Source organism: Dipodomys merriami, unplaced genomic scaffold, assembly GCF_024711535.1.
Source record: "Dipodomys merriami isolate MVZ:Mamm:240054 unplaced genomic scaffold, mDipMer1.0.p SCAF_722, whole genome shotgun sequence".
Taxonomy (NCBI): domain Eukaryota; kingdom Metazoa; phylum Chordata; class Mammalia; order Rodentia; family Heteromyidae; genus Dipodomys; species Dipodomys merriami.
The window spans coordinates 10,862-154,247 of NW_027206316.1; the positions used below are offsets into that span (position 1 = coordinate 10,862).

At 45.1% G+C, this 143,386-nt stretch overlaps 3 protein-coding genes, 2 long non-coding RNA genes and 1 pseudogene across 6 annotated transcripts in view; 2 read left to right on the forward strand and 4 right to left on the reverse strand.

Annotated features, from left to right (window-relative positions):
* The first annotated feature begins 10,650 nt into the window (after positions 1-10,650).
* LOC138818253 (ral guanine nucleotide dissociation stimulator-like 3) lies at positions 10,651-22,764 on the forward strand. The gene is made up of 14 exons (XM_070009263.1): positions 10,651-10,859; positions 13,567-13,763; positions 14,347-14,406; positions 15,123-15,316; positions 15,570-16,987; positions 17,092-17,310; positions 17,576-17,679; positions 18,107-18,167; positions 18,799-18,867; positions 19,296-19,379; positions 19,839-19,871; positions 20,162-20,283; positions 20,476-20,571; positions 20,874-22,764. The coding sequence occupies exons 4-14, from the start codon at positions 15,151-15,153 to the stop codon at positions 21,097-21,099; spliced, it is 2,598 nt and encodes an 865-aa protein (XP_069865364.1). The 5' UTR covers positions 10,651-10,859; positions 13,567-13,763; positions 14,347-14,406; positions 15,123-15,150; the 3' UTR covers positions 21,100-22,764.
* An 11,969-nt stretch (positions 22,765-34,733) lies between these two features.
* Positions 34,734-39,850, reverse strand: LOC138818257 (uncharacterized). The gene is made up of 2 exons (XR_011369025.1): positions 39,371-39,850; positions 34,734-34,974 (listed from the first exon to the last, which is right to left on the reverse strand). It is a non-coding gene; the product is annotated as an uncharacterized lncRNA (long non-coding RNA).
* A 1,992-nt stretch (positions 39,851-41,842) lies between these two features.
* Positions 41,843-42,714, reverse strand: LOC138818259 (pre-mRNA-splicing factor ISY1 homolog pseudogene; annotated as a pseudogene).
* A 17,003-nt stretch (positions 42,715-59,717) lies between these two features.
* LOC138818255 (ral guanine nucleotide dissociation stimulator-like) lies at positions 59,718-76,114 on the reverse strand. Its single transcript, XM_070009265.1, has 14 exons — positions 75,906-76,114; positions 73,002-73,198; positions 72,359-72,418; positions 71,449-71,642; positions 69,868-71,195; positions 69,545-69,763; positions 69,176-69,279; positions 68,688-68,748; positions 67,988-68,056; positions 67,476-67,559; positions 66,984-67,016; positions 66,572-66,693; positions 66,284-66,379; positions 59,718-65,981 (listed from the first exon to the last, which is right to left on the reverse strand). Exons 4-14 carry the CDS (start codon positions 71,612-71,614, stop codon positions 65,756-65,758), a joined length of 2,508 nt encoding a protein of 835 aa, XP_069865366.1. The 5' UTR covers positions 71,615-71,642; positions 72,359-72,418; positions 73,002-73,198; positions 75,906-76,114; the 3' UTR covers positions 59,718-65,755.
* Positions 76,114-119,629, reverse strand: LOC138818256 (uncharacterized). 2 transcript variants are annotated; one of them, XM_070009267.1, is made up of 7 exons: positions 119,182-119,629; positions 83,280-83,400; positions 81,792-81,899; positions 79,798-79,874; positions 77,403-77,560; positions 76,761-76,925; positions 76,114-76,385 (listed from the first exon to the last, which is right to left on the reverse strand). In XM_070009267.1, exons 1-6 carry the CDS (start codon positions 119,273-119,275, stop codon positions 76,827-76,829), a joined length of 657 nt encoding a protein of 218 aa, XP_069865368.1. In that variant the 5' UTR covers positions 119,276-119,629; the 3' UTR covers positions 76,114-76,385; positions 76,761-76,826. The 2 variants fall into 2 exon arrangements, with proteins under 2 accessions (XP_069865368.1, XP_069865367.1); XM_070009266.1 differs by having other exon boundaries at positions 118,969-119,629.
* A 14,111-nt stretch (positions 119,630-133,740) lies between these two features.
* Positions 133,741-143,386, forward strand: part of LOC138818261 (uncharacterized) — a 10,759-nt gene continuing 1,113 nt past the window's right edge. Inside the window, exons 1-2 of the long non-coding RNA XR_011369026.1 lie at positions 133,741-133,854; positions 134,391-134,510. This is a non-coding gene — a long non-coding RNA (uncharacterized lncRNA). The remainder of the gene's footprint in view (positions 133,855-134,390; positions 134,511-143,386) is intronic.

Sequence of the window (143,386 nt, forward strand, 5' to 3'; positions counted from 1 at the left end):
ATCCTCTGTATGATGCATCTTTATCTGCTTCTTTCCAACATGAGGCCCACTGGGTTTAATTTTCCACCAAAACATCAGGTTGCCTTGTCTTAGGCTTGGAGGTCTCAATGAGAAGGCATTGTCTATCTCTTATGCTAGATTTTGCTTGTTTGGATCAAGAAAGTGATGATAAACCTGGAACACTACCCCACTTAGATCCATCTGTCATTCATTCATGCGTGCATACATTCCTTAATTCATTCAAGGATTATAACATGAGGGGCTATATGTGAGTTGAGGGATGAGGAGGTAGAGTAGGAGGTATAAACAGGCCTCCAGCCCCTCTCCCTGTGCCTTTTATTCATAGCGTAGTGGAGAGTCAGAGACCCAGGCTGGAAATAAATAGGTGCATCTCAAATAGGAGTTCATTGAACTCCTGTTGTGCCCATGGAACCGGATCAAATTTCAAGTGGATACAAGGTATTACTGAGCTGCTTCCTGTCTTGCAAGCAGTTCAGACTTTAGTTGAGGAGAAAGGACAGGTATCTCATTTAGCAAAATCTCCCATAATGGGAAGTTTACCTTCATCTTCCTGTTAGTGACATGACATAGACCCTTCCCAGAAAAGGAAAGTAGAGGTGATCCAGGCCAGATTAATTACAGGAGAAATTTTAGAAGAACTAGAAGGCTGGAGAGTTGCTGGCAAGGACTCTGCCTTGTGAGCTGTGTGCTGCCTAGAAAACTGTGTCTGAGTCTGTGTAGGACACAGTTTCTTCATTTTCCAAATGGAGATGATACCAAGGACCCTGTAGCATATTGAATTTTCCAAAGATAGCCATGCATGGATCTCTGGACACACATTTCCCACACTGCTCCCTTTTTACTCCTCTCACCTTGTGGTAGGGTTGATGTGTCTTCTCTTTGGTCTCCAGGATTATGTTGTGACAGCCTTGACTGACAGACAGACTGTAGTGAAATCGATTATTATATTCCTAGCAAAGCTCTATGATCAAAATGCTAAGCACCTAGACATGTATTGCTCTTGGAATCCAGCCGCCATGCTGTGAGGAAGCCCACACCCATGTGGGAATCATTGAGCCCTGTGGCCCTCAGGCCTGGCTGAGCTCTTGGTAAATGCCTGGGACCAATCCTGACCATGTGAATGACGGTCTTGCAAGTGGATCATCCAGAAAGCCTGGGTTTAGTTGACTCTGCTTGAACACAGACCAACCCTGGCCCTTTTCTAAGAGGACTAAAACTATTGTTATTGTTTGAAACTACTGGGTTTAGGATTGTTTCCATGCAGTAATATATAAGTGAGATGCTTGTCAGAGAAAGTCACTAAGGAGTGTCCATGAAATAATGCCTGTAAATCAGCACGAACCAGTAATGATAGCTTTTAAAATAATTTGTGTTACTAATAAGTAAGTTTTAATAGAAATCATCAATAGTATCCAGTAGGTTTTAGGGAACTTTATTTGTTATGTGCAAAACCCTATTGTGTGTGAGCTTCCTGGAGGTGCTTTCTGCCGAGATTCTGCTGAGCTCTATGTTCTTTACTGGGTCAGAAAATTATTTGGTTGTCTTTTTTTGGGTCCGGTTGTGGGGCCTGAACTCTGGGCCTGGGCGCTGTCCCTCAGTTCTTCAGCTCAAGGCTAGCGCTCTACCACTTGAGCCACAGCACCACTTCTGGCTTTTTTCTTTCTGCTTATGTGGTGCTGAGGAATCGAACCCAGGGCCTTAGGCATGCAAGGCAAGGGCTCTACCACTGAGCCACCTTCCCAGCCCAATTACTTGGTTTTTAAAGTCTTTTTTTTCCCCTTTTGTTTTTCTTTTCTCTTCTTTGTTTTCTTTTCTGATTCTCAGGAATGATCTATATATTGATCAACTTCTTATTTTATCTGTTCTTTGCAAAAACATAATAGGAGCTATACAAGTACTATTTATCCCTTTAACTGCTGTGAATTGGATACTAGAGTTTGTATCTGGAATATCGTATAAGGCTCATGTGTGAAAGGCCAAGTGACAAGTCAGAGGCACTAGGAAAGAGAAGTGGAACCTTCAGGAGGAAGAGCCTGATGGAAGGGAAGGTAGGTCAATGGTGGGGCGTGGGGAGCAGCTTGCTCTTGAAGTGGATCCTGGGATCTTGAGCCCTTGTCTTTTTCTCTCCTTGGCTATTATGTGTATACTCCCACTATGGTGGTACTCCTTGCCACAGACTTGAAAGCAAAGGGCCAAATGACCCTGAACTGGAACCTCTAAAACTAAACTGAAATAATACCTTTCTTCTGTATAAGCTGATTCACCTCAAGTATTTGTTTTAGCAATGCAAAGAAGACTAAGCTGTTAGACCACCCAAGTGCATTGTGTACTTCCCTTATACACCACTAGACATGGAAATTGTTTTTAATTCCACCAAAAGAAGCATTCTGTAATTCATATTTTTATGTATTTAACCCAGACGGGTTATCCTAGACTCTGAATAAAGGCCCTGTTGAATTTGTTCAACTTTATTCTAGTAAGTGAATTGTTCTCCACACAGGTTATGCTAATTTACACTTCATTTAGCATTGTGTATGTGATCTTGGTCATTCCATGTGTTTTTGTGCGCATGTGTATTCTGATACTGGGCCTTGAACTTGGGACCTTAAACTTTCTCTTGGCTTTTACACTCAAGGTTTGTGTTCTGTCACTTAAGCCATACCTCCACTTCTGGCTTTTTGATGGTTAATTAGTCATCAAAGACTCATGAACTATCCTGCTTAGGCTCACTGGGAAACCCTGCTACCTCAGATCAGCCTCCTGAGTAGCTGGGATTACAGGCACAAGCCACCAGTATCTGGCTTATGCCATATTTTTGTTGATGCATGGTATTGTTGTATTCTTTGCGCTTTTCTCATTTGAAGGGTGAACCTGGCATTTTATTGTATTCTACCTTCCTTTTTGCTGATGACTAGTGAGTCATGTTATCATATTGGGAGGACCTTTGAGACCATCCACTCAACATTACCTCTTAGAGATGCCAAAACCAAGAATGAGACTGTTTCCTTATTTCCTTACTACTTTTTCTTTTCTTTCCTAAGGAGGTTACATTTAACCTCCTCTGCCCCTTGTTGTTCTAGCCTACTGAGTTCAGCATCTCATCCAGTAGTAGAAGTGTTGGGTACAGGCAGCAAAGGTGGAAAATTACAAGGAGAGAAAATGATGACACTTCAACAGCACAGATTTCCCCCTGGCCATCAGTATTTTTTACCCCAAGAACAAGCTTGTTTCCCATATTTGTGATCTTCTTTGTGTTTGACACAGGATCTAGATCTCAGGGAGGGAGGTCAAATGTTTGCAAAATGATGGAACGGACTCTAATGCACTACGTGGCTTACAGGGTCCTCATCGCAGGCTGCAAATACTTCTGAGGCCAAGAGGTATCTCATCTCTGCAGCTTGCACTGCCTTTCCTGCTTCTGCCTGTGGCTGCTGTCAACTGGGAACGACTGATAAGGAGCAGTAAGTATTGGCTTTGTTCTTATAGGGATGGGTTCCCTAGCACATTTTGCCTGATGCTCTGGAGGTTAGCCCTCTTGAGTGCAGCCTCCCAGAGGCCAGCTGTTGGGACCAGCTAGGTCATGATGTCGTAGTATGGAGTAACATGTGTACTGGCCCTGGAGGGCCGTTGGACACTTGCTCGTCCTTTGTAAAGCTTTTGTATTGCAAGACATTATTGGGCTGTGATTCAGCCAGTCTTGTGTTTTCACTACCATCACACCAATAACTATCTTCCTGACTCCCTAATTCCAGTGAAGGAGCCTGACATTGAGTCCCAGAGGGCCTGTCCCATATGATTCCCGTTTCCCCAACACACAGGCAAGTGTGATTGCTTGGTACTTTTCCAAAGATGTGAAATAAAAGAACGCATTGTGAACAGAGTAGCATTGTGATCCTTTTTTCTTTTTGTGCCATTCCTGTGGCTTGAACTCAGGGGGAAGGCACTATCTCTGAGCTTCTTTTGCTCAAGGCTAGCACTCTACCACTGGAGCCACAGCTCCACTTCTGACTATTTTTAGTAGTTAATTGGACATAACTATACTACCTGGGCTTTACTATCTGGGCTGACTTTGAACCTTGATCTTCAGATCTCAGCTTCCTGAGTAGCTAGAATTATAGTTGTGAGCCACTGGTGCCTGGCTCTGTGTTCTATTTTATTTTATTCTAGATAATTTGTGTAACTCAAACAACCTGTGAGCCTGTTTGTTTTACATACAGGGAAACATCACACCTTGATATGAAAATTCCACCACACATCAAAAACTGTTAACATCTTACTTGTACAACAATTTAAATAATGTTTCTCAGTGATCCTGAAGACATGATCATTTGATAAATCATGGTTCCTTCAGTTTTAATAGAGTCACACATTATCTCCCTTCCTCAGGTCATAGGTGTGTGTGTGTGTGTGTGTGTGTGTGTGTGTGTGTGTGTGTGTGTGTGTGTGTGTGTAACTGAATCCTTTCCAGAACCCAGATTAACCCCTTGTGGGCTCTCAGACACTTCTGAAGTTTCATGGTGTCTTTGGAGACAGGTGGCTACCGTCGTGCTTTCTTAGAGTTTTATTTGTTTTGAGCTTCCACCTGGAGTCTCCTTCAGCTGGCACGTGGGTGGAGGTGTGCGGAGAGCCTAGACACCTGGCCAGGATAGTACTTGTTTCTGTGCTGGTCCAAGGATCGCAGAGTAGCTTGGATTACAGTAGTGAGACACTGGGACCTTGCTAAGAGAAATATTTCTAAGGGACACGTGTCCTGTCCTTTCCTGAGGCTGACACAGCCTCTCAAGATGTGCACCTGTACCCAGTACTTCAAATTGGCATGTGTAACCGATTTTTGTCATGACAGGAAAAGTCATACAGGAAGAACACAGAGAACTCTTGATGGAGGAATTTGCAATCCTGCAAAGAGAAGTCCTGGGGAAAGAACTGCTCAAAGGGTCCCTTCTCTTCACAGGTCAGTTTTAGTCTGCAGACTCATTGAACACTCAGCTCCTTTCCTTGTCCGGGAAATTAGAGGAACATTGGCTGGGTGCACAGTATTTCATGTATTGTACATTGGATCATTTATTGTATGGTAGTCATTCTTTGAGCAAGAATAGGAGAAAAGGACCCTGTTAGAGATACCTGCTCTTGTGCTTGGATGAATGCTCATATGGGTATCAGGACCATCTGAGTGGCTTTTATTAGAGAAGGAAAATCTTTAGGATCCTGGACTTCAATGGGTGATAAGATGCTTTATCTCCTCATGAGTTTCAAAACAATGGAATATCATTGTCCAGATGTTTGAAAATGATATAGGAGACTTATGACAAGGAGTATAACAATATGTGTCAGAAACTCACATAATAGCCAAGTAAAGTTGGTAATTATTACCTTCAGAACAGGTAAAGCAATAGAAGGTCACAGGCATTGAGCTCACATACCAGTCAGGACCAGGTTAGATTCAGTTTGTGGCAGGAGGTGGTAGGAGCTGTTGTGTAAGGTGTTCAGAGGAGATGGACTTCAGGAGATGGTGAGCAGCCTGGAGGGAGCTGATTTTGCTTCTAAGTTTGATGCTTCATTTAGGTCCTAGTGCCTCCATGAATTGTTATGTGTGCTTCCTTAGAATTTTTCTGTGTGTCAAGGCTGGGGCTTGAGCTCAGGGTCTGTGTGCTCTCCCTTAGCTTTTCCTCACAGGGCTAGCACTCCACCATGTGCCACAGCTCCATTTCTGGCTTTCTGTGGTTCATGAACATGAGCGTCACAGACTTTCCTGACCCAATGGACTTCACACCATGATTCCAGATTGCAGTCTCCCAAGTAGCTGATTCTAGACATGAGCTGCCAGCACCCAGCTACAACTTGTATATGTCATTCTCTAGAACACGCTCATTGTTTTAAGTGTTAATGTCAGAATCATAAGAAATGATTGACAAATTTAATATAACGTATATGAAGTCTTAAGTTTAGGTTTTGTTTAAGATTTGGGCTAAGGACGAAGATGAGCAGTCAGTTTCATAATCAGGCAGAAATTCTAGTACATACACTCTCCAGAGTGTGGTTTTGTGAAGAGAGAAGGGAATATTTAGCACTCCATCAACTTGATGCTCTTGAACTAGCTGACCAGTGTTGCTGTTTTCTCTATTTCCATTTTCATGATGTGCGCCATTTCACATGGAGTTGATAAGAATCTGGGTTTCAGGAGCTTAGCAGACCATGGTTGTTCTCCTCTTGCCAGAAGACTTTAACATTATTGGCAGCAGTGGCAAATGACTCAGGACTCTCTACCTGCTACACATAAGCTATGCCTCAGCACCTTTGGCTTTAGTTTGTTTGTCAGAGGGTCCTGAACATTTACCTGGTGCCAGATGCAGTCAGGGACCTTCCTAGTCCTGCCTGTGAGTACTGGGACCACAGGCCCTTATACTTTGATATAGACTTTGATATAGAACCTCAGTAACTTTTGTCCAGACTGCTGGTCTTGAACCACACTCCTCCAGTGTCCATGTCCCAAGTAGCTTGTATTACGGTTTGCTCTACTGTGCCTGGATGGTGGGTAACTTTAAATCATTTATTGTAGAGGCGTTTTTTTTTTTTTTTGGGGGTGGGTGGAGGGTAGCTGTCTTCCTAAGTACATGTAAACTTCCTATATTTAAAGCCTAGATCTTTTCATCATACTGTTTAGCTGAATTGTGTGCTATTGCCAGGAGCATGTCTCATTTTACTAGCAAAATTGAAGTTCAAACCTACAAGAAGCTTTCTTATTTGAGGCTACATTTGGCTGCCTTGTAAGGCAAGGTCCCTGTGTCCATGCGCTCTCCCATGCACCTGGGTCCTGCTCTTTGTCAGGCATTCTCTACTTCCTAGTCCTCACAGCATTTGTGATTGCCCACAGCTGGCCAATGGACGAAGAGCAGTTTGGCTTTCCTGCATTCAGTGGCATCTCTCGCCTGACCTGGCTGGTATCCTTGGGTAAGCATTTCCTGGTGTCTGCTACTTTGGCAGAGCAAGAAGAGGAACAGTATATGTAAATGACTGTGCACCTAGAGACCAAGGACAGATGTAAGTCATGAGAAACCTATGAGAAGGAGACTTCAGGCTGTGTCCATTGTATACAAGGGTGACAACAGAGAAAACCCCAAGGGCCACAGCCAGTTGTCCAGGTGCAGCAGAGCTGACAGCTTGCAAAGACTAGAAAGTAGTCCCACTTGTGTTGGCTCCATTGTCCAGTAAGTGAATAGTTGCTTATAGAATTGAAGCATGTTGCGGAGGTCAAGTACTAGAATCTTTACTGTATACTTCTTTATTTGCATACTCAATTTAGAGATTGATCCTGATGTAGTTGACTCAAGTGATCCTCATAACTTCGGCCTTCCCAGTAACTGGGACTCTAGGCCTGCACCCCTGCTCCCAGCTCCCTTCACGTAGCTTTACTGATGAAGAAATGGAGGTGTGAGAAACATGTTGCCATTCTTCACTGCCTCATATCTGAAGACATGATAAACATTCTGAGATAGATCAGACTGTTTATATTACCTAAAGTTTATTTACATCTAATGTCTTTTAGCTGTCATAGCCAATGACTACACTCCTGGCTTCTGATGGTGCCTTGGAGGAATGGTTTCGCATGTCTCCAGTTATTTTCTCTCTCCCTCCAGCTTATCCCATTCTGCTAGAATGAGATATTTGAGCTCAAACATGGCATCTGTCTGGACCTTATCATCACACCTTAAGAGCTACTGATAACTGTTGTCTTGGGACAGAATTCCTTAAGTTAGTTTCAGATAGTATAGTTGAGTGAATGAGGACACAGGCTGATTATGATAGTAGCCCATAAAATGCCTAGAAAAAGTCGGGCATCGGTGGCTAACACCTGTAATCCTAGCTACCCAGGAGGCTGAGATCTGAGGATCAAGGTTCAAAGCCAATCCTGGGCAGGACACCCCTTGACTCTCAGAAAACCGGAATTGGCATGTGACTCAAGTGGTAGAGTGCTCGCCTTGAGCTGAATTGCTGAGGATAGTGCCCACTCCCAGAGTTCAAGCCCCATGACACACACACACACACACACACACACACACACACACACACACACACACACACACACACACACACACGAATTGCCTGGAAAAGCAGGGGTCATCCCTCCAATCCCTGCTATACAAATGCAGTAGGAGGCAATGTCTCATGAGTAGCATGGCCTGGCCTTTTCAATTCTTTTTTATATTTTATTTTATTTATTTTATTATAAAGATGCTGTACAGAGGGGTTACAGTTATATGAGTACGGCAATGAGTACATTTCTTGTTGCGCATTGTTACCCCTGCCCTTCTTCTCTCACTATCCCTTGCCATCCCCACCTCCCTCAGTCCTCCCCAGAAGGAAAGTTGTAAATTTAATTTCCAATATACTGTCCTATGAGTATCATTGTTCCAATGGGTCATCCTGTGTCCTGGTTTCAGCGTTTTGTTATTTCCCTTCCCCTCCCCAAATTATACAAATGTATATAGGAGATTCAGGGTACAGGTGAAAAAAAAATAGATTCAGGGTACCAAAATCAAGTAGAGTGACAAACAGGGGATATACCATAGGGGGAAGAACATACAAAGGAAACCAAATAATCACATAGTGCATTAAAAACTACAATAAAGAAAGACCTCTTGGGGTTCATTTCACCTAGCATCATCTTCTATGGTCATATGTATATAGCTGTTGAGCTTTTCTGCTCATCTGACAAAATAATGCTAGATGTATATTAAGTATTGCATATGAGGGAAACGATGGGGCCTGTATTTCTTTGGGTCTGGCTTGCTTCAGTGAATATGATTTTTCCAAGTCTTTCCATTTCCTAACTAATGGTTAGTGTCATTCTTTCTGATGGAAGCATAGAATTCCATTTTAAATATGTGTATATGTATATACACACACACACACACACACACACATATATATATATATATATTTATATATATATCACATTTTCTTGATCAATTCATCTACTGAGGGACATCTGGGTTGGTTCCATATCTCAGCTATGGTGAATAATGCTGCGATAAACATATTTGTGCTGGTAGCCTTAGTATGGTTTTGTTTGTGATCATTTGGGTAAATGCTCAGAAGTGGAATCCTTATATATTACCCTGCTAGGGAACGGTCTGGCCTTTTACAAGTGTTTTCTGACTCAGTCTGTATACTGACTCCTTGAAGGGGCAACTGAGGCACAGAAGTCAAGAAACTTCGCAAGGATGCTGTTAGACTTTCCTTGTCTACAACAAGTGACTGAGAGAAACTGTTTCAAGGAGGAAAGGAGTGTTTTGGCTTGCTTCCGGCCTCTTCAGTCCAGGCTTGGTTGTGAGAGGCTTGTGGTAAGTCAGACATCATCTCATCAGCAGTGAGCAATGGCAGAGGCTGCTTCTGTCATGCAGCCAAAGCAGGCTGCACAGTACAGGAAGGGGCAGGACAGACACTTAACCAGTGATCTATTGCACTAGGTCCCAACTGCTAAGTTCCCAGCACCTCCCCAGCTAAGTCCACAAGCAAAGGACCAAGGCAACATTTCCTGTTCAACTAGTAACTGATCCAGGGATTTTCAGTCCTCACTCCAGTTGCCTTTCTGCGGTCCTCACACTGTGTGCATTCTCCCCAGCCATGCGGGAAGCACACAGAAACAAGTATAGACCACACATGGTACTGTCTGCATCTTCTCACAGTCCTCACATACCATAGTCCTTACTAATTTATTGGCTGTGTTTAAATTTTGTCAAAGTATGTATTCAGTTTGTTCAAGACCAACTCATGCAGATATCCAATTTAGAAGTAGTGACAAAAACACCTGTATTCAGGTCCTCAGGATGCTGGGGAAGGAGGCACGGGCCCTGTCTGGTTCTTCAGGACTTGCTCCAAAATCACCACCTTGGCCATGCCTACAAAGCATGTGCTGACATGCTGACACAGGTGTGGATGTGGCTTCCTGCAAAGAGAAGAATGAATTGCCAGTGCCCTGGTTGGTGAGTAGTTGCATTTGTAAATATTCATGAGTGATGTCAAAGAGGAACCCCCTCAGTGAGCCCAGGCCTGGCTCCAGTGGACTGGGTAGCATCAGTTGCCATACATACTCAGGTTATGAATGAACCAGACCCTTCCTTTGGGACAGAATTTACCCAGGAAAATGTCCTCACTGTTGCACAGGCAGACATCGTAGCTCTTCCCTGCTATCGGAAGAGAAACAACCCAGAGAAAGGGGTCACAATTTGGAGAAGTGGCGTTTTACATACTTTGTAGGTTTTCAGGAGCTCTGATGGGAGCTTCAGTGGGAAACAGAAGGGAACCAGAGGACCCTGTCTGCTTTGGGCCCAATTGTTGGTATTTTCTGGCATGTTTAGGTTGAGAGAGTCATGAGAATGTGATGAGAAGAGCACTAAGAATGCCGATGGCCTGTGGCGTGAGGGACATCTGGCTGTCACTGAGCTGCCACATTGAGCCACAGCTGCAAGGAAGCTGAGTGCACAGTGAGGCCATGTCTGCAGAAGGTGGGCAAGCCTCCCACCTGCTCCCCACCATGCGCTGTCTAAAGTGAGGCTTCTCCTGTCTTTTTACAATCTGCTAACCTGGCTTGAGGAGAAAGGGCCTGTCTTCAAAGCAACAGACGTTGAAGGTTCCATTTCAAATCTGGATCCCTGGAGAATGTACCAAATGGAGGTGTCAGCAAGAACAGGTTCCAGAAAGAGTCAAATCTGTGCAGAAGCTCTGGGGCCAGGTCTTTAGAAGGAACTGGCTGCAGAAAGGAAGCTCATCCTGCACTGCCTGGTGCTGGCAGAGGTGGTGCAGAGGTGCTGCTGCTTGGAGCAGTAGGAGAAGAAGCGGTGGGTACCACCAGCACCACATCACAGTTGGATGTTCTCGGCTGTTTGCTTCCATTCTTACCATTAAACATGTTGGAGAAAGAGGATGAGTATGCCGCTACCAATCGTGGGAGTGAGATTTGGAGTTGTGTACAAAGAAAGTCCATACCATGGTGGAGCTGAATTGATTGTGCCATACTTCTGGTTCCATTAGTTTTTCCCCACCATCCTAAGAGGTGGACAATTGTCACTGGTATATTAGCCTTTGGAAATTAAAAATGGTTAAGTCTATAATGGTATAAAATAATAAGCACAGATATATCAAATCAATGTCCTCGGCCTGGATTCTCCCTGCAGCCCTCACACAGTGGTCACTTCCTCAGAGCAGGCAGGAGGAGTCAGGGACTGTGTCATCAGGATAGATGGCAGGATCAGCGCCATGGTCGGCAGGACCAGTAACATGGTCCTGGTGATGGAGGTGGAAACCACATTGGAGGGTTGCCTCAAGGGCTCCTGTTGGGTGGCTTTAGAGCAGGAAACCCCGGCCTCTGTTTCCCATGAAAAAGCCCCCACCATGGCTCCCAGTCAGGCTGAATGCATAGACCTCCTTGGCCCTGCATGCACGAACCATGCCAGTGAGCATAAGTTGCCATCATCAGAGTCTTGGGCACTGACTGTGACATTTTTGTTTTCAGTCATGGGGCCTGAACTTGGCCTCTGTGCTGTACCTCAGCTCTTCAACTAAAGGCTAGTGCTCTACAAATTGAGCCATAGCGCCACTTCTGGCTTTTTCTGCTTATGTGGTCCTGAGGATTCGAACCCAGGGACTCAGGCATGCAAGGCAAGCACTGTACCACTGAGCCACCTTCTCAGCCCTGACTGTGACATCTTGAGCAAGGGAGATGGTGGACCTAGGGAAGGAGCAGACAGAGTAGGGCACACCTAGGAATCTAGAGGCAAAGGATGCCAAGGTTCTCCCTCCCCTGCCGGGATCCCCGTGGTGGAGTCGCCTGTCCACTTCCCCTGTTGCTTGAAAAGTAAAGGACTCCCATCTCCACATTTCTCCACATCAACAAACTCCACGTCCAGGCTGCTCTCTAACTCCTCTTCCCATGCCCAGTGGCAGCCGAAAATTCTCAGCCCTAGGAGCTGAGTGGCGCCCAATCCACTCTGGTAGCCCGATCCCTTTGTGCCCTTTCCACCTCTACCTCAGTGAACATGGTGCAGAAATCACGGGCTCTCCATGCCCACACTGGTCACTCCATCAGCCCACCAAATGAGCCCAGAGATTGGCCTCAAATTCTCTTGGATCCCAGGCCGCCACGCTCTCTGACTCTCCAGAAGAGTAGAGAGCTGAGGCTACAGGACACTGAACAAACTCCCCATTCTTTTCAGCTTCCCATCTCTCACCCACCCTCTCATTCGCACACAGACCTTGTGGCAGGCAGAGCTCCAATATGCGCATGTGAGGACCCATATGAATGAACACAGACGTGTGCCACTGTGTCTGTGTGGATGAATCTGTGTCTATGTGTCCATGTGAGGTCATGTGTGTACCTCTCTCAATAGGTGTGTTGAACAAAGGAGTCTCTCCTGGGTAGGCTTCCAAATAGAGAAGACCTCATCTGTGTGTGCACTTGTGAAATTCTCACCCCCACATAGAGCTCAGATGTTGCCTTTCCTTTTGCTTTGTCGTTCATTGTTGGCTTGCATGGATTTGAGATAGAATCTCTTGCCTAGGTATCCTCCTTGAACTTGGTATCCTCCTCCTGGAGGCTCCTACTACAGGAAAGAGAGGCCTAGGCAAGGACAAGTGGTTTGCAGTTTATTCTCTGTCTAGACACCATGTGCAGGGACTGAATCTCTACAATGTAGAGTGCAGTGAAAATGACTGACACGAGCTGTAGGGTTCCCAAGCATTGGATAGATACTGGGTCTTATTCAGCGTAGGATATGCTCAAGCAGGTGCTGGGTGGAAGCACTAGGAATGAATGGGTGACTGGCGGAGGCAGGCAAGCACAGGCACTTGTACATGAGGAGACATTTAAACTGGTAGGAGGGATCTGGTGGGAACTCATTAAGTGTGTCCTCATAACCATGACATTAACTAGACAGAGGACAGTTGGTTGTGTATGTGGAGTGTGTCTCGTTTGGCTCCTGCCCTGCCATGGGGCCCAGCTAGCACCCAGGGGACATTTGCAGAGGTGTGGTCTGAGGCTGAGTTCAGAAGAGGGGACTTCCCTTCATTGATGATGTTATCTCCAGAAATGACGTCACAAAGGGCCAGCAGGAGTTGGTGCTGGTTACCAGCTGAACCAGCTGAGCTGTATGGACAGCGGAGGGACAGCAGGATGTTCTCCTGCTGTTGCCCGCTATTCCACAGAACAGCGCCACAGAGCGAGTTCGATATTGTTCGAAGACGCTGGGTCATCCCTTGTCCCAGTCGCCTGAGAAGAAATACACCATGTATCCCACGGGTGAATCAAGGAAGAAGGAGGGTGTGGAGGGAGGGCGAGTCCCCTAACCTACTACCTTCTGGCAGCCTCAGACGCTATGTGTTTACATTCTTGAGTGGGGTGAAAGTGTGTGTGTGTGTGTGTGTGTGTGTGTGTGTGTGTGTGTGTGTGTCTGTGTGTGTGTGTCCCCAGGTTATTTTCATGGTATGGCCCTGAGCCTTTTCCCAGTGTGCTGCTGTTTCTATGTTTAACTGTGTCTCATTTCTTCACAGGAATTAGAGTGGGTTTTAGCCCCCACCCTTCCTGATCCCTGCAAAGCAGGATACCTGCAGGGAGGTAAAGTGGAGAAGCTAGTAGACCACTTAGTGCCTGCCCTGCTATTCGGAGATGCTGTGTTTATCCCAGTATTTCTGGGGACATACCGCACTTTCACGACTGCCCATCACGTGTTGAACCTTCTGTTCAACAGGTAAGTGCCACCTCTGATCCTAGGGATGGGTCCATTGGCTAGGCCTTGGCATGTGCTGCACCAGTGAGGATCTGCTTGGATCTTGACTACTGGCATGCTAGGAGCAACATCCTCACTGCCTGAGGCTGGAGTGGTGGGATGGGTCCTGAACAGGCCTGTCCACATCATGACCTTACACACTAGGGAGCGCAGGGATGTGGGCGCAGCTGGGAGAAGCCCCTCTCTCATGAAGACCCCCTCTCTACATCGAGGCCTCCTATGAATAAGACCTCAAGAAAAGCATTTTCCAAATTGACAGTGGTGGTGGATGTTCCATCTGGGCATCTTGACCTACCTGAACCTCACTAGGAAGCCCAGGGGAAACACTGAGAAACCCCATGCCCATTGAGGTGTGTGTGGGGGAGGAAGCTAATGGGCTCATCATCTTGTGTGGGGATGCATTTCCAGACGCTTGACACCACTCAGTGAAAGAACAGGGAAATCCTTGTCATCCTGAGCTCCATCCTGTGCTCAGAGAGACCACTGGGACTGTAGACATCATGTGCAGACACAGTATGTTTGACATTCTCATGGTGTCCCCTAGATACAGTCATTTTGAGGACTATGAGGAGGAGAAGGCAGGCGCGCAGGAGCACCTGCAGCGGTGAGTGTGCCTGGGGGAGGAGGGAGGGCATGTGTCTTCGGGGTGGTTGCAAAGAGCTGGCTTTGGGAGGCCTGGGCAAAGGGAAATTGAGATTCCTGAGGGGAAGGCTCAAGTCCAGGTAGAAATGTGTCCCTGCAGGGATTGTGTGTGCTTGTTCTGTGCCTATGGAGGGTGGGAGAAGCCTCTGGCATGTGACCAACCCAGTCCCATTTGCCTGCCCTGGGAATCCTCAGGACCACACAGAACGGGGAGGGCCACACTGCGCCATCATGGACAATGCCCTGAGATTCCAGGGGCCTCAGTGAGTGCTCAAGGGCCAGGATGTGCTGTTTGGGTTGAGAGTCAGGACAAGACTGTTGACACCTGGCTCTATGTGAACAGGAGGCCACTAGAGGCCACTAGAGGCTGCCCAAGTGAGGAGATTCTGGGTTCTGGAGATAACAAGCAACAGGACAAAGCACCCCAGAGATGACAGTTTGGGGAGCATGCCCAGGGACACCAGGCGGTGGGTGTGGGTGGGGTGGTTTCATCTGTGATGTAGGTCTAGTCGCATCCCTTGTGTAGACAATGTGTGTAGTGCAGCCAGGTGACCAGGCTCGTTATGGGCTATGGGCATGAGCAGGCCCAGGAGCCCAATTCATACACCTGTGTTTGAGGGGGTCTGAAAGGAGGGTAGGCCCAGCCTCTGACTCTGCTGCTTCTCCCTCTGCACCTAGAGCCTTCTCCTTCATACTGGGCTCCTGGATGAGGGAGTACCCAGAAGACTTCACTGGAGCACCGGACACGTCCTGCCTGCAACACCTGGTAACATATCTGCACCTCAATATGCCTGGCTCTGTTGAGGAGCAGCAGGCCCGCTTTCTGCTCAGCCAGCTGGAGCACATGCTTCTCAAGAAGCCAGAGCTGGAGGGTGAGTAGCATGGGCTGGCAAAGGAGAGAACAGGTGTGGGATTCCAAGCTTTGTCCACCTGAAGGCAGCTCCCATGCTACCATGGGGCCATCAACAGGACAGCCAGGGAACCTGGATGCCGTGGCATGAAACCTGTCCTGGCAGGGCTTCCTGGGGTGGAGTCCAGGGACTAGGGCTTCTCAGCAGGCAGGGGTCTCGTGGCCGTAGGAATGACTGAGGGGAAGGCAGTGCTGTAGGGGATCTTTTCTTGCAGCTGTTCCACCAACTGCCAGGCTTTATGAGAAAATCACTGTCCAACCACTGGCTCCAACACCCTGCGTAGAAGCAGTACTACCATGTCAGTCAGAGCTGGAGCTAGCTGTAGCCTCAGAGGCCCCCTCAGCTCCAGGAGCTGCAGTGGAGCGCCAACAAGAACCCCATGCAGACGGATGTTCTGACTCACCTCGATCAACTGTGACCGAAGAGATCAATCCACCTGCAGGTCAGCCAATGGCCCACAGCCTTGCACCATCTCCAGCACCAAGTCTGGATCTTGACCTGCAATACTCAAGTCTTATTCTATCAAATGAAGGAAGAATGGCTGATCCCTCAGTGCCAGGGGCACTTAGCCCAGTGGTAGCAATGGCTCTAGAGCCAGCCATTGATGCACCAATACATGCCAGTGATGAGGGTATGCCAGTGCCCACTCCAGAAGCCCAGCTGCCTGAAGGCCAGTGTGACCCAATTCTGCAACCCGCCCAAGAAGGAGACGCATCTGCAGTTCAACCAGAGCCCTCCAAACCTATTGTAGTGAGCAGCTCAGGGCCAGAGCTAGAGGCTCCAGGAGATGAAAGCCTGGAGTCTGTTCTCGGTCCATCTGGGGAGCAAGTGGAGTCTCTGGGTCCATCTGGGGAGCAAGTGGAGTCTCTCGGTTCATCTGGGGAGCAAGTGGAGTCTCTCGGTCCATCTGGGGAGCAAGTGGAGTCTCTGGGTCCATCTGGGGAGCAAGTGGAGTCTCTCGGTCCATCTGGGGAGCAAGTGGAGTCTCTCGGTCCATCTGGGGAGCAAGTGGAGTCTCTCGGTCCATCTGGGGAGCAAGTGGAGTCTCTCGGTCCATCTGGGGAGCAAGTGGAGTCTCTCGGTCCATCTGGGGAGCAAGTGGAGTCTCTCGGTCCATCTGGGGAGCAAGTGGAGTCTCTCGGTCCATCTGGGGAGCAAGGGGAGTCTCTCGGTCCATCTGGGAAGCAAGTGCAGTCTTGCCCCCTTGCTGGAGAGGCTGACTGCCTTGAGTCTGGTGCTGAGCAGCCAGAGCCACCCGTACAGGAGCCTCTGCCGCCCAGCCGGGATGTAGCACCCGTCCCATCTGTGCAGCTGGAAGCTGACACAGGCTTAGGAGGGGACATTCATCCAGTTACTTATTTTGAGCCGCCAGTGGCTGAAGACGCCGATGGTGTTCTGCCCTGTGCTGCTGAGGAAGAGCCTGCTCGCCCACCAGCTAGTGCGGCAGAAAGGCCTGCGGAAACAGACCCAGCTCCCTGGGAGTGTGTGGAGATGGAGGATGTGCAGATTTCCTCCAGGGGGCCATCCCGGATGGAATTAGACATGATGGAATTAGACAGTGATGAGGAGACAGGTCGAGTGCTAGATTGGCTGCCCGAAGAGAAGGCAGATCAGTTCTCCATCATGGCCATCGTAAGTAGCTTGGCAGGGCTGGGCGTGTGGGCTTTCCTTTGCACCTCTACTGCCACACCTGCCTCAGGGCAGAGTCATGCTGACCATTCATTTCATCTTTTCAGAAACTGTTCAAAAAACTCCTCCCTTACCACCTTTTGACCTTTGTGTATGTCCATCCTGAACAAAAGGAGTGTCTGGAGCGCCTGGCACCCACTCTGCTTCCCATACTGGAGCACTGTGAGCAGGTCTCCAGTTGTGTGATCACCACGTGCCTCGGGGACCACAGCATGGAGGCAGCAGAGAGAGCCCAAGTGGTGCAGCACTGGATAGAGGTGGCTCTGGTAAGAGCAGGAGGGGCCCGGGGGCTCTTCTTCCCTTTCCCACTCCCACCAGGGGGCTGCCTGCTCCCTCACAGCCTCTGCCTAACCTACAGCCCTCCTCCTACTCTGCCCTCACTTGGGCTGTGTGCATTCCTGCCCTGCTTCCACTGTCATTCCCCTCCCCCAAGCTGTCCCAGTTCAGCCTAGTAACAAAGGCCCAGCCCCAGGCCAAGCAGGAGCCCAGGAGTTTCCTCCACAGCTCTCCTCACCCATTCTTCACTCCTAGGAGTGCCACCTTCTGAGGAACAGCTGCACCCTCGTTCCCATCATGTGTGCTCTGCAGAGCAGCCAGCTCCAAGGCCTGAAGAAGACGTGGAGATTGATTGGCAGGTGGGTGCACCTTTCTCCTGGGCAACCCTTGCTTCCTCAGCCTAGCGTCCCTCATCTGGGAGCCCAGTGGCAATTCCCCATGGCAGGGACTGCGGCTCTGCCCAACTCAGACACCTATGACCTTGCTTAGGATTTGCCTGTGTGGTTGGGATTCCTTTTGTGCCATACTTTTTCCTTCGGACACAACATGCCCACACCCGTCTGTGCAGTGCTCTTCCAAACAAAACCACACTGGAAATTGGGTGAAACTGGAGGTTTCCCCTCAAGACTTGGCTCCAAACCATGTGACCTTAGGATCACAGTGGATCTCCTTGCACAGCTCTGTTCCCATTAGGATGAAGTCCTGCCCCAAAATGGGCAATGCATTCACACTCCTCCCCTCTCTCGCCCTCTCCCATCTGTCACCTTGTCTCTGTCCCTCCTCCAGGGAGAGTCGGAAGACGTTCCAGGAGCTGAAGAAGATGTATTGCCACGAGCAGGTGTACAAGGTGGTATGAGCCCCAGAATAACTTTTGGTCCAGGGAGGGCGGGCGAGGATTTGCTTTCTGATGGAATTCTAGGAGAGTATCCAACATAGCTTGTCTAGAAGCATCCATCATGGGCTTGGGGCTAGGATAGATTGTATGGGAACAGGAGGCCCCTGGGGACCCAATGGAGTCAGTGGAAGAGGAGGCAAGCTGGGTGCCTGAGGAGGTTGGAGGAAGTGATAGGATTGGGGATGTCCACTTTCCTGTCCAGCTTCCTCCTGAGTGTGGCCTGTGATGAGGCTGCCTCTCTACAACCTGCCTGCCTGGCACCGCCAAGCCAGGCCCTGGCTTGGTTTCTGGGTGGCCTTCCCATCCCAGGAGGGAAGCCTTGCCAGTCACGTGGGTCAGCGGGTTCCTCCAGACCAGGCAGCCACAGAAACATCTTTTAGGGCACGCAAATGTCCACATCCACCCTGGAGACAGGCCCTGCCAGGCTCTCTAGCCTGCCCAGGGCTACAGTGCTGATGGTCACAAGGAGCCTGAGATCTAAAGGCCCAAGCCAAAGCTGTCACACCCCATGGAAAGAAGGGACTCTGGAAGATTGAATGGTTAGAGAATGAAAGCTTTTTACTCCCATGCCCAATGCTGCCAGAGGCAAGAGCCCAAACACAGGACCCTCTGGAAGAAACTCAAGAGAGGCCTCAGGAAGCCTCAGCAACTGGTGAGTAGTGTGCGAGCCTGAGACCAGGGGCTTCCTAGAAGGAGGAGTTGAGGGGCTTCCCCCAACACAACCGACCAGTTGGCCCACTCCCTTATTGCCCCATTACACCCTGCCTCTGCTCAGATGGCATGTTGCAGGAATGCATTGCAGCCACCACAGTAAGGAATGCAAGAGCACAGGAGCAGGTGAAGGGCAGGGCCACAGACCTTGCATGGGTGTCAAGTGTCAGCCCTGGAGGGGACCAGGCCAGATGGATTTCCCCATGCAGGGCTGTGTCTTTGGTATGGGGTAGAGGGTGGATCATTGAGGAATGAGCCTGTCTTGCCCCAAGTTCTGCTAGATAGATGGCTCCATGGGACTGGGGTAAGTCGGGTTCTTGCGAGGAGCTTAACAGGACCCTTCTGATTTTTCTGCACCCAATGCCACAGGAGTATCCCGAGGGCACAGTCCCTTACCTGGGCACCATCCTCAGTCACCTGGCCTCACTGCACAAAGACCAAGATTCCAAGGATGTGAGTGAACAGGGCCCCAGCCCTGGGAAAGCAGATTGGGGACAAAGAGCCTCTCCCTGCCCCTTGGCCTCCAGCAAGAGCCCACGTCTTCCCCAGCCCCAGAGTGCCAAGCACCACAGCAATCCTACTTATGATGCCCTATGCCCTCAGACCTCAGTGCTGCTGATGACATTTGGCCATGTCTCAGAGGGAGGTCAGTGAGGGTGGCAGTGTGACAGCAGGTGCTCAAGCTGACATAGCATGTGGGAATAGCATGGCCTTGTCCCTGAAGCCTCAGTCTCTGCCATGTCCACAGAGAATTGAGCAGTGAGCAACCTGTCCTCAGGCCCCTGGCATCCCTGCCCTAGACTGAGAGCAATCCTAGTCCAGCTGTGCACCCAGCCTGCCCTCTGCTGGAAGGACTTGGTAGGGCGCCAAGTGGAAACAGCATTTTCTTAGCACATATTCTTTGCTCTGCAGGGCTCTTGGCTGAACATAAAAAGACGACGAGAGGTGAGAAAATGACACCTTCCTCTGCAGGCAGCCAGCTGTGCGGGTCCCTTAGGTCCTTCCTTCCCTCTGATGTGGATGGTCACATTACTTGTCCTCCAGAGGTCAGGAGATGGGGCCTTGAGCTGGGGATCTAGGACAGCTTCCTGGGGTTGGGCACTGGATCTCAGTAGAGAAAGGCGAGTGTGTTGGGGAGAGACAAGAGTGAAGCCAAGTGAAGACCTGAAGTCAGCTGCCTGGCCTACCTTGCCCTGGTCCAGGTCCATCACCACTGTGTCCTTTCTCTCAACCAGGAATTCAAGGTGATGGCCCTGGTCAAGGAACTACAGGGCTCATGTAAGGAGCTCGAGGTAGTTCCTGACATGAAGTTCGTATCTTGGTTTAATAATATGAACCACCTGAATCAATTGGAAAGGTGAGCTGGGGTAGGCAGTGGGGGCAACAAACATGGGAATCCCCAGCACCAGTCCATGAGAGCCTGTTGCCTGAGTCAGCCTCCCACCAGACCTGTTGAAGGAAGGGTATATGAGCTCCTGAGTCCCCAGGGCCCCTGGGAGGGAACCCCCAGGGTGGAGCCTGCTGTCCAACCAGCTACTTCTTGTCTTAGCTCCAAGCTATCCAGGGAGCTGGAGCCTCCCCGCCGGGTACTTGTCCTGAGCAGGAACAACAAGAGGAGCCCTCCCCTGCGGAAGCGCTCAGGAAAGTAAGTACATTGGCCCAGGGGCCAGGGACTCCCCAGGGTCTGGGTGGTGGGACAGGCAGCCTGATGAGCTGGGGCTGCCCTCCCACCAACTGCCACACAAGCCTTTGTCTGGGTGGTGTGGCCTGACCTCTGCCCACCTCACTTCCTTCATTGGGGTCCCACGGTGGTCCTCAGAGGATTGGGCACATGGCTACTTGCAAATGAACATTAATGAAGGCTGCCTCAAGCCCAGAGGGCAGTGGGTGTGGGACAGCCCTGTGGGCTCAGGGAAGCCCTGGAATTAAGGCAATCTCTCCATTCAGTTGCCAGGCTTCAACAAGAAAGCTCAGTGACAATGGCAGCTCCCAGTGGGAGACAAATGAACAGCTCAGCGGTGGAAGGGGCAGCCATGTACCCAGCGTGCACTTGAGCTGCTCACCCAAGCCTTCTTCACACTGCAACATGGCAAAGATGACAGAATATGAGGGAATCTTGCCGTTCCTGAGCCCCCAGCCCACCAAGAGAGCTGGGCATGGGGCTCTATCCTAGGCTGTCCTTTATTCAGCCCAGATGCCTGGACTCCAACCAGAGAAAATCATATTCTCCAATGAGTTATGGGAAATGCATTGCACAATGCACAAAGACTCAAATGTCAGGTCATTTAGATTAAAAACCTATGTGGAAACACGAATAGCCTGTTCAAACCATTTCTTTACAAGAGCAAGGTTTTGGTGGGTGCTTTTCTTTGCCTTCGTTAATGGCAGAGACTTCTGCATATTCTGTTCTAAGAAGAAATCCTTTCAGGCTTTGAGCTCATTTTTTTTCCTGCAGAATGAGCAAGAGCAGGTCCCTCTAGGGGCTAGGCTTTCAGTCAGGTGTTCTCATGAGAACTGTTCCACAAGCCTGGAAATGTCAGTGTTGAAACGTCTCCTTTGCAACAGCCATCATCTGTGCGGGAAGCTGCTGGCTTCTGTGCAGGCAGGGAATCCACCTCAACCTGCTGGGAGGGACTTGGGGTCACCATGCAGGACCCTGGGGGAAAATCGAAGTGAGGCCACACCAGACCCAGGGGGACACTGCTGAGCTGCAAGAAGTGCTAAACTCAGTCAAACCAAAATCACAGTTCTTCCAACCCAAGAACATCCCTAAAACCGTAAGCACACTGATGAAAGAAAACACAGGAAAACATGTAAAACAGCATAGATCACAGAAAGCACATCAGTCAAATGCCAGAGCCACTCACAGATTCCTAAGGGAATATAAATCCTCTTTACCCATCATTTCACTGAGTTCAAATAATTCTTCAATAGTTGCCCTCCTGAGCTCTTATGCCAGTTACAGGAAGAAGATATATTATCTTTTCTCCATTACACAGTTGAAGAAAGCCATGGCAAGAGCACTTCCCCTTTGTGTTTACTTCACAATACCAGAGTTCCAGTGGACAAAATGTCCATCCGGCCAAGCAGACACACATGACCAGGAAGGAAAGTGAGGACTATGCTCCTAGAATAATCCACAGAGCAGTAGCAAAGGAGCCCAGCAAGAGAGCAATAGAGGATAATGCACACTCACCATCTGGGAAGGGAATGTTGCTTCAATCCTCCACTGTAAATTACCTGCCAGGTGCAATTTCAGTGTCTCAACAGCCTAAGATCTTCAACCTTATACAACTGAGATACACGCTGCCATTCCTGATATCCTTGCAGACTGTTGAAACCTAAGACGGTCAAAACTTACAGCTTCATATCCATGGCCATACAGTGACAGATTACACGGTCAGAAATCACATGGAGTTCACCTTTTGCATGAAAGCTGCATTTCATGAAATGGTAAATTCTATGAGATGCAAGAGTAGAATATTAAACTCAACTTCATAATGGAATCACTGCCCAAAGGAATGACCTAACAGCATCAGTGCTGGATGTGATGAGAGGGGAAACAAAGATGAAGATACAATGTTTTGTTGTAAAGAGAAATGTTTCCTTCTGTGAGGAGCTATCAGATAGCTTTCCTTCCTAATTTTGTTTTCAAAAATGATTTAGAAAGAAGTGTTCTCTTTTCAAGTCGATATTTTGTTTCAGCTATTTATCATGAATTTCCAGTTTTACTGGAATATAAGCAGCAAATATGTATCACAATTTTCAGTCTTTTGGTAGAGTTTTCTTTATAAACAAAATATATTTGAGATCAATAAAGTTGTGTATTGCCATTGCATCTACTGCAGATGACCTGTGATTCTCTACCTGTAGTAGATGGATGTTCTGTTCTGTTCTTATTTTAATCTAAAGTACTTTTTCCTAATAATTTAATTCTTATATACTTAGATGTGAGGTTAGTTATGTCATAGTGGTGTTTGGATCCTGGGGCTTGAACCCAGGGCATAGGCACTGCCCCTAAACTTTATGCTCAAGACTATGACTTGTGGCTTTTTGGTGGTTCATTTTAGATAAGAGTCTCTTGGACTTTCCCATCCAGGATGACTTTGAACTGCAGTGTTCAGATCTCAGCTTCCTGAGGAACTAGGATTACAGGCATGAGCCGCTGTTCCCTGCATGTCAGTTTTTATCATTGTTGGTGACACACCACACTGGTAATTGACTCACAACTCTTCTCTCAGGCAAATCTATCATAACCCTTCCTAGTTTGTCCTAGTTCAGGTTGGACCAGGATCCTTTGAACCTGCAGTCAACCATGGAGCTACATCTAGCTTACTGTTTCAGATGGGGTCATGCTAACAGTTTGTTGTTGTTGTTGTTTTGTCAGTTGTGGGGCTTGAACTCTGGGTCTGGGTGCTGTCCCTCAGCTCTTCAGCTCATGGGTAGCACTCTACCACTTGAGCCACAGCAGCATTTCCATGCTAACAGTTTTATTTGGCCTGGCCCTGAACTGTGATCCTCCCAATTGCTGCCTCTCCACTAGCTGGGAATACATGCATGAGTCATGTGTCCAACCTCATGTAATGTTTATCAGGCACAAGGAAGGTGGAAGGAGGATGTGAGGAGATGGATAAGAGACTGGGTTGGGAAGGATAATGCATGGCTCCAATCTATGCCTTAGGACCAAGGCCATGAGACTGAATAGCTGGGTCTCATGTTCACAATGAGAAGCAGAAAAAGCTCTTCCCTTTCAAATGGCCTTGTGGCCAGCCCAGCTTTTCTGAAGACACAGCTTCAGATGGACTGGAAGAAATACTGGGGTTTCAACACAGAAACCTTTGTGCTTCAGTTGTGTGATGGGTGTGGGCCACATACTTCATTGACTCCTTCCACATTGTACACAATACAGGAATTCCTGCTTGGAGCTACCTGTCCCATTTCTTCTTTATCATTCTAGGTAAGGGCTGAGCTTCACACTCATTCTGAGATTCAGAAGATTCTTTTGCTTCTAAAGATGAAATACAGAGGGATTAAAGTTGGGCACTGAGTCTGTTTCTTTTCAAAAGTGTCACCCCTTCCCTCTGGTTCTCCCAGTGTTTGTCCTCATGACTCCCCTTACCCCCCAAGTGATAGAGTTCATTTCCTTTCTTTAGCTTGCATCACTGAGAAGTAATCTCCAAGGAATTTTCACCTTCTGTTCCCATTGAAATCACTAGAATATAGTGGAGGCCAGAGGTCATCAGGGACAGAGACTTCACAGTCAGGCTGCAAAATAGGACAAGCTGCTTCCTTCAGACTCTTGATTTCAGTGGACTACAATGGCAGCTACAGTGAAAGGCCTGTGAGATCCCTGCCTCACCGTCTTGGGCAAGAGGATGTTATCCTTAAACCACGTCCTGCTTTGAAAAGACTTTCAGGGATCCAGGCTCACAGCTCACAGGCACTGGGACTTCAGTTTGTCAATCACTTTTCTAGCATTGGGAGGCTTACATCTGCAGGGAATGTTAGCATACAACTTTCTGAGCTCCAGCCAGTATCTATGAATACCTGCAACTGAAATTGCTTCAGAGCCCATGTGCTCAAGGCTGGCCACTAGCCTCTGGTGTTACTTAGGAGACAGAAGGAAGTAAGTCATGGGGTCCCCATGGGAAGGGTTGTTGGGACCTTGGCTTCTCCATTCTGTTTTTTCTGCTTCCTGACCATTACCAACTCAACAGCTTTGTCATGATTTCTGCCTCCACACAGGCTCAAAGGGAGGGTGCCAAGTGACCATGGATGGAAATCCATAAAGCCTTGGGCCAAAAGGATCCTTTTGTCCTTTTACAGGCTTTGGTCAGGTGTTTGGTCACAGCCACCGAAGATGCCAAAAGTGGTAGTTTTGGCCTGAGTCTGTGAGCTGCTTTTGTGTGCTACATGTGGAAACAGGAGGTAGAAAGAATAGGTTGAGGAGGCTAGCCAGCTCTATCTGCACACTGCTGTGCAGTAGGACTGTCTGTTGTGTCTAACATCTCCCAATGCTCTGCAACCCCATAGTCACAGGTGGCTACTGGACACTTGGAATGGGACTGGAGCAATTGAGAGAATATTTACCATTGTTGGACTTGAGCAAATTTAGTCTTCATAACCCTACCTGAGAGAAGGGACTTGAGTAAAGAATGGGTGGAAGCATTCCGGGGTCATTGTCCAGAGAGCCTTTAGTCCACGGTACAAGAGCATAGGAAATGACTGGCTCCTCACTTGCAGAGGACAAGGGGTTTTCCACAAAGCACAGAGCCACACATTCAGTTTTGTCAGGGTGTCCTCATTTCTAACGGAGATCTCCCCAGAGCTGCCATCTTCTCAACACCATAACATGGACAGGATCACAAACACCGGAGGCTCATTTCTTTGGCCATACTGCTTTGCTTTTCTGTCTTAAAGATGGAAGGCTCCTAAGAATCCCTGGTTGTTTCTGAATATACAGTAGCTCATTTCAAAGCCCTCTTATCTCCGCTGCTGTTTGATGGAAGGAATCCTTTACTTCTTCAGTAAGCTTTCTTTCTATGACAAATATTGCATTGGTAACCTTCACTGATGAGTCAAGACGGATATAGATGTGATATGAGATCACATGGAGCACAAGTAAAGGATAGTTATATACAAGCATGAATAAGTCACACAAGTTTACATGCATATCAGTTAAAGACCCCATCAAATAAATCCCTGGAGAAACTAAGCATGTGGGACACACTTACAGTCCAGGCTGCTTGGGTGGCAGAGGTAGCAGCATTGTATTTGTATATGTTCCTCATTCTTAGAATCATTCTTTGGAATGGAATTTCTCCAGTTTGACTTGATGAAAATCAGTGTATGTATGAAATTAACATTTCAAGGGTTATGTTGTCTTGTTTTTTCCTAATTGGTTGCATGTGTATATATACGTGCTTTTATTTTTACATTGCCATTTGCATAGTCAGGGACAAGTCTTTGTCTAAAAGTCTTCAGCTCCTATCTCATATTCTTTCTGATGTAGAATTTGCCATGGCTTTAGAGGAAGAACTAGGTTGTGGCAAGATGGCAGGGCAGTTTGTCTAGCCCAGACAGAGGTTGTAAATCAAAACACTCAACTCACATGCTCAAGGCAATGAACCGGCCTTGCAGTTCCATAGCTGATAGACAAAGCAGCAATGGAAATTTAAAAAAGCAGCCCCCAAGTAAAAGTAATTATACCACAATTCCAAAGAGAGTAGATGAAAGATTATATTCTAGGATGTAAGATATTCCATGAAATAACATTTTAGTTATGAAGAATAGGAATGAAAATAGTTGGAAAAAATAATGCTTGAGAATAAAACTAGGCAAAAGAGAACAAAAGGAGGATGGACAGGAATAAAGTAGGTAGAAAGCAGGGTGAGAAAGAAGAGGAGGAGAGAAAAGATCCAGATAATGTAAAATAACAAAGGAAATAATATGACATACAGCATAACAAAATCAATATAAAGAATTTTAGGTTGAAAGATGATGAAGAAGAAGCAATGTAGGCACAAGGCTCTTCAGTTCAAATTCCAGTTCAGACAGAAAGATGAAGCAAGGAAGGAGGGAACAAAGGAAGGAAGAATCGAAGGAAGGGAAGGGAAAGAGAGAAAACGAGAAAAAGGAGAAAAAGGAATGGGGGAGGGAATGGAAAGAAACAGAAACAAAGCAAAGAAGGAAGGAGGAAAGAAGGAAAGGAAGGGTAGAAGAATGGAACAAAAGAGGAAGGAAAGATGAAGAGAGGCTGGAAAGAAAGAATGAAAGGACACAAAATTCATCTTTATTGTTGTCACAGACCTAAGGCACAAAGAATCAAGCAAGTTGATGTGAGCTAACAATTAGATCCAATTTCTCATTATTAAACAAGTAGCATTTGTTAAAATCCAATCCATTGTATGGAATACAATCATAAGTGATATGTGACTTACTTTTTTTTTTTTAATTTATAGAGCTTTTCTGGTGTTCACATCATCAAGTTTGTCCCAGTAACATTCCCCAGGGAGGGAAATAATAGAATGTCACTGTCTTGGCTCAAAATCATGATAATGAGAGGTGTGGTGTTTAGAAATGCCTTTTTTTTTTTTTTGATCCGGTGGTGGAGGCTGAACTCTGGGCCTGGGCGCTGTCCTTCAGCTCTTCCGCTCAAGGCTAGCGCTTTACCACTTGAGCCACAGCGCCACTTCTGATTTTTTCTGCTTATGTGGTGCTGAGGAATGCCTATGTTTTAAAGTCTGGTAAATCTGATTGATAGAGCTGAGAAAGAGAGCAAGTGCTTTAAAAGAAAGCTAAATCCTTGAAAATGATGATTCTTACATGGTACACTGCTGGTAGATTCACATAAATATGCAACCTGTAACAAATAAAATTTTTCAGCCAGGAAATGATATCTCGTGCCTATTGAAGAGGCTGAGATCTGAAGATTGAAGTTGGAAGCCAGCCTGAGAAGAAAGTCCATGAGACTCCTTATCTCCAATTAATCAGCCAAAAGCTGTCAGTGGAGGTATGGTTCAAGTGGTAGAGTGTCAGGCTTGAGTGAAAAAACTGAGTACAGGCCCTGATTTTAAGCCCAAGTACACACACACACACACACACACACACACACACACACACACACACACACACACACACACACACACACACACACACACACACACACACTCCCAGAATAATATAAAAGGAAGAACAAAGACTTGTGTGCTATAAGGTGATCTTCCTGTGGATAACAGCAAGGACAAGTGTGACTGGGGAACTACTGCTTAGATAGAAGCTGGCCACTAATGTGCTAGTCCTGCAAAACAAGCTCTTTTGAGGCTGCAAATGCAGATTTGGAAACAGAAGGTTTAAGGATTAGCTATGGCGTGTGTAAGTTATGAAAACTTACTGAAGCCCTTAAGTAATTTTGATCCAATATTCTAAATCCAAATACTTTCCAGTTGATTGTAGGAATTCACTTTTTAGGTTTGTGGAATACAGGGAATAGAACCAGTTTGCTCCTCATAGACCAAAATTTCTTTCAGGCCTTCTCTTTCCCTCAGGAGAAAGGCAAATTTCCCAGTGAGTCAACAGAAAGCTCGGCATAGATTATGCAGGATGTGGCAGGACTTGAAGAGCTGGCAAGGTAGGCAGGGATATTTTTGTGTAAGCTAGGCAAATGTTCACCAATACCACCACTGGGAAAGACTTCTGACTGAATTCACTGGCCAGACAAGGAGCGCATGTCATCCTGAGGGCTTTATGCAGGCAGAGACGAAGCAGTGGGAGTAGGTGAGTGTGGTGTGTGCAGGAGCTTTGCTCAGGGTTGGCTCTTGGAGAGAGGGCACGATGGCTCACCTATTTGGTACAACAGTCATGGAGATGGCTGTGGTACTGGTGTCTGGTTTATCATCTGTTGACTACACAACGTTCTTCCAAGTTGAGCCTCCCGTGATTCCCAGGAGACTGATTCTGTTCACAGTGGAGTGACAGCTTTTGTGTGTCTGTCAGCTTGTGGCAGGAGCTGCTTAGAGCCACTGAGACATGGTACATGTGGTAGTAGATAGGGAACAAGCTGATGGATTCAAGCTCTCCTTGCTTTATGTCAGGTGCTGGTGGCTCATGCCTGTAATCATAGCTACTCAGGAGGCTGAGATCGGAGGATCATGGTTCAAATCCACCCAGGGCTATAGTGTCCATGAGACTCTCATCTCCAATTAACCACCAGAAAATTAGTGGTGGAGCTGTGGCTCCAAGTGGTTTAGAGCACTAACTTGAGTACAAATGCTAAGGGACAATGCCTTGGCTCTGAGTTCAAGCCCAGGACACCGCCCGCCCCCCACCCCCCGCCCACGTGACTAAATCTAAGCAATTTTTTTGTTTATTTAACAGAGATACACTGAGTCTCCGGTTGGATTTCATTAGCCCCTACATACTGTGGTAGCCAAGACCAAAGGAAGGAGGGTGAGGGAGTCACAGAGATGAATTAAGATGACTTGTTCTCAAGGGACAAGAAGAAAAGGGAGAGATATAAAGTCCTTAGGGGTGAGTCAGTTATTGTGCAAAGTACCACACAAACAAACAAATACATAAATAAAAATTTAAAAAAGACTAAGCAGGTACTTGAAATTTCTAGGTGTGAAGATATAGCACTTGGTACCTATTTTCTCTTCTGTCCCAAAAGTCTCCAAACTGTGCCAGATAATTATGAAAAGCTAGTCATTGGAGCAGAAATCTGGAAGTGCTGCAAACTTGGAAGCATAAGAGCTTCAGGAACACAGCACACATACAAGTTGGAGAAAAGCTATCTCATGTGGGAATCTTTCTTCCTTGAAGACTTGTAGGGAAATGGAAAGGAGTTAGAGATAGAATAACAGCAGACTCCAGCTCATCACTTCCCCAGTCAGGCTTGGGAAACTCTAGTCGCTGGGTCATATAGGCCCTCACAATCACTTGGTCTAGGATGAGGTGGCCCCGTTTGCTTCTTGCTGGGTTTGTGCCCTTTCTGTACATACTGATAATTTTGCATAGCTTGTCAATGATGTAATGATATCCAAATAGTTCTTAGCAGAAGAAAGATTCCCTACTCCTGAGTGAAGGCAAGAGTATGAGGTCATTCAAAGCAGGCCCTGTGCAGAGACTCCCAGACAAACATTTGGTCTGGAAGAAGAATGGAGAATCCTCTGCTCATGGGGCCTCTGTGGACTCTGCCCAGGCTCACCTTGACTCCTCTCAAAAACAACCTGTCCTAGTAAAGACTTCCATTCACAAGCAAGTGAAATAGAATTCTCTTTTGAATAATAAAAATAGGATTGTGGCCAACATAGTTTTAATCTAAACTATCAATTTCAAAAGGGAGCGTGGGATTCTAAATGCTCAGGAATTTCAAGAAAACAATGACATGAAAAAATGACACCAGGGTGAGGAAGGTGGCTCAGTGGTAGAGTGCTTGCCTTGCATGCCAGAGGCCCTGGGTTCGATTCCTCAGCACCACATAAGCAAAAAGAAAAAAGCCGGAAATGGTGCTGTGGCTCAAGTGGTAGAGCGCTAGCCTTAAGCTGAAGAGCTGAGGGACAGCACCCAGGCCCAGAGTTCAGGCCACACGACCGGACACACACACACACACACACACACACACACACACACACACACACACACACACACAAAAGAGACACCAACTCAAGAACTAGGTGAGGAAACAGTGCTAATAGGAGAGGGACAGAGAAGATCTCACACTCTAATTGGACAATGCGGTAGTTGTTAGGTGCGCTTTCTGCCAGATTATTAAAGCAGAGCTGGGTAGGAGTGTGTTCTGAGAGCTACCTGCCAAATGCAGCTGTTTCAGAGGCCTGTTTGGGCCTGAGCCCAAGATGGAATTTATGCAAGAGAACTTTCTCTGAAATGACAAATAGGTGCATTCTTTCTAAACTTTGACAATGTGGATAAAAGAGATGGTTTATACTGAAAACTATTGAATTACTGTGAAAGAAATATTTTTGAAAGAGATTTCCTGTTTCAGGGAAAGCAATAGCTGCCAAAATGGGAGTCATTTTTATTTTAGGATAATTTGAGGACAAAGTTGAAAAATTGATCAATTGTTCAGAGAATAGGTTTTCAACCTTCTAAAAATATGCTTTTCTTTTTTCTTGTTTTTTTTTTTTTTTGTGTGGGGGAGGGCTTGAACTCTGGACTTGGGCACTGTCCCTGTGCTCTTCAGCTCAAGGCGAGCTCTGTATTGCTTGAGCCACAGAGTCACTTCTGGTTTTTTAGTGGTTTATTGGAGATAAGAGTCTCACGGACTTTTCTGCCTGGGCTGGCTTTGAACTGTGATTCTCAGATCTCAGCCACCTGAGTAACTAGGATTACAGGCTTGAGCCACCTGTTCCCAGCTCTTTTTAATTCTTTTGCTGGTCCTGGGGTTTGAATTCAAGGCCTGGGTGCTGTCCCTGAGCTTCTTTTGCTCAAGGCTATTGCTCTACCACTTGAGCCACAGTGCTATTTCCAGCTCTTCCTGAGTAGTTTATTGGCAATAAGAGTCTCATGGACTTTCTTGCCTGGGATAACTTCGAATTGCAATCCTCACATCTCCGCCTCCTGAGTAGCCAGGATTACAGACCTGAGTCACTGGTGTCCAGCATTATTTATTAAGGCATTGTAGTGAGATCATTTTGTCTGATTCACTTAAGTTATAAATTGCTGAATTGCTTAAAAAAAGCCTAAAACTTAAAATGAGTGAGTTTTTAAGTGTCCTTCAGGATTTTATGACTGGTTAGCTGAACATCAGTGGCTCATGCTTGTAATCCTAACTACTCAGGAGGCTGAGATCTCAGAATTACAGTTCCGGGTCAGCCTAGGCAGGAAAGTCTGTTTGGCTTTTATTTCCAATTCACCACCAAAAATCCTGGAAATGGAACTGTGGCTCAAGTAGTAGAGCACCAGTATTAAGCTAAAAAGCTCAGGGACAGCACCCAGACCCTGACTTTAAGCCTTAGGACTGAAACAACAATAAAAAAAAAGATTTTATGACTGGTTGCAGACATTCATCTTCACTGAGGATTAGGAGAAGGCTTCATGTGTCCTGAGGAAAATACCTTGAGAGATTTGGGAGGTTTTATGCATCATAGCAGGAGTGAACCGTAGTTGAATCCTAAACCTTAGCTGAATTGTGAATATCCCTTGAATAAACTAGTATCATTAAATTGGAGAAGCTAGAGAAGTCTTAGGAGCAACATTCAGATGGGGTAAAAGTTTCACTATGGGCTCTGTCCAATTTATATTCAGAGTGCAGACTTTTTTCCATATAATTTTCCTTCCTTCCTTCCTTCCTTCCTTGCTTCCTTCCTTCCTTCCTTGTTTCCTTTTCTTCATTTCTTGCTTGCTTGCTTTTTCTCCCTCTTTCAACTTTACTTTGTTAAAAATAATAAAGTTTTGTTGAACTATACTCTTATTGTATATTTTCAAAATGGTTCTTTTTAGGAAAGTGGTAACTGCATTTTCTTGGCAGTTGTGTTCTTCATTTTCTCCTAAAGTACTGCTTAGTGTGTGTGTGTGTGTGTGTGTGTGTGTGTGTGTGAGTGTGTGTGTGTGTGTGTGTGTGTGTGTGTCCCCGTCGTGGGGCCTGAATTATGGCCTGGGCGCTGTCCCTCAGCTCTTCAGCTCAAGGCTAGGGTTCTACCACTTGAACCAAGCCTCTTTTCTGCCTTTTTCTGCTTATCTGGTGTTGAGGAATTGAACACAGAGCCTCATGCATGCAAGGCAAGACTTAACCACTAAACCACCTTTCCAGCCCCTATTACTACTTTTAAGTAGTTATGCAAGAGGGTTATGCATATGGGTTTATTAGTACAGTGCATGTGGATCAATGTTACTCTTCCCATCAGACAATTAGGGCAATTATCTTGGCCACTGGCCCTTGAACAGGTGAAAAAGACAATGGTTATAGGGCTGGATAAAAACACATTCTGTTCAAAAGCAGAATGGAAGAACTAGAGAGAAGGGGTAGAAGAGATAGTACACTGAATAATTTTCTGTTTGGAGGCAGATGATGGGAATGTGCTGGAGATGAATTCAGGATAATGGTGCCACAGAGAGGACCAGGAGTCTAACACGAATGGTGTCATCCTTTTCATTTCCTGTGCAGGTCGCTGACTTGGGGGAAGATGTAGGTGTAACTATGTTGGCCTCCAGGTGCCAAGAAAGCAGACCAAGTTCAGTATTTCTTTGACCAACACAGAAAGAGAAAAACTTGCTCATTTGTGCATCTCTCCATCCCACATGGCTATCTCCTGGACCACACTTGAATTTCTCTTATTGTCCCAGCCCTTCCTTCAGTTGAGGCAGGACACCTTTTCATTATTTCCAGACTCACTTTACTATAATAACTTTTATGAGTTATAGATTTATGTTGTTTAAGTCATCTAGTCTATGTGCTGTTGCTAGGGCAGACCCAGGCTGAATAAAGCACTGTTCTTCCCACATGCATTTTTGTCTCTGCCTTAATCCATTCTCTGCCCAATAGTACAGTCAGCCTTAGCAACAAAAGTGACCAGCAGATTCCCTTGCTTAGAACATTTCAGGGGAAGCACAAAACATGTAAAAAACATACAGTGCCTTTCTGGTAATGTGCTCAGATTCTGTGAGATAACTCTCCAGGGCGTCCAAATGTGGGGTTTTGCACGGTCCACTTATTTATCCAGTGTTGGTATTCTCATACTTCATCCACATTGACTTTTTTTTTGCCAGTTGTGTGACTTGAATTCAGGGCCTGGGCTCTGTCCCTGAGCCATTTTACTCAAGGCTAGCACTCTACTCATTTGAGCTACAGCTTCACTTCCAGTTTTTAGATGATTAACTGGAGATGAGAGTCTTACAGACTTTCCTGACTGGGCTAGCTTCGAACTGTGATTCTCAGATCTCAACCTCCTGAATAGTGTAGGATTCTAGGCATGAGCCACCAGTGCTCTGCCACATTGACTTGCAAGGTGCCTCCTATACTGCGATTTCTATAGACTTCCTACAAAGGCATGTGTTTGCTGAGAATCCTCACTATCACCAATCTACTTCCTTTCCTTGCTTGAGTCTCACATTGCCTCACTCACCTGAACGTCAGGCCTCATCTCAGGAGGAGCCCATGGAGAGCAGCTATCTACTGCAATCTCCTCTCCTTCCCCAGCTATTATATTCCTTAGTTTTATCCATTTAAATCTATCGTCTTAGAATGGAAGTGCCAGAAGGGCACATGCCACGTTTCTCTATCTGTCTCCTCTCAGTCTCTCAGTCTCTCAGTCTCTCAGTCTCTCAGTCTCTCAGTCTCTCAGTCTCTCTCTCTCTCTCTCTCTCTCTCTCTCTCTCTCTCTCTCTCTCTCTCTCTCTCTCTGTCGGTATCCTCTCAGTCTCTGTCTCGCTCTGTCTCTCTCTCTCCCCCCAAGTCATTGAGAACTGGGACAGATAGGAGAAGCCTTATTTCTAACACAGGAAAGATGAACAAACTCATGACAATTTTGAGTTGGGACAGAATTCTGAAGCCATTTACTAAAGTTATTATAAATACATGGGTTCTGTTTGGAGCCCAATAAGTGTTTTTACTGAATGGATTGAGAATGAGTGTTTGTGAGTGCTTGATCAATACCTGTCATCATCACTGATTAAAAATATAACAGGCCAGTTGCACACTTAAGGAGTTTCATGGTGACATTCAGTTAAGGTCCCACTACTCTTATTTTAAAATTCTGAACCTCCAGGAAGAGCAAAACATCTGTGTTTAAATCTGACTACCTCTCCACCCATTGACAATGACCAAAGCACAAGTTTGTTTTTTTTTGTTTTTTTGTTTTTTCTTTTTGGTGCTAATCCTGGGGCTTGAACTCAGGGCCTGGGTACGGTCTCTGGACTTTTTCGCTAAGGCGATTACAACTTGAGCCATAGCTCTACTTCAAGTTTTTCTGGTGCTTAATTGGAGACAGGAGTCTCATGGACATTCCTGCCCAGGCTGGCTTCAAATGTGATTGTCAGATCTTTCTCTAGTCACCTGTCCCTACTTGCTCTCTTTTTTCCTCCCATCAGGAGACTGATACGGGTGGGCCCTACAGAGGAGATCTGGGGTGAACTTCCCTATACACTCAAGTGTCCATGAAAATGGGCCATGTGTTCAGAGTCCAGGCCCTGCCCAAGTTGTCTGACAAAAGGTGCAGATCATCAATCCACTTGGAGTCTGCTTCCCACCAACAGTACAATACATGGACCCCATGGCTGAATGTCCCGAGCTCCAACCAGTACTGAGACAGGATTGTTCCATCTGCAGTGGACAAAGGCTGACACACTAAGTCTACCTGATTTGTAGATTTATCTCACAGGGGTTTGACCAAGTACAATTAAAAAAAGAAAAAGAAATTTCAGTCACTGAAGTTGAAACTCCCAGTGCACATTCTGAAGCTGGGTGGAGGCAGGCACTCAAGGCAGCACTGGCCTGTGGTCAGTTGTGTCTACATCCTTGTATCAGCTGCTGAGTGTGTGTCTCCCTGGCCGTCAGTTTATGAAAATTTGCTTCCAAAAAATCTAGCAGGGCCTGAAAAGCAAGGTAAAAGTGAATGTGTTTTGCTGAAATGATCAAGTGGAAATTTTACATTTGTTGAAAAGTGGCATGACTCTATAGAAAAATGAACCACACATCCACAGTACAAGACTAAACCCTTTGCACCCTGCACATGCCCAGTGTTTCCTCAATGGCAGGCTCCTTGCTACCACAAACCTGAAGACAGTAAGGTGGAGTGAGCAGATGTTGCTTTTTTGTGACTCTGTTGATGTGACTTTTCTATCAGTGTCTATCAGCAGACTGTTGTAGTAGAACTCCACAGAATTAAGTCATTTTGTCTTTGTGCAGTGTTTCCAGTTAGGGGTAGTTTTTAGTCTATGCTGTTTTGCATAGACTAACAACTTAGGGGCATGCAAGGATTTATATTCAATAGCCAGGTGGTGAGATGAGCCCGTATCCATGACAACAGGACATTGTCCACCCTACAGTGACATTCCTGACCACCAGTGAATTCCTTCAGGATACCCGACAGCGTGTCTAAATGTCTTCATCAGGAAAATGAGGTTTGGAGATGTACTGTTAAGAGCATTGTTAATATTGGAATGAACCTGAGGATTGGAGAATGTTTCTCCCCCTTGGCAGCAGGAACCCTAGAATCTCTACTGGGATATCAAATGGTATCTAACTTTTGGTTTGTTTTGTTTGTTTTTAACCTAATCTGTGGTTGGTAAGGAAAGACACTGAATGACTAGATTTCACCCCAAGAGACCACAGAGAAGGTGGATGAAAGAAGGATAAAACTTCAGCCATCTTGATTGCATGGGGCAGAGTAGACCACAGGTTACAGGGAGATGGACTACAGTAGTCGCATCACCTGACTGCTCACTCATGGCTGAACTGAAGATGAGGACTCTGCAAGCCTTAGCTAGACAGCTGTTGACCAGATCCATATTTCTCACTTCGTGCATCTCATTGTACCACTAGCAAACTCACCACTGACTGGTTGCTTTTAAAATATTCTCTTAAAGTGTGGCTGAAATTAGGAAAGCAACTCCATTTGTAATAGCCCCACAAAAAATAAAATACCTAGGAATTAACTTAACCAAAGAAGTGAAGGACCTCTATGATGAAAACTTTAAAATCTTGAAAAAGGAAATCAACACAGAACTTAAAAAATGGCAAAACCTCCCATGCTCCTGGATTGGAAAGATTAACATCATGAAAATGGCAATACTTCCCAAGGCTATCTACAAATTCAACGCGATACCTATCAAAATTCCACCCTCATTCTTCAAGGAAATAGAGGAGGCAATCCAAAAATTCATATGGAACAATAAAAGACCCCGAATAGCAAAAACGCTCCTCAACGGAAAGAACACTGCTAGAGGAATATCAATACCAAATTGATATTTGGTATATATAAACTCTACTATAAAGCCATAGTAATCAAAACAGCTTGGTATTGGCATAAGAACAGACCTCAGGATCAATGGAATAGAATTGAAAACCCAGAAATGAACCTACAGACCTATAGCCATCTAATCTTCGATAAGGAAGCTAAAACAATAGAATGGAAGAAAGACAGCCTCTTCAGTAAATGGTGCTGGCAAAATTGGTTAACTACATGTAGAAAACTAAAGCTAGATCCTTATATATCACCCTGCACCAGAATCAACTCCAAATGGATCAAAGACCTTGAACTCAAAGCAGACACTCTGAAAACATTACAGGATGGAATAGGAGAAACCCTAGGTCTCCTTGGCTCAGGCCGAAATTTTCTGAATAGAGACCCGGAAGCACAACAAATCAAAGAAAGGTTGGACAAATGGGATTGCATAAGATTGCAGAGCTTCTGCAGGGCAAATGACATAGCTAGCAAGATCAATAGAAAGCCCACCGATTGGGAGAAGATCTTTACTAGCCATACAACGGACAAGGGTCTCATATCTAAAATATACTTGGAACTCAAAAAATTAAACCACCCAACAACAAATCCTCAAAGAAACAACTGCCCAATAAATAAGTGGGCGAAAGACTTAAAGAGAAGCTTCTCTGAAGAAGAAAGAAGGATGGCCAATAGACACATGAAGAAATGTTCAACATCCCTAGCCATAAAAGAAATGCAAATCAAAACAACATTGAGATATCACCTCACTCCAGTTAGAACAGCAAAAATCAAGAACTCTAACAACAACAGATGCTGGAGGGGATGTGGACAGAAAGGAACCTTACTTCATTGTTGGTGGGAATGTAAACTTGTTCAACCACTTTGGAAAGCAGTATGGAGGTTCCTCAAAAGACTTCACATAGATCTCCCCTATGATCCAGCAATCCCACTTTTGGGCATTTACCCAAATGTTTACAAACAAGACCACACTAAAGCTACCAGCACAACTATGTTTATTGCAGCATTATTTACCATAGCTAAGATATGGAACCAACCCAGATGCCCCTCAGTAGATGAATGGATCAAGAAAATGTGGTATATATACACAGTGGAATTCTATGCCTCCATCAGAAAGAATGACATTTCCCCATTTGTTAGGAAATGGAAAGGTTTGGAAAAAATTATATTAAGTGAACTAAGCCAGGCCCAAAGAAGCATAGGTCCCATGGTTTCCCTTATTTGCAATATCTAGTATAGGTATGAGTCAAGCGGAAAAGGTCAGATAATGTGATGTTAGGAAAATGAACCCTTAAATATGTATTTTAATGTTTTCGTTTCTTTCATGCATGTGTTTCTAACGCATTTACAAGATTATTTCTTTGTTGCTTTGTATGTCCCTCCCCCACAGTGTAACCCCCACTTTCACTATATTTGATGTCAGTATAACATGTGGAGGAGATGGGGACAAACAAGTCGTTTAAGGATTCAGGTGGACCTGTTGCAACAATGAGAAGTACAAAATGTCATGTCAAAACCAGCTTTACAATGTCGGTGTGGGGGGGGAGGGGGGTATAATTGGGTGGGGGGAGGGGGGTAAAATTGGGTGGGGGGAGGGGGGAGGCGGGGAAGGGAAGTGAAGGGTAAACAAAGGAGGAGGCTGCAATGCTTGGTAAGAAAAGTATGCATTATCCTGCCCATGTAATTGTAGCCCCTCTGTACAGTATGTTCCCAAATAAAATAAAATACAATTAAAAAAAAATATTCTCTTGTCATTTTCAGCCACTGTTGACAGTTATTATGATGGCATTACTATTCAGTTCCTTTCTTTTCCTAGAATCCTCCTACTTTTAAGTACTTGGCTTGTAAGCTACCTTGGACTCAGGCATTCCCACTTGTAAGCCTGCCTCCCTATATTCAGGACCTAGATCACTGATATTTCTTAGTAATGCATTAGTATGCATGGAACAAAATGGAGGAAATCAATTTAAATTCTATATATTTATATCTTTTTTTTTTTTGGGTCCGGTCGTGGGGCCTGAACTCTGGGTCTGGGTGCTGTCCCTCAGCTCTTCAGCTCAAGGCTAGTGCTTTACCACTTGAGCCAAAGCACCACTTCTGGCTTTTTTCTTTTTTCTTATGTGTGCTGAGGAATCGAACCCAGGGCCTCATGCATGCAAGGCAAGTGCTCTACAACTGAGCCACCTTCCCAGCCCCTAAATTCTATATATTTATTTATTTCCACGTATATGTATATATTAGAATTCTACTCACTAAAATATTTACTGAACTAATACGAGTTTTTACATATTATAAGGCAGTTTAGCTGTTAGTCCTATCACACTATTTAGTTGAATTTGCATTAATATTTTTTCCTTCATTTTAAGTGTAGCTAACCTATATTCCCTTACCCTATATTTGGGCCTAGATCATCCTAGATTACTAGGAATGCATTAGTATGTGTGGAACAAAACTGTGGAAATCAATTTAAATTCTGTATATTTATATCTTTTTTGGGGGGGTCGGTTGTGGGGCCTGAACTCTGGGCCTGGGCGCTGTCCCTCAGCTCTTCAGCTCAAGGCTAGCGCTCTACCACTTGAGCCAAAGCGCCACTTCCGGCTTTCTTTTTGCTTCTGTGGTGCTGAGGAATCGAACCCAGGGCCTCATGCATGCAAGGAAAGTGCTCTACCACTGAGCCACCTTCCCCACCCATAAATTCTACATATTTTTATCTTAAGCTGATATATTAACTTTTAGTTCCAAGCTGTAAACATTTTCAGTTACTGAAATGATAGAATCAACATGAAAAAAACTGAGCTACCTTGCATTCCATTTTTTCCTACTAAAGCTGGGGCTTGTTCTACACCTACAAAACTCATTTCAAGTACTCAATAGTGGCTAGCAAACAGGGTTAAAATTTAAATCGTGTGTATGTGTGTATGTGCAGGAGCGTGCATGAGAGAGAAAGAGGGAGAGGGAGAAAGACAGAGAGCATTGCCTTGTTCTCCCCTAGACTCTGATCCCTCAAGGCTTGAGCTTCCTTACCACCTTCACCATTAGCAGCGAATGCCTAGCCAGCACCCGGGCCTTTTCCAGAGAAGCAGGGATTTCCGCATTTGCACAGCACAGGTGTTTCTCCTGAATGTTCCAGCAGCTGTCATTCCTCTGTGCCAGCTAGGCTGGGCGTCACTGCTTTGAAAATAGGTTGTTTGGATGAAAGAATTTAACCTAAATCCAGTTCCCGGCAGGTGGGGGAACACATGGCTTTCTATGCAAGGTGCAAACTTCAGGAGGTCGCTGCTTGGTCCAGTGACTGAGCACACGCAGGGCAACCGGCTCTGTGTTGTTTCTGCCCTGCCGAAGGGGAGGAGCTGAGTGAAGCCCCGCATGGAAGCCTGCGCAGAGCTGCAGGCGCTGCTGGCGGCCCAGGCGGCTCCGGGGGCGGAGGTGGCCGGCGGCCGGCCTTCTCCCTGCGCCCTCGGTGCGTGCGCGCAGTCTGGGCGCGGGCTGTGGCCGTTCCCTCCGTTTGAGGTTGGGAAGTGGGGAAGTCGGGCCCCGCCCTCGGCGCGGTGGGCGGCGGGCGGGGGCGCGAGCGCCAGGCGGGCGGGCGGGGCCGGCGGTTGGCGGGAGTTCGGGGGGAGCGCGCGGTGCTCTGCGCGGGTGCAGACGGAGGCTGCGGCCGAGGAAGAGGAGGTGAGAGCCGGGGCGGCGCCGCCCGACCCGCAGAGTGAGTGCGTGTGCCCTGCAAGCGGAGCTGGGGGACCGGCGTGGAGCAGCGATTCGCCACCCGCCGGGCCGGGCCGCAGAGCCGCGGGGCCTCAGTGCACTGCGGGGGGAGGTCGGGGCTCCGGATGCCGGGAAACCCCGCCGCCGCCGCCGCCGCCGCCGCCGCTGTCCGGAGACCACGGGCAGGTTCATGGTTTTCTGGCCCGCGCCGCGCGGGGTCGCTGACCTCGGGCCGGCGGACCGGGGAGAGGGCTCCCGGGGCCGGCGTGGAGGGGCCTGGACCGGGTGTGGGCGTGGAGGGCTCCGGGGTGCGCGGGAGGGGACCGGCGTGGGGCGGTGGGGATGGCGGGCAGGGGGCTCCAGGGCGGACGCGGAGGGGGTCGGAGCCGGGCAGGGGCCGGGTGATCAGCGGAGAGGGCGCCCGTGCCTGTGACGCGTCCCGGGACGCCGCAGGACGGAGACCCCAGCGAGACGTGTGCACCGGGACCGGCTCGCGGGGCGTCAGGACGGCCGAGTCCGGAGCTCCGGGCAGCTGCTCCGGGACGCGGCTGACAGGGGCCTGGGCCGCGCTCGTGGTTGTGTGTAGCCCAGAAGCAACCCGGGAGCGCGTACCGGGCCGGCCGCGGTGGATGAGGCCGAGGAGGCACAGGGGGCGCCGTGGACAGCTGCGATCCCCGCTAATTCCCGCTCCTGGGGATGCGTCGGGGGTCCCGCTGGGGTCCGGGCTGGAGGCGTGGACCCGCCAGGCGCACCCCGCAGGACGAGGCAGTAATGCCAGGGGACTCGAGCCCGAGCGCAGAGCATGGCCCGGCGGCCCTGGGACGGTTTCCAGGGCTGAGGGAGTAATGCCTCCTGTCCCGGGCTGAGCATGGGGCCAGGAAAGTCGGGGGCCTGGAAAGTCGGGAGCCGCGCGTGGGAGCGTGAGGCCAGTGCAAGTGTGGCTGAGGGCGTCTCCCCTCCCACTGATCCTGTCTGTGCAGGGGCCCCTTGAAGCTGGCCAGGAGGGTCAGGAGCCTTTGATTTCAGAAGCAGCCTGGCTTATTGCCAAAGGGCCTTCCTCCAGCAGGGCAGGTTTCTAGAGGAAAACACCTTAAAATGTTTACACACTGGATGGATTCTGCCTTTACGTATGGAGCACTCTTAGTAGGTGCTTCTTAAATGTCTGTTGACTGCAGAGATGCACACTTCATGGGCCGACCTTATGTCACCTCGGTATAGTTACCTGAGGGAACAAAGTGCAGCCACAGAGGTTTCCTTTCTTATAAAAATCTTTAATGAAAATAGCTATCTACAGAGCAGATAATAAAACAGATGCTTCTAGCTCCAATTCCCTTCCCCCAGCCAGGCACAGAGGTAAAGCAGATACTTCAGGTGGCTCTGGCTAATAGAAACTGAGATTCCGTTTCCAAGAGAAGATAGGGGAAAAATCACATTTTTTTATGCTGCCTCTGTAGTTGATTCTCCTCTTTTCAAAGTCATGGAGTAAGACACTTAGCTAGGTGGCAACCTGTTTTACATATCCCTATATAAAACGAATGGATTCATAGGGTAGCAAAGACATTTGTATGAAGTTGGTGGCCAGGGTGTTCAGCACCCTGACAGCTACCGGGAGACAAAGGGACAGAATCCTACCCTCAGACCAGCTGATGAGGCAGAAAAAGGTGCAAGGACAAAGGATGGGAAAGGAGGCCAGGTGGTGCCTGCCACAGCTGCATGTGCAGGTAGTCCTGGGAAGGGCGGTCACTGGCATCCACGATATCCTCCAGACTCCAATGAGAACACCCACTTGTCCTAATATCCCAGGAGCCTCTTGGCTTCTTCACTTTGAACCTGAAGGGTCTCCCTGGCTTATTTCTGAAGCAGTTTCATTTTCTTCCTTTGCACCAGGGCCTCTTCAGTCTCCTGCTGTGATGGCACAGGAACAGGAGCAATGAACTTCAGCTGCCCATCCTCCCCTCCCTTCTCCAGGCTGCCTTCCTCATCATACTCCTCCTCAGTGACAGCATAAATGTTGATCTCCTCTTCCTCCTCCTCCTCCTTTTTCACCTCTTGCCAGCCGAGCCTCTCTCTCTGCTTTCCATTTTTCCACCAGCTCAGCTCTGTTTCTTTTCATATTCTTGCTCCAAAGGTACAATAACACCATCATCTTCATCTAGGTAACCATAGTATTCAAAATCAATTGCCTTCATCAGCTCAGCACGTGTCTTTCTGGGAGGAGGAAGAGGTTCTTTTTCAAACAGCTCTCTAACACCAGGTAAATCCCTTGCTGCTCCAAAGTACTTGTAACCTCGGTTTCCTGGGACTGCTTTCCCTTCATGATCCAGCATTTTAGGACCAACTTTCCCATAACCAGGGCCGTCAAGTTCTTTTATCTGCACCTTCCAGTGACCTTTTTCTCTTAACAGCTTATTGATCTCATCATTCCGGTTTCAAATTTGGAATTCACCCAAACCAGCATTCTGAATCTGAGCTACTTTTTTGGAGATTTCTCCAATAATCTGTCATCTCCATTTCTCTGCTTTGGGCAACTCTGTACATTCTGAAGCAAGGAAAGGTCTTCGTTCCTTCACTTTTCCCTCTTCCACCTGGGCTTGGCGAAATCTTGCTAAGGCCCTCATGGCCTTTTCTGCATTTCGGGCCATGGCACCAAGGTGCAGCCGACGTCTCCTAGGCCCTTCTTTTTTTTAAGTTTTCTTTAATAATCCAGGAAGTTCTAGGAATCTACACTTTTTGCCAACTTTGTAGTGACTCTGAGAATATTGAAATAAGAAAGACATAGCTGTTTCTGGTGGCTGTTGGTATAATCTGTAAAAGACACTATTTCTAAAGCTTAAAGCAAGAGCAGTAAATGTCAGTTATTGGCTTAACTTTAAAAAAAAATGCCTCTTAAGGCAATTTTTGTCTTCTGTACTAGAGTTTGAATTCAGAGCTTTGTGTTGCAAGGCAGGCACACTACCATGTGACCCAGGCCCTTAGTTCTTTATTTTCTGTAGTTATTTTTTGAGATAGGGTCTTACTTTTCATCCCTGATGGCGTGAATGGACTGGTGGTCCTGGGCTGGCAGGTGCACACTGCTGCTCCCTGCTGAATTTTCTGTTGAGGTGGGGTCTCAACATCTTTTTGGGCTGGGCTGACCTGAAACCTAGATCCTCTTGATTTTTTTGTCTGCTTATAGACCACAGCAGTGTGCTAGGCCCAAACATCGCCCTCCTGGAGGGATCAGAGACCCAAGACCATGCTTTTCACTGTGGTGATACAGAATTACTTAGTTACTGCACTTAGAAGTAAATCTATTTGCTAGTTTAGAACTTTGAAGATTTTTGGAAATTTACTCTGGTATGCCTTCCTTTTCCTATTTTATGCTGAGCAGTTGTCATATGTTTGATTTTAATTAAGAGATTTGCAGAGACACTGGCAGATCTCTTTTGCTAGCAGCCACAGTGCTGCAGTATCTGATTCAATTAGGCATTTCAGCCAGTTGGGACTTGAGACCCTTTATCTAAAGAAACAAGCCAAGGGTTTCTAACTTCAGCACTATCAAAACGTAAGGAGGTGAAAGCCAGCCCTACATCCAAAGTTCCAGTGTGGTCCCTGGAAATTACCCGTCCCTCAGCCTTTTCAGTATGTCAGCGTTGTGTTTGCAGGCTACTAAGCAAAGCCAGCTCATGTGCAGCATGCACACAGGTTGCTCTTCTCAGTTAGTTCTGAGCATAATTTATGCTGTGTGAGTATAAGCTATCATGACCTACCTATGATAACCACAACTGAAGCCTGATATACAATTCACATGATATACAATTAAATTAATGGTGTCTTTGCAGTATATCTTCTAAAGTTTTGCAAAGTCAGTGCTCTGATAATTTGAGCACTTTTGTCACTGTCCTCAAGCCAAGGGAGGTGTGTGTGGGAGGTGATGGGAGAGTGGAGTCCGAGGAGTTAGAAGTGCATGTGGGCACAGGAACGCTAGCTCACCAAATGGACTCAACTGCAGGCACAACCTGATATAGTGGTGAGTGGAGAAATGAGTCACATGTATAAATAGAAGGAGATGCTGCTCAAGGTTTCTGAGGCCCTCTTCACTCCCCCCCACCCCCACTTCTCCTGTCTTCCAGAAATGGAGTAAGATTATTATTGAACTGCAATTTTAAGAATTGAGGCTACAGTTTGGGCTATTTTAGTTGTGAGAGTTAATAATATAGGAACAAAACTTTACCTCAGTTGAAAATGCTGGATTCTTGGTACTTGATCTGCTCCAGGGAGAACTGTATTTCTGCACAAAGAGCAGTATTTGGCGGGATGGTGGGTCGGTAAGCACTAGCACATGGGTTGGAGACCCAGTGTGGAGTTAGTTGATTCTTCCCCTGAGCAGGAACCCTTTTCCCTCGTGCAATTTGGAGAGTCTGCACGTAAACCCCCGCTTTCACTATATTTGATGTCAGTATAACTTGTGGAGGAGATGGGGACAAACAAGTCGTTTAAGGATCCAGGTGGACCTGTTGCAACAATGAGAAGTACAAAATGTCATGTCAAAAACGAGCTTTACAATGTCGGTGTGGGGGGGAAGGGGGAAGGATTGGGTGGGGGGGAGGGGGGAGGCTGGGAAGGGAGGTGAAGGGTAAACAAAGGAGGAGGCTGCAATGCTTGGTAAGAAATGTATGCATTATCCTGCCCATGTAATTGTAACCCCTCTGTACAGTATGTTCTCAAATAAAATAAAATTAAATTAAAAAAAAAAGTGTGCACATAATCCATCTCCTGACACCTAGGGCTTGGAGGAGTGAAATGTCTCGGGGGTATTTGGAGAGCATATCTGAGCCTAAATCCAATTCTTTTGATTCTTTTTTCTGCTACCCTTTTTCATCTTCTATATCTGATGTCTGAATGTACTGGTTGATTGCTTCTCTTGGTGGTTTTCCTGGACTTGCCAGCCTCAGAAACTAGAATGCTTGAGTCAGACTTTTCCTGCAGTAGCTTCTGGGGAGGATCATCATCATGCATGCTGATAGAAATGCTCAGTGGGCACCTGTAGTTGTTAGCACCTGTAATCCCAGCTACTCAAAGGCTGCAGCTGAGGATCATGAGGATGAAATTGGTGTGGTTCAGCTGAGGGAGTTGCTCAAGTTGCATGCCACCTTGACTTCAGTCCCCAGCACCATAAAAAAAACAAAAACAACACAAACAAAAAAAAAAGTGAATGCTGTTGCTTGTGAGGGATGGTTTCTGGGTTGCCATGGAAACCAGGGCTACCTGCTGCCACTGAGGCAGAACTCTGTAGAGCTGACTCCTCTTTGGATGTGCCATTCTTCAGATGACCCTGGCTTTCACCTTCCCCTAGGGACAGTGTGCCCATCAACCTAGCCCAGGATAGATGTACTCTGGCATGTGAGCCAGAGTGCAGTTTAAGTCATCAAAAGAACTATTTGCCGTATAGAACAAATGTATGTATGTGTGTGTGTGTGTGTGTGTGTGTGTGTGTGTGTGTGTGTGTGTGTGTGTGTGTGTGTGTGTGTGTGTGTGTTTCTTGTGCCAGTACTGGGGCTTGAACTCAGGGCTAAGTTCTCTCTTAGGTTTTTACTGGTGGTCTACCAGTTGAGACACATCTTCACTTCTGGCTTTTTGGTGGTCAATTAGAGATAAAGAGTCTCATGGACTTTCCTGTCCATGTTGGCTTGGAACAGGGATCCTCAGCTCTCAGCTTCCTGAATAGCTAGGATTACAGGCCACTGAGTCACGCTGAAGACAGGAGCATAGGCCCCAGGGTGCCTCTGCTATTTTCAACCATAGATGAATACAAATTCTGTTAGGCAGGATGGCTTTCCTCATGGGGGATGCTCAGGACTCTGGTAGCCTTCTTTCTCTACTTGCAGAACTGCCCTTGAAATTGGCCGTCTATTTCACAAAGTCTGAGTCTTAATGCTATTGACATTTCAAGCTTTATAACCAAAAAGTTTCCCTCCCCACTTCTGGGGACTGGCTTGCTCATGTGTTGGGATAACCAAAAAATGTGTCTACACTTTCCAGATTGTCTTCTCAGGGAGCAGCCTATTCCCTTTCCCACTCCTGCCTAGCTGAGAACCCCTGCTTTGTTCTGCCTAAGAAGTGAGAGCAGTTGTGTGATATCAGAGCATCTAGACTTCTGCAGCAGGTGGAAGCTGGGTTTTCATTCTTTGAGCCTAGAAGTAGGACTCCCATGTAGAGGATTCCCACTTGGCTGTTTGTTCTTTGTGTTCCTTTAATTTCCCTTGGGTTCTTTGCCCTTTGAGTTGCTTTATTTTCCTTAGGTTCTCCACATTTCCTCCCCAGTTTCCTTTACTCCTAAAAGGCCATTCATTGTCTTCCTAACACTCCCTAAATGCTTTGCAATTTGGACCTTCCCATTTCTTTCTCTTACTTACCTATATGATGGTGGAAGGGAGAAGTGGTGGCTGGTGAGTTTGAGTCTTAGTTTTCTAACAAGGTTTGGATTCTGAGTGCTTCTCACTGAGTTGACAGCTACCTTCAGAGGCTAAGAATAAGATGGATGGAGGAGGGTGGGTAACTGGCCCAGCGTGGCATACTTAGTGGTCTGAGTCAGAAAAGAAAGACATGTATAGGACAGGGGCAGTGAGTAAAGAGCCACATACCTCTTTCTCTGTCTCTCAAGTCCTCTTGGCTAGCTGGGTAATAAAGGATATTGGTACTTGGTCAGTGTCCCCAGTAGAAGGCTAGAGATACTTGTTTACTTGTTTAAATTAAATTATTTATTTTGGTTTGTCACTGGGACTTGAGCTTTTTTCTTTCAGGCTGGGACTCTACCATTTGAGGCATACCTTTCCTTCTTGCCCCCGGCTTTTTTTGTTTTTAATAAGTTTTTTATTGTAAAGATACTGTACAGAGGGGTTACAGTTACATGAGGAAGGTAATGAGTACATTTCCTGTCAAGCATTGTTGCCTTTGTTTTTCCCTTACCATCTCTTCCCTCCCACCTCCACAACTACACTCCCCCCCTCACCTAAATTGTAAACAACATAGTGTCTTGTATATCTAATTGTTATAATGGGTCAACCTGTATCCCTACTTAAACACTTTGTTTTTTCCCTTCCCCTCCCCAAATTAGACTGACATTAAATACAGTGAAAATAAGTGTTATACCGTGGGGGAGGAACATACAAAGCAACAAAAAAAATCATATGGAACAATAGCAAGAAAGAAAAAACCACTTGTGTCCCTATCTTGGGGTTCATTTTGTTAACATCATCTTTTCTGGTCATATGTACATAGCTTTTGACCTTTTCTGCTTGTCGCAGACATATACTAGTTTTTGCAAATAAAGGAAACCATGGAACCTATTTTTCTTTGGGCCTGGCTTACTTCCCTTAATATAATTTTTTCCAAGTCTTTCCATTTCCTAAGAAATGGGGCCCCAGGCTTTTTGCTGATTAATTGGAGCTAAGAGTCTCATGCACTTTTTTGTCCAGGGTGGCTTTGAACTGTGATTCTCAAACCTCACCTTCCTAAGTAGTTAGCATTACAAACATAAGCCACCAGCACCTGGTGGTCCCCCATTTGTGTAAAATCTTTACCCAGTTTGCCTGAGGGGATTTGTGTCCTAACCCAGCCACATTCTTTTCTTATATGATGACTTTCCTTTTGTTTACCTTCTCTGTCTGGCTATTGCATCTGGTGGCTTAAGCTGCATCCCTGGGCTGTTGATTAGCTGAGCCTCCCCAAGCAGCCTTCTCAAAAGTCACAGCCACCCACCTTCCTTCCTTCCTTCCTTCCTTCCTTCCTTCCTTCCTTCCTACCTTCCTTCCTTCCTTCCTTCCTTCCTACCTTCCTTCCTTCCTTCCTTCCTTCCTTCCTTCCTTCCTTCCTTCCTTCCTTCCTTCCTTCCTTCCTTCCTTCCTTCCTTCCTTTGTTCCATTTTCAGTTCGAAATTGCCAGGGTTTAGGATTCTGGCGTTCAGTGGCCCTGAAATCCTGTGTGAGCTATTTTTTTCCATGCGGCTACACACAATTAGCCTTGATTTTGAAGTGTAATGCATTTCCAAATAATTGTGTGTGTGTGTGTGTGTGTGTGTGTGTGTGTGTGTGTGTGTGTGCACTCGTGTGTGTGTGTGTGTGGCTTGTAAGTACAACCAGTTGAAGGGTTTGGGGCAGATTGCACATTTTTTGGCTGAGCAAGATGTGAATTCCAATAAGCCTTGGAAGGATGGTTTCTCCATAACTCCTGCCCACCCTGATCCATGCTGCCTCACCGTGGCCCAGACTTTTTCAGTGGATTCATGACCTAATTCTTTCTATGGCCACTTGTGGAAGTTACCCCTTAACATCTTGAACATTTTTGACTTGGGGGAATGAGACTCTTCTATATGCTAGTTGATAAATAGGTGCTGAGTGTGTCAGATGCACACACCTACACACACTCAAGCAGTTATACTTAGAATGGAAGGTGGTCAGCAGCAGAGAAACAATTCTGTCAACGACAGAATCCCATTTTCTCTGGTGTGTGTCGCTTTTACAGTAAGTTGGCTCAAATCTCCTCAATTAAAGCTTTGGCCAAGGACTGGGTGTGTTGGTACCACATCTAGCCTTCATTTAAGACCAATGACAGACTCTATTTTATTTTATTTTAGTTTTTTATTGTAAAAATACTGTACAGAGGAGTTACAATTACATGGGCAAGATAATGAGTACATTTCTTATCAAGCATTGTAGCCTCCTCCTTTGTTTCCCCTTCCCATCCCTTGCAAGCCTCCTCCCCCCACCCAATCCTCCCCCCAAATGACAGATTCTTTAGAAGTGCTTTCTCAGTTCCATTCCTCAGCTGAACCTGTTCTAGAAACCTTCACTCCATTCTGGTGGGAGAAATATGACAATACTTTATTTCTTCTAAGTGTTGGAGTTGTAGGTGACGATAATGTGCAAACCCAGCATGCATAAGGCTTTACTATTCCAGGCCTTCCAAAGTGGGGGTAGAGAGGAAGAAAAGAAAGCAATAAAAAAGAACTGTGAAGCATATACTGCATTTTGGCAGTGCTCATGGCTTGGACCTCACTGTTAGTAGTTTGTTGCTCCACCACTTGTTATGCCTTTAGCCAAGCTTTTTGCTGGTTATTTGGGGAGAAGGCATCTCCTAGACTTTTCTGCCTATGCTTGCTTTGAACTGGGATCCTCTAGCTCTCAGACTCACAAGTAATAAAAATTACATGTGTGAGCTACCTCTGGGTCTGGCTGAGGGAGTTATATACTTAAAATTCATAAATATTTTTAATTGAGCTATATAATACCGTATCAATCCATCATCCATCATCTATTCATCATCCATCTACCATCCATCCATCATGCATCATGCACCATCTATTCATCATGTATTTATCCAACCAGTCAGCCGTGTGAGAGTTGCTCTGATTACATTGTATATTCTGGGGTCAGAGGACTCATGTGGAGCATAGGATTAAGTGCTGAATTAGAGGAAGACTTATTAAAAGACAGCAATAATTAAATATACTAAATGTATGTTTACAGTGTTTGTTTGTAGAGGAAGGAGTTCACAACTGATCTGAGTATTAAGGAAGATGACATGCCCATGGAATTCTAAAAGCAGTGTAAGGAGGTCTGGAAGGGCCCGTGCCAGCTCTGCTGGGAGCTGGGCATTTGAAATGAGTGGGAAACAAAGCTAATGGATCTTAGGGGAGGGAAAGAGGCAGTCAGAGTTCCCTGAGAATTCTTCTCTCCCAAAGTGGAGGGTGATAGATTAGATAATATAGCTAGCAGGAAGAGGCCAGGACCAATGTGAACTGTGAATTTGTCTTCTAGGCCTACCCAGGTAAACAGCATGGTCTCTGCTAGATCAATCAATCAATCAATAAATCCAGTAGTGTGCTTAGTGTGCAAACGCGATTTGAAATCAGTTCAGCCCTCCCAGACTGCCCATCTGACACCCCATGTACTGATGCTGGATGGGTCAGGAGAGGCAGATGGATGTTTGCTCCTGATTTTCACAACCAAGCATGGATAAGAACACTAAAGGATTTGCTGATTGATTGGATATTGGGAATAGGAAAAGAAGGAGTCTTTGAAGTCAAAGCTAAATAAGGGTTCAAGTCTGTTTCTGATTATACCAGCTGGGCAATTGGGGTAATTCAGTGATCTCCCTCCACCTCAGTTTTTACTTTTCTCAGACAGAGGTGATCTGAGCTGTGTACCTCATGGTGCTGAGGTGGATAAATGTAATCCAATGGATTCCCCCCAATTCATCAGATTGGCCAGTTCTGTTGATGTTATTGTTAATCATTTTATAATTTCTACTCAGGTTCTTACTTCAGATATCGTGCTAGAATCACTTAAAGATCCACATTGGTTATTTCATCACTCCTCCTAAAATCTCAACTCATTATTTTTGCTACATAATTCCTTCAAGAATGCAGAAGTGCCCTGCTGACATATAGGCAAGGATGAATTACAGTCATTTCTAAATGAAAAGAACTGGTGTAATGCATTCTGTTACCAGCTGGTTTGTATTCCCTTAAAAGCTTTGTTAAACTGAGGCCTACCTCTACTTCTACTAAAACAACCTGAGATTCTGCTGTTTTATTGTATTTTTACTTTGGAGGGAGAGAATGGATGTTGGTAAGATACTCTCCCTTGTTCTCAGGTTTTATATTCACTCTGAGTGTGCATGTGAGTGCATGCGCGTATACACACACACACACACACACACACACACACACACACACACACATGTACTTGCCAATACTCAGCTTGAACTCAGAGCATTAGGCTCTTGCTTAGTTTTCACTAAGGCTGGTGCTTTGTCATTTGAGGCATACCTCATAGCCTTGAGTGGAAAAAATATTTCAACTCAGTCTAGTCAGATTAGCAGTTACAGGAAATCAACATAAATAGTGGCACGGAAGGGAAACGAGGGAGGAACCATCATGCTGAATATAAACTAGTCCAACCACTATGGAATCAATAGGAAGGTTCCTCCAAAAACTGAATGCATACTCACCTATAATCCTACCACACCACCACTGGGCATATACCAGAAGGCATGTAAATACACAAGAAAGACACCTGCATACCTAAGTGGATTGTAGTGCTGTACACAATAGCAAAATGGTAGAATCAGCTCAAGTGCCCAACAACTGATGAGTAGATAAAGAAAACATAATACATACCAGGCAAGGACTATCAGTAATATGATACATATATACCACAGAATATTGCCCACTCTGCTTTTACTTACCACAGAATGTTAGCCATCAAAAGAGGTAGTATGTCATTTGCAGCTAAGTGGATAGAGCTGATGATCATCCTTTTGACAAAGTTTTAAATAAGAGCACATAAAGTTGATGATGCCTAGAAACTCCCTCTTACTCTTTTCTGTTTAGGAGTTGTCTGCTCAGTAAAGTAGTTTTGTCTGGAGTGAAGTGTCTTCTGAAATGAGGTCTGGCTGGATATTTCTTTAACAATATTTAATAATAATAGTCTAATCACCACCATATTGTGTATAATACCGACCTACCTTGATTTTTTCCAGCAGGCTTTAAGTGGCAGGACCTTTGCAAACATAATATCACATCTCATTCCTTTCTCTTAAATGGTATGGCTCTCCAGGCTCCAGTTCACCCAACTCAGCAGCTCTGATGGAAATGCTGTGAGATCACACAGGTCTCTGAACCCTGCTTGCCATTGGCTCAGGCTGGACCAGACAGCACTGCTCAGCTAAGCTCCATAGTGAATAGTTCCACTTGTGTGTACACACACACTCAGCAAAGCAGGTTAGCATTGTAGTATTCCCTAAACCTGTCCTATGCACTGTACTTACTATGTGTTGAATATCACGTGTGCAGTGTTCCTGAATCATTTATCAAACAATAATGCATCCACAAACAACCAGTTCCTCTAAAACCTGAAGACCTCTAATATGAGCAACAGTTGCGCTTCCTCTGCTGGATATTTATTTTTCTGCAGTTAGTGAAACAATTGGGGTCCTTTCTGAAAAGGAGATTCAAGTACAAACCTGCACTATTGATTATCTCATAAAAGCCACACTATGCCCCATTAGGAAAGAATAGCATCAAACCATAGAGACAGCTCCAGTGGCTCCTTGCAGTCCTGGGTGGATTGAAGGCTTAATTTCCTGGTGTAAAATAAGGTAACGTTTGCAAATAGCCTGTGTCTGTGAATCATGGTAATGCCTAATAAAATGCAAATGCAATGCGAATAGTTGGTACGTTGCATTTTTAAGAGAATGTCAAAGAAAAACTGTACATGTTCAGAATAGGAGTAAAGTTCTCTAGTATTTCCTATTCTTCATTGGGCTGAACATGTATATGTATGGCATAGCAAGAAGGGTATAAGAAAAAAATCAATATACAATCCTTATCACACTATTATTCAACCCCTAATGGTACACTTGTTATAATACAAGCATTGTAAAGATGAAGCACAAGCCACCTGTCAAGACAATGTCTACCTCTTATACTTTGGTATTGTAAACTAGTTCCTTCCAGCCCCCCCTCTTTGTTCTTTTGAAAGCATGAGAAGTTATAGTTTCAAGAAAATTTTCTAGAGCTAAGCTTAGAAAGGAGTACACCCCTGTTGCTGACCAGGGTATGAGGGAACCTTGCGTGGATTTCCTTCACCAGCCTGGGCTGCAGAAACCCTGCTTAGATAGTGATGAGCTTAGGTGACAGAACCAGACTATTTTCACAGGCAAAACCCTGACCCCACTGAGTAGGAGTCTGGAGCCTCTGGAAGGCCATCAGCCAAAGCCCTTATCAGAAGTGAAGCTTAGCCAAACACCTGTGCTCAAGTCTGTCATCCTAGCCAATTAGGAGGCTGAGATCTGAGAATGGAGGTTCAGAGCCTCCCTTGGCAGCAAGGTACCTGAAACCTTTATCTCCATTTAACAACCCAGATGCCAATAATAGAGCTGTGACTCAAGTGGTAGAGCACTAGCCTTGAGCAATCGGGCTCTGAGTTGAAGCCCCAGGACTGGCACAAAAATATTAAAGACCAAAAAAATAGAGGAGGAAGTTTGGGTTTTGTATGTAAGGGAAAGAAGTGTAATTATTTTTCTTCTTTACACTTTTCTGTATTTTCTCCCATATTTGATGCTGCAAATGCAACTTTAAATATTCAGAGCAATGTCATAAGGACTATTATGTTTCTTCTTTAACATCTTTAAGTAGTTTTATAATGTCAGTTTATGGGTGTAATATATCTTGATCAGTGTCACCCCTTTTATCATCTCTGCATCTCTCTCAACCCTACCCGTCTCTTACAGTTACTTGCTTCCATTTTCACCTATGTGCCTTGAGTATTATGACTGTGTTTTCCCATCCTTCCTTTCCCCATTCATCGGGACCCTCTCCTAACCTGTCTCCCGCTACAGCACCTGTGCCATCTTCCTGCGGTTCAGCCAGCTCATTGATGATTTCAATGCTCCACAATGGCTCCTTGTTATTGGTCATGGTTCTTAGTAGACAAAAAATGGTTTCTAGCAAGTTTCAGCAGGAAGACTATTTTCCTTAACATTTTTCCCTCATAGGAATTGGTGAAAATTACTTTCAATGAGAAATAGAAACCAGAATTTTCACTTTCATGTAATTATTTCTTGACTGGATTCTTCTCTTTGACCTTTCGATATGATTCAATGTTTTTAGTTTTAAACTACCATTCCTCTATACATCATCATAATATGCTTTTGTACAGATACCAACCATTCTCTACCACCTCACAGCTACTAAATTGCTTCAGGAGTTTCAGTGTTTGTTTTCTAGTCCTTTCCATCCTATAACCCTTCAACTCCTTCAATCTGATTTTTGTCTCCTTATTCCCCACAATTTGACATTCATGTGGCCAGGTGATGATAAACAAGATAGCAAGACAAGATGCAGACATAAAGGGGATCCAAATAGGGAAAGAAGAAATAAAACTCTCCCTCTTTGCAGATGACATGATCTTGTATTTAAAGAATCCCATAGACTCCACTCCCAAATTACTCAAGCTGATTCAAAACTTTGGCAAAGTAGCAGGTTATAAAATTAACCCCCCAAAATCAATGGCTTTTCTGTATGCCAACAATGAGAAAAGTGTGGCTGAAATTAGGAAAGCAACTCCATTTGTAATAGCCCCACAAAAAATAAAATACCTAGGACCTCTATGATGAAAACTTTAAAATCTTGAAAAAGGAAATCAACACAGAACTTAAAAAATGGCAAAACCTCCCATGCTCCTGGATTGGAAAGATTAACATCATGAAAATGGCAATACTTCCCAAGGCTATCTACAAACTCAACGCCATACCTATCAAAATTCCACCCTCATTCTTCAAGGAAATAGAAGAGCCAATCCAAAAATTCATATGGAACAATAAAAGACCCCGAATAGCAAAAACGCTCCTCAACGGAAAGAACACTGCTAGAGGAATATCAATACCAAATTGATATTTGGTATATATAAACTCTACTATAAAGCCATAGTAATCAAAACAGCTTGGTATTGGCATAAGAACAGACCTCAGGATCAATGGAATAGAATTGAAAACCCAGAAATGAACCTACAGACCTATAGCCATCTAATCTTCGATAAGGAAGCTAAAACAATAGAATGGAAGAAAGACAGCCTCTTCAGTAAATGGTGCTGGCAAAATTGGTTAACTACATGTAGAAAACTAAAGCTAGATCCTTATATATCACCCTGCACCAGAATCAACTCCAAATGGATCAAAGACCTTGAACTCAAAGCAGACACTCTGAAAACATTACAGGATGGAATAGGAGAAACCCTAGGTCTCCTTGGCTCAGGCCGAAATTTTCTGAATAGAGACCCGGAAGCACAACAAATCAAAGAAAGGTTGGACAAATGGGATTGCATAAGGTTGCAGAGCTTCTGCAGGGCAAATGACATAGCTAGCAAGATCAATAGAAAGCCCACCGATTGGGAGAAGATCTTTACTAGCCATACAACGGACAAGGGTCTCATATCTAAAATATACTTGGAACTCAAAAAATTAAACCACCCAACAACAAATCCTCAAAGAAACAACTGCCCAATAAATAAGTGGGCAAAAGACTTAAAGAGAAGCTTCTCTGAAGAAGAAAGAAGGATGGCCAATAGACACATGAAGAAATGTTCAACATCCCTAGCCATAAAAGAAATGCAAATCAAAACAACATTGAGATATCACCTCACTCCAGTTAGAACAGCAAAAAATCAAGAACTCTAACAACAACAGATGCTGGAGGGGATGTGGACAGAAAGGAACCTTACTTCATTGTTGGTGGGAATGTAAACTTGTTCAACCACTTTGGAAAGCAGTATGGAGGTTCCTCAAAAGACTTCACATAGATCTCCCCTATGATCCAGTAATCCCACTTTTGGGCATTTACCCAAATGTTTACAAACAAGACCACACTAAAGCTACCAGCACAACTATGTTTATTGCAGCATTTACCATAGCTAAGATATGGAACCAACCCAGATGCCCCTCAGTAGATGAATGGATCAAGAAAATGTGGTATATATACACAATGGAATTCTATGCCTCCATCAGAAAGAATGACATTTCCCCATTTGTTAGGAAATGGAAAGGTTTGGAAAAAATTATATTAAGTGAACTAAGCCAGGCCCAAAGAAGCATAGGTCCCATGGTTTCCCTTATTTGCAATATCTAGTATAGGTATGAGTCAAGCAGAAAAGGTCAGATAATGTGATGTTAGGAAAATGAACCCTTAAATATGTATTTTAATGTTTTCGTTTCTTTCATGCATGTGTTTCTAACGCATTTATAAGATTATTTCTTTGTTGCTTTGTATGTCCCTCCCCCACAGTGTAACCCCCGCTTTCACTATATTTGATGTCAGTATAACATGTGGAGGAGATGGGGACAAACAAGTCGTTTAAGGATTCAGGTGGACCTGTTGCAACAATGAGAAGTACAAAATGTCATGTCAAAACCAGCTTTACAATGTTGGTGTGGGGGGGGCAGGGGGAAGGATTGGGTGGGGGGGAGGGGGGAGGCTGGGAAGGGAGGTGAAGGGTAAACAAAGGAGGAGGCTGCAATGCTTGGTAAGAAATGTATGCATTATCCTGCCCATGTAATTGTAACCCCTCTGTACAGTATGTTCTCAAATAAAATTAAATTAAATTAAAAAAAAAAAGAAAAAAAAAAAGAAATGCCTATTTTCTAAAGTGTGGTGAAATTTGATCACTGAAAGCTTTGTGTGTTCTGCGGTATTTCCATTCCCCAAACTTCCACTTAGAAACAAAGCATGCTTCTTATATGTACCCACAGGGGAAGCATCACCAAGTTTTTAGGAAGGGAGCAAAAAATAGTGCATAGTTCAGCATAGGTGATCCTGACAGAATTCACATTGACATTCATGGCTCATGTAGATCAGAATGATCAAGGAGAGAAACTTCAACCACATCCTCTACAAGACTCAAACGACAAAGTTACCATCTGTGACTTCTTCTCTATCCATATTTTTCATGGCAAGTAGCTGGCTGAGGGTGGCTATTTGTCTCAGATGTCTTTCTGAATGAACACACATCCACAGACACACAAACAGAAACCCAGACAGGCAAACAGGCACAGGGAATCCAGTCAGGGCATAAAATTGTTCACTGTCATCAGAGACGAAATGATTTTCCTATGGCTTTGGAAATGGATGATGGATGAACTGGAAGTCTACTGTTCCGGTTAGTTGTAAGAGTCATTAGTTCACGGTTTGGGATAACCTTTGAAAACTCCAGACCCAGAGACCAAAGCTACAAGATGGAGGAACAGAAAACAGTGACTTTCAGGGCTGAGACATGCAAAGAACGAAACATAATCTGAAGTCTTTCATTGTCTAAAATAAGGGGTAACCAGTTGTTTGTAGCTACAAGTCATGCAGTAATGAACACCACTGTACAGGAAACTTAGCCAATACTATAAAGATACTTACCAACATATTCCTAATTTCATCCCCCATCATCCTCTCCTAATGTGTAGCAGGATACAATTTTTTTATACTGTGAAAGAGAAATACAAATAAAGTATAAATGCACATGAATATAATGATGAAAGTATACTTAGAAATTTTGTTTCTAGTAAATACTCATGCCTCAAAAAACCATACAAGGTAAAGGAGCAAAATGTCTTTGATGTCTGAGGCCAAAATGTTTCTGAGTAGTATTATATTATTCAAACACCCACTTTGTTCTCAAGGGGTGTGGTGTGAATGAATGTTCCCAAAAGGCATGTATAAAATTGAGATTTGGTGCCCAGCCCTGGTGCTAAGAAGAGCTCATGAAGTTTTTAAGAGGTGAAACCCAGAAGGAGGAAGTTATGTCCAAATATTATGTGCAGCGGGAGGCAAGGAGGACGTGTGCGGGCGGGGTGGGGGAGAGCAGGGAGGCAGCAATAGTGACCGCCACCTCTCCACTCTTTACCCTTCTTAGCTCCCATGAGGTGATGAACTTAGTTTACCATAAGACACCCACCACCATGTTCTGCCCACCACAGCACCATAGTCAAGAGCTTGTGCACTGAAACCTCTGGAGCCACAACCCTAAATACACCTTTCCTCCAGATGTAGTTTAGTGAAATTACATAAATGCAATCTCTTTAAAAACTTAGAAGAGGCAACAATAGACAGCATTACATGACCTGAGGATAAACTATTTCACCATTCATTATTTCGCACTTTCTGTTGACCAAGCTAATGACTTTTAACAAGGAGCACATTTGCACCCTGCACTTTTGCAATGGTTTTGCCATTTGACAGTAGAGAGGAAAATATGAAAGACTTTATTTTCTGAATAAATCAAGGATTCTTACTGAATGTGGACCATTTACCATCCCTGCTCCTTATTTTTGGGTACTGTGAACAGGATATTAAAGTAAGATGATAATGGTGTGAAAATTTGTAAACCCAACTCTTTGGTTTCTTCTTCCAGTGTGTCTGTCTTCCTTCAACAGAAGGTGTGGTGGCATCCCCTAGTACCTCAATGAGAGTCATCACCCTACTGGAACAGTCACGGGACTCACCTTAGTCACCCCTGCTTCAAATCTGAGAACACAGTCACCACTGACCTGTATCTCAGCAGCACAAAATGACAAACAACTAAAACATAGCCATTTTTTAAAATTTTATTTTATTTGAGAACATACTGTACAGAGGGGTTACAATTACATGGGCAGGATAATGCATACATTTCTTACCAAGCATTGCAGCCTCCTCCTTTGTTTACCCTTCACCTCCCTTCCCAGCCTCCCCCCTCCCCCCCACCCAATCCTTCCCCCTGCCCCCCCCACACCAACATTGTAAAGCTGGTTTTGACATGACATTTTGTACTTCTCATTGTTGCAACAGGTCCACCTGAATCCTTAAACGACTTGTTTGTCCCCATCTCCTCCACATGTTATACTGACATCAAATATAGTGAAAGCGGGGGTTACACTGTGGGGGAGGGACATACAAAGCAACAAAGAAATAATCTTATAAATGCGTTAGAAACACATGCATGAAAGAAACGAAAACATTAAAATACATATTTAAGGGTTCATTTTCCTAACATCACATTATCTGACCTTTTCCGCTTGACTCATACCTATACTAGATATTGCAAATAAGGGAAACCATGGGACCTATGTTTCTTTGGGCCTGGCTTAGTTCACTTAATATAATTTTTTCCAAACCTTTCCATTTCCTAACAAATGGGGAAATGTCATTCTTTCTGATGGAGGCATAGAATTCCATTGTGTATATATACCACATTTTCTTGATCCATTCATCTACTGAGGGGCATCTGGGTTGGTTCCATATCTTAGCTATGGTAAATAATGCTGCAATAAACATAGTTGTGCTGGTAGCTTTAGTGTGGTCTTGTTTGTAAACATTTGGGTAAATGCCCAAAAGTGGGATTACTGGATCATAGGGGAGATCTATGTGAAGTCTTTTGAGGAACCTCCATACTGCTTTCCAAAGTGGTTGAACAAGTTTACATTCCCACCAACAATGAAGTAAGGTTCCTTTCTGTCCACATCCCCTCCAGCATCTGTTGTTGTTAGAGTTCTTGATTTTTTGCTGTTCTAACTGGAGTGAGGTGATATCTCAATGTTGTTTTGATTTGCATTTCTTTTATGGCTAGGGATGTTGAACATTTCTTCATGTGTCTATTGGCCATCCTTCTTTCTTCTTCAGAGAAGCTTCTCTTTAAGTCTTTTGCCCACTTATTTATTGGGCAGTTGTTTCTTTGAGGATTTGTTGTTGGGTGGTTTAATTTTTTGAGTTCCAAGTATATTTTAGATATGAGACCCTTGTCCGTTGTATGGCTAGTAAAGATCTTCTCCCAATCGGTGGGCTTTCTATTGATCTTGCTAGCTATGTCATTTGCCCTGCAGAAGCTCTGCAACCTTATGCAATCCCATTTGTCCAACCTTTCTTTGATTTGTTGTGCTTCCGGGTCTCTATTCAGAAAATTTCGGCCTGAGCCAAGGAGACCTAGGGTTTCTCCTATTCCATCCTGTAATGTTTTCAGAGTGTCTGCTTTGAGTTCAAGGTCTTTGATCCATTTGGAGTTGATTCTGGTGCAGGGTGATATATAAGGATCTAGCTTTAGTTTTCTACATGTAGTTAACCAATTTTGCCAGCACCATTTACTGAAGAGGCTGTCTTTCTTCCATTCTATTGTTTTAGCTTCCTTATCGAAGATTAGATGGCTATAGGTCTGTGGGTTCATTTCTGGGTTTTCAATTCTATTCCATTGAAAATAGGCATTTCTAAACACACCTCTCATTATCATGATTTTGAACCAAGACTGTGACATACTATTGCTTCCCCCCCTTATGCCTCCCCTCCCCAGGGGGGAAAAAAGTACAATGTTACTGTGATCAAACCTGATGATGTGTATAGTAGAAAAGCTCTGCAATTTAAAAACAAACAAAACAAAATCAAAAAAGGAAGTCACATTTGCTCACGATAGTTTCATTTATTTGAGAAGTTACAATAAGTGTATGGATAATTGGAAGACAAGCTTATTGTTTGTAACAAAATAAAACAAATGCAGTGATGTATGGGGCACCTCTAAATGCTTTGAACATTCTGTCTTTACAAAACCACAACTGACTGACCACTCTAGCCAGTCTTACTAAATAACATTGCTTGAAGCACCAACCTATATCACTTATAAAAACTATATACCATACAGTGGATTGTAACAAATACTATTTTCTGTTTAATAATTAGAAATTGGATCTAATTGTCAGCTCACATCAACTTGCTTGATTCTTTGTGCCTTAGGTCTGTGACTACAAAAGATGATTTTGGTGTCTTTCATTCTTTATTTCCAGCCCCTCTTCATCTTCCCTTCCTCCTTTGTTCCATCATTCCTTTCCTCTGACTTTACTTCCTTCCTCTTCTTTCCTCCTTCCTTCTTTGCTTTGTTCCTGTTTCTTTTCCTTTCCCTCCTCGCTTCCTATCTTCCTTCCTTCGTTCCTTCATTCCTTCGTTCCTTCCTTCCTTTCTTCCTTCCCTCTCTCCTCCCTCCCTTTTTCTATCTTGCTTTCTTTTTCCTTTCCCTTCCCTCCCTTCCTTCATTCCTTCCTTCGTTCCTTCCTTCATTCCTTCCTTGCTTCATCTTTCTATCTGTCTGAACTGGAATTTGAACTGAGGAGCCTTGTGCCTATATTGCTGCTTCATCATCTTTCAACCTAAAATTCTTTAACTTGATTTTGTTATGCTGTATTTATATTATTTTCTCTGTTATTTCACATTATCTGGATCTTCTCTATTCTCTTCTTCTCACCCTGCTTTCTATCAACTTTATTCCTGTACATCCTCCTGTTTTTCTCCTTTGCCTAGTTTTGTTCTCAAGTACTATTTTTTTCCAACGAATTTAATTCCCATTCTTCGTAACTATTATCTTATTTCATGGAATATTACCTTACGTCCTGTTTTCATCTACTCTTTTTGGAATTGGGGAATAATTACTTTTGTCTGGGGGCTGCTCTTTTTATTTCCATGGCTGCTTTGTCTGTCAGCTATGGAATGTAGCCGGTTCATCACCCACTAGGAAAACACAAGACGACATAACCCTTGAAATGTTCATTTCACACACACACACACACACACACACACACACACACACAGATTTCATCAAGTCCAGTTGGAGAAATTCCATTCCAAAGAATGATTCCAAGAATGAGGAACATATACAAATACAATGCACCTACCTCTGCCTTCCATACAGCCTGGATTATAGGTGTATCCCATATGCTTAGTTTCCCCATGGAATTGATGGGGTCCTTCCATGATGTGCATGTAAACCTGAGTGACTTAGTCATGCCTGTGCATAATTAGCTTTTACTTGTGTCCCATGTGATCTCACATCACATCTATAGATAGCCCTTTGCAAGACAGCCCAATGCAAGACTTGTCATAGAAGCAGAGAAGAAAAAGATGCTCATGGAAGAGGAAGAAAGATTTCTTCAGTCAAACGGCAGAGGAGGTTAGAGGCTATGAAATGAGCTATTGTGTATTCAGAAATAGCCAGGGATTCTTAGAAGCCTTCCATCTTTAAGACAGAAAAGCAAAGCAGTATGGCCAAAGAAATGAGCCTCAGGTTTTTCTGAACCTATCCATGTTCTGGTGTTGAGCAGATGGCAGCTCTGGAGAGATCTCCGTTAGAAGTAAGGACACCCTGACAAATCGGAATTTGTGGCTCTGTGTTTGTGGCAGAATTCTTGTCTTCTGCAAGTGAGGAGTCAGTCATTTCCTGTAATTTTGTGACTAAAAGCTCTCTGGCCAAGGTCCCAGGAATGCTTCCACCCATTCTTTATCCAAGTCCTTACTCTCAGGTAGGGTTATGAACACTATATTTACTCAAGTCCAATAATGCTGAATATTCTCTCAATTGCTCCAGTCCCATTCCAAGTGTCCAGTAGCCACCTGTGACTATGGGGTTGCAGAGCATTCAGGGGATGTTAGTCACAACAGAAAGTCCTACTGCACAGCAGTGTGCAGATAGAGCTGGCTAGCCTCCTCAACCTATTGTTTCTACCTCCTGTTTCCACATGTAGCATACAAAAGCAGCTCACAGACTCAGGCCAAAACTACCACTTTTGGCATCTTCAGTGGCTGTGACCAAACACCTGACCAAAGCCTGTAAAAGGACAAAAGGATCCTTTTGGTCCAAGGTTTTATGGATTTCCATCCATGGTCACTTGGCCACCTTTCTTTGAGCCTGTGTGGAGGCAGAAATCATGACAAAGCTGTTGAGTTGGTGATGGTCAGGAAGCAGAAATGACATAATGGCAAAGCCAAGGTCCCAACAACCCTTCCCATGGGGACCCCATGACTTCACTTCCTTCTGCTTCTTAAGTAACACCAGAGGCTAGTGGCCAGCCTTGAGCACATGGGCTCTGAAGCAATTTCATAGATACTGGATGGAGCTCAGAAAATTGTATGCTAACATTCCCTGCAGATGTAAACCTCCCAATGATAGAAAAGTGATTGACAGAATGCCTGTAAACTGTGAGACTGGATCTCTCAAGGTCTTTGGAAAGCAGGACACAGTTTAAGGATAACATCCTCTTGCCCATGATGGTGAGGCAGGAATCTCACAGGCCTTTCACTGTAGCTGCCATTGTAGTCTACTAAAATTAGGAGTCTGAACTGAGCAATTTGTCCTTTCGTTGCAGCCTGACTTTGAAGTCTCTGTCCCTGATGACCTCTGTCCACTATAATTCAGTGATTTCAATGGGAACAGAAAGTGAAAATTCCTTGGAGATTACTTCTCAGTGATGCAAGCTAAAGAAAGGAAATGAACTCTATCACTTGGGGGGTAAGGGGAGTCATGAGGACAAACACTGGGAGAACCAGAGGGAAGGGGTGACACTTTTAAAAAGAAACGGACTCAGGGCCTAACTGTAATCCCTCTGTATTTCACCTTTACAATCAAAAGAATCATCTGGATCTCAGAATGAGTGTGAAGCTCAGCCCTTACCTAGAATGATAAAGAAGAAATGGGACAGGTAGCTCCAAGCAGGAATTCCTGTATTATGTACAACGAGGAAGGAGTTAATGAAGTGTGTGGCCCACACATCTCACAACTGAAGCACAAAGGTTTCTGTGTTGAAACCCCAGTATTTCTTCCAGTCCATCTGAAGCTGTGTCTTCAGAAAAGCTGGGGTTGCCACAAGGACATTTGAAAGGGAAGAGCTTTTTCTGCTTCTCATTGTGAACATGAGACCCAGCCCTTCAGTCTCATGGCCTTGGTCCTAAGGCATGGATTGGAGCTATGCATTATCCCTTCCTAACCAATCTCTTATCCATCTCCTCACATCTTCCTTCCACCTACCCTGTGCCCGAAAAACATTACATGAGGTTGGAAACATGACTCATGCATGCAGTCCCAGCTAGTGTGGAGGCAGCCATTGGGAGGATCACAGTTCAGGGCCAGGCTGAATAAAACTGTTAGCATGAGCCCATCTCAAGCAGTGAGCTAGGTGTGGTGACATGCACCTGTGAGTTTAGCTCTGTGGTTGACTGCAGATTCAAAGGATCCTGGTCTAACCTGAACTAGGACAAACCAGGAGGTGCTATGACAGATTTGCCTGAGAGAAGAGTAGGGAGTAAATTACGGGTGTGTTGTGTCACCAACAATGATAAAAACTGACATCATGCAGGGCACTGGTGGTTCATGCCTATAATCCTAGCTCCTCAGGAGGCTGTGATTTGAGGAGCGCAGTTCAAAGGTGATAGAGGGAGGAAAGTCCAAGAGACTCTTATCTAAAATGAACCACCAAAAAGCCAGAAGTGGTAGCCTTGAGCATAAAATTTAGGGGCAGTACCTATGCCCTGGGTTCAAGTCCCAAGATCAACACACACACACACACACACACACACACACACACACACACACACACACACACACACAAAACTAACCTCATTTAAAAGTATGTAAGAATTATTAGGAAAAATACATTAAAATAAGAACAGAAAATTCATCTACTATAGGCAGTGGATCACAGGTCATCTTTAGTAGATGCAATAGCAATACACAACTTCATCTCAAATACATTTTCTGTTTATAAAGAAATCTCTACCAGAAGATTTTCTGCTTATCATCCAATAAAACTGGAAATTCACGATAAGTAGCTGAACGAAAATATCCACTTGAAAAGAGGACACTTCTTTTTAAATGATCTTTGAAGACAAAATTAGAAAGGAGAGGAAAGCTATTTGCAATCTCCTCACAGGAGAAAGGAAACACTTCTCTTTTCAAGTAAACATTGTATCTTCAGGTGTTTCCCCTCTCATCACATCCAGCACTGATGCTGTTAGGTCATTCATTTGGGCAGTGATTCCCTTAGGAAGTTGGGTTGACTATTCTATTCTTGCATCTGATAGAATTTAACATTTTGTGAAATGTTACGTTCATGCAAAAGCTGAACTCCACATGATTTCTGACCATGTAATCTGTCACTGTATGGCCATGGATATGAAGCTTTTAAGTTTTGACCATCTTAAGTTCTGTGTTTGGTTTCAACAGTCTGCAAGGATATCTGGAATGGCAGCGTGTATCTCAGTTGTGTGAGGTTGAAGATCTTAGGCTGTTGAGACACTGAAATTGCAGATGAGTCACAAGCACCTGGCAGGTAATTTACAGTGGAGGATTGAAGCAACATTCCCTTCCCAGATGGTGAGTGTGCATTATCCTCTATTGCTCTCTTGCTGGGCTCCTTTGCTACTGCTCTGTGGATTATTCTAGGAGCATAGTCCTCACTTTCCTTCCTGGTCATGTGTGTCTGCTTGGCCGGATGGACATTTTGTCCACTGGAACTCTGGTATTGTGAAGTAAACACAAAGGGGAAGTGCTCTTGCCATGGCTTTCTTCAACTGTGTAATGGAGAAAAGATAATATATCTTCTTCCTGTAACTGGCATAAGAGCTCAGGAGGGCAACTATTGAAGAATTATTTGAACTCAGTGAAATGATGGGTAAAGAGGATTTATATTCCCTTAGGAATCTGTGAGTGGCTCTGGCATTTGACTGATGTGCTTTCTGTGATCTATGCTGTTTTACATGTTTTCCTGTGTTTTCTTTCATCAGTGTGCTTACGGTTTTAGGGATGTTCTTGGGTTGGAAGAACTGTGATTTTGGTTTGACTGAGTTTAGCACTTCTTGCAGCTCAGCAGTGTCCCCCTGGGTCTGGTGTGGCCTCACTTCGATTTTCCCCCAGGGTCCTGCATGGTGACCCCAAGTCCCTCCCAGCAGGTTGAGGTGGATTCCCTGCCTGCACAGAAGCCAGCAGCTTCCCGCACAGATGATGGCTGTTGCAAAGGAGACGTTTCAACACTGACATTTCCAGGCTTGTGAAACAGTTCTCATGAGAACACCTGACTGAAAGCCTAGCCCCTAGAGGGACCTGCTCTTGCTCATTCTGCAGGAAAAAAAATGAGCTCAAAGCCTGAAAGGATTTCTTCTTAGAACAGAATATGCAGAAGTCTCTGCCATTAACGAAGGCAAAGAAAAGCACCCACCAAAACCTTGCTCTTGTAAAGAAATGGTTTGAACAGGCTATTCGTGTTTCCACATAGGTTTTTAATCTAAATGACCTGACATTTGAGTCTTTGTGCATTGTGCAATGCATTTCCCATAACTCATTGGAGAATGATTTTCTCTGGTTGGAGTCCAGGCATCTGGGCTGAATAAAGGACAGCCTAGGATAGAGCCCCATGCCCAGCTCTCTTGGTGGGCTGGGGGCTCAGGAACGGCAAGATTCCCTCATATTCTGTCATCTTTGCCATGTTGCAGTGTGAAGAAGGCTTGGGTGAGCAGCTCAAGTGCACGCTGGGTACATGGCTGCCCCTTCCACCGCTGAGCTGTTCATTTGTCTCCCACTGGGAGCTGCCATTGTCACTGAGCTTTCTTGTTGAAGCCTGGCAACTGAATGGAGAGATTGCCTTAATTCCAGGGCTTCCCTGAGCCCACAGGGCTGTCCCACACCCACTGCCCTCTGGGCTTGAGGCAGCCTTCATTAATGTTCATTTGCAAGTAGCCATGTGCCCAATCCTCTGAGGACCACCGTGGGACCCCAATGAAGGAAGTGAGGTGGGCAGAGGTCAGGCCACACCACCCAGACAAAGGCTTGTGTGGCAGTTGGTGGGAGGGCAGCCCCAGCTCATCAGGCTGCCTGTCCCACCACCCAGACCCTGGGGAGTCCCTGGCCCCTGGGCCAATGTACTTACTTTCCTGAGCGCTTCCGCAGGGGAGGGCTCCTCTTGTTGTTCCTGCTCAGGACAAGTACCCGGCGGGGAGGCTCCAGCTCCCTGGATAGCTTGGAGCTAAGACAAGAAGTAGCTGGTTGGACAGCAGGCTCCACCCTGGGGGTTCCCTCCCAGGGGCCCTGGGGACTCAGGAGCTCATACACCCTTCCTTCAACAGGTCTGGTGGGAGGCTGACTCAGGCAACAGGCTCTCATGGACTGGTGCTGGGGATTCCCATGTTTGTTGCCCCCATTGCCTACCCCAGCTCACCTTTCCAATTGATTCAGGTGGTTCATATTATTAAACCAAGATACGAACTTCATGTCAGGAACTACCTCGAGCTCCTTACATGAGCCCTGTAGTTCCTTGACCAGGGCCATCACCTTGAATTCCTGGTTGAGAGAAAGGACACAGTGGTGATGGACCTGGACCAGGGCAAGGTAGGCCAGGCAGCTGACTTCAGGTCTTCACTTGGCTTCACTCTTGTCTCTCCCCAACACACTCGCCTTTCTCTACTGAGATCCAGTGCCCAACCCCAGGAAGCTGTCCTAGATCCCCAGCTCAAGGCCCCATCTCCTGACCTCTGGAGGACAAGTAATGTGACCATCCACATCAGAGAGAAGGAAGGACCTAAGGGACCCGCACAGCTGGCTGCCTGCAGAGGAAGGTGTCATTTTCTCACCTCTCGTCGTCTTTTTATGTTCAGCCAAGAGCCCTGCAGAGCAAAGAATATGTGCTAAGAAAATGCTGTTTCCACTTGGCGCCCTACCAAGTCCTTCCAGCAGAGGGCAGGCTGGGTGCACAGCTGGACTAGGATTGCTCTCAGTCTAGGGCAGGGATGCCAGGGGCCTGAGGACAGGTTGCTCACTGCTCAATTCTCTGTGGACATGGCAGAGACTGAGGCTTCAGGGACAAGGCCATGCTATTCCCACATGCTATGTCAGCTTGAGCACCTGCTGTCACACTGCCACCCTCACTGACCTCCCTCTGAGACATGGCCAAATGTCATCAGCAGCACTGAGGTCTGAGGGCATAGGGCATCATAAGTAGGATTGCTGTGGTGCTTGGCACTCTGGGGCTGGGGAAGACGTGGGCTCTTGCTGGAGGCCAAGGGGCAGGGAGAGGCTCTTTGTCCCCAATCTGCTTTCCCAGGGCTGGGGCCCTGTTCACTCACATCCTTGGAATCTTGGTCTTTGTGCAGTGAGGCCAGGTGACTGAGGATGGTGCCCAGGTAAGGGACTGTGCCCTCGGGATACTCCTGTGGCATTGGGTGCAGAAAAATCAGAAGGGTCCTGTTAAGCTCCTCGCAAGAACCCGACTTACCCCAGTCCCATGGAGCCATCTATCTAGCAGAACTTGGGGCAAGACAGGCTCATTCCTCAATGATCCACCCTCTACCCCATACCAAAGACACAGCCCTGCATGGGGAAATCCATCTGGCCTGGTCCCCTCCAGGGCTGACACTTGACACCCATGCAAGGTCTGTGGCCCTGCCCTTCACCTGCTCCTGTGCTCTTGCATTCCTTACTGTGGTGGCTGCAATGCATTCCTGCAACATGCCATCTGAGCAGAGGCAGGGTGTAATGGGGCAATAAGGGAGTGGGCCAACTGGTCGGTTGTGTTGGGGGAAGCCCCTCAACTCCTCCTTCTAGGAAGCCCCTGGTCTCAGGCTCGCACACTACTCACCAGTTGCTGAGGCTTCCTGAGGCCTCTCTTGAGTTTCTTCCAGAGGGTCCTGTGTTTGGGCTCTTGCCTCTGGCAGCATTGGGCATGGGAGTAAAAAGCTTTCATTCTCTAACCATTCAATCTTCCAGAGTCCCTTCTTTCCATGGGGTGTGACAGCTTTGGCTTGGGCCTTTAGATCTCAGGCTCCTTGTGACCATCAGCACTGTAGCCCTGGGCAGGCTAGAGAGCCTGGCAGGGCCTGTCTCCAGGGTGGATGTGGACATTTGCGTGCCCTAAAAGATGTTTCTGTGGCTGCCTGGTCTGGAGGAACCCGCTGACCCACGTGACTGGCAAGGCTTCCCTCCTGGGATGGGAAGGCCACCCAGAAACCAAGCCAGGGCCTGGCTTGGCGGTGCCAGGCAGGCAGGTTGTAGAGAGGCAGCCTCATCACAGGCCACACTCAGGAGGAAGCTGGACAGGAAAGTGGACATCCCCAATCCTATCACTTCCTCCAACCTCCTCAGGCACCCAGCTTGCCTCCTCTTCCACTGACTCCATTGGGTCCCCAGGGGCCTCCTGTTCCCATACAATCTATCCTAGCCCCAAGCCCATGATGGATGCTTCTAGACAAGCTATGTTGGATACTCTCCTAGAATTCCATCAGAAAGCAAATCCTCGCCCGCCCTCCCTGGACCAAAAGTTATTCTGGGGCTCATACCACCTTGTACACCTGCTCGTGGCAATACATCTTCTTCAGCTCCTGGAACGTCTTCCGACTCTCCCTGGAGGAGGGACAGAGACAAGGTGACAGATGGGAGAGGGCGAGAGAGGGGAGGAGTGTGAATGCATTGCCCATTTTGGGGCAGGACTTCATCCTAATGGGAACAGAGCTGTGCAAGGAGATCCACTGTGATCCTAAGGTCACATGGTTTGGAGCCAAGTCTTGAGGGGAAACCTCCAGTTTCACCCAATTTCCAGTGTGGTTTTGTTTGGAAGAGCACTGCACAGACGGGTGTGGGCATGTTGTGTCCGAAGGAAAAAGTATGGCACAAAAGGAATCCCAACCACACAGGCAAATCCTAAGCAAGGTCATAGGTGTCTGAGTTGGGCAGAGCCGCAGTCCCTGCCATGGGGAATTGCCACTGGGCTCCCAGATGAGGGACGCTAGGCTGAGGAAGCAAGGGTTGCCCAGGAGAAAGGTGCACCCACCTGCCAATCAATCTCCACGTCTTCTTCAGGCCTTGGAGCTGGCTGCTCTGCAGAGCACACATGATGGGAACGAGGGTGCAGCTGTTCCTCAGAAGGTGGCACTCCTAGGAGTGAAGAATGGGTGAGGAGAGCTGTGGAGGAAACTCCTGGGCTCCTGCTTGGCCTGGGGCTGGGCCTTTGTTACTAGGCTGAACTGGGACAGCTTGGGGGAGGGGAATGACAGTGGAAGCAGGGCAGGAATGCACACAGCCCAAGTGAGGGCAGAGTAGGAGGAGGGCTGTAGGTTAGGCAGAGGCTGTGAGGGAGCAGGCAGCCCCCTGGTGGGAGTGGGAAAGGGAAGAAGAGCCCCCGGGCCCCTCCTGCTCATACCAGAGCCACCTCTATCCAGTGCTGCACCACTTGGGCTCTCTCTGCTGCCTCCATGCTGTGGTCCCCGAGGCACGTGGTGATCACACAACTGGAGACCTGCTCACAGTGCTCCAGTATGGGAAGCAGAGTGGGTGCCAGGCGCTCCAGACACTCCTTTTGGTCAGCATGGACATACACATAAGTCAAAAGGTGGTAAGGAAGGAGTTTTTTGAACAGTTTCTGAAAAGATGAAATGAATGGTCAGCATGACTCTGCCCTGAGGCAGGTGTGGCAGTAGAGGTGCAAAGGAAAGCCCATACGCCCAGCCCTGCCAAGCTACTTACGATGGCCATGATGGAGAACTGATCTGCCTTCTCTTCGGGCAGCCAATCTAGCACTCGACCTGTCTCCTCATCACTGTCTAATTCCATCATGTCTAATTCCATCCGGGATGGCCCCCTGGAGGAAATCTGCACATCCTCCATCTCCACACACTCCCAGGGAGCTGGGTCTGTTTCCGCAGGCCTGTCTGCCGCGCTAGCTGGTGGGCGAGCAGGCTCTTCCTCAGCAGCACAGGGCAGAGCACCATCGGCGTCTTCAGCCACTGGCGGCTCAAAATAAGTAACTGGATGAATGTCCCCTCCTAAGCCTGTGTCAGCTTCCAGCTGCACAGATGGGACGGGTGCTACATCCCGGCTGGGCGGCAGAGGCTCCTGTGCGGGTGGCTCTGGCTGCTCAGCACCAGACTCAAGGCAGTCAGCCTCTCCAGCAAGGGGGCAAGACTGCACTTGCTTCCCAGATGGACCGAGAGACTCCACTTGCTCCCCAGATGGACCGAGAGACTCCCCTTGCTCCCCAGATGGACCGAGAGACTCCCCTTGCTCCCCAGATGGACCGAGAGACTCCACTTGCTCCCCAGATGGACCGAGAGACTCCACTTGCTCCCCAGATGGACCCAGAGACTCCACTTGCTCCCCAGATGGACCGAGAGACTCCACTTGCTCCCCAGATGAACCCAGAGACTCCACTTGCTCCCCAGATGGACCCAGAGACTCCACTTGCTCCCCAGATGGACCGAGAACAGACTCCAGGCTTTCATCTCCTGGAGCCTCTAGCTCTGGCCCTGAGCTGCTCACTACAATAGGTTTGGAGGGCTCTGGTTGAACTGCAGATGCGTCTCCTTCTTGGGCGGGTTGCAGAATTGGGTCACACTGGCCTTCAGGCAGCTGAGCTTCTGGAGTGGGCACTGGCATACCCTCATCACTGGCATGTATTGGTGCATCAATGGCTGGCTCTAGAGCCATTGCTACCACTGGGCTAAGTGCCCCTGGCACTGAGGGATCAGCCATTCTTCCTTCATTTGATAGAACAAGACTTGAGTATTGCAGGTCAAGATCCAGACTTGGTGCTGGAGATGGTGCAAGGCTGTGGGCCATTGGCTGACCTGCAGGTGGATTGATCTCTTCGGTCACAGTTGATCGAGGTGAGTCAGAACATCCGTCTGCATGGGGTTCTTGTTGGCGCTCCACTGCAGCTCCTGGAGCTGAGGGGGCCTCTGAGGCTACAGCTAGCTCCAGCTCTGACTGACATGGTAGTACTGCTTCTACGCAGGGTGTTGGAGCCAGTGGTTGGACGGTGATTTTCTCATAAAGCCTGGCAGTTGGTGGAACAGCTGCAAGAAAAGATCCCCTACAGCACTGCCTTCCCCTCAGTCATTCCTACGGCCACGAGACCCCTGCCTGCTGAGAAGCCCTAGTCCCTGGACTCCACCCCAGGAAGCCCTGCCAGGACAGGTTTCATGCCACGGCATCCAGGTTCCCTGGCTGTCCTGTTGATGGCCCCATGGTAGCATGGGAGCTGCCTTCAGGTGGACAAAGCTTGGAATCCCACACCTGTTCTCTCCTTTGCCAGCCCATGCTACTCACCCTCCAGCTCTGGCTTCTTGAGAAGCATGTGCTCCAGCTGGCTGAGCAGAAAGCGGGCCTGCTGCTCCTCAACAGAGCCAGGCATATTGAGGTGCAGATATGTTACCAGGTGTTGCAGGCAGGACGTGTCCGGTGCTCCAGTGAAGTCTTCTGGGTACTCCCTCATCCAGGAGCCCAGTATGAAGGAGAAGGCTCTAGGTGCAGAGGGAGAAGCAGCAGAGTCAGAGGCTGGGCCTACCCTCCTTTCAGACCCCCTCAAACACAGGTGTATGAATTGGGCTCCTGGGCCTGCTCATGCCCATAGCCCATAACGAGCCTGGTCACCTGGCTGCACTACACACATTGTCTACACAAGGGATGCGACTAGACCTACATCACAGATGAAACCACCCCACCCACACCCACTGCCTGGTGTCCCTGGGCATGCTCCCCAAACTGTCATCTCTGGGGTGCTTTGTCCTGTTGCTTGTTATCTCCAGAACCCAGAATCTCCTCACTTGGGCAGCCTCTAGTGGCCTCTAGTGGCCTCCTGTTCACATAGAGCCAGGTGTCAACAGTCTTGTCCTGACTCTCAACCCAAACAGCACATCCTGGCCCTTGAGCACTCACTGAGGCCCCTGGAATCTCAGGGCATTGTCCATGATGGCGCAGTGTGGCCCTCCCCGTTCTGTGTGGTCCTGAGGATTCCCAGGGCAGGCAAATGGGACTGGGTTGGTCACATGCCAGAGGCTTCTCCCACCCTCCATAGGCACAGAACAAGCACACACAATCCCTGCAGGGACACATTTCTACCTGGACTTGAGCCTTCCCCTCAGGAATCTCAATTTCCCTTTGCCCAGGCCTCCCAAAGCCAGCTCTTTGCAACCACCCCGAAGACACATGCCCTCCCTCCTCCCCCAGGCACACTCACCGCTGCAGGTGCTCCTGCGCGCCTGCCTTCTCCTCCTCATAGTCCTCAAAATGACTGTATCTAGGGGACACCATGAGAATGTCAAACATACTGTGTCTGCACATGATGTCTACAGTCCCAGTGGTCTCTCTGAGCACAGGATGGAGCTCAGGATGACAAGGATTTCCCTGTTCTTTCACTGAGTGGTGTCAAGCGTCTGGAAATGCATCCCCACACAAGATGATGAGCCCATTAGCTTCCTCCCCCACACACACCTCAATGGGCATGGGGTTTCTCAGTGTTTCCCCTGGGCTTCCTAGTGAGGTTCAGGTAGGTCAAGATGCCCAGATGGAACATCCACCACCACTGTCAATTTGGAAAATGCTTTTCTTGAGGTCTTATTCATAGGAGGCCTCGATGTAGAGAGGGGGTCTTCATGAGAGAGGGGCTTCTCCCAGCTGCGCCCACATCCCTGCGCTCCCTAGTGTGTAAGGTCATGATGTGGACAGGCCTGTTCAGGACCCATCCCACCACTCCAGCCTCAGGCAGTGAGGATGTTGCTCCTAGCATGCCAGTAGTCAAGATCCAAGCAGATCCTCACTGGTGCAGCACATGCCAAGGCCTAGCCAATGGACCCATCCCTAGGATCAGAGGTGGCACTTACCTGTTGAACAGAAGGTTCAACACGTGATGGGCAGTCGTGAAAGTGCGGTATGTCCCCAGAAATACTGGGATAAACACAGCATCTCCGAATAGCAGGGCAGGCACTAAGTGGTCTACTAGCTTCTCCACTTTACCTCCCTGCAGGTATCCTGCTTTGCAGGGATCAGGAAGGGTGGGGGCTAAAACCCACTCTAATTCCTGTGAAGAAATGAGACACAGTTAAACATAGAAACAGCAGCACACTGGGAAAAGGCTCAGGGCCATACCATGAAAATAACCTGGGGACACACACACACAGACACACACACACACACACACACACACACACACACACACACACACACTTTCACCCCACTCAAGAATGTAAACACATAGCGTCTGAGGCTGCCAGAAGGTAGTAGGTTAGGGGACTCGCCCTCCCTCCACACCCTCCTTCTTCCTTGATTCACCCGTGGGATACATGGTGTATTTCTTCTCAGGCGACTGGGACAAGGGATGACCCAGCGTCTTCGAACAATATCGAACTCGCTCTGTGGCGCTGTTCTGTGGAATAGCGGGCAACAGCAGGAGAACATCCTGCTGTCCCTCCGCTGTCCATACAGCTCAGCTGGTTCAGCTGGTAACCAGCACCAACTCCTGCTGGCCCTTTGTGACGTCATTTCTGGAGATAACATCATCAATGAAGGGAAGTCCCCTCTTCTGAACTCAGCCTCAGACCACACCTCTGCAAATGTCCCCTGGGTGCTAGCTGGGCCCCATGGCAGGGCAGGAGCCAAACGAGACACACTCCACATACACAACCAACTGTCCTCTGTCTAGTTAATGTCATGGTTATGAGGACACACTTAATGAGTTCCCACCAGATCCCTCCTACCAGTTTAAATGTCTCCTCATGTACAAGTGCCTGTGCTTGCCTGCCTCCGCCAGTCACCCATTCATTCCTAGTGCTTCCACCCAGCACCTGCTTGAGCATATCCTACGCTGAATAAGACCCAGTATCTATCCAATGCTTGGGAACCCTACAGCTCGTGTCAGTCATTTTCACTGCACTCTACATTGTAGAGATTCAGTCCCTGCACATGGTGTCTAGACAGAGAATAAACTGCAAACCACTTGTCCTTGCCTAGGCCTCTCTTTCCTGTAGTAGGAGCCTCCAGGAGGAGGATACCAAGTTCAAGGAGGATACCTAGGCAAGAGATTCTATCTCAAATCCATGCAAGCCAACAATGAACGACAAAGCAAAAGGAAAGGCAACATCTGAGCTCTATGTGGGGGTGAGAATTTCACAAGTGCACACACAGATGAGGTCTTCTCTATTTGGAAGCCTACCCAGGAGAGACTCCTTTGTTCAACACACCTATTGAGAGAGGTACACACATGACCTCACATGGACACATAGACACAGATTCATCCACACAGACACAGTGGCACACGTCTGTGTTCATTCATATGGGTCCTCACATGCGCATATTGGAGCTCTGCCTGCCACAAGGTCTGTGTGCGAATGAGAGGGTGGGTGAGAGATGGGAAGCTGAAAAGAATGGGGAGTTTGTTCAGTGTCCTGTAGCCTCAGCTCTCTACTCTTCTGGAGAGTCAGAGAGCGTGGCGGCCTGGGATCCAAGAGAATTTGAGGCCAATCTCTGGGCTCATTTGGTGGGCTGATGGAGTGACCAGTGTGGGCATGGAGAGCCCGTGATTTCTGCACCATGTTCACTGAGGTAGAGGTGGAAAGGGCACAAAGGGATCGGGCTACCAGAGTGGATTGGGCGCCACTCAGCTCCTAGGGCTGAGAATTTTCGGCTGCCACTGGGCATGGGAAGAGGAGTTAGAGAGCAGCCTGGACGTGGAGTTTGTTGATGTGGAGAAATGTGGAGATGGGAGTCCTTTACTTTTCAAGCAACAGGGGAAGTGGACAGGCGACTCCACCACGGGGATCCCGGCAGGGGAGGGAGAACCTTGGCATCCTTTGCCTCTAGATTCCTAGGTGTGCCCTACTCTGTCTGCTCCTTCCCTAGGTCCACCATCTCCCTTGCTCAAGATGTCACAGTCAGGGCTGAGAAGGTGGCTCAGTGGTACAGTGCTTGCCTTGCATGCCTGAGTCCCTGGGTTCGAATCCTCAGGACCACATAAGCAGAAAAAGCCAGAAGTGGCGCTATGGCTCAATTTGTAGAGCACTAGCCTTTAGTTGAAGAGCTGAGGTACAGCACAGAGGCCAAGTTCAGGCCCCATGACTGAAAACAAAAATGTCACAGTCAGTGCCCAAGACTCTGATGATGGCAACTTATGCTCACTGGCATGGTTCGTGCATGCAGGGCCAAGGAGGTCTATGCATTCAGCCTGACTGGGAGCCATGGTGGGGGCTTTTTCATGGGAAACAGAGGCCGGGGTTTCCTGCTCTAAAGCCACCCAACAGGAGCCCTTGAGGCAACCCTCCAATGTGGTTTCCACCTCCATCACCAGGACCATGTTACTGGTCCTGCCGACCATGGCGCTGATCCTGCCATCTATCCTGATGACACAGTCCCTGACTCCTCCTGCCTGCTCTGAGGAAGTGACCACTGTGTGAGGGCTGCAGGGAGAATCCAGGCCGAGGACATTGATTTGATATATCTGTGCTTATTATTTTATACCATTATAGACTTAACCATTTTTAATTTCCAAAGGCTAATATACCAGTGACAATTGTCCACCTCTTAGGATGGTGGGGAAAAACTAATGGAACCAGAAGTATGGCACAATCAATTCAGCTCCACCATGGTATGGACTTTCTTTGTACACAACTCCAAATCTCACTCCCACGATTGGTAGCGGCATACTCATCCTCTTTCTCCAACATGTTTAATGGTAAGAATGGAAGCAAACAGCCGAGAACATCCAACTGTGATGTGGTGCTGGTGGTACCCACCGCTTCTTCTCCTACTGCTCCAAGCAGCAGCACCTCTGCACCACCTCTGCCAGCACCAGGCAGTGCAGGATGAGCTTCCTTTCTGCAGCCAGTTCCTTCTAAAGACCTGGCCCCAGAGCTTCTGCACAGATTTGACTCTTTCTGGAACCTGTTCTTGCTGACACCTCCATTTGGTACATTCTCCAGGGATCCAGATTTGAAATGGAACCTTCAACGTCTGTTGCTTTGAAGACAGGCCCTTTCTCCTCAAGCCAGGTTAGCAGATTGTAAAAAGACAGGAGAAGCCTCACTTTAGACAGCGCATGGTGGGGAGCAGGTGGGAGGCTTGCCCACCTTCTGCAGACATGGCCTCACTGTGCACTCAGCTTCCTTGCAGCTGTGGCTCAATGTGGCAGCTCAGTGACAGCCAGATGTCCCTCACGCCACAGGCCATCGGCATTCTTAGTGCTCTTCTCATCACATTCTCATGACTCTCTCAACCTAAACATGCCAGAAAATACCAACAATTGGGCCCAAAGCAGACAGGGTCCTCTGGTTCCCTTCTGTTTCCCACTGAAGCTCCCATCAGAGCTCCTGAAAACCTACAAAGTATGTAAAACGCCACTTCTCCAAATTGTGACCCCTTTCTCTGGGTTGTTTCTCTTCCGATAGCAGGGAAGAGCTACGATGTCTGCCTGTGCAACAGTGAGGACATTTTCCTGGGTAAATTCTGTCCCAAAGGAAGGGTCTGGTTCATTCATAACCTGAGTATGTATGGCAACTGATGCTACCCAGTCCACTGGAGCCAGGCCTGGGCTCACTGAGGGGGTTCCTCTTTGACATCACTCATGAATATTTACAAATGCAACTACTCACCAACCAGGGCACTGGCAATTCATTCTTCTCTTTGCAGGAAGCCACATCCACACCTGTGTCAGCATGTCAGCACATGCTTTGTAGGCATGGCCAAGGTGGTGATTTTGGAGCAAGTCCTGAAGAACCAGACAGGGCCCGTGCCTCCTTCCCCAGCATCCTGAGGACCTGAATACAGGTGTTTTTGTCACTACTTCTAAATTGGATATCTGCATGAGTTGGTCTTGAACAAACTGAATACATACTTTGACAAAATTTAAACACAGCCAATAAATTAGTAAGGACTATGGTATGTGAGGACTGTGAGAAGATGCAGACAGTACCATGTGTGGTCTATACTTGTTTCTGTGTGCTTCCCGCATGGCTGGGGAGAATGCACACAGTGTGAGGACCGCAGAAAGGCAACTGGAGTGAGGACTGAAAATCCCTGGATCAGTTACTAGTTGAACAGGAAATGTTGCCTTGGTCCTTTGCTTGTGGACTTAGCTGGGGAGGTGCTGGGAACTTAGCAGTTGGGACCTAGTGCAATAGATCACTGGTTAAGTGTCTGTCCTGCCCCTTCCTGTACTGTGCAGCCTGCTTTGGCTGCATGACAGAAGCAGCCTCTGCCATTGCTCACTGCTGATGAGATGATGTCTGACTTACCACAAGCCTCTCACAACCAAGCCTGGACTGAAGAGGCCGGAAGCAAGCCAAAACACTCCTTTCCTCCTTGAAACAGTTTCTCTCAGTCACTTGTTGTAGACAAGGAAAGTCTAACAGCATCCATGCAAAGTTTCTTGACTTCTGTGCCTCAGTTGCCCCTTCAAGGAGTCAGTATACAGACTGAGTCAGAAAACACTTGTAAAAGGCCAGACCGTTCCCTAGCAGGGTAATATATAAGGATTCCACTTCTGAGCATTTACCCAAATGATCACAAACAAAACCATACTAAGGCTACCAGCACAAATATGTTTATCGCAGCATTATTCACCATAGCTGAGATATGGAACCAACCCAGATGTCCCTCAGTAGATGAATTGATCAAGAAAATGTGATATATATATAAATATATATATATATATATATATATATGTGTGTGTGTGTGTGTGTGTGTGTATATACATATACACATATTTAAAATGGAATTCTATGCTTCCATCAGAAAGAATGACACTAACCATTAGTTAGGAAATGGAAAGACTTGGAAAAATCATATTCACTGAAGCAAGCCAGACCCAAAGAAATACAGGCCCCATCGTTTCCCTCATATGCAATACTTAATATACATCTAGCATTATTTTGTCAGATGAGCAGAAAAGCTCAACAGCTATATACATATGACCATAGAAGATGATGCTAGGTGAAATGAACCCCAAGAGGTCTTTCTTTATTGTAGTTTTTAATGCACTATGTGATTATTTGGTTTCCTTTGTATGTTCTTCCCCCTATGGTATATCCCCTGTTTGTCACTCTACTTGATTTTGGTACCCTGAATCTATTTTTTTTTCACCTGTACCCTGAATCTCCTATATACATTTGTATAATTTGGGGAGGGGAAGGGAAATAACAAAACGCTGAAACCAGGACACAGGATGACCCATTGGAACAATGATACTCATAGGACAGTATATTGGAAATTAAATTTACAACTTTCCTTCTGGGGAGGACTGAGGGAGGTGGGGATGGCAAGGGATAGTGAGAGAAGAAGGGCAGGGGTAACAATGCGCAACAAGAAATGTACTCATTGCCGTACTCATATAACTGTAACCCCTCTGTACAGCATCTTTATAATAAAATAAATAAAATAAAATATAAAAAAGAATTGAAAAGGCCAGGCCATGCTACTCATGAGACATTGCCTCCTACTGCATTTGTATAGCAGGGATTGGAGGGATGACCCCTGCTTTTCCAGGCAATTCGTGTGTGTGTGTGTGTGTGTGTGTGTGTGTGTGTGTGTGTGTGTGTGTGTGTGTGTGTGTCATGGGGCTTGAACTCTGGGAGTGGGCACTATCCTCAGCAATTCAGCTCAAGGCGAGCACTCTACCACTTGAGTCACATGCCAATTCCGGTTTTCTGAGAGTCAAGGGGTGTCCTGCCCAGGATTGGCTTTGAACCTTGATCCTCAGATCTCAGCCTCCTGGGTAGCTAGGATTACAGGTGTTAGCCACCGATGCCCGACTTTTTCTAGGCATTTTATGGGCTACTATCATAATCAGCCTGTGTCCTCATTCACTCAACTATACTATCTGAAACTAACTTAAGGAATTCTGTCCCAAGACAACAGTTATCAGTAGCTCTTAAGGTGTGATGATAAGGTCCAGACAGATGCCATGTTTGAGCTCAAATATCTCATTCTAGCAGAATGGGATAAGCTGGAGGGAGAGAGAAAATAACTGGAGACATGCGAAACCATTCCTCCAAGGCACCATCAGAAGCCAGGAGTGTAGTCATTGGCTATGACAGCTAAAAGACATTAGATGTAAATAAACTTTAGGTAATATAAACAGTCTGATCTATCTCAGAATGTTTATCATGTCTTCAGATATGAGGCAGTGAAGAATGGCAACATGTTTCTCACACCTCCATTTCTTCATCAGTAAAGCTACGTGAAGGGAGCTGGGAGCAGGGGTGCAGGCCTAGAGTCCCAGTTACTGGGAAGGCCGAAGTTATGAGGATCACTTGAGTCAACTACATCAGGATCAATCTCTAAATTGAGTATGCAAATAAAGAAGTATACAGTAAAGATTCTAGTACTTGACCTCCGCAACATGCTTCAATTCTATAAGCAACTATTCACTTACTGGACAATGGAGCCAACACAAGTGGGACTACTTTCTAGTCTTTGCAAGCTGTCAGCTCTGCTGCACCTGGACAACTGGCTGTGGCCCTTGGGGTTTTCTCTGTTGTCACCCTTGTATACAATGGACACAGCCTGAAGTCTCCTTCTCATAGGTTTCTCATGACTTACATCTGTCCTTGGTCTCTAGGTGCACAGTCATTTACATATACTGTTCCTCTTCTTGCTCTGCCAAAGTAGCAGACACCAGGAAATGCTTACCCAAGGATACCAGCCAGGTCAGGCGAGAGATGCCACTGAATGCAGGAAAGCCAAACTGCTCTTCGTCCACTGGCCAGCTGTGGGCAATCACAAATGCTGTGAGGACTAGGAAGTAGAGAATGCCTGACAAAGAGCAGGACCCAGGTGCATGGGAGAGCGCATGGACACAGGGACCTTGCCTTACAAGGCAGCCAAATGTAGCCTCAAATAAGAAAGCCTCTTGTAGGTTTGAACTTCAATTTTGCTAGTAAAATGAGACATGCTCCTGGCAATAGCACACAATTCAGCTAAACAGTATGATGAAAAGATCTAGGCTTTAAATATAGGAAGTTTACATGTACTTAGGAAGACAGCTACCCTCCACCCACCCCCAAAAAAAAAAAACGCCTCTACAATAAATGATTTAAAGTTACCCACCATCCAGGCACAGTAGAGCAAACCGTAATACAAGCTACTTGGGACATGGACACTGGAGGAGTGTGGTTCAAGACCAGCAGTCTGGACAAAAGTTACTGAGGTTCTATATCAAAGTCTATATCAAAGTATAAGGGCCTGTGGTCCCAGTACTCACAGGCAGGACTAGGAAGGTCCCTGACTGCATCTGGCACCAGGTAAATGTTCAGGACCCTCTGACAAACAAACTAAAGCCAAAGGTGCTGAGGCATAGCTTATGTGTAGCAGGTAGAGAGTCCTGAGTCATTTGCCACTGCTGCCAATAATGTTAAAGTCTTCTGGCAAGAGGAGAACAACCATGGTCTGCTAAGCTCCTGAAACCCAGATTCTTATCAACTCCATGTGAAATGGCGCACATCATGAAAATGGAAATAGAGAAAACAGCAACACTGGTCAGCTAGTTCAAGAGCATCAAGTTGATGGAGTGCTAAATATTCCCTTCTCTCTTCACAAAACCACACTCTGGAGAGTGTATGTACTAGAATTTCTGCCTGATTATGAAACTGACTGCTCATCTTCGTCCTTAGCCCAAATCTTAAACAAAACCTAAACTTAAGACTTCATATACGTTATATTAAATTTGTCAATCATTTCTTATGATTCTGACATTAACACTTAAAACAATGAGCGTGTTCTAGAGAATGACATATACAAGTTGTAGCTGGGTGCTGGCAGCTCATGTCTAGAATCAGCTACTTGGGAGACTGCAATCTGGAATCATGGTGTGAAGTCCATTGGGTCAGGAAAGTCTGTGACGCTCATGTTCATGAACCACAGAAAGCCAGAAATGGAGCTGTGGCACATGGTGGAGTGCTAGCCCTGTGAGGAAAAGCTAAGGGAGAGCACACAGACCCTGAGCTCAAGCCCCAGCCTTGACACACAGAAAAATTCTAAGGAAGCACACATAACAATTCATGGAGGCACTAGGACCTAAATGAAGCATCAAACTTAGAAGCAAAATCAGCTCCCTCCAGGCTGCTCACCATCTCCTGAAGTCCATCTCCTCTGAACACCTTACACAACAGCTCCTACCACCTCCTGCCACAAACTGAATCTAACCTGGTCCTGACTGGTATGTGAGCTCAATGCCTGTGACCTTCTATTGCTTTACCTGTTCTGAAGGTAATAATTACCAACTTTACTTGGCTATTATGTGAGTTTCTGACACATATTGTTATACTCCTTGTCATAAGTCTCCTATATCATTTTCAAACATCTGGACAATGATATTCCATTGTTTTGAAACTCATGAGGAGATAAAGCATCTTATCACCCATTGAAGTCCAGGATCCTAAAGATTTTCCTTCTCTAATAAAAGCCACTCAGATGGTCCTGATACCCATATGAGCATTCATCCAAGCACAAGAGCAGGTATCTCTAACAGGGTCCTTTTCTCCTATTCTTGCTCAAAGAATGACTACCATACAATAAATGATCCAATGTACAATACATGAAATACTGTGCACCCAGCCAATGTTCCTCTAATTTCCCGGACAAGGAAAGGAGCTGAGTGTTCAATGAGTCTGCAGACTAAAACTGACCTGTGAAGAGAAGGGACCCTTTGAGCAGTTCTTTCCCCAGGACTTCTCTTTGCAGGATTGCAAATTCCTCCATCAAGAGTTCTCTGTGTTCTTCCTGTATGACTTTTCCTGTCATGACAAAAATCGGTTACACATGCCAATTTGAAGTACTGGGTACAGGTGCACATCTTGAGAGGCTGTGTCAGCCTCAGGAAAGGACAGGACACGTGTCCCTTAGAAATATTTCTCTTAGCAAGGTCCCAGTGTCTCACTACTGTAATCCAAGCTACTCTGCGATCCTTGGACCAGCACAGAAACAAGTACTATCCTGGCCAGGTGTCTAGGCTCTCCGCACACCTCCACCCACGTGCCAGCTGAAGGAGACTCCAGGTGGAAGCTCAAAACAAATAAAACTCTAAGAAAGCACGACGGTAGCCACCTGTCTCCAAAGACACCATGAAACTTCAGAAGTGTCTGAGAGCCCACAAGGGGTTAATCTGGGTTCTGGAAAGGATTCAGTTACACACACACACACACACACACACACACACACACACACACACACACACACACACACCTATGACCTGAGGAAGGGAGATAATGTGTGACTCTATTAAAACTGAAGGAACCATGATTTATCAAATGATCATGTCTTCAGGATCACTGAGAAACATTATTTAAATTGTTGTACAAGTAAGATGTTAACAGTTTTTGATGTGTGGTGGAATTTTCATATCAAGGTGTGATGTTTCCCTGTATGTAAAACAAACAGGCTCACAGGTTGTTTGAGTTACACAAATTATCTAGAATAAAATAAAATAGAACACAGAGCCAGGCACCAGTGGCTCACAACTATAATTCTAGCTACTCAGGAAGCTGAGATCTGAAGATCAAGGTTCAAAGTCAGCCCAGATAGTAAAGCCCAGGTAGTATAGTTATGTCCAATTAACTACTAAAAATAGTCAGAAGTGGAGCTGTGGCTCCAGTGGTAGAGTGCTAGCCTTGAGCAAAAGAAGCTCAGAGATAGTGCCTTCCCCCTGAGTTCAAGCCACAGGAATGGCACAAAAAGAAAAAAGGATCACAATGCTACTCTGTTCACAATGCGTTCTTTTATTTCACATCTTTGGAAAAGTACCAAGCAATCACACTTGCCTGTGTGTTGGGGAAACGGGAATCATATGGGACAGGCCCTCTGGGACTCAATGTCAGGCTCCTTCACTGGAATTAGGGAGTCAGGAAGATAGTTATTGGTGTGATGGTAGTGAAAACACAAGACTGGCTGAATCACAGCCCAATAATGTCTTGCAATACAAAAGCTTTACAAAGGACGAGCAAGTGTCCAACGGCCCTCCAGGGCCAGTACACATGTTACTCCATACTACGACATCATGACCTAGCTGGTCCCAACAGCTGGCCTCTGGGAGGCTGCACTCAAGAGGGCTAACCTCCAGAGCATCAGGCAAAATGTGCTAGGGAACCCATCCCTATAAGAACAAAGCCAATACTTACTGCTCCTTATCAGTCGTTCCCAGTTGACAGCAGCCACAGGCAGAAGCAGGAAAGGCAGTGCAAGCTGCAGAGATGAGATACCTCTTGGCCTCAGAAGTATTTGCAGCCTGCGATGAGGACCCTGTAAGCCACGTAGTGCATTAGAGTCCGTTCCATCATTTTGCAAACATTTGACCTCCCTCCCTGAGATCTAGATCCTGTGTCAAACACAAAGAAGATCACAAATATGGGAAACAAGCTTGTTCTTGGGGTAAAAAATACTGATGGCCAGGGGGAAATCTGTGCTGTTGAAGTGTCATCATTTTCTCTCCTTGTAATTTTCCACCTTTGCTGCCTGTACCCAACACTTCTACTACTGGATGAGATGCTGAACTCAGTAGGCTAGAACAACAAGGGGCAGAGGAGGTTAAATGTAACCTCCTTAGGAAAGAAAAGAAAAAGTAGTAAGGAAATAAGGAAACAGTCTCATTCTTGGTTTTGGCATCTCTAAGAGGTAATGTTGAGTGGATGGTCTCAAAGGTCCTCCCAATATGATAACATGACTCACTAGTCATCAGCAAAAAGGAAGGTAGAATACAATAAAATGCCAGGTTCACCCTTCAAATGAGAAAAGCGCAAAGAATACAACAATACCATGCATCAACAAAAATATGGCATAAGCCAGATACTGGTGGCTTGTGCCTGTAATCCCAGCTACTCAGGAGGCTGATCTGAGGTAGCAGGGTTTCCCAGTGAGCCTAAGCAGGATAGTTCATGAGTCTTTGATGACTAATTAACCATCAAAAAGCCAGAAGTGGAGGTATGGCTTAAGTGACAGAACACAAACCTTGAGTGTAAAAGCCAAGAGAAAGTTTAAGGTCCCAAGTTCAAGGCCCAGTATCAGAATACACATGCGCACAAAAACACATGGAATGACCAAGATCACATACACAATGCTAAATGAAGTGTAAATTAGCATAACCTGTGTGGAGAACAATTCACTTACTAGAATAAAGTTGAACAAATTCAACAGGGCCTTTATTCAGAGTCTAGGATAACCCGTCTGGGTTAAATACATAAAAATATGAATTACAGAATGCTTCTTTTGGTGGAATTAAAAACAATTTCCATGTCTAGCGGTGTATAAGGGAAGTACACAATGCACTTGGGTGGTCTAACAGCTTAGTCTTCTTTGCATTGCTAAAACAAATACTTGAGGTGAATCAGCTTATACAGAAGAAAGGTATTATTTCAGTTTAGTTTTAGAGGTTCCAGTTCAGGGTCATTTGGCCCTTTGCTTTCAAGTCTGTGGCAAGGAGTACCACCATAGTGGGAGTATACACATAATAGCCAAGGAGAGAAAAAGACAAGGGCTCAAGATCCCAGGATCCACTTCAAGAGCAAGCTGCTCCCCACGCCCCACCATTGACCTACCTTCCCTTCCATCAGGCTCTTCCTCCTGAAGGTTCCACTTCTCTTTCCTAGTGCCTCTGACTTGTCACTTGGCCTTTCACACATGAGCCTTATACGATATTCCAGATACAAACTCTAGTATCCAATTCACAGCAGTTAAAGGGATAAATAGTACTTGTATAGCTCCTATTATGTTTTTGCAAAGAACAGATAAAATAAGAAGTTGATCAATATATAGATCATTCCTGAGAATCAGAAAAGAAAACAAAGAAGAGAAAAGAAAAACAAAAGGGGAAAAAAAAGACTTTAAAAACCAAGTAATTGGGCTGGGAAGGTGGCTCAGTGGTAGAGCCCTTGCCTTGCATGCCTAAGGCCCTGGGTTCGATTCCTCAGCACCACATAAGCAGAAAGAAAAAAGCCAGAAGTGGTGCTGTGGCTCAAGTGGTAGAGCGCTAGCCTTGAGCTGAAGAACTGAGGGACAGCGCCCAGGCCCAGAGTTCAGGCCCCACAACCGGACCCAAAAAAAGACAACCAAATAATTTTCTGACCCAGTAAAGAACATAGAGCTCAGCAGAATCTCGGCAGAAAGCACCTCCAGGAAGCTCACACACAATAGGGTTTTGCACATAACAAATAAAGTTCCCTAAAACCTACTGGATACTATTGATGATTTCTATTAAAACTTACTTATTAGTAACACAAATTATTTTAAAAGCTATCATTACTGGTTCGTGCTGATTTACAGGCATTATTTCATGGACACTCCTTAGTGACTTTCTCTGACAAGCATCTCACTTATATATTACTGCATGGAAACAATCCTAAACCCAGTAGTTTCAAACAATAACAATAGTTTTAGTCCTCTTAGAAAAGGGCCAGGGTTGGTCTGTGTTCAAGCAGAGTCAACTAAACCCAGGCTTTCTGGATGATCCACTTGCAAGACCGTCATTCACATGGTCAGGATTGGTCCCAGGCATTTACCAAGAGCTCAGCCAGGCCTGAGGGCCACAGGGCTCAATGATTCCCACATGGGTGTGGGCTTCCTCACAGCATGGCGGCTGGATTCCAAGAGCAATACATGTCTAGGTGCTTAGCATTTTGATCATAGAGCTTTGCTAGGAATATAATAATCGATTTCACTACAGTCTGTCTGTCAGTCAAGGCTGTCACAACATAATCCTGGAGACCAAAGAGAAGACACATCAACCCTACCACAAGGTGAGAGGAGTAAAAAGGGAGCAGTGTGAGAAATGTGTGTCCAGAGATCCATGCATGGCTATCTTTGGAAAATTCAATATGCTACAGGGTCCTTGGTATCATCTCCATTTGGAAAATGAAGAAACTGTGTCCTACACAGACTCAGACACAGTTTTCTAGGCAGCACACAGCTCACAAGGCAGAGTCCTTGCCAGCAACTCTCCAGCCTTCTAGTTCTTCTAAAATTTCTCCTGTAATTAATCTGGCCTGGATCACCTCTACTTTCCTTTTCTGGGAAGGGTCTATGTCATGTCACTAACAGGAAGATGAAGGTAAACTTCCCATTATGGGAGATTTTGCTAAATGAGATACCTGTCCTTTCTCCTCAACTAAAGTCTGAACTGCTTGCAAGACAGGAAGCAGCTCAGTAATACCTTGTATCCACTTGAAATTTGATCCGGTTCCATGGGCACAACAGGAGTTCAATGAACTCCTATTTGAGATGCACCTATTTATTTCCAGCCTGGGTCTCTGACTCTCCACTACGCTATGAATAAAAGGCACAGGGAGAGGGGCTGGAGGCCTGTTTATACCTCCTACTCTACCTCCTCATCCCTCAACTCACATATAGCCCCTCATGTTATAATCCTTGAATGAATTAAGGAATGTATGCACGCATGAATGAATGACAGATGGATCTAAGTGGGGTAGTGTTCCAGGTTTATCATCACTTTCTTGATCCAAACAAGCAAAATCTAGCATAAGAGATAGACAATGCCTTCTCATTGAGACCTCCAAGCCTAAGACAAGGCAACCTGATGTTTTGGTGGAAAATTAAACCCAGTGGGCCTCATGTTGGAAAGAAGCAGATAAAGATGCATCATACAGAGGATGGCAGTGCAAAGAGTTTTTAGCTGAAAGAGAGAAAGGATGTAAGCTTTGTTGTTTTCATTTTATGCTGGTACTGGGACTTGAACACAGGATCTGTACACTGTCTCTTAGCTTATTCACTCAAGACTTGTGCTTTACTATGTGAGCCACATCCCCATTTCTAGCATTTTGGTGGTTAATTGAAAATAAATGTATCATGTACTTTCTTGACCTGGCTGTCTTTGAACCGTGATCTTCATAGCATTATAGAGGTGAAACACTGCTGCAATCTTTAAGCCTGCTCATCTTCTCTGACATTTTCTAACACTCTCCTTACTGGGATCCTGTGGTTAAGTGCAGAAGACACAAGGATAAGAGGAGGAGGAAGCAGTCAGTGTTCCCTGATGCCTTCTCTACTCCATGCTGTCTGCTGAGTAGAAGCTTGGGCGTTTACTCCTACTTAGACAGTTTCATAATGAAATGAAATGGGGCTGGGGGAAGGCAGCTGCAACTGGAAGTAGGGACAAGAAGTAGCTGAGATGCAGCAACCAATTCCAGTTCACCAAGATTCTACATTGGAAATCCCACAGTTATCCTGAACTGTTAATGGAGTAACTCAGAGGTTCATTCTCCTTTACCACACATCTCTGTAAATAAATAAAACCCTCTGGCTTCTACTTACCATGCCAATCTAAACCTGGTTTCTCCCATCTACCACACTTTCTTGGTTTGAAAAGAAATCACTGCAGGAAGGTACACACATTTTTGTTTCCCACAATGAGTGGCACAATGAATTGTAACCGTGGAGCGATCGTGGAGAAAATTTTCTATTTTTCTATTTTTGCCTTCTCAGAGTTCCTTCAGCAACAATTAATTTTGCTGAGTCTTGACCCTTAAGGGTCTTAGAGGGAGGTCATAAACTGACCTCAATTGAAATGCTGAATTGAAATCTCTTTGTACAACTACTGAATAATATATGTATGTATGTATGTAGATTTATAAAACATTTACTAAATAGCATGCTGTGAAAATAAATGAAGAAATAAGAGAGAGGTAATGCATTCTCTTGTCTAATTTCTCTATTGTGTTGAAAGGTATCTTTTCATAAACACAGTCTACCAAAATATTGGGTACTAGTGATGACTCACACCTGTAATCCTAGCTACTCAGGAGGCTGAGGTCTGAGGATCATGATTCCTAGCCAGGCCAGGCAGAAAAGTCCGTGAGACTCTTATCCTCAATTAACCATCCAAAAGCCAGAGGTGGAGGTGTGTGTGGTCAAGTAATAGAACTCCACCAGCCTTGAATGAAAAAAGCCAAGTGAGAACTCCTGAGACCCTGAGTTTAAGACTGTTGAGAGAAAGATTCTTATGATCAGTGAGCATAGTTTTTTCCTTGTCTGGTCTGTAGTAATTTGCTGTGCTTTATCAAAGGCACTCAACAAGCACCTCCACAGTCTGCACTTCTCAGCATGGTAGGGGAACAAAGTCCCTGCATGGCTGCAGCTGTGTGACTACTGAGGAGGGAGCTTGAGTCTTCCTCCACTGTGAGGCCCTGCCTGGGGATTCAGGCCCTGGCACCTTATCAGCTGCCTGGCAACACCTCAGTCATGAGGTAAAGAAGGATATGTTAAGATGGTAACAGAGCTGGGAAATTCCTACCACCCACTGATGTCCCAGGCTCAAACAGCAAGGCAGGCCTCAGTGTCTGTGATGACAAGTGAGAGGCCAGGTGCCTGCAGGTACCATGGAAAGCCAGCACTCTCTCCACTCTATAAGCACACCACCCTGCTGTGCCCTGAATGCCTTTGCTCCTTTATGTGCTTACTACCTGGTACTTTCCAGCCCTTACAGCATGTTTCTTCTTCCATTAAAAAAAAAATCAGCACCCATTCTATGGACACAGCTTCATATTTGTGTTTATTGTTGCATTTTTCTGTGCTGTTAAAAAATATTTTGTTTGCTTGTTTTTAACAAGGTCTTGCAGTGTAGCTCAGGCAGTATTCAAGGTCTCAATCGACCTGCCTCTGTTTCCTAAGGGCTAGGATTTCAATTGTATGCCACTTCCCCCTACTTACTGCATCCAGAGACCACATAGAGTACCTGACCTGAAACAACCAGGTTTGTACAGGTACACAGGTATCGTCCACACCTAGGACTCATTCGTTCACCACCAAATGATGGATGATTGATGAATATTGGATTGGTTAAGTGATGCGCAACTATGTACATAATTTGTGCTCCAGAGAGAAGATTCTTTTCTAATTACAGTCCACTTCACCGTTTTCCACTACCATCCACCTCTGTCCATAACACAACTTCTAGAATCGAAGGCACGACTCAAGGGGTAGAGTAACAGCCATGAACAAGAACACTAAGGGACAGCATCCAGGGTCTGAATTCAAGCCCCAATACTGCCACAACATCAACATCTGAAGAGAAAATTACAATAATGGGGAAGAGAGAAGTACTGAGTATTTATAAGCAGCACTTCCAAGTCAGGGAAGTGTTAGAAGATAAGAGTGCTGTGACTGTGCTATGCGAGGTGCGAATAATTTCCAGGGCTTTAATTTACTGTCGAGTTGGATTTATTTTAATTGCTTTTTAATAAAAGGTAAAGTGTGTTGTTGCTGTTTTTATCTATATCCTAGTTGTTACAAGGAAGAAACCTCATACTGTGTGACTATACTGAGAAACAGTTCAGCAAACTTAAGATTTCCTTGTCTATTGAACTGTAGGGGTCAGTATCATTACTTTGTCATTAATAATTGCACACTGTGGGCTAGATGCAGGAAAGACCGTCTGTCACCCACATATGACTATGCTAACATCTTCATATTATTTTGCTCATCGTTTATGGAACTGAGACCACACTCTTTCAAACCACATGGCTTGTCCTTATAGGCATCTTCCCTTGCACAAAATGCTTCAGTCATTGCTCTAAAACTGAATGCAGGAAGACAATCACATTTCCATTTACTTCTCACTGGAAAACTAGGCTGTTTTCATTTCTTCCCACACAGCTAAGCAGAGTCAAACTCTTTAAACAAAAATCCTTGTCCAGAGTGCAAGATAAAACCCTTGAAACTTTTACCAAGTTCCAGGCACTACATTATGTCCTGGAACTTTCTGCACCTTGCTCCCAGTCATCTTACCAGCAGCTCTGAGGCATGTGCTCTGGTTTCACCCATTAAATAGGAGGAAGGAGAGCATTCAGGTCAGGGAGGGCAAAGTACATGGACCAGCACACTAGCTGGGTCCCCATCAGGCTAGGATCTGTCATCAAGACAGATCACAGGGGAAACCACATAGGCCAAGTTCACAGTCCCAACATGGACAAACTGCCTCCTAGAAAAGCCGGAGCGATTTTACCCAGCAGAGCTGTCCTGGCATGGCCAACAGCAGGACAGCAGTTTTATTAGGCTTTGAGCCAGGGACAAACACATTTTAAATATGATCATCTAGGCACAGGGGTGCATTTGCCATCCAGCTTATAAAACCCTTTCCATGATTGAGCCCTTGCCATTCTCACTCTAGGTCATTTTTGTTTCCTTTTGTCACTACTTTGGTGTTATTTTCTTGCAAGCCCTGCAACCCTAGATCCATTGTCTAGCAAGACCACTGGGGGGCTGTGGCAAACATAATGCTAAGTGCACTATGCCAATGGCACTTTCCATAGCCACACATTTCCCAGGCACCTTGGAATTTGCCACAACTTCAAGGAACACAAGTAGAATGTAGGCCCCAGGTTGGCAATGCCCCTGAACAGCCCCATTCGCACTACATCAATAGTTTGGGGTCATTTTATTGGATAAAATTCTTAAGAGGACACTGATTGGAACAGATGAAACCAGTAATGGACTCACTCGTGTTAATAAATAAGCGAATAGATCCAAGAAGGAGCTCTTGGCCTATCCTGGCAGCCCTGACTTCAGTTAATGGCAGAAGGACAGATAGCTCATTAGAATAATGTCAAACATAACTAATTAGACAATTATGCTGTCACCAATTAGAACCTGTCGATATCTAATTTTGACTTCTGTCTAATCAGGCAGGCCCCAAGTTCTCCTAACTTGTTTGTGACTCAGGGCTAACGATTATTTTTTCTTTTTCTTTTGTTTTTAATTGCTCTGTAGTATACTCTGCTGAATGTAATTAGTCTAAGAGGGTCTTTTTTTTTCTTTTGTTTGAAACAGCATTTAGCCTTACCTAGGTAACTAAGGAGGAAAGCAATGTCTTCCAAGAATGAACCACTCTCAAGTCCTGCCAGTCTTTATGGCTCTCTTGGCACGTCCAAGTCCAAATTACCTAGCTCACTTGGCATCTTTTGTTCCTGTTTCCAGCCAAGCCATCCAGTCTGCCCACTTGGCTGTGACATTTCAGAGCTGGAACCTCCTAATATCAGGGCATAAGCACAACGCAGAATTCCTAGCCACGTCTTCCTTAGGCCTAAATATACTCTGCACCAGGCTTAGCTGTCTACTGAGGAGGCAGAGTGAGAGGCTAAGTTGAACAATTTCCTCCAAATAGTTTAAAATCCAAAGTTGTCTGCAAAGGAGCACAGATGTTCTGATCTCTGACAACAGCCAGAATTTGTTGCCAACACATCAGCCCACTGGCAGAGAAAAACAGACACAAAATACCAGATCTACGTGACTCTCTTTCTGCCTGACCTAGCACCAACTCTGTGATCTCCCAGGGCACACATACTTGGCGATTATCAGCCAGGAAGGCTCAATGTCACTAGTACCCTTCAGAAACCTCTGTACTCCAGCCAACAACCTTATCAAATTTTTATCACGGTTCATTTGGGTCACCCTCCACATACCATAAACCTTTTCCTGTGAGGATTCTCTCCACATAACAAAGCAGAGAATACAGAATCAAGACTTTGGAAGCTGATACCTCAATTCACCCCCTGCTTCTTCAGGATTTGAATCTGAAGCCAATGAATGAAGCATCAAAGGTAGGAGGAGAAAAGTAAAGTCTTTCTCAAAACTGGGCACTGTGATGGATCTTTCAGAATATTCTCCCAACAGGCAGGGATGAAAACCACCAGGTAACACAAACTTCAGCAGAACAGAGCTAGCCAGAGGATTAAGTCACTTTCATTGCCCAAAACTGGCCTAGTGCTTGGAGTTTGCAAATATACTATGGGGTTTAACTACAAGGAGCAGGACCAGAAGTGATGGGTGGGTGGATCAGTCCTGAGTAAGACCAAGAAGCCAATCTACTCTCCACAAATACAGACAAGGGGTATCTCTGTCCCCATCCAAATGGTAACCTTTAAAAAGTGCAGTTTACAACCCTAGTGTATTGTGCAACTGAAGTATTTGTGCCCTTGTTAGACTCATAAGCTCTGATGCTTAGGACATCTGGCCAACAAGAACAAAGCCAGGCTCAGCCAAAGTAGAGGGGCCCACCTTGATATCAGCATCAGATGCATCCTCAGCCCCAACCTGAAACACCACACAAGCAAAACAGGATTTATTCATTATTGATGACACTCATACTGTCCAGAGAAATAAATCAATGAAGAAACATGGATGCCTTCTTCATCATCGTCTTAATTCAGCCCTGAAAGAACCTTAGTTTTAAATCTCCACAGGGAATTTATCCAACAGGCTGGATATTATTGACTTAATTCATCAGGTTGGTTTTTAAATTTTCATGTGCTTTACTTTGGCCTCAGGGGTCTAGTATAAGTCAGAACACATGCGTAGCATTAATTGGGAAACTCATGTGGTTTTCCTGCTTCCGCTGGAGGATTTGGCTCTTGGCAAGAACAGACAACACTTTTAGGGAATCTGGTTTCATCAGGAAGCAGTTGGTTTTCACTGGCTTGCCACATTCCTGTGGCTGTTCTAACCGGTGAACAGGTGCATAAGCAAAAGAGGCAAGGACAGTCACCTTCCTGCTTAGGAGAGGATTTTAGAACATGTTCACTAATTGTCAAGTAGTGTATATCAGTACTGGAAGGTGTCCCATTGAAAGAACTCGCCAAATCCAAGGATGCTTTGGAGTTCCTTTGTGGGCTGGCTATGAACACTTGGAAACTTGTACACTTTTCTACTTATAATTCATAGGAAAGGGAGGCTACAAGTCTGTGTTGAATGTTCCTATCTTGCAGGGGAAGAATGGGAGATTTTCAAGCACTACCTACATTAGAGTCTCAATCCTATGACACTGAAAAAGGATCCAGGTCTGCCTCTTCCTGACTCCAGGCTCTCTGCCCCACACAGATATCTTTCCCCATGACAGGCAATTTCCTAAGAATATTGAAGAGGAAAACCCTCAGCACTTTCCTTCAGTAACATATGTCATGATTTCTTATGCCATCTGCCTTAAGACAGACACCAGTGGTTTATGCCAGTAATCCCAGCCACTCAGGATGCTGAGATAAGAGGATCACGGTTCAAAGCCAGGCTGAACTAAAAGTTCATGAGACTCTTACCTCCAGTTAGCCAGCAAAAGTACAGAAATGGAGCTGTGGTTCACGTGGTAGAGCACCAGTCTTGAGCGAAAAATCTAAGCAAGAGCAGGAGGCCCAGAGTTCAAACCTCAGTAATGGCACACAGACACACAAAAAGACATTCCTCTTACAAGCTGTGGCAAACTGCGCATATGACTAAGCTATGTCATACCTAACCTGTAAAGGCTCACTTTCCCTCTGAAATTAAAGAAACTCATACCTATCAATTCATTTCTCACACCTCTCTTCTTAATCTTCCTATGTATTTCATTGTAGCTCTTTCCTCAGATATAAAGATCTGCTATTGCTACAATCTATATAACAATGTAGAGGGAAATCATTCTTTCCTGAAAGTGCCCTCCTGAGGTTTTACCTCAAGAATCCTGCAAATGAACCTGGAAGATGGGGGTCAGATTGCCTTCCCTTCCTCTTCCTAAAGGTGTAAGAGCCTGTACCTGAGAGCGGCTGCTTTCATGATCAATGAATGGGAGATGTGGGGCTGAGAGCTCTGCGAGGTGGTGGTCTAGGATCCTCCCTCATGGGAGACCCCTTGAGCCACAGATCCACTTCTGGCAGTTTCTTGGTTAACAGGAGGTAAAGGTCTCATGAACTTTCCTTACCAGGATGGCTTGGAACTAAGATCCTCAGATTGCAGCCTCCTAAGGAGCTAGGAGCTATAGTGAATGCCCATCCCAAAGCTTTTCTAATCTTCTAACAAAAGGACACCCCCTTCCAAGCACAATTCAGAGAACTTCAGGCCATCTTTCCATTCAACTCCAGCCTCTGCTGAGATCCACCACCTTCCATAAGTTCATCCTCTCTGAATTGTGAACTTTTCTCATATGAAACAGGAGTACTACTAGTTAAAGGGCTACAGTGAGAATTAAATGAGATAAGCTGACTCCATCAGTGAGCACCTTTCTTTCCAGTGAATGCTCCAAATGCAAATATCACCATCACCAACACTGAGGTTTCAAGCTATGTCCTATCCAGCCTCTGCACCAGCTCAGGCCCCACACAGGCTCTGCAGTGCATCAGTGCTGCCCAGGCCTTTTCTAGACCCAATTATACTTCAATGTCTCTTAAAATCACTGCAGCTTAGTCTCATCTGTAGCAAGAACATTAGCTCCATCACAGGTCTGCTGTGCTCACTCTGCTTCATCAAATATGGGTTAACAGAAACAAACAAACAAACATTTAAGTATTCCTTTTAAGCCAGCAGGAAGGTCTCACACATTTCTTCCACATTCTGGCAACTGTTCACTCAGCATCCTCATCCAGAATCCTATCCCTAAAAAGTCTGTAGCTTCCTTCGGGAAAAATCACAAGCCAATCTTTGTAAAGCCTCCCCTGAGCCTCCTAAGGCAGTGGAGAGAGTTCAGAACTCCAGGGATGTCTTTGGAAATGACCTTCAAGCCACTGACTGTCTACAGTGTGAACTCTGACAGCTCCCCGCCCCCAGGCCTACGTGTTAGGTCTGATGGCAGCCTGGAAGGTTCTAGAACCTTAGCAAGAAGGGCTTAGTGGAAGGAAGTCAGGTCACTGGAGACTTGTCTAAGGGATGGTGGGACCCCACCCCTTCCTGTTCCTCTCTTTTTGCCTCCCGGCCACCATAAAGTAGGCAGCTTTGCTCCATCCTGTGCTTCCACCATGAGGACTTGCTTTGCCACAAGGCCCAAAGGCAAGGGGCCAAGACACCAAGACCCAAATCCCTGAAACCGAAATAAACCTTTCTTCCTTAGGGTTTGGCTGATCTGGGTGTTTTGTCACAATGACAAAAAGCTGGTAACACAGGTGTGGAGCCGACCCTATGGCTTTCCTAAGTCAGACTGACACCCAGACTGCTCCTGTCAAGAATATTAACCTATGTACTTCGGTGGAATCAAATGGCTTGACTCATGGTCAACTTTTTTTGCAGTTCAGTTGCTAGAATAATAGGAAATCTCTGTAATGAGCTGTATTCACTGAGAGAGGAGAGAAAAAGTTTTCTTTGGTGGTGCTGGGGTTTGAACTCAGGGCCTCCCATTGGCTAAACAAGTGCTCAGCCAATTGAGTCACTCCAACAGTTGCTTGATGCAGTGTTATTTTTGTTTGTTTGTTTTTGTTGGTCATGGGGCTGAACTCTGGGCCCTGTTGCTGTCCCTGAGTTCTGCAGCTCATGGTGAGCACCCTACCACTTGAGCCACAGTGCCACTTCCAATTTTCTGGTGGTTAATTGGAAATAAGAGTCTCATGGACTTTCCTGCCTGGGCTGGCTTTGAACCATGATCCTCAGATCTCAGCCTCCTGTGTAAAGAGGATTACAGGCATGAGCCACCAGCACCAGGCTGCAGTTTATTTTCAAGGTGAGGTCTCAATTATGTCCCAATCAATGTAGACTGTGATCCTCCTATTGGTGCTTCCCTTCACGGATGACAGGCATGTGCCACCAAGCCCAGTGATTGACTGCATGGGTCTCAAGAACTTTTATGGCCTCAAAGTACCATCCCCCAATCTGCACCTCCCAAATAGCTAGGATTACAGGCTTGAGCCATGACATCTGGCTGAGGAGCACTTCATAAAGATATAAGCTGGGCTAAGATTTTTCCCAACTTCTGGACTTGACAAAAATCATGCAATAGATATGATGGTCCTGGCCAAGAATGAGAGGCCCAGCCTCCCTCCAGGAAAACCTCAGAGCCCAGTCACATCCATAAGAAACAGCAGCAGCCATCACACCATAGGGTGGCAGCAACCTGCACAGAACATAATCACAGCTCATGCCCACAGAGACCCTCCTTCCTATGTGGCAAATGGAAAGCCACTGCTGACATGGGGGAAAGTAAGCATCATTACAATGACCTAGGATGAAATTTGGAAAATCTGTTATGGACTCCCAAGGCTCAGCCCTTTCGTGGACAAAAAAGCTGTGTTAGTTACACACGAGTGTGAATCATCTATGCACGAATACATCTGTGTGTGCATGTGTATTGGTGCATGTGTGCATATATACATGTATCTGCCTTTGTGAGTGTATATTTGTGTGGGCATTGTGAGCGTGGTGCATGAATCTGTGTATGCATGTGTCTGTGTGTGTCTCTGTACACATGTGTGTGAGCACGCACCTACGTAGGCATGTGTGTGCATATGAGCCTGTGTGTGCATGTGTGTGCATGCGTTTCAGAATATTCATGTATATATGCACATGAGTGGGCAGCTGTGTGGGCATATATGCATGCATCCCTGTTTGTATGTGCATGTGTGTGCACACATATTCGTAAGTTTAAGGAAATAGACTCCAGACTTCTCATAGGAAGGGAGGAGTTAATATTCCACAGGTTATTAATCCTGTAAGCCTCTTCCTCTGGGGACACATCCCAGGAAAAAGGGAAGCAGGTCAGAGGGACCAAACAGTCTATAAAGTAGTACAAGATTCTAGAGCTAACCTTGCCTCTCATAAAAGGGGGAAAAAGTGAGTGATGACTTTGGGCACCTGTCCCCAGATACTAAACTTGTGGAAAGGTGAAAGTAAAACTTCAGAGGAGCTGTCCATCCTCAGGACAATGAAGGTTGCTCTGCAGCCACTTAGCAGCTCTGAGTAAGGGGACATCTGGTCCACACAGGGAGAGGACACCCCAGTGAACAAGCAGGGACATGCTGCAAAGCCCAGGACTCCCACCTCCTCCGCACAACCACCAGGGCCCCGGGCCCACACATGATGCACCAGTCCTCATACAAGTCCCCAAGTCCACATACAACCTAAGAGATGAAACCCACGTAAAGGAAGGGCACATTACCAACACCTCAAACCAAATGCTCGCCACACTTTTATGTTTTCACCAACTCACAGACTCCACAGAAAAAAGAAGCGCAATTCACCACTTCACCCTGCTCACCAGATGAGCTTTTTTCTTTTTCTCCCCTTTTTAACCAACAAAGTCTGTCCTTAATCCAAAGGCAGAAGCAAAACACAAAATGTGCAGCATCCTGCTACCTCTCCCATTCCCAGGCTCTATACCTCCTCCTGGCAGTGTTTAAATTTAAGAGTCAGCCTGGCAGGCCCAGCAGCTCTGAGATGCAAACAGCCTTGGTCCCACCCAGCACTGTGCCAGCATGGGGGAGGGGGCACAGGAAGCCAAGCTTCCTGTTTGTAGCCAGATGCACCCCCCCACTTTCCCTCTGGAGGAGGAACCAGGGGCCCCACATAGAGGCAGGGAGGTCTTTGCCAATGAGGACAGACACAGAGAGGGTACTGCATTTTGGAAGGATTTGCACAGTGCCTAACTTTAAGCCCTCACTGGCCAACTTGCCTTACCAGGTACCACCTTGGTACCAGACACAAAGCAAAGAGGAAGAGACTGGCCCAGATGAACCACTCCAATGGCAATCCCAACTACAAAGGAGGGGTTTGTGTGAGACACTTTTTTAGCTTATTATTTTTATATTGAGGTCTAACTAGGGAAGAGATCTAACACTCAGTTACCACCCCCTCCAGCTCCCACCCACCCAAAAAAACAGCCAATATACTTTCAATCTTTCCTAGAATTGCTTCTTAGGTTTGGAGATAGCTTAAATGTGTCCCCCAAGCCTCTCAACCTTCACCCCCCACCCCCCTACACCCCAACCCTGGCAGTGTGCCAATGTTAGGAAGGACTAAGGCCTTTAAGAAGAGAGGCCAGAGGTGTACACTGAGAACATCACAGTTGGCTGCCAGTCCCAGCAGAAATTAAGACCCCAGTCTGGAAAGGTGGGTCAGTGGTAGAGTGCTTGCCTTGCCTGCATGAGGCCCTGGGTTCAATTCCTCACCACCTCATAAGCAGAAAGCCTGGAAGTTGCCCTATGGCTCAAATGGTAAAGCACTAACCTTGAGCTGAAGAGCTCAGGAACAGCACTCAGGCCCAGAGTTCAAGCCCCATGACCCACCAAAAAAAAAAAAAAGAAAAGAAAAGACCCCATTTCAAAAAATAAGCCCCATCCCTGAGCTTTTGTACTTAAGACTAGTGCTCTATACCACTTGGACCCACAGCTCCACTTCTAATTTTCTGGTGGTTACTTGGGGTTGAGAGTCTCATGGACTCTATAAGCTTGGCTGGCTTTTAACCATGATCCTCCACTCTCAGCCTCCTGAGTAGCGACTGTTATAGGCATGAACAACCAGCACCTGACATAAAGCAAAATATTTTTACGGAAAGCTTCAATCCATCAGCATGTTCCCTATTTCCTACCACATGTACTATGGCTTGGTGGCTCTAAGCAGCTCCTGCCACAGGCTGGCACAAACACAAAAACTGTTACTCCACTCCGACCACAATCAGTCTCCTGGGAATTACGGGAGGCTCAACTTGGAAGAACACTGTGTAGCCAGCAGATGGTAAACTAGACACCAGTACCACAGCCATCTCCATGGCTGTTGTATCAACCAGGTGAGCACTCGTGCCCTCTCTCCAGGAGCCAACCCTGATCAAAGCTTCTGCACAGACCACACTCGTCTAGTCCCACTGCTTTATCTCTGCCTGCATAAAGCCCTCAGGATGACATGAGCAACTTGTCTGACTAGTAAATTCAGTCAGAAGTCTTTCCCAGTGGTCGTATTTATGAACATTTGTCTTTTTTACCCAAAAATATTCCTGTCTACTTTGCCAACCCAATTTCAAGGACTGGGACATCCTGCATAATACATGGCTAGCATTCTGTACACTCACTGAGAAATTTGCCATTCACATGACAGAAAGAAAAGGACTCAAAGAAATTTTGGTCTACGATGAGCAAACTGGTTCTATTCCCTGTATTCCACAAATCTAAAAAGTGAATTCCTACACTCAATGGGAAAATATTTGGATTTAGAATATCAGATCACAATTACTTAACTGCTTCAGTAAGTTTTCATAACTTACACAATCCTTAAACCTTCTGTTTCCAAAGCTGCATTTGCAGCCTCAAAAGAGTTTGTTTTGCAGGACTAGTACTTTAGTGGCCAGGCTTCTATCTAAGCAGTAGTTCCCAAGTCACACTCACTGTTCTTGTTATCCATAGGAAGATCACCTTACAGCACACAAGTCTTTGTTCTTCATTTTAGTTATTCTAGGAATTTGTATGTGTGTGTGTGTGTCTTTGTATGTGTCTGTGTGTGTGTCTTTGTGAACTGGGGTTGAAAATCAGGGCATTGTACTCTCACTTAGGTTTTTTACTCAAGCCTGACACTCTACCACTTGAACCACACTTCCACTGACAGCTTTTGGCTGATTAACTGGAAATAAAGAGTCTCATGGACTTTCCTGCCCAGGCTGGCTTCCAACTTCAATCTGCAGATCTCAGCCTCCTCAATAGCTAAGATAATAGGCACGAGATATCAGTTCCTGCCTAGAAAACTTTCTTTGTTAAAGCAAACATTTTTATGTGAATCTATCAGCAGTGCACCATGTAAGAACCATCATTTTCAAGGATTTAGCTTTCTTTTAAAGAACTTACTTTCTTTCTCAGCTCTATTCCCCAACGGTTCTTGATTTAACTCACAGAATACAGTAAGTCCAGACACCACATTTCCTAAACAAAAAGATTTTTGCTTACTTTTCATAAAATAAAGAGGTTTCTGAAAATGGCCACATTTAGGGTTTTTTTTTTTTTTTGGCAGTTTGTTTCTAAACTACATCTTTAGTTTATAAGCCATTAGCTGGCATGACTCCCTCTTCCTTAGAAGTGAATGTTAGTCTTCTCTTACACCTCTTCCTCCTCTTTCTCCTCTTCTTCCTCCTTCTGCTTCTCTCTCCCTCTCTCAACTTTCACAAAAATTGTCCTAAATTTGAGAATTGACATCATAAATTCTGATCCCATGCACATCCAGTTGCTTTCTTTTTTATATTATTATTATTTGGGGGTCAGTTATGGGGCTTGAACTTGGGGCCTGGGAGCTGTCTCTGAGCTCTTTTTTGCTCAAGGCTACCACTCTACCACTTAGAGCCACAGCTCCACTTCCCATTTTCTGGGGGTTAATTAGCGTCTCAAAGACTTTCCTAACCAGCTGGCTTTGAAATCAATCCTCAGATCTCAACCTCCTGAGTAGCTAGGATTACAGTGTGAGCTACCAGCGCCCACCTAAGCCAATTCTAACCTCTGTGTTTCTTCCTTGCTATAAGCCATGTTCTCTTTTTGTCTACCTTCTATCTCTTAAACATCATGACCACTCCCAACTCAGGCACAGAGAGACCCCTGGGGATACCTGGCTTTTTATGGAGGAGGTGGACAGGCCAGCCTGGCAGGAGGTTCCTTCCCAGGAGAATTGTCCAGCTGCTGTCCTTCATCAGAACCCCGCCCCCCACGACACCTCATCTCACCATGACAGGCCTGGCAGCTCCTGGCAGCTGAACCACCTACTCCTGCCTGTTGGCCTTGACACCACATCCAAGGCTTCACCCAGCCCCAAGAAGCACCTCAGGGCTCTCCAGGCCATAGCTGCCCACACATTTCTAACTTCATTCCTATGTGCTGAAGCTGGCAGCAGCTCACTGGTAGACCACACACCTGTTAGCAACTGCACATTGCAGGCTCAATTCTCTGCAGTGACAACCACCCATGGATCTCACCACTGCCCAGTGTGGCAGACCCAGGAAGAAAGTCTGGGTTAGGCCTTGCCAGTGTGTCTAACCACACAGATGGAATGTTCTAGGGATGCTAGGAAGCAAACAGATACCACAAAGCCATTTAAGGTGACATGACACTTACTTTTCTTTTGACTGACTTTAGAAAAATAGCCTCTGGGCCCATCTAGCCTAAGCATGAAGGGCAGAGGTGGCTCATACCTATAATCCAAGTTACTCAGGAGGCTGAGATCCAAGAATCATGGCTCAGGAAGACAAATCTAAAACACTTGTATCTCCAATTAATTAGCAAAAAGCCACAAGTGGAGCTGTGGCTCAAATGGTAGTGCACCAGCTTTGAGTGAAAAGTCAAGCAAAAGTTCTAGACTCTGAGTTTAAGACCCAGTATTTTATTACGGTACTACATGAGTTATAACATTTATAAATATAACATGTAATATTATGTTATAAATAATATAATACTGTTACAGTATTATAATAATAACAATAATAAATCAATAATAACAACAAACCAAAAAGGGCTCAAGATGTAGCTTGGTGGGAAAGCACCTGCCTAGCAAGCATCAAGTCCTAGGCTCGAACTCCAAACTGCCAAAATAAAAAGTTGTGAAAAGTTTCCTGAGATTAAACCCCAGCTTTTAAGTCCCTCACTTTGTAACATTAGACCTATTACTTCCCTTCTCAATACTCCTGTTTTCTCTTCTGTCCCTAAGGGTAAACACAATGCCACAAAAAAAAGAGGGTCACAAATGATGTAAGCTTCTTAGACTAGACCTGATATGTAGTAAGATGTTATATAATGGCACCTCCGAAGAGACCACTTACTTCTTACATTCTCTGTCTGGACACTTCACTGGTCCCTTAAAAAATGTCCGGGATAAGGAAATCAATGGCCAAGGAAGGTGGTCCATGCCCATAATTCTAACTACTTGGAGGGCTAACATTGGCCAGGACCGATCTAGGCAGGAAAGTTTTCAGCTTACCTTTGCCACTGAGATTTGGGTAAAGTGGTACACATGTGTAAACAACAAGTGGAAACTTAAAGAAAACAGGCAGATGACAGTCCAGGCACATGCCTGGGCACGAAGTGAGACCCTAGCTCAGAAATAACCAGCACACACAAATTCACTCTTATACTTGGTTGCTAGAATTAGAAGATAAACATATAAGTAAACACATACCAAATCCTGTACCTAAATATGTGATCAATCTGATTAAAGTACCATAGATGCATGCGTGAAGGGCCATAATAAAGTTCCTGAGAACAAGTACCATGAACTTTAACAAAAACATTAGGAAGGTGGAACATGTCCTGTCTGTGGTGTAGGAGCCAGTGCAAAGGGGTGGGAGAATGGAGAGGGTGAAAGGTAGCCAAGGGGTTCACCATGTTTTATGTCGATGTGTATGAAAATAAGCAATAAAGCATGGTGAGACTGATTTAGGAAGGAGGAGAGAGGATGAAGGGGAGCGATAGAAGGGATGAGTCTGACCCAGGAGCACGGTGTGCATTAAGGACATGTCAAAATGAAACGTCAAAAAACAGCCAATGAAAGAAATGGTTGGGGTGGGGCTTGCCTAGCAAGCAGGAGGTCCTGAGTTCAAACCTCAGTGCTGCTAAAGGAAAGGGGAAAAAATGAAGAAGTGTCTATTTCCTCCTTCTTCCTTAAAGTGACTGGCCTTTAAATGCTACCTTTTGTCCTTCATTCATCATGTCTTTATTCCTAAAGTCAATTTCATCTGTTTGATAACTCGATTCTACCAACTTAAAGGCAGAGCAGCCTCCGAGATACTCTGTCATTACTCAGGCAAGTAGCTAATAAACATAGGTTAAGAACACATCTGTTCTCAGATTTTTAGCTTCTCTCCCTTTTTATCTAGTCTCTGATTGTTCCTGAGGCTCAGGCAGGCAGCTGGCCTTGGGACCAGCACAGACCAGGACAGTCTCACCCCCATTCCCCATTCTCTCATCTGTCCTTTCTCCCATCCACATCCTCTTGCACCATTTCCATTGTAACCACAGGTTTGAAAGATTTAGGTCCTAGACTATTACCAAAAAGCTTTTCTCTTGTGCTTTGAAAGAATCTGGCAGATGCTTTATTCTGTCACATTGAGGCAATAGAGCACAGCAAAGCACTTGGGTTTCCCTTTGCTTTTATAGATTGAAATTCATTAAACATATTCTGCACGGCAGTTCTGAGTAATGTTGGCCCGGGAAGAAAAGAAACACAGCTCCCAAAACACTGAGAAAGGATACTCAGATGGACCACAGCTTGGAGAAACGTTGAGGTTCAGTAATCCGTCCACCCTTAGACAGTCCGCAGGACATCCCATGAATGACACCACTTTATTATAGTTTTATTCTCCTCTGATGAGCCAGTGACACTCTCTGAGACACAATGAGCTGGTACAGAAGGATCTGCTGTTTAGAGAGGGGTTTTCTTAAGAGCAGTTTCTTTAGTTTGCAGGATGATTCCTAAACCATGCTTTCCTGAGGCAAAGTTAGCTGGATGTTTGGAAAGCAAGGGTGTTGACACCAGCTGTGAGGTAAATCACCAACTGAAGACTCCAGTAATCATCAGAAATGACAGGAGAGGCTCACAACCACCCTCCAAGGCTGGAAAACCTGGTTATCAAATTAATTTTGGAAAGTGAAAGATGAAAGGACAGGCCACTTTTTTTACCCCCTGGAAGAATGCTGATTTGGTTCAAAAAATGATTTATGAAAAAAGACTTGTTTCAAGCTTCATGAAGCTAATTAAACAGGAAATTTGCACCAAGATAAATTCAATCTTTGTGTCATAAAACCACTGGACTGTGAAGAGGGGCAGAGGTATAACTGATTATGAGTTATGAGACATAACTGAATGGGTAGGCTGAAGATAAAAAGCAGATAGAAAGTCTCCATGCTGTTTTCTTTTGGCAGTACTGGAATCCAAACTCAAGGCCTTGTACTTGCTCAGCTTGCATGCCCAGCTGGCATTCTATCTACCTATTGAGCCATGCCTCCAGCCCAACATTTTGCTGGTTATTTGGAGGATTAAAAAGTCTTATGGACTTTTCTGCCCAAGCTTGCTTTGAACTATGATCCTACAAATTTCACCCTCCTGAGTAGCTAAGATGAGAAGCACGAACCACACATACTCTTTGACATTCTAACATACTACTAGTCTATAGAGAGTGTATTTCTCTTCATTTGGAAGAGACACTGCAATAGTAGAAGACATGCATTCAAAATTAAAGCACTGTTTGTATCAACAATATTTAGTTAGCTCCCTCTTCATCCCTATTTTATTTATTCCACTGCAATACTGCTATGGTGACAAGGAATCATTTTCCCTAAAATTGCACTTTCTCTGATAGCAGCACCAGTTTTCCTTTTTCTATCTCCCTCTTTCTTAATCTTCTTTAATCTCAGTCTTCTCTAGAAAGTATTTGCAGGTAACTCTGTACTGTCTCACTCCATGACATTGTAATTCAGGGTTCACACAGATTCAGTCCTGGTCCTAGGTCTGCTTCCCTTCATCCATGCCAAGCAATGTATTTCTCTTCGTAAATTCCTACATGGAAGGTTGGCTATGTTTACAGACATGGGATGAAATAAGAAGGATAAAGCAGGGTTCCCAGGAATAGCTGTCTGCTCGGACAGGCCATCCACCACCTCTGTTTACAGAAGAGGTGAAGAGACAGGAGGAATTTAGCTAAGTTTTGAAGGCAATTTCAACTTCCACCCAGGGTTAGGAAGGCTGTCAACTACCTAGAAGCTGACACTGGATGTAAGACAGCAGTGAAAAGAATACTGAGAAGAACTAGTGGAATACGGCATATTAAGAAGTGAGTTCAATACTTAAAGATAATAAGAAAAAAAGGAGGGGCTGGGAAGGTGGCTCAGTGGTAGAGCACTTGCCTTGCATGCATGAGGCCCTGGGTTCGATTCCTCAGATTCACATAAGCTAAAAGAAAAAAGCCAGAAGTGGCGCTGTGGCTCAAGTGGTAGAGTGCTTGCCTTGAGCTGAAGAGCTGAGGGACAGTGCCCAGGCCCAGAGTTCAGGCCCCATGACTGGACACCCCCCCTAAAAAAAAAGATAAAATAAGGAAGTGAGTTCAAGCTGGGTACAGTGCTATATACTTGTAATTCTGGATACTGGGAGGACTGGATTTCCAGAGCAGCTTATGTAAAAAGTTACAAAGACGCCATCTCCAAAGAAAACAAAATGCTGTGTATAGTGATACACACTTGTCATCTCAGCTAGGGAAGAAAGTATAAATACCAGGTTCACAGTCCAGAGACCAGCTCAAGAAGTCATAAGGTCTTATCTCAAAATCCACCAGAGTAAAAGGGCTGGCAGCATGACTCCTGTGGTAGAGAGCCTGCTTAAAAAGGATGAAGCCTTGGTTTCAAACCCCAGTATAACAACACACAATAATCACAATAACGTTTTATTTCTCATTCATCGTTCCTCTCTAGCACTCATCTCTTTTCACTACCTAGGGGGTCTAGGTTTGTAAGTGGAGGCACTAAATTCAGCTCCTTGATGGCTAACAGATATGCTGAGCCAGCCACCTGTAGGGTGTGAAGGGACAGAGACTTCAAACAAATGTCCATTCAATGAGACACTGGCAAGGCAAGCTGAGCCAGAGCCCCAGCCCTGAAGAAAAACCAGGCAGGCTTTGTAGGAAAGGACCTATCCTAACAATGGCACAACCTCACCTTCCTCAAACTCCCCCAGCTTCAATCACTCTGTGTTGATGTGTGTGTGTGTGAGAGAGAGAGAGACAGAGACAGAGAGACAGACAGTCAGACAGACAGAAAGACAGACTGATGGAAAGACAGACTGACTGACAGTAAGAGACAGACAGAAAGAGAAAGAGAGACAAAGTGTGTGTGTGTGTGTGTGTGTGAGAGAGAGAGAGAGAGAGAGAGACAGACAGACAGACAGACAGACAGACAGACAGACAGACAGACAGACAGACAGAAAGACAGACTGACGGAAAGACAGACTGACTGACAGTCAGAGACAGACAGAAAGAGAAAGACAAAGTGTGTGTGTGTGTGTGTGTGTGTGTGTGTGTGTGTGTGTGTGTGTGTGTGTCTTGGGACTTGAACTCAGGACCTAGCTGCTGTTCTTAAGCTTCATTTTGCTCAAGGCCAGAAATTTACCACTTGAGCTACAGCTACACTTTTGGCTCAATCACACTTTGCATTACCTATCACCACTCAGCTGAGCCTTCTGAAAAAAAATATTAATGCCGGTAGTTACAGTTTTTGAGTAAAATACACCATATCCCCTGAACGCTCTCAGTGCTGTGTGTGCTGTACTACTGAGAAGATTGTAGGAGGCTCCTGAGGTGTTTCCTGATGTGTTCCATGACTCATTGCATAGATAACAAAGACTCTGAACGATACTCATGTAATTCTACAGTCCTGGCTCTTGAACTCCATCTAAGTTTAGAGTAGTTGCAGCCAGAAGCAAAAAGCCCAGATGCCCAGAGGTCCCATCTGAGAGGAAGGACGCTGTTACTCCAGACTCCAGCACAAAGGTAAGTACAGAGGTTTGTTTTTACAGTTCTCCAGTTTGAACTCATACCTTTGTACTTGCTAGGCAGGCACTTTACCACTTAAACCACAGTCCAATACCAATCATCTATTTTTCATTTCAATTATTTTTCAGATCTCACATTTTTGTCTGGGGATGGCCTCAGATCACAATCCTACTATGTCTGATTTCCCAAGTTGCTGAGATCACAAGTATACAACAACAAGTCTGGGCTTCTTTGTTGAGAACTTGTGGCCTGGGCCTGGGCAACTGTGTTCCTGCTACCTCTACATCAGGGTAGCTGAGATTCCAGCAGTAGCCACTGATCCAGGCTTGCTAAGCTCCTCACAAACAATATCTAAAGTTCAATGGGCATGACTATGGTAATCGTAGATGACTTTTTCTTACCGTGAGTTGAATAAATCATGATGAACTCCTAAGTGAACATTAAACTTCTCACACCATCTACTCTGGAAGTCAAAGGTCTTCCCTCCTCTCCTGCTTGTTTTACTTCAAAAACCAAAATTCCCCCACCCTCCCCCCACCAATGCCACTCCTTTGTGGTCCCTTTGGGCCCAGGGCACTTCAAGGGGAGAATATAGCCACATGTAAACTCCATCTCAAGTCACGCTCTGAACTCTGACTTCTCAACTTGTGTTCATTTTCTACTTTGCCAGAACTTCAACCTGGAATGAACATTATGTCTTCCTCATCCTCCCTGTTCTGTCTATTTCCAGTTTGCTGCTTAAATCTGAGGTCAGGTTCTAAACTTTCCTTCTTATTCTGCCTGTGGCTAGCGAGGAAAGCAGATGGTAATTGGACTGTGTGGAGTATTTCTATAAGAGCAGCAAACACAAAGGCTTAACTGAATGGGATACAGGGGACCTAACAATGTCAGAGAAATGAGTAGCTGACAGTGGCTCATGCCTGTAATCCTAGCTACTCAGCAGGAAAGTCCATGAGACTCGTCTCCAATAAACCACTAGAGAACCAGAAATGTCACTATGGTCAAGTGGTACAGCACTCATCCTGAGCTAAAGAGCACAAGGACAACAGCCAGGGCCAGAATTCAAGCCCCATGACAGACAAAAAATAAATAAATAAATAAAGAAAGAAATGTGTGGCCAAAAAAGCAAGCTAGAAGCAGCACACAGCCAAAGTGCCTCATTCTTTCATTCACTCATTTATTGACACTGAGATTTGAACTTGCAGTACTGAGTTCTGAACTTAGCAAGGGTGAAGCCTGCTGAGCCACGCATCCAGCTCATCACAGGCTTTTGGATGGGAAGTAACAGTTGGATACGTTTTCTCAAAGGACTGGAGACTACACTGAAAGCTGACACACCAGTTACCTAGACAAACTGGCAAGTGGGCTAAAATGTAACAAGCTTTTGAAAGGAGCTCTGACTGTATAAACACCCAGTCCATTTTCCTGATCCCCACTGTGAGTGAGCTTGCCATATTTTGGTGGATGCTGCCAGCATCAACGTGCCTGACCATACGGAAATCTTGAAATTCTCCTCAGCACCCCCCATTCTATTTAAACATTTAAATATTGCCTATTTAAATACTGCCTTGCTTTCATGGATTCACTTCTTCATTAGTGGAACTTCCAATGAAAAGCAGGTCGGGACTTCTCAACTTTTCCTTTTCAGCCCAGTTTGGCTTTCATAGTTTTTATTCCTTTATCTCTCAGTGGTGTTCTGGGTCAATTTCTTACTCACAGAGTCCACAATTCCAATTCTCTCTTTGGCTAAATCAAGCTCATCATGAAGTACCTTATGGATTTTAAATAATTGTTATAGAGTTAAATTATTATATAATTGTTACACATTGTTAAAAATGGTTAGGTATCGTTAAATAATTGCTATTGTTCCATGGAGGTTTTCACTTTTGAGATTTCTAATTGGCTCTATCCAGGTGCACGTGCTCTCCATTTGCACTGGAGTAGTGTTCATCATGTCCTGCTTCTATGGGTACCGTTCCCTGTCTTTCAAAGTTCTCTCCTTGAGGAAACTTAACACTTGATTTTGTAAGTTCTTTCTGTGTCCCTCCACCCTGACCAAGTAGAGCATCAGCAGATATTATGAAGCAAGGGTGGGATCACAGGACACCTGACTGCATAGAGAAGCAGAGGGGCAGAGAAAATCTAGGAAGATGTCACCATGGTCACGTGGGGGTGGAAACTAACCTCCATAGCTGTGGGATGGACCTCTGGGCTCCTAAATTTAGAAGGTGAGTAGGCACAGAGTAGAGTCTTCCTGAAGAGGCACGGGGAAGCCTGGATGTCTGCTGCTTTCAATTATCCAACCTCAAGTACCTGGTTATAGTGACTAGAAGAACAAACATGAAGATTCATCATCATCGCTATAGCCCATACTATGCTGTTGAGTCTCAACTGACTTTTAGTTGTGGTTCACCTCCCTGCACAGAGTTCTGGGCCCTGGACTGAGAAATGCAAGGGTGCATGAGGCTTCTACCTTCTGTGTATCCAGAGAAGCACCCATCTTATTAGCCTCATGTGGCCTCTTGAGGTGGAAAGCCAACATCAGCCAGAGCAGAGGCCACGAAGAAGCTAGCTAATATGGCTGACACAGCTCCTTGCACAGACTTTGACAGTGTACCGCAAAGTCTATTGGTTAAAAACTCCAAGGGACTTTTCCTCCTGACAGCAAACACACAACTGTCATCTTCAAACTTACAAAGATGGGAAGTTACATGTGAGTCCACTGTGGGCTGATCAGAAGTCTCCTTGGAACACAACAGGCTGAGGGAGCTGATAATCACCAATGAAAAATCTTCTCTCACTAACTCAATAACACCATGGGGAGACTGTCCATGTTCTGTAAACAACTAAATGTCTACAACCATTTCTCAAGCTATCAGAAACCCTGCATCACATCCTTCTGGTGCTTATTACAAATGGCATTAAGCCATCCCAAACTACCCAACCCCAGGCTGCCAGAGGGAAGACCCCTGCAGAAGGAAGACTGGACACTCGATGTAGACCCCAAATGATTCTTTTTGGTTGTGGAACTTGAACTCTGGGCTTGGGCGCTGTCCCTTCGCTCTTCAGCTCAAGGCGAGCACTCTACAGCTTGAGCCACAGCACCACTTGCGGTTTTCTAGTGATTTATTGGAGATAAGGGTCTCACGAGTTTTCTGCCCGGGCTTGCTTTGAACTGTGATCCTCAGATCTCAGCCTCCTGAGTAGCTAGGATTACAGGCATGAACCACCAGCACCCAGCTCCAAGTGATTCTTGTGCACACACAACATGCAATCTGGAATCAACGGTGGGACACACACGATCCCACAGAACACAGCACAGCAGTGTCGAATTTACCCTCTAAAAACGGCTCTTCCTGAAACAGCATCTACCTACCCAGGTTAAAAAGAAGCAAAACAGTGGGACGGAGAGAGATCAATTTCCTGCTCCTGACCAAACAGTAGCAGACTACCCGAGGAACAACCATTGGTTGACCACGTGGGTGCACGTGGAAGACATGGATTGTGCTTCCAGTTGCTGTGCCCAGGTCTCCCTCCAGTATGAAATAGCACCTGCCACCCACACTGCCATACTTGAGCCATTGCAGGGCACTGGGAGTCTGAGCTCCTCAATCTCAATGAGGGTGTTTCCTGGTGGCCTGCAATTTAGCCAACTGCTTCTAACATGAGTCTAAAGCCAGTTCCTGGGGTTATGGCCTAGCCTGTCACTCCAGAACAAATTCTGCCTTTTCTAATTCAATATTCTCATCTGTGAAGCTAGAATAATCACCGAAAAGGAGAGGAGGGAGCATCACAGGCCTCCTGATAGGATGCACTGCGAAGGACAAGACATCAATCACCTCTCTGGTATTTCTGCCCAAAATGCAAAGCCCAAAACTAATGGGGGGAATATAGTTGTCATATATTCCACAAAGATGTCACTAACGGTAAAGGAAGACTAAGGGGTTGTTCCCAATGACTGGAGACCAGAGAGTCATGACAATAAGCATAGCCTATAACCCTGGATGGAATGGTAGACTGTAGGAAAATTTAGAAGAAAAAGAAAAAACTCACTTGAGAAAATCAATTAAAGTGATGTTGGCCAGGTACTGGTGCAATCCTTGCTACTCAGGAGGTTGAGATCTGAGGACTGCAGTTCAAAGCTAGTCAGGGCAAGAAATCTCGTGACACTCTTATCTCCAATTAACCACCAGAAAACCAGAAGTGGTACTGTGGCTCAAAGTGGTAGAGTGCTAGCCTTGAGCAAAAGAGCTCAGGGAAAGTACCCAGACGCTGAGTTCAAGCCCCATAACCAACAAAATAAAATAAAATGTAATAATTTTTTTAAAAAATGAAATGATGTTAGTGTGCTGATGACATCTCTTTGTCAACAAAACCCCCCGTCCCCAAACATACCTTTCCTTACATTCAAGAGTAAGCTCCAGAAATTGCCCTGTATCATTTAGTATTCCTTTGAATTTTCACCTTGCTATATCATTTCTGCATTCTATACCCAGGAAGAAAACATCATGTAATTCTGAAGCAGAATTGAGGTCATAAAAAATAGAGTTACCATGATATTCAAATTGGGAAAATGAAGAAAACCACCTAGAATCTTACATTAGAGGCTTTTGAAACCTGTAAATGGATATTAAGTCTCAACCTCTCTTTCCTTCCATCATTCCCACAGCATACCCCAGGGAGGGCAAAGCTAAGCTTCTGAGACCATCTGTCACACAACAGTGACCGAGAACTAGATCACAAGCCATCACACAGCACTCAAGCCAAAGGATCTCTCACAGCTCAACCGTCTCTCACAAACCTTTAGGATACTTTTCATTCAGTAAACATTTCCTGAATGTCTCATGCATAGAACAACCTGCTACACAAACACATAGTAAAATTTACACTAGCAATAAAATTACAATTGGCTGGGATCCAAGACTGGAGTCCCTCAATGTTAATCTCATTGTAAAGCTGTTAATATAAACAAGTAGCAATGTGCTTACTTGGCTGCTTCTCCAACAAGTGAAGAATGATTAACCTGGACTAGTGCTTCATACCTCTAAATTCTAGCTCCTCAGGAGGCTGAGAGCTGAGGATCATGATTCAAAGCCAGCTCAGGCATGAAAGTCTATGTGACTCTTTATCTCCAATGAACCACGAGAAAAGCAGAAGTAGTGCTGTGGTTCAAAGTGGTAGAGTGCCTTTGAATCCACAAAAAATATAATAATAATGTCATCTGGGAAACCTTTCCTAAAGGACACACACACACACACACACAAAGCACCTTTCCCCACAGCAGCTGTGCACCTGGAGGAAGGTGCTTAACTTGCCTATTGTATTTAGAAGTGGGGTTGCTGGAAGAAGGGGATACTGGAAGTAGCTAAGGTTATCAAGATAGAATATTGGTGATTTTATAAGAGGAGGAGATCAAAAGACATCCAGTCAGGGTTTCCAGTGACCACTTGAAAGTTCCAGAATATCAAAGCATTACTGTGGCCCCGACAAAGAAGGGCTCGTGGGGGTAGGGGGATGGGTGGGCTTTGGGTTCATGTCTGTCTCCAGTTTCAGGATGCATAATTAAAACAGAGGTGGCCCCCAGGGCTGTCTCTGAGCTACAGGATGGATAATTAGCACATACACACCCTCAGCCACAGCAGCACCCCCAACCCTGAGAGAGCAAAAGGCCCTGGGAGAGGCAGGAGACCAAAGGGCCCAGATTTGCTCTGCTTCCAGAGTGAACTCAAAGACTCAACTTTGGGGTTGGCTGTGCGTGCTGCTCGGTTTCAAAGAAGTGGGAGCAGCTCAACCACTCAAGCATCAGGATAAAGCAGAGCGTCCTGGAAAGAGCCAAGATACGATCAAATGGGGAGAAAATGTGGAGAACCTTAGGAAAATAAAGCAACACAAAGGGCAAAGAACCCAAGGGAAATTAAGGGAACACAAAGGACAAACCGTCAAGTGGGAATCCTTCACGTGGGAGTCCTACTTCTAGACTCAAAGAATGAAAACGCAGCTTCCACCTGCTGCAGAAAGTCTAGATGCTCTGATATCACACAACTGCTCTCACTTCTTAGGGAGAACAAAGCAGGGGTTCTCAGCTAGGCAGGGGCAGGAAAGGGAATAGGCTGCTCCCCAAGAAGACAATCTGGAAAGTGTAGACACATTTTTGGTCATCCCAAAACAATGGGCAAGCCAACCCCAGGAAGAGGGGAGGGGAACTTTTTGGTTAAAAAGCTTGAAATGTCAATAGCACTGAGACCCAGACTTTGTGAAATAGAGGGGCGATTTCAAGGGCAGTTCTGCAAGTAGAGAAAGAAGGCTACCAGAGACCTGAGCCTCCCCCATGGGGAAGCCATCCTCCTAACAGACTTTGTATTCATCTATGGTGGAAACACCAGAGGCATCATGGGGCCTATGCTCCTGTCTTCAGCATGACTTGTGGCCTGTAATCCTAACTACTCAGGAAATAGATCTGAGGATCCCTGTTCCAAGCCAGCCTGGACAGGAAAGTGCATCAGACTCTTTTTTTTTTTAATATTATTTTATTTTATTTGAGAACATACTGTACAGAGGGGCTACAATTACATGGGCAGGATAATTGCATCAGACTCTTTATCTGCAATTAACCACCAAAAAGCCCAAAGTGGAGGTGTGATTCAACTGGTGGAGTACCAGTGAAAAAGCTAAGAGAGAACTTAGCCCTGAGTTCAAGCCCCAGTACTGGCACACACACAGAAAAGAAGAAGAAGAAGAAAAAAAACGCACATTCGTTCTTCATGGCAAATATTTCTCCTTTTGATTAATTAAATTGCACTCTGGCTCACATGCCAGAGTACATCTATCCTGGGCTAGGTTGATGGGCACACTGTCCCCAGAGGAAAGTGAAAACCAAGATCATCTGAAGAATGGCACATCCAAAGAGGAATCAGCTCTGCAGAGGTCTGCCTCAGTGGCAGCAGGTAGCCTTAGTTTCCATGGCAACCCAGGGCACATCCCTCACAAACAACAGCGTTCATTTCTGTTGTTTGAGGTTTTGGGGTTTTTTTATGATTCTGGGGACTGAAGCCAAGGTGGCATGCAACTTGAGCAACTCCCTCAGCTGAACCAGACCAATTTCATCCTCATAATCCTCCAGCTGCAGCCTTTGAGTAGCTGGGGTTACAGATGCTATCAACCACAGGTGAGCATTTGTATCAGCATGCATGATGATGATCCTCCCCAGAAACTAATGCAGGAAAAGTCTGACTCAAGCATCCTAGTCTCTGATGCTGGCAAGTCCTGGAAAACCAACAAGACCAGCAATCAACCAGTGCATGCAGACATCAAGGATGTAGAGGAAGAAAAAGGGTAGCAGAAAAAAGAATCAAAAGAATTGGCTTTAGGCTCAGATCTGCTCTCCAAATACCCCTGGGACATTTCACCCCTCCAAGCCATAGGTATAAGGACATTATGTACAGACTCTCCTGTGGCTTCCAAATTGCATGAGGGTAAAGGGTTCCTTCCCAGAGGAAGAATCAAGTCCACACTGGGTCTCCAACCCATGTGCTGTGCTTACGGACCCACCATCCTGCCAAATACTGCTCTTTGTGCAGAAATACAGTTCTCCCGGGAGCACATCAAGTACCAAGTTTCCAGCATTTTCAACTGAGGAAAAGTTTTGTTGCTACATTATTAACTCTTAGAACTAAAATAGCCCCAACTGTAGCCTCAATTCTTAAAATTGTGGTTCCAATACTAACCTCGCTCCATTTCTGGAGGCCAGTGTTAGGGGAATGAAGAGAAGAAAGGGGGCCTCACAAACCTTGAGCAGCATCTCCTTCTATTATACATGTGATTCATTCCTCCGCTCACCACTATGCCAGGTTGTGCCTGAGGTTAATTCCATTTGGTGAGCTAGAGTTCCTGTGCCCACATGAACTTCTATCTCCTCCTACTCCACTCACCTGTCACCCGCCTTCCCTCCCACAGCTTGAGGACAGTGACAAAACTCTGCTCAAATTATCCATGCACTGACTCTTGCAAAACATCAGAAGATATACTGCAAAGACACAGGCCGTTAATTAAATTGTAGATCATGAGAACTGAACCCTGGTAGGCTTCAGTTGTGGTTATGATAGGTGGGTCATGCTGGCTAAATTATGCTCAGCCTAAATTATGCTCAGAACTGACTGAGCAGAACAACCTCTGTGCATGCTGCACCTGAGCTTTGCTTCCTCCCCAAACACAATGCTGATATACCGGAAGGCTGGGGTCAGGTAATGTCCAGAGGCCACACTGGAACTTTCACATCCTTGTTTTGGACAGTGCTGAAGTTAGAAACCCTTAGCTTGCTTCTCTACATAAAGGGTCTCAAGTTCTGACTGGCTGAAATGCCTAACTGAATCATATATTGCAGCACTGTGGCTACTAGCAAGAGAGATTTGATAGGGTCTCTGCAAATCTAATTAAAATCACAGAGATAGTGACTGCTCAGCATAAAATAGGAAACGAAAGGCATGGCAGAGTAAATTTCCAAAGACTTCCAAAGTTCTAAACTAGCACACAGATATACTTCTAAGTGCAGTAACTAAGTAATTCTGTATCACCACAGTGAAAAGCATGTCCTTGGATCTCTGATGCCTCCAGGAGGGTGATGTTTGGGCCTAGCACACTGCTGTGTTCCATAAGCAGACAGAAAAATCGGGATGATCAAGGGTTCAGGTCAGCCCCAAGCCAAAAAGTTGTTGAGATCCCACCTCAACAGAAAATTCAGCAGGGAGCAGCAATGTGCACCTGCCAGCCTAGGACCAGCAGTCCATGCCAACAGGGATGAAAGTGAGATGCTATCTCAAAAAATAACTACAGAAAATAAAGAAATAAGGGCCTGGGTCACATGGTAGCATGCCTGCCTTGCAACACAAAGTGCTGACTTCAAACTCCAGTGTAGAAGAAAAAACTTGCCTCAAAAGAGGCATTTTTTAAAGTTAAGCCAATGACTGACAGTTACTGCTGCTGCTTCAACCTTTAGAAATAGTGACTTTTACAGATTAAACCAACAGGACGTGGTCTACAGAACACAGCTATGTCTTTCTTATGTCAATATTCTCACAGAGTCACTACAAAGTTGATTTAAAAAAAGTATAAATTCCTAGAAGTTCCTGGATTATTTTTTTAAAAAGAGTTAAAAAAGCAGGGGCCTAGAATAAGGCTTTGTGGTACAGTGATTCCTAAGCATGCATGAAGCCCTGGGTTTGATTCCTCACTAACACATAAACAGAAAGAGCCAGAAGTGGTGCTGTGGCTCAAGTGGTAGATTAATTGCCTTCAACAAAAGAAGCTCAGTAACAGTGGGCAGGCCCTGAGGTCAAGCCCGAAGACTGGCCAAAAAAGTAAAGAAAAGAAAAGACACATTGCTGCTCTTACCTAAAATTCTAGCTGCTAAAGAGGCTGAGAGCTGAGAATCGAGGTCTGGAGCCAGCATTAGCAGACAAATTCCAAGCAATATCACAAGGCTCTGAGTTTAAATCCCAGCATGGTATTAAACACACACACACACACACACACACACACACACACACACACACACACTCACACCACATATCAAGCCATACATTGGTCAATAAGATGGAGTGAATGCACAGAGTAACACCAGGAGGATATTCTTAGGAGAGGGTCACAGAGGCTCAACAACTATGTACATCTGGTCATATAAAATAATATTTATCAAAATGAACTCCAGGAAAAATGATCTTTTTTTCCTTTGTTGCTGTTTTCATTTTCCTTTCCTCTTGTCTTGTTCATTTATCTGTCTTTGGGAGGGTAAGGTGGAACACCAAAATGGAGGGACAAAGAGTGAACAAACACAGCAGGAGTATTCAATAGGCAATGTTGAAAATGGACTCTACAACTTATTGGGTGGGGACTAGAGGGAAAAGTGGGGAGAACGCAAGAGAAGGGATGACATTGTCCAAAAAGGAATGCACTCGTTACCTGACTTATGTAACTGTGACCCCTCTGTACATCACCTTTCCGGTAATAATACTTTTTTTAAAAAACCTCAGTGTATATTTTGTGAAACAATTTCTCCTCTGCTCACCTCCACTGCAGGTTTTATCATTTGGTTTTCTGTTTATTGTGCCAGTACTGGGGCTTTAATTAGCCCCAGGCCCTGTCCCTTGTGTTGGTGCTCTAACCCTTGAGAGCCACACCTCCACTTTAGGCTTTTTGATGTTTAATTGGAGATAAGGTTCTCTTGGATTCTCCTGCTTGTGCTGGCCTCAAACCTTTGTCCTCAGATCTCAGATCTCTCCTGAATAGTTACAATTAGAGACATGCATACCTATGCTGGGCCTACTACATGTGTTAGTCAATGCTAGTCTGAACCAACCAAATTAGTATTATCACGTCACATACTCCTTAAGCTTGCAAGCCCTAGCCTAGTAGACAGAAGCCAAACTGAATGTGCCCAGCTGTCCCAAGCACCTTCTGCTCTGCAAGGTGGACCCATTGCAACAATGAGATGTACAAGTCGTCATGTCGAAAATGAACTTTACAATTTTGGTAGGGGAGGAGGAGGATTGGGGGGGGGGGCAGGGAGGATGGGAAGGGATGGAAAGGGGAAACAAAGGAGGAGGCTACAATGCTTGATAAGAAATGTACTCATTACCTTGCCCATGTAATTCTAACCCCTCTATATGGTATTTTTACAAAAAAAAAAAAAAAAAAAAAGGCAGCCAGGTTCAACAATTCCCAACCTTTTCCAATTTCAACAGGATGTCTGCTAAGACAAGCCATCTGCTTGGTGGTTGGGGACACTCAAATGTGGTTGCTGAGCTTCAGGCTACTCCAGGCTGCTGTTCTACCATATGAGACACACTTCCACTTCAGCTTTTTTCTGGCTAATTGGAGGTAAGAACCTCAAGGACTTTCTTCCTCAGGATACTTTTGAACTGAGATCCTCGGATTTTGGCCTCTCAAGTAGCTAGGATTGGAGGCATGAGCCACAGACACCTGACTTCTAGTAGCTGTTTTAGATGGAATGGTCAGAGAAACTTTGCAAACCCACAATTCAGCAGACTAAAGTAATGGAAATAAGAGAAAGCAACTCACGTGTAAATACAGAATGTGCAAAGGCCCTGGGCTGAGAACTCAGTGAACAAGAAAAATGGGATGTGCTCAGCATGGCTGTACTAGACACATGCCATCCAGCACTGCAGCCAGTAGCAGGTCCTGAGTTTCCCCAGACTGCTGCCTGAGCCTACCCCTGGCTGACACCACCCAAGAGTCTGGTTCCTACCTTTCCCCACAAGTCCAGCCCCAGCCCCAGCCCCACCTGGAGTCCTCATCCTTATTCTTTCACAGACTACCAGTTCACCTAATTAACAACAAACACACCAGAAACTGAGGACATGTGTAATGGGAAAAGCAGCAGGCCACACGATCTGTTCAATCTACACTTCAATACATAGGACAGAGGTTACTGAGGGTTAAAATTAAGTGTGTTGTATGTCTGCTGAAGATCTCACCTGCTAACTTAGCAGGCTCCCCGGTTCTACAAATGATGGGACAAAAATCCTTGAAACAACCTTGGAACCATGCAAACCTGGAGCAGAGAAGGCCTCAATAGCTTCTGGCAGCCTTTGCAATCTCCAGGTGCAGAGAACTGGACCAGGCCCTCAGGTCCCTAAATTGCTCCCAGAGATTGCAGACTCAGTTACTCTTGTTTTCTAGCTATCTTCTTTCAATGCTCAAATTTTCCCACTGTCCCTAACCTCAAGTCACAGGCAGGAGCCTTTGCCTCTGGGCCACAACCCCCTCTCTAGGGTTCTGGGACATCCTACCCCTGACAGTGAGATCCAAGCGTCCCCAGCAGAGGTGGGAGGCCTGTGCAGGCTGAGGCCTGGGGAGCTGTCCAGGGCCCTGGGCTGGCCCTGCGGGGACCTGCCCTGCTGCAGGAAGGCCCTTTGGCAATAAGCCAGGGCTGCTCCTGAAACCAAAGGCCCCTGACCCTCCTGACCAACTTCCATGGGCGACAGGATCAGTGGGAGGGGAGGCCCTGGAGACAGAGCCCCCTGTGTGGTCAGCCAGCCTTGTGCACCCGCCTCCTAGCGCGCTCCTGCCAGGGGCTCGGCCTGGGACCTGAGTCCCTCGAAGCTCTCGAAGCCGCCCCAGGGTCACCAGGCCGCGCTTCTGCTCCAGCTCCGGGAACGCTAGCGCGGCGGCCTCGTCCTGCAGGGTGCGCCCACCGGGTCCACGCCCACCCCGGACCAGGCCCCCTCTGCCGCTCCCCAGACCCTGCCCCGCTCCAGTCCCTCCATTCCCCCTGGAGCCTCCAGCCCGCAATCCCGACCGGCCCACGCCGGTCCCCGCCCCTCGCACCCCGGAGCCCTCCACGCCGAACCCCGGCCCCGGCCCCTCCTCGTCGGCCCCGGCAGCCTTCTCCCCTCCCCGCCGACCCGAGGTCAGCGACCCCGCGCGGCGCCTCGGGGTCTCCAGACAGCGGCGGCGGCTGCGGAGGCGGAGGCGGGGTTCCCGGCATCATGAGCCCTAACGACCCCACGTGCAGTGAATTGCGAACTCGGGGCTCAGCGCACCGGGAGGCCGGCGGATCGCTGCTCCCCGCCGGTCCTGCCGCTCTGCTCGCACTCACTCTGCGGGTCGGGCGGCGCCGCGGCTCTCACCTCCTCTTCCTCGGCCGCAGCCTGCGTCTGCACCCGCGCAGAGCACCGCGCGCTCCGCCGGGAACTCCCGCCAACCGCCGGCCCCGCCCGCCCGGCCGGCGCTCGCGCCCCCGCCCGCCGCCCACCGCGCCGAGGCCGGGGCCCGACTTCCCCACGTCCCCACCTCACACAGAGGGAACGGCCACAGCCCGCGCCCAGACTGCGCGCACGCACCGAGGGCGCAGGGAGAAGGCCGGCCACCGGCCACCTCAGCCCCCGGAGCCGCCGGGGCCGCCAGCAGCGCCTGCAGCTCTGCACAGGCTTCCATTCAGCCTCGCACTCGGAGACGACTGCGGGGCTTCACTCAGCTCCTCCCCTTCGGCAGGGCAGAAACAACACAGAGCCGGTTGTCCTGCGTGTGCTCAGTCACTGGAACCACCAGCATGTCCACCTGCCTGCCCTCCTGCCAGATAAACACCGCTGGAACTAGCCAATCAGAGGGCAGCTGGAAAGTTGGGAAAGGACCAGATGTTCCCAATAGTTAACTTTGGGGTCAGGCAGACCAGGAGCCACCAATGGGAAGAGAGCATTATTTGTTTTGTAAATGTCAACCAATCCTGTATTTGTCAAACTGGAAACCCCCTTTACTTGTTTGTACCCCATTATAAAAAATCCTGTGTGAACTGAGCTCGGGGTCCTCGCCTTTCGCTGTATCCATGCTGGCGTTGGTCTGGGCTCAAGCTTGCTAATAAAAGGCTCTTTGCTTTTGCAATGGACTTAACTACTCTGTGTCTTTGGGGGGTCTCAGATTTGGGTGTTACAATATGCTAAATTGAAACTCTTTTGCATAACTACTTGAAAGTAGTAATAGAGTCTAAAAATCGTAATAGAATAGCTTTTAAAACAAATACAAAACCTAAGAATCCTTCCAACTTTACAATAAATGTTAACAAATAGACTGACCATCCATTCTTATCAGAGAAATGATGCAGAATATTTCAAGGCCCAGGTATTGGGGGGGACACGGTGGAAATCCCACCTGCACTTGTAGCCAAGTGACATTGGACATCTTTTTAGGCTTTGTCTTTTCTTCTAAGTTCTAAGATGAGAGATGTTAGGATCCGAATGCTTCTCTCAGACAGTGCTGAGCTTATTTTAATTGCCCAACAGATGGAGCCAATGGGAAAATGCATTTATAATGGCTATTAATGTATTGTAGGAATACCCAGTAAAGATCTCAGTACTCCTTAGTCAATATGTCTTTTGTAAAAAGTAGAGAAATAACTCACAGGAAGGGACTGGGGAAGAAACTGAAGGAAAGTGAAAGAAATAGTGACATTGTCTAAAAGAAGTGACATTGTCGAAAAAAAGAACATGTAACCTGTTTGATTTGTAGCCACCTTGGGCTGCTTTCCAAAGGCCTGGTGTCCTGTAGTAACTTCTTCTAAGCCTGAGAATCTGTTCTCGAATGAGTCTAGAATTTCGGGCATGAGTGAGCAAAGTCAAGAGTAAGGAAAAATCACTAGGTTGTTTGTTTTCTGCCTGAAGGCAGAATACTTAAATAGCATATTATATCCATGAGCAAAGGGTTTTGTACACACACACACACAAACACCCCCTCACACACACACACAAAGAAGAGAGGCCTTCTTTTACTACACTATGGATTTGAAAAGAAGAAAGAGGTAGATTAATGGCAAAGTTACATTATCTTAAATAATCATTTGCATATTCATTTATGGAAAATAGGAAAGTTTTGTAATATTTGGGAAAGATATTTCTGTAGTTTATTTCAAAGAGACTAATTATAAAGGAAAAGGAATTCAGCATCCAGGCAGGCAGTGTGTTGTGGCTATGTTGCTTTTTAATAAGGTAAATAATAATGAAACACTGCAGACACTAACATTCCTGTCTGAAACTTTACATCTGAAGATGTAAGAATGAAGTAAAGAAAAGGTTTCTTTTATTGAAGTCCAATTCCACAGCAACCCGAGGAAAGATCTTCCATTATACCCGTTTTATAAATGAAATAGCCGAAGAGGTTAAGTGGCTTGCCCAACTGACGGTGTTATCAAGTGGCAGAAGGAAAGTGAAGTCAGATTTCTCAGTTCCAAGCCAGTGACTTTCATGCTGCAATAGCGTCATACAGAAATGGACCCAGTCTCATGGAGACTGCAGAGTCTTCCAGCCAGAGACTGTCACATGACTAAACTGGACCTGGGGAAAAATCTTTCCTGTCATAGAAGAAAGCAGAATTGGCAAGTGCCTGTATATTATAGACACACAGATTACTGAACATGAACTAATTTGATATTAGTAGGTACATACTTAGTGTCATTTAGGAGCAGGGACTGTGCTTCAACAAGACAAGACCCCTGATGTATTTTAGTACATTCCATATGGCAAGGAAACAAGGGAATTACATGTATTTATTTACTAAAACATCCGTTGAGTAAGGCTGGTCATCTTATTTGTGTATGTATGGCCTGGGCACTGTCCCTCAGGTTTTGTGCTCAAGACTAGCATTCTACCACTTGAGTCACAGCTCCACTTTCAGAGGGTTTTTCAGGTGGTCTATTGGAGATAAGAGTCTCACTGACTGTGCTGCCCAGACTGGCTTCCAACCACACATCTTGGCTTCCTGAGTAGCTAGGATTACAGGTGTGATCCATGGGTGCCCAGCCACCTTACTTTTTGAGTAAAGCAAACCACCACTGTGGTAACAGTTTTGTAAGAATCACAGGGATGGGATAGGGTGTTTGGATGTGGTGCATCCCTCAAAGGCCGGTGTTCTGAAGGCTTGGTCAGCAGTCTGTGTTACTATTGAGAGCCTCTGGGAGGTGTGGCCTCGTGGAAGGAAGTTAGGTAATTGGGGGCGAGCCCTGAGGAACCCCAAGCCATCTGTGTGTGTGCCTCTCTCTGTCTCTGTCTTCCTATATCTCTCTGTCTGCCCTCTGTCTGTCTCTCTGTCTCTGTCTCTGTCTCTCTCTGTCTGTGTATCTCTCTCTCAATCCTCTTGTCCTCAGCTGCCATGAGATGAACAGCTTTGTTCCTCTATTCTACAAACCATTCTACAATCCCTGAAACAGTAAAAGCCAAGCACATGGACAGAAGCCTCTGCACACATGAGTCAAAATAAACCTTTTCCTCACTCATTTCAGGTAGGTTATCACAGCCACAAAAAGCTGACAGAGATGTTAGGTATGGATGAATGTAAAGGCGAAAGATTATACTCTGATTATACTACTTCTTGGCCTCTGCTTTCAGTGACATATATGAAGCCATGTCAGTGTTAATAAATGAAGTTTCATCTGAATTAACTACTTCACAGGATTTCATATCATGAATTAGTAAAAAAAAATTCTTCTTTATTATCAATAATAATCCAATGAACATCTTTGCATAAACAGCTTAACCATTTTTCTATTATTTACATATTCTCTATTTTATCTCATTATTTCCAAAAATATCCTAAAATTCATTTGGGTTTGAGCTCAGTGATAGAGAACTTGTGCAGCATGAGAGGCTCCAGGTTCAATATCCAGAACCAAAACATTAAAATGTTATTTTAAAAAACCAAAAGCCTTCAGTGCTGAGCTCTGGTGGTTCACCCTTGTAATCCTAGCTACTCAGGAGGCTGAGATCTGAGGATCACAGTTCAAAGCCAGCCTGGGCAAGACAGTCTGTGAGACTCTTATCTCCAATTAACCACCAGAAAACCGGAAGTGGTGCTGTGGCTCAAGTGATACAGTGCTAGCCTTGGCCAGGACAGCTCAGCAACACCACCCTGGCCCAGAGCTGAAGCCCCACAGCCAACAAAACCAAAACAAAACAAAGAAAACCTTTAGGGCTGGGAAGGTAGCTAAGTGGTAGAGTGCTTGCCTAGCATGCATGAAGCCAGGGGTTCAATTCCTCACCTCCTCATAAACAGAAAAGACTGGAAGTGGCACTTTGGCTCAAGTGCTAGAGTGTTAGCTTGAGTAAACAAAGTTCAGAGACAGTGCCCAATGCCTGAGTTCAAGCCCCATGACTGGCAAAAACAACAACAACACAAAAGCCCTTCAGACCAATTGTTGAATCAAAACATGGATGTGTTGAATATGTTGGTAAATATAATTGTCTTCTGGAAATATAATAGCAATAAATTCATAAGTGAACTTCCTATTCACATCTGTCTCTCTTTCTAAATGCCCGTTGCACATTTTTAGGCCAATATTTCCTGTCAGTTATTTTTATTAATTTCTAAAACCTTACAAGTTATCCACTATCTACAAATCCTTCCAAGCACTGGCTAACACTCATTCCCTTCCAGTCCTAGGCCAGCCTGTCCCTTATGGCTTTAACTCTTTGGTTTTTCAGTATGATTCCATACTTTGGCTACATTGGTCTCCCACACTGATATCATCATTCTCAGTGCACCCATATAATGAAATGTTAAACAGCTCTGAACAGAAGTCTGTCTGGATATTACTTGCCAAGTGAAAAAATATATACTCAAGAGCATCAAAGCTCTGTATATGAATTGTGTTTGTTTTACTTCTTTCCTTTGTAACTGAAATAATGGGCACATATTTTCTTTGAAAATTGAAAACATTGTCTATAACACTTTGGCCATGAGCCTTTCTAGACATATCATCTTTCCTTTCAGTCTCCTCACTTCCTGTTTGAGTGTCTGTCATCCTAGTGGCACTTGGCAAATAAGCCAATGCAACCATCTCCCCCAAGAAAACCACAAATTCATCCAGACCTTGAGATACTTCTTGTGCAATGCTACGTGATTCATAAAAAGCCCAAATCATTTACCAGAAAAAATGACTATTTGTATGGATGGTGGCTTGCCTGTCTGCCTGCCTATCTTAAACATTCTGCATGACTGAGTTGTCTCCCTTTGCTCTCAGAATAGAACAGCTACTGTACACAGCTGAATGGTATTTGCCTTGAGGAGGCAACAGTTCTGGACAGGCCTCATCTCCCAACTTCTTTCTCTTTTCCCATTGAGTGCACATTGAGTGATCTCTTAGGCAAAGGATGGATTTCAGCTTTTCTTATTAGAATGTGCCTTCAAGGCTGCTGCAATGGATTGCTCAAAGGTTAGTAAAATGTTCAAGGAACCCACTGGTACTTTTTTTGTTTTGTTTTGTTTTAAGCCACTCCCACAGGCTATTCCAATAGGCACATCTTCATAAATCCGGTACACAGGAATAGATAACTTTCACTTAGATACTTCCTTTTTGAACATCTTGAGCATAGAGTCAGAGACTGTATTGAGAACACTTAGTCTTAAATATTCCAGATTTAGAGGAGGGTGTTAACTATAGTTCTTCAGTACTCCTCCCGGTGGCTCAGGGTAGAGTGCTTGTCTTTTATCCATGAGGCTCTGGTTGTGATTCCTTAGTACTACATAAACAGAAAAATCCAGAAGTGGCACTGTGGCTCAAGTAGTAGTGTGCTAGTGAGCTGATGAGCTGAGGAATAGCACCCAGGCCCAGAGTTCAGGCACCAAAACCGACAAAAATAAATACATTAATTAATTAATTAGTTCATTAATTAAAAATTAAAAAAATAATAAGTGAGTGATGTGTTCTCAGCTATTAGCAAGATTATCTAAATTACTGGTAAAGGTTATCTAACATAGACATGTCTTTTGCTACCAAATCATTAGCAAAATGGGCATGGTTATGATTTAAATTTATATACTGTCTCTTGCCCTTAGTTCTTATTTCTCCCCACAAAGCTCTAACTAAATGTTTGACTTAAAACTTATATTCTGGTGCATGTTTAATTCAGTCTGCATGTAATAAGAAAGGTTTCTCATAGTGAGTTTCACAGGGTAAATAACTGTGGCTCCTTGGGAATTGGCTTACATCTTTTTTTTTTAATTTGTGTATGTGTTGAATTAAATTTTATTTTATGTTTTAAATGAATAAATATATGCTTACTGTAGAAAACACTAAACATTAAAAATAAACAAAAAACATCCCATATAGGTAACATCCTATATGTTCAATATAAATCTTTTAGAGGCATTTTGAAAAACAAAAGTAGAATGATACCACAAACCTAAGGGTTGCATGCTGTGTTTTGATTTTGTTACTTGTTTGCTACCTTTATGTTTTAAAAGTAAAACAGCAGAATCATCTTCTATCAAGATCCAGAATGAAAACCAATTGTTCAAATCATCTTTACATGAAAGGTGAAAATTATCAAGATTTTCCTTTCTGTCATAATCACCCTAATTCCTGGCTTTTGTAACATAATTCTGTTTGTGACTAAGATTTTGACAACCAAATATTTCTTGGAGTATATCTCTTCTTTGCAAAAAATATTATTTTTACTTTTTATTGAGATTTGCTTTTGGTTTTTGAAGTAAGTCTTTGAATTAAGTGGTACCCAATATTGCAGCCTATCTTGGGCACAAAAATATACATTCTTGTTGGGTGCAGTTGGGTCATAGTTGTAATCCTTGCTACTTGGGAGGCTGAGATCTGAGGATCCTGCTTCAAAGCCAGCCGGGACAGAAAAGTAAATGAGAATCATCTTCAATTAATTGCCAGAAGGCTAGAAATAGAACTGTGGCTCAAATGCCATCTTTGAGCAAAAGAAGTTCAGAGGAAGTGCCTAGTCCCAGAATCCAAGCCCCAGGACCAACACAAATAGATAAATAGATAAATAAATGGGCACATAAATACATTATTGAGTCTTCACTTTCTCTTTCACTTAAATGGAATACATGATGTTTTTAGAGCAAACAAAACCTTTTTTTGACTATGGTAGGGATTAAACTCAGAACTTTGCCCTTGCTAGGCAGGTGCCGTGCCACATGAGCCACACTCCAGCTGAGATTCATCTTTTAAAGTAAGGGTGAAGGGCTATTATATTTTTAAATAGTTGCAAATTTGAGACTATTTTTCAGTTGATTTCATACTGGAAAATTATCTTGCATATGGTAAAATTATGGCAAAATTTTCTGCCCTCAAAAAGAACTCTGCCAATGATGTGTCTTTGGCATTTAGTGTCACAGAGACCTGAGTGATTGTTTTTTCCAATCCTATACCACATAATGCACTACAGGCTTGTCTTTAAGATCTTTGGAGTTTTTATAAATTGAGTATTTGTCAAGATGTAACCTAATTTTTGTAGGAATGTGGTGAAACTTATTAAGATTCATTTCCCAGTGATTCATTTATTTATTTATTTTGTCTAAGAAAAAATTCTACATTTGTGTGTGGTTCTTGCTCTTGCAAGAATCTTCACCAGAGCCAGGCTCTGGTGGCTCACACCTGTAATCCTAGCTACTCAGGAGGCTGAGATCTGAGGATCGTGGGCAAAGCCAGCCGGCAGCAAAGTCCGTGAAACTCTTATCTCCAATAAACCACCAGAAAACTGGAAGTGGCCCTATAGCTCAAGTGGTAGAGTGCTAGCCTTGAGCTGAAGAGCTGAAGTACTGCGCAAGGGCCCAGAGTTCAAGCCCCATGACTGATAAAAGAGACAGGGGGAGGGGTGCAAAACTTCTAGCTTTGGGGTTTTATCAAGGAAGAAAGGGATGCAGATGAATCTCACAGCAAACCAGAATTTGCTGGATGAAATATGATGGTGTTCTCCTATCCAATCCTATCAGCTTCAGAATTAAGAGATGTATTCTAAAAGCCAATCACAGTGAGATCAGAAAAAGGGACATCTAGGGTCCTCAGGACAACCCCCTCCCCTGAGGTTCTACATCCCTCACCATGGTCCTGAGAAGTCCTGTGTGCAGGCCCTTGAACTCCATAGCACCATGGTTGTGAGCATAACACATGCAGGCCACTAGGCATCACATCATGGCCCATGGTAATGGAAGACCTGCAAGTGAACAGTAGACTGAAGGAACCCCAGAGTTATCCAGGATGGAGCACCTGGTCAGAGGGAGTAAGGATGCAGATCTCAAGAGTCATATAGCTCTCTCCTAACTGAACCTTATTCACTCATGCACAATGCACCCCAGGCTAAGCTCACTCTTGGGACCCTCTTGCCTAGCAGGAGCCTGCTTAACTTTTTCTTCAACAAGTCTTTGCTGTTTTGGGGGTTTGTTTTTTGGGGGTTTAGTTTTTTTGCTTTTTGGTAGGTCATGGGGCCTGAACTCTCAGCCTGGGCACTGTCCCTCAGCTCTTCAGCTCAAGGCAGGTGTTCTACCACTTGAGCCACAGCACCACTTCCAGCTTTTTCTGCTTATGTGGTGCGGAAGAATCCAACCCAAGGCCTCATGCATACAAGGCAAGCACTCTACCACTGAGCCGCCTTTCCAGACCCTTACATGCATTCTTTTCTTCCTTTTATTTTTTTCGATGGGGAGCATTTGAACTCAGGGCCTTCTACTTCTTGTTGGATTCCTGTCCTTAGCCTTTTTTTCCCCTCTGTTGTTGTTTTTCCAAGATGGACTTGAGCTTATGCCTAAACCTGGACCATGATCCTCTTCTTTGTACTTCTCACTTAGCTGGGAAGACAAGCATGCACCATCATGTCTAGCTTTATTACAGAGATGTCTCAAAAACTTCTTGCCCAAGAACTTCTTGTCACTAGAACTTCTTGTGATCTGTCTGCTCTTTCCCTTCTGAGTAGCTGGCATTAAAGACATGTGTCTGGCACTTTCAAGTATTGTCATTGGTGGTAGCATAATTGTTTAAGTATCTTTTAGCGATGTGGTGTGAAAAGCCATTGGAAGTGGGTGACTGTTCATTTGACTTGGTCATTTTGATATCCATCACAATTATTATTTTCAAACATAATAACTCAGTATCCTATAAAACATTATAAACTACCATGTAACTTCCAAGTTATGAACTGTTTGCTGATAAATGACTTGCAATACCAAGGGTTTAAAATTGGATCATACAATAGCTGTAGGTTTTTAATGTCTAAAATTAATATACTCTAGGCTTATTTAACTAATCTAAAGGTAATAGAACTGGTTCATTGGTACCTGGAAATTAAAGTATGGTATTGAATGAACAAAGCATACACATATAATGGAATATTAATTGGTTTGGAAAGTTTTATTCAAAACAAATTTATTAAAAAATGGGCATATCTGTTATCATGGTTAGTGTGTCTAGGTTTTAATCATAATTTGTCTTCTAAGCACTTAAAGACTAGCTTTTGTAAGCAACAGCAAATCAACCCTTTCAACATCACTCCTACTTTAATTGACAAAATGAAGAAATCTCTGAAAACAACACGGAAATAATTTCAGGCTTAGACTTCAGCATGAATGGTATCACCGTGCCCTTTCCCTCTAAAACACAGCTATGTTCATTTTAGAGAGAACATTCTACTCCTAATGACGGTGGGGAAAAATGTAGTTTGTCTCAAAGCTTTTTCTTGTCAGCCAACAGCAAGGACAGAATAGGAATCAGGAGTGGAATACAAAGGGTTTGTGGTCAGATAATCAGATTATTTCTGAGCTTTGTAAACAGACATTTGGTGTTGTAATCTGTAAATGTGGAGAACAGATATTCTGATTTCCAGTGCTTCCTCCTAGAGTTTAAACTTCAAAAGAACAACTTCCAAATTACTTTTAGCTTAGCCTACCCAAATGGGCTGCAGTGCCAACAGAGGTGGGCAGCCGGGCACCAGTGGCTCACTCCTGCACTCCCAGCTCCTCAGAAGGCTAAGGTCTGAAGATCATGGTTCAAGCTAGCCTGGGCAGGGAAGTCAATAAGATTCTTGTAAGGTCCACCCTGGGAAGGCAGAGCAGACTCCTCCCTCCTCTTGGTTCAGACTCCGCCCAATAGCTGTTTCACCCAGGTAACCAACACAGGTGGAGGCAGTCACCTTCCCCTCCCCCCACCCCAGGTCACATCCCCAGCCGGTGTGGCCACACCTTCTTCTGCCCTTAGCTTGCCTGTGGTTCAACCCTTTTTTATTCCTGCTGCTTGGGCTTCCAACTTGACCAGAAGCAGCCTGCAAAGAAACCTTTTCTTTGCCTGAATACCACGTGCTACTCTCTTTCCTTGGCAGCCAGTTTAATTTACCCAACAAAGCAGAATTCTAGGACTCAAAGCCAGGTCCAGATGCAGTTCTCATGAGCAATGTGTATTTGCATTTCCTCTCTTTGCCCTTTTTGTTAGGGGTAGAGGGAAGAAAATACATTTGCTGCTTTGAAATGCCTATAAATTGTGTTTTCCAAATTCTAGAAATCCCAGAGAATGTTTATTTCCACTTTGATTATAATGAAGCAGTCTTGGACAAATAGAAGTCAACAGCTGTCAGCCAGACTTTCTGCCTTTTTAGGAGAAATTTAAATTCATACTGATTTAATCTCTGGACATGGAGTGACTCTCTGAGGAAAAAACTAGATCACAAATAGAAATATCAATATATTTGACTGCATGGGAATAAAACAGCTCATATGTTCAAAGCAGAGCACAATTAAAGGCACAGTATTTAGCCACAAGTGGGTGCAAAGGATACACAGTTTTAATATTTAACAAGGTTATATAATAAAAGAAGAATCACTCAGTAGAAAATGATGGATAGAGATGATTCACACTGGAAGATATACAAGTGGCTGGTGATCAGACCACAAAAACTGCTAATATGCAATTCAGAGGCTTAGAAATGATGGTGATACATCTTTTTTTTTTTTTTCTAGTAGGTTAGCAACAACATGAAAACACTGTTATAAGACTGTCACAATACACTAAAATACTGGTCTACCTTTCCATCCTACAAAGGTTCCTCCAGGCCCTGGTGGTAGATTATATGGGGCCACAATTAGGTACTGGTCTGAATTGTAAGTTATTTGTCTCTGCCTCAGTTTTCTCATCTGTAAAATAGGTATGAAAGAATACTTCCAGTGTGTGGCTGTGGATAGAATTAAATGAGCTAGTCTACAGAACTCATTTAGCATGGTGATGGTTCAGCTGCTATCTGCTGCTGGGAGAGTGGCCTATACCTATCAGATAGGTCTTTTCCTCTGCCTTAATCTAAACTAAACTTTGATCGTGGGTATGGACATATAGGAAATAATACAGAATACATAAGATTGGGTACTATCCATGGTTTCAGGCATTGAAGGGGCCTTGGATTATATTCCCAATTCATAATACGTCAAAACAATGCGGCTATGCTTCCTATAAATGAAAATTCAGAAGCACATTTTGGACATTTTTGTTAAGACAACAAACACACCAAGCTATTAGCAGGTTAAAAAAAAGAGTAAAACACTTAAGATTGATACAACTCAAGGGGCTCACTAAGCTTTTCTAAGGGTTATGATTATAGCCGCAAGTAAAAAGAAATAAAATTAGAGCGATTTGTTTGAAGTAACTGCTCAAACTGCCCACAACTCAACCCCTTGCAGTTCCATCTTTTGGGAAAGCAATCAGGAGAGAAGAGAGAATTAGAAAGCAGAGCCAGCCAAGGCCCAATGGAGAAGAGTGGCTTAACTGTGTTGACAGAGCCTTGGTCCACTGTGTCTTCTCTCCATCTTGTCCTCCCTCATCTGTCCCTCCCTCCCTCCTTCCTTCCTTCCTTCCTTCCCTCCTTTCTTTCTTCCTCCTTCCTCCTGCCTTCCTTTTCCTTCTTTTTTTCCTTCTTTTTCTTTCTTTTTTTTTTCTCCGTCTCCTCTTTGTTTCTATTTTTGTTTCCTTTCTATTATCTGTAAGTAGTTGTATTAAGGGGTTTCAATTCAAGATGTCAGTTTATAAGTACAATGCACCTTGGTCAATGCCACCCCTTCCACCCATAGTTCTCTCTCATCTCTCCCCTCCCCACCCATCCCAAGTTACCTGGTTCCATTTTCACATCCTTCATTCATTTCTAAACAAGCTAACGTGAACATCAGCCTTCAAGGATTCTGCCCATCAGAAATGGAAGGGGCCCAGCCTACAGCTGTGCTGTGGATGGCAGCATGCAGTCACCACTGAAAGCAGAGGAAATAAGGACAAATAGAAGTCCACGGCTGTCAGCCAGACTTTCTGCCTTTTTAGGAGAAATTTAAATTCATACTGATTTAATCTCTGGACGTGGAGTGACTCTCTGAGGAAAAAACTACATCACAAATAGAAATATCAATATATTTGACTGCATGGGAATAAAACAGCTCATATGTTCAAAGCAGAACACAATTAAAGGCACAGTATTTAGCCACAAGTGGGTGCAAAGGATACACAGTTTTAATATTTAACAAGGTTATATAATAAAAGAAGAATCACTCAGTAGAAAATGATGGGGAGGTTCAGGAAGCCAGCAGAGGAGCCCGGGTTGAAGTGTGGAGCTCAGCATGTCCTCAGCCCCTCAGTGGGTTCTGAAAACACCACTGTCTTCAAACACCATGAGACCACAGGCTGTCACACTGCTGGTGAAATGAGCCCATTCTTTTCTTCAACTGGTTGGAATTAGAGTGTGGGAAATACTTTGTTTTAGAATACTGTCCACATAAAATATTTTAAAACAAGTGGGTTTAAAGGGAAAAGCTTCAACTTGACAAAAATCATCTTGTTAGAAAACGTAAGTCATTTTGGGGTGTTTTTTCCTTTTAAAACTTCTATAGACACGTGTACATGCACACAATGGAGGAGCAATGGAGGAGCATCCAGAGGCAGTAAACCACTGCTTGGATGGCAGAAATGTCAGATCCTAGAGTCACTTGTGCATGGCCCTTCAAAACTGGTCAGAGCCGGGAGGTCATGGGAAGAGTTTGTAAGCATGCCTAATGTCCATGACTATCTACCTTGTAAGGGACAGACACTTGCCAGTCCTCTGTGATAGTAAAAAGCTAATGTTATAAAATATGGGAAATAGCTTAAATCTCAGCCCCTTTATGTGCCAAAAGCTCTAATTGGCAGCTCTAATTGAGCTGACACTAGTTACATGAAGTTCATCTGCTCAGGAAAAATACAGAGAGTGTGTTTCTATTGATATCTGTCTTAGGCATTGTTTGGGATCATTAGAGATCACATTCCTAAGCCATCTAGGAAGATGCTTTTGCAAACCAGAGTGCTAAACAAGCTACACTGCTGTAGCTGGAGAAAAGGTCTGTGCAGTTGTCAAAATATTGTTCTTAATGACATCTAACCCTGATGGCCTCTTTGTAAAATAGGCTAAGGTTATAGGTTCCTGGCTAGGTAAGATCAACGCCCCTGAAGTCAGCTTGAAAAAGTTACAGAAGATAGACCTTCGCTCTTCTACCCCCATTTTAAGTTCAAGGGTCCAGAGTCAGTTTTGGAGAAATGAGGCAAAATAGATAAAATAAAAAAAAAGACATAAAAATAGTGTTAACTGTTGTAGGTGTGCAAGGTGTGGAGACTGCATCTGTCAGAGATGGTTACAAGACTGAGCCTTCTGTGTCTATTTACAAAAATATCTGGTTAGTAAAAAGGTTGTGATTTTGGTAAATTGTCCTGGGCTATTGTTTAAAGATCTTAAAGACCAGCAGGATCAAAGCCTGCCAAGCCTATGCAATGTATCTTTAACCAGTCTGTGTAGGAATTTACAGCCCAGCATGAGGTGGGATAGTCCCTTGGAGCCACTGAGAGCCTGGGCTGCTGCGGGGGCTGCTGCTGCTGCTGTTGGGGAATGATGACCTGACAGCCACCTGGAGGAACTCCTGCCTGATTCCATCACCTGAGTCTGCTTCCTGGTTGACTGCTGCTAAATCTAAGAACTTGTGGGACATTCTTTTAGGTGATATCCAGAAACCCTCTCTTCCCACAGTGGATATTGGGGACAAGGATATCACTGGCTTGCTTGCCTTAGGCACTTCAGTGCATAGTGACTGGAAATCCACTCTATGGTCACAGCCTAGTTTGGCTCTGGTATGGTAATAACCTGAGTGTGTTATCAATGGAAATAATAAACTGAAAGGGATCGGGAGGTAGTAAAGAAAGCCTTGGGAAAGGAACTGGAGAAAAATTGGTATCCCCTTTGGATAAGAAAGGATTTGAAAAGTAAGGATTGTCTTTAAGACAAACCTCAGAAAGTTTAAGTATGTCACAGATGGTATGAGTATGTCTTAAAATTGGAGCTTACAAGTGCAGCTGGTATAAAATTAAGTTAACTGTGATACACGGAGTCAGGACTGGTGGAAAAAAAATGTAAGGGCCCTGGTACTGTTACTTTTGTTACAATCGGACCTTGTATACTCAACAGACTTGTAAAAAAAAAAAAAAAAAAAAAAAAGATCAGCTCAGTCCGTCTATTAGTTCTGAGATCCAAATACCAAGCATTGAGAACAACTGACACCACACAAGATAATATAGAGACACCCTAAATTTTAAGATTAAAATTAGTCCAAAGACAAGAGGAGGGAATGAAAGATTGAAATTGGGGCTATGTCCATTTTACAATATGCTAACTGCTAATTCTGCTTCTGTAAACCTGCTTGTGCTAACACTGACTCTTCCCTTCCCAGAAATAAGTTAAAAAGTTACAAAGTCCAGATGCAGGCCCAGGGACAAGGTCTGCAAACATAGATAAAAAACAAAAGCATATGTTCTCCTGAATTCCTGTGTAAAAACTCACGGCAGGGGGCTCAAGACAAGGACCATCTGGCCAGCCCAGCAAACTAGGTCAAATGTCAACCAATCGCGAGCCTATAACTATGTGGACTCCCCCCCAGAGAAGCCTCCCCTAGGGAACCAACCAGTTTTCAACAAACAAGTGTTACAAAAATGATTGCTGGAGTATATGATAATTTTTAAGCTGAGCCAATCCTGGGGAGCCTGGGGTCTTATGCTAATCCTGTGGTTTTTGTCTTTAAAAGGGCCTGTAAACCGCTGCTCCGGGCTTCCAGTCTGCCTTGGACAGGGAGCCCGTTTGCGCAAACGCCTAATAAAATCCTCTTGCTTGTTGCATCTGCTGGTTTGGAGTCTTGGTTCGTGGGGTACCCTCCCGTAGAAGAAAGCATCCCAGTGAGTCTGGGGTCTTTCAGTGAGTCATGTAGCTCTGTACTAGAACAGCTTAACACCAATACAATGCACCTCAAGCCCTGCCTTCCCTTGAGGACCCTGCCTGTCCAGCAAGAGCTCTGCTTATCTTTTTCTTTAATAAATCTTTGCTGCTTTGCCTCTCCCTCTGTGTCTGTGGACTTTTCTTCAAGACCATTAGACAGCCTTTCAGTATCATAAGGCTTCTGATACCAAGTTGGTAAAACAACTAACAGGAAAAATTATTACTATATACCTGACTTTGCTTTAACCCAGTCTTACTCTGCGCAGGACCACAGGATTTTTTTTTTAATATTATTTTATTTTATTTGAGAACATACTGTACAGAGGGGCTACAATTACATGGGCAGGATAATGCATACATTTCTTACCAAGCATTGCAGCCTCCTCCTTTGTTTACCCTTCACCTCCCTTCCCAGCCTCCCCCCTCCCCCCACCCAATTATACCCCCCTCCCCCCCCACCGACATTGTAAAGCTGGTTTTGACATGACATTTTGTACTTCTCATTGTTGCAACAGGTCCACCTGAAGGACCACAGGATTTTATGCATGGAATAGTTACAAGCCATTTTCTCTCCAAAGCTTTTAGGATGACTTCTTTGCATTCTGGAAACACTGGTGAGAAACTTAGCTCCCAAGGTAGGTCATACAAATTTTAAAGCTTCTTAATAATTCCAAAAGGATATCTTTAAAAATTAAAAACCCAAACAGACTTTTCTTTTCTTCCATTGACAATTGTTAGGTTAGACAGACTGCAATTGAATTGCAAGGTCAACCAACCAACATTTATATTGACTATTGGAAAACTTAGAAAAGGAAGAGGAAGTTCTTATTTGTCGAGAAGGTTCACCTTGCAGATGAAAGCGTGTCAGAAAAGACCACAGGAGCCACACACTGCCAGATGTATTCAGTGTAGACCTTTCACTCACGTGTGTCCCAGCCTTTGGCCCCTGCAGGACAGAAAAGCCACTCCTCAGTGCATTCGAACCTCCACCACCCAACTGGACTTTGGAGAGCAGGTCATGCTGTACTTTGACTGACAGGGCTGCAGAAAGGCTTCCTTTATATGCATCAACAGAGGAAGGAGCTCTTTCCTGCATGTATTGTGCTGAGGACAGAGAGTAGATGAGACTTTATTTCCTGTGCTTCTCATGGCCCATTACTTCTGGGACTTCTGTGCACCAGAATTTAAAGGGAGGTGAAAGGCCATGACCACAGTGTATAGCTGGCTGGAAAACTGGGCTGTACCTTGGACTCAGCTGGAGAGATGAAAAATATTGATGCCCTTTTTTGTTGGTTTGTTCATTGTTTTTCAATACTGAGGATAAACTCAGGGATTTGTGCTCGCAGGGCAGCTGCTCTACCACTTGAGACATGCCTCCAGCGCTTTTTATTCACTGATTTATTTATTTAATGTTGGTCATGGGGCTTGAACTCTGGGCCTGAGAGCTGTCCCTCACCAATCCAGCTCAAGGCCAGCACTTCACAACTTGAGCTACAGCGCCACGTTTAGTTTTCTGGTGGTTTATTGGAGATAAGAGTTTTGTGGACTTTCCTGCCCGGGCTGGCTTTGAACTGTGATCCTCAAATCTCAGCCTCCTGAATAGCTAGGATTACAGGTGTGAGCCACCGGCCCCCAGCCCCCTTTTATTTTTGAGGTAGGATTTGCTTTGTGTCTGGGACAACCTGGTCTGCAATCTTCCTTCTCATGCTTCCCTGCATTTCTGGAGGTGACAGGCAGGCTCCTCTGCACCCAGCCATTGTGCTTTCCCCACAGCTGGGAATAATAGGTGTAAATCAACAAGCCCAGCCATTGGTTGAGATGCAGACTTGTCAATTTCTTTTTGCTTAAGCTGACTTTGAACCATGATATCCCTGATTTCTATCTCCCAAATAGTTGGGATTAGAGGGCTGAACTACTGTGTTCAGCTTGATGCCTGGGCTTTAATTTGTTTGGGTAGAGCTGTCATGATTTCAGAAAACATATGAAGTGCTTACAATACACAGAAGACTGAACAATACATTGTTAGGATTAGAGCACAGAGACTCTTGGGTCTTACGTGTTTAATTCTGCCTGGTTGGTAGATAATAGACTTACAAAGCCATTGCACCTTGTAGCCACAGTTCATGTGTGGTTTTGGTCATTGCTCTCTCTCTCCTCTCCCGATGATGAATGTGAACTGGCATCTCATAATCTATGAATGGCATTGAACACATCTTTACAAGTTTACTGGTTTTTCCCATTTCCTCATGTGAAATACCTGTTCAGGACTTTTGCTAATTTTTAATGTTAAGATGTCTGCTTTTGTTTTTAGGCCTATTTTTTATTTATAAGTTTTTTTATTGTGAAAATACAGGGGGGTTACAGTTACATGAGCAAGGTAATGAGTACATTTCTTATCAAACATTGATGCCTCCTCCTTTGTTTTTCCCTACCATCCCTTTCCTCCCACTTCCACAACTACACTACTGCCCCCCACAGTTTAGCACTGCATATGAGCTGAACACTTTGAATCATCTGTAGATTGCTGAGATTACCTAGCACAGTGCAGATGTCATGTGAATAGTTGCCCTTTCACATCATTTAGGAAATAATGACAAGAATATACATGTTCAGCTCAGATGCACTTTACTTTGTCTTCCAAATATTTGAATTTGTGGCTGTGGAACCCAGGCATACAGTGTCCAGGCTAGAGAAGTGAAACTGCTAAGTGAGTCTGAAATCATGCCCTTCAAAAATACTCTATTTTTAAATGTCAAAAAAATCCACAGAAAAGCCGTCCATTCTTTAGAGTCACATAATAACTGTAAATAGCTTGTCACTTATGTTGGAATTCACCAAATCTATGACTCTCCTGCCACAGTCCAAGTTCACCTTGCCAGGTAGTGAGAAAACCCTAGGAGATTTATAAAAACCACCACTTAACCTGTTTTACACAAAGACAACTCAGATGAATCTTGGTTCCTCTTTCACTATGGACGGGGTATGAGAGGCTAGGGTTGGGGGGACCAGATCCTCCCGAGTTCCTAGGTGCCCATTGGGACTTCAGACCTCTAATGCCAGAGGGTCTGTTGGTTTCAAGTTAATGTCAGAGCATGAAGAACATCTGCTTCATTCTCTTTTGTGCAAACAAGCAGATGAGCAAACCTGTCCAAGACAAGAGGACTTCATTGTGACAAGCAATTTTTCCTGCAAACAACTTGGCATGTGTGTCAGCTGTTTGCAATTCCAATGACCTTTTGATGGAGAACTGAGAACACTGCCAAATGGCTCCATTATGACTAGTCATTCTGATCTTTTGGTTGACTCTTCTTTGGAGCAGTGTTTCTACATGAAGATGGGTGGAGCAGTTCTCATGTCTACAAGATTTGGGGACTGCTCAGGAAGGTATTTGTTCCCACTGAATCAGGCAAAGGTGATACCTTATTTTTCTGGCTTCTACTTTCTATCTGCAAGATTTAAGCCAGCTCTCCAGAGGCCTGGCTCACAGATGTTGCCATCCCAGCGTTCTGTCCTCTGCTGTCTACTGACTATTCCCTCCAATGCTGGGCTGGCAGAATTCTCTGGTTTCTCAGCAGCGCTCTGGTCCTCTCAAGAAGAGAAACAATCAAACATAAACCCATCCAGATGTGACTGTGCAACTCAAAAGGTAGATTTCCAGGCCTGTTGTGACTCACCATTCCTCCAGATTTGATTGAAACGAGCCTTTGCTCAATGATGTGTTCCTTGTATTTTTCCATCAGACTGAAAGGAATGCCTTTGTTTATGTAGGGGGGTAAGGAGACTTTGCACTGTACATAAAAGGATGGCACCGCCAAGGCCAGGGAGTTATAGATCCTGGATCTGTGCTCGCCAATCATGGGGAAGTATGTGGCTCTAAGTCATGTATGGGATTTTCTTAGGTAGAAAAATCTATTGCAATGTATTATTCTTTTTTTTTCCTTCCAAGGAAGGCATTTTTTTAAATTTTTTATTGTAAAGATACTATACAGAGGGTTACAGTTACATGAATAAAGTAATGAGTACACTTCCTATTGAGCATTGTTACCCCCTCCATTGTTTTCCCCCTACCATCCCTTTCCTCCCAACCTTCCCCAGGTTCTTTTTTTTAAAATTGTGATTAAGTGATTACATAATTTCCCAAATTTCACAGTATTGTGGAATAATGATGCTCATTTAAAGTCACAAGTTCATTCTAACTTTCCTGGAGCAAATTGTCTATCACAGTCTATAACATATAAAGTTGTACACATATACCCCATACATGTGATCAGCAGCATGGGGATATTTAGTAGTGGTTCAGAGTTCTTTGTTTCTTAAGTCCTGTTAGTTCTGTCGTATCACCTAACGTTTTGGTTTTAGCATCCACTTATCAGGGAGACTATGTACCGTTTGTCTCTTTGCTCTTGGCTTACCTCGCTCAACATGATTCCTTCTAGCTCCATCCATTTCCCTGCAAATGCCATTATTTTGTCATTTCTAATGGCTGCATAGTATTCCATTGTGTATAGATACCACAATTTTTGTATTCATTCATCTGTGGTGGGGCATCTGGGTTGTTTCCATATCCTAGCTATTGCGAACAGTGCTGCAATAAACATGGAGGTGCACGTGTCCTTTTATATTGGTTCCTGTTGTTCAGGGTAGATGCCTAGAAGTGGTATTACTGGGTCATAAGGGAGGTCAATCTTTATCTTTCTAAGGACCCTCCAGAGTGCTTTCCAAAGTGGTTGTATAAGTGTACATTCCCACCAGCAGTGTAATAGGGTTCCTCTTTCACCACATCCCCTCCAGCATTTGTCGTTGGCTGATTTATGGATGTGGGACATTCTGACTGGGGTAAGGTGGTATCTCAGGATTGTCTTTATTTGCATTTCCTTCACCAGCAGGGATGATGGACATTTCCTCATGTGTTTCTTTGCCATTTTTATTTCTTCACCTGAGAAGTCCCTCTTTAGTTCCCTTGCCCATTTAGTAATTGGTTTGTTAGGTTTGGGAGGGATTAGTTTCTTGAGTTCCCTGTATATACAGGATTTTAACCCTGTGTCTGATATATTGCTGGTAAATATTTTTTCTACCTTGGTTGTGATAGATTTAGCTGTGCAGAAGCTTTTTATTTTAAGGTAGTCCCATTTGTCGAGTCTCTCTCCAACTTGTTGTGACCCTGGGACTCTGTTCAGGAAGTTCCTTCCTGCGCCTATTAGTTCAAGTGTCTCTCCTACTCTGTCCTGCAGTAGTTTCAGAGATTCAGGTTTAATGTTAAGATCTTTAATCCATTTTGAGTTGATGTTGGTGCATGGTGATAGGCTGGGGTCCACTTTTAGTTTTCTGCATGTGGCTGCCCAGTTTTCCCAGCACCAGTGGTTGAAGAGGCTGTGTTTCTTCCATTGTATATCTTTGGCTCCTTTGTCGAATATCAGCTGGCTGTAGACCTGTGGATTTATTTCTGGATCTTCTATTCTGTTCCATTGGTCTTCGGGTCTGTTTTTGTGCCAGTACCATGCTGTCTTTGTTATTATAGCTCTGTAGTAGAGTTTGAAGTTCGGCATGGATAGCCCTCCCATGTTGTCTTTATTCCCTAGAATTGTTTTGGCTATTCTAGGTCTTTTGTTGTTCCATATGAATTTTTGGACTGTTTTCTGTATTTCAGTGATGTACGTCAATGGGATTTTAATAGGAATTACATTGAATTTGTATATTAATTTTGGAAGTATTACAAGGAAGGCATTTTTTAAAGAGATTTCACAAATATCAACACTCATTTTTCCCCCAATATCCCAAAATTCACAAATCTCTTTGAATCAAGTGATGTATTTTGGTTCAGAAAGTGTGGATGTTGAATCCACTGAGGGCTGTTTCATCCAGGGGTGCAGTCAAGGTCAAGACGCACACAGCATTAATAAACATAGCTGTGGCTTCATTTTTGGAGCTGCTCTGATGCTGCAGACTGAAGCTAGTCATAGGTGAATCTTGCCCAGCAACCCAGACTGTCCTGTGGGTAGATGACTTGAGTTTATCAGCCTTCCATCAGCTTCTTTCTATTAAGGCAGTCATGGATGGGTGTGGTGGCTCCCTTCTGTAATCCCAGCTACTCAGATGGTAAAAATGTGGGAGGATAAAGATATTAGGCCAGCCCAGGCAAAAAAACAAGTTAGTGAGATCCCCTCCCCCATCTGAACCAATCATCTAGGCACACGCCTGTCATCCCAGCTACATAGGAGGCAAAAGTAGGGGGAGCTCAGTCCAGGCAAATAGTTGAGATGCTCGGCAAGCATGAAGTGCTATTGGTGTGGATCCAGATATAGAATGCCTGCCTAGCAAGGCCCAAACTCTGAATACAAACCCAGTACTTTCACCACAAACATGAAAAGAAAAAAAAGATTAGTCATCTCACCAACTAACAACAAATATACAATATTATTCACTACAGGGAAATAGAGCAGCCTAGAGAAATTCTGGGTGTCCCGGAACAAACAAATTAATGTCTGGATGGCAGTGCCAGGAGTCACCACAGCCAAGTGTCTGAATTTTCCTGTACCTGGTTGCCCACAGCCTCACACTGCTGAGAATTTTCTGCCCTGTGTTACTTTTAGGTCATTTTGTTTTAGGAGCGGAGACCATGAACAGTATTGACAGATTTATTTTAGCAGCTGGGGGCAAAAGAGGCCAAATAAACCTACAACAGAAATTCATATTTTGGGGCTGGAAGGTGGCTCAGTGGTAGAGTGCTTGCCTCACATGCATGAGGCCCTGGGTTCGATTCCTCAACACCACATAAACAGAAATGGCCGGAAGAGGCACTGTGGCTCTAATGGTAGAGTCCTAGCCTTGAGCTGAAGAGCTCATGGACAGCACCCAGGCCTAGAGTTCAAGTCCCACGACCAACCAAAAAAAAAATTCATATTTATTTTGCCATTAGTCTGCAGACTTAGGCAAAGAGCAGCAGGAGATGAATAATATAAAGACCAAGGAATAGAGAAATGTCTCAATCAATACATATAAACACACATATACACCATATATATATTATATAGACATAATATTAACATAAATACACATATGTGTGCACACAAATACACATATACAAATATGGCTAGCCTTTGTAAATACACATACACAATCACACACACCCACACACAAATATATCCGTCTCAGATTGTTTTCCTTTCATTCTTCCTGATGAAAACACTGTGTGGCTGTGTATGCAAGTTGGAAGTATGCTAATTTGACTTAAATATTAACAAACTCATAATTGGGTATTAAAATTTGAAAAAAATAAATCTTCCACGCAAACACAATATTAAGAAACATGGAATACAATTTCAAAACAAAGGGTACATGCACTTGCACCCCCATTTGCAGACTACCCCAGGCAATGATTGAAGTGCCTGATTTCATGGTTAGAGGCTATGGCTCCCCCTTGTGTTTACAAGAACCCCAAATCTTGCACGGATTTTGGTCACTCTTGGGCTGTTTCAATATTCATTGCTACTTAAACATTTAAGCACTTTTGTGCCAGACCTTATCATTAAACCATGCTTCTGCATGTGCTGACAATCCTATCTGAAAGGCAGTCACTTTTGAATGGACAGGACATAAAATGCCATCACTCAAGCCCCCAAATCACCCAGATTGGCCAGGCAGTAAACTCAAGTGAGCCCTTAAGGAGCATTTTAGAGAAAAATACTGAAAATAGAAAAACAGAATCCTAAAGGAGATATATACCCTACATGTTCATGGAGAAACTATTCTGAAAGAAAGGCTCTTCTGCTCTGTAAGCAGCTATTGTTTTCCTTTAGCAAAAAAGATCATTGTACTGCATAAATTTTCAGTTTTTTTTTGTTTGTTTTGTTTTTCTTTGCCAGTCCTGGGGCTTGAACTCAGGGCCTGGGCACTGGCCTTGAGCTTCTTTTATTCAAGGCTGGTACTCTACCACTGAGACACAGCACATTTCTGGCACAATTCAGAACCATTTCAGGCACAATTCCCAGCATCTGCCCCCAGCTTGTCACCAAGCAGAAATAAACTATTGGGAATTGTCAGAGGGCTGGCATTTGCCTTGGGAGGTGAGAACCAAAGTTCTTCACTTGTACTTCAGCTGTGAGCCAGCAGTGAGCTGAACAGCTGCTGCAGGACAAGGCTAAGCAGAGATGTTGGGGTGGGGGTACAGGTGGGTTGAAGCAGGAGTCAGGTGCCCAGATGAGTGGTTGGGGCTGAGGGCTGAAAGAAGGCCAGGGAGAGGTCCTAGGGTTTAAACCTCTGCAGAGAGCCAGCATTCCAACATAGAGCAGGTTGGGGATTTCAGTGTGGAATTGTTGGAGCTGGCAGGGACAGAAATAAAAGGCTTTTCCCTGCATTTGGCCAGAGAACACTGGCAGAGAACCCTTCCCTCAGTTGGGAGGGAGGATCAGCTGGTATGGACTGTCTGACCTGGACAGTTATGGAGTCACATATCTAATTATTCACAATGCAAGGCGATTACTCAGGGTGATGTATATTTTGTATGTATGCAGGGTAGTAGTTTGAGAGATAAAAACTGTTGGTTAGGATGCTGTGATTTCTGGCTACTGTAATTTTATTTTCGGAAGCAAATGTCTCTAATGATTCTCTCTACAAAACACAAGAGAGTTCAGCAAAGCAATTGATAGGCAATAATGAAGCAAGCACATGAGAGTTGTTTATTACAAGCTCCAGCCTGGATTTAAAACGATCACCGACGCCAGCAGGTCAGAGTTGAGAGCCATGACCCTTCCTTCAGCAGGGTTTTTACAGGATTTCTGGGGCATTCTATACACCATAGTATCACATAGCAAATCATATCACACCATGGGAAATTCATAAAATAATTCTAAAAGATGATTAGTTTAACTCGTGCAGGAACCGACCAGGGACTGGGGGTTGGCTGGTTCTTGGGGCTGATGCTCTTTGAAATGATCTGAGCTGCAACCAAGTGGTCTTTATCTTGCAGGAACATTTGGAACTTAGCTCTACTTTGTGGAATTTACTGTAAAGGGTACCGTAAAGGGTACTGTAAAGGTTCCTGGAATTTGGGCCCAAAGGGAGTTGCTGATACAGTTCCTGGAGTTTCAGTTATAGTGCCTTAACAGGATAGAATCTAAGCTAAAATGGCTATGTTATATTTTGTTCGGGCTTCACACTCCCTTTTTTGTTTTTGTTTTTTTTCTCAATTGTGGGGCTTAAACTCAGGGTCTGGCCACTGTCCCTGAGGTCTTTTGCTCAAGGTTAGCATTCTACCATTCTGAGCCACGGTACCACTTCTGGTTCTCTGGTGGTTAATTGGAGATAAGAGTCTCATGGACTTTCTTGCCCAGTCTGGCTTTGAACCACTCTCCTTAGATCTCAGCCTTTTAAGTAGCTGGGATCACAGGCATGAACCACCAGCATCTGGTGACAATGCTCCTCTTAATATAGTTCATTCTCCTCCCATTTCTCATCATATAATAAGAGGTTTGAACCAGCTGACTTGATGACATCTCAGGTCTTGTCTGTTGAC

Bases quoted from the DNA above. Each gene is read 5' to 3' on its own strand.
- LOC138818253 (XM_070009263.1), top strand. From the start codon at position 15,151: ATGAGGGAGTACCCAGAAGACTTCACTGGAGCACCGGACACGTCCTGC. The intron at 18,168-18,798 runs GTGGTATGAGCC...CAATGCTGCCAG, and splicing joins GCCACGAGCAGGTGTACAAG to AGGCAAGAGCCCAAACACAG. The intron at 18,868-19,295 runs GTGAGTAGTGTG...CCAATGCCACAG, and splicing joins TCAGGAAGCCTCAGCAACTG to GAGTATCCCGAGGGCACAGT.
- LOC138818255 (XM_070009265.1), bottom strand. From the start codon at position 71,614: ATGAGGGAGTACCCAGAAGACTTCACTGGAGCACCGGACACGTCCTGC. The intron at 69,280-69,544 runs GTATGAGCAGGA...CTTCACTCCTAG, and splicing joins ACTGGATAGAGGTGGCTCTG to GAGTGCCACCTTCTGAGGAA. The intron at 68,749-69,175 runs GTGGGTGCACCT...TCCCTCCTCCAG, and splicing joins ACGTGGAGATTGATTGGCAG to GGAGAGTCGGAAGACGTTCC.
- LOC138818256 (XM_070009266.1), bottom strand. From the start codon at position 119,275: ATGGAAGCCTGTGCAGAGCTGCAGGCGCTGCTGGCGGCCCCGGCGGCT. The intron at 83,401-118,968 runs GTGAGAGCCGCG...CGTGGCTTACAG, and splicing joins CTGCGGCCGAGGAAGAGGAG to GGTCCTCATCGCAGGCTGCA. The intron at 77,561-79,797 runs GTAAGCATTTCC...GACTCCTTGAAG, and splicing joins GACCTGGCTGGTATCCTTGG to GGGCAACTGAGGCACAGAAG.